This window comes from Miniopterus natalensis, chromosome 11 (genome assembly GCF_054644295.1).
Source record: "Miniopterus natalensis isolate mMinNat1 chromosome 11, mMinNat1.hap1, whole genome shotgun sequence".
Classification (NCBI taxonomy): domain Eukaryota; kingdom Metazoa; phylum Chordata; class Mammalia; order Chiroptera; family Miniopteridae; genus Miniopterus; species Miniopterus natalensis.
This window is the reverse complement of record NC_142091.1, coordinates 51,796,387-51,938,291: the sequence shown is the minus strand read 5'-3', so window position 1 is coordinate 51,938,291 and position 141,905 is coordinate 51,796,387. Positions and strand designations below refer to the sequence as shown.

At 47.6% G+C, this 141,905-nt stretch overlaps 6 protein-coding genes and 2 pseudogenes across 8 annotated transcripts; 7 read left to right on the top strand and 1 right to left on the bottom strand.

Annotated features, from left to right (window-relative positions):
* Nucleotides 1–840: 840 nt before the first annotated feature.
* Nucleotides 841–9,251, top strand: LOC148092027 (mas-related G protein-coupled receptor member X1-like). Its single transcript, XM_087822272.1, has 6 exons — nt 841–901; nt 3,323–3,425; nt 5,386–5,555; nt 5,761–6,778; nt 9,087–9,137; nt 9,248–9,251. The coding sequence occupies exons 1-6, from the start codon at nt 841–843 to the stop codon at nt 9,249–9,251; spliced, it is 1,407 nt and encodes a 468-aa protein (XP_087678398.1).
* A 2,396-nt stretch (nt 9,252–11,647) lies between these two features.
* On the top strand, nt 11,648–12,627 carry LOC148092026 (mas-related G protein-coupled receptor member X2-like; annotated as a pseudogene).
* An 8,463-nt stretch (nt 12,628–21,090) lies between these two features.
* On the top strand, nt 21,091–26,956 carry LOC107542190 (mas-related G protein-coupled receptor member X1-like). The gene is made up of 4 exons (XM_087822127.1): nt 21,091–21,151; nt 23,500–23,602; nt 25,560–25,729; nt 25,935–26,956. The coding sequence occupies exons 1-4, from the start codon at nt 21,091–21,093 to the stop codon at nt 26,954–26,956; spliced, it is 1,356 nt and encodes a 451-aa protein (XP_087678253.1).
* Nucleotides 26,957–34,602: 7,646 nt separating this feature from the next.
* Nucleotides 34,603–37,983, top strand: LOC107542189 (mas-related G protein-coupled receptor member X2-like). Its single transcript, XM_087822126.1, is given in 4 exon segments — nt 34,603–34,613; nt 36,588–36,757; nt 37,047–37,871; nt 37,874–37,983. Coding segments are annotated over 4 exon segments (1,116 nt in total).
* Nucleotides 37,984–42,334: 4,351 nt separating this feature from the next.
* On the top strand, nt 42,335–43,255 carry LOC107542186 (mas-related G protein-coupled receptor member X2-like; annotated as a pseudogene).
* A 19,051-nt stretch (nt 43,256–62,306) lies between these two features.
* PTPN5 (protein tyrosine phosphatase non-receptor type 5) lies at nt 62,307–108,882 on the top strand. 3 transcript variants are annotated; one of them, XM_016219432.2, is made up of 14 exons: nt 62,307–62,381; nt 75,593–75,669; nt 94,345–94,538; nt 95,057–95,140; nt 95,376–95,453; nt 95,919–96,160; nt 97,353–97,542; nt 99,928–100,012; nt 103,880–103,959; nt 104,135–104,272; nt 104,758–104,868; nt 107,035–107,195; nt 107,301–107,414; nt 107,846–108,882. In XM_016219432.2, the coding sequence occupies exons 2-14, from the start codon at nt 75,645–75,647 to the stop codon at nt 107,937–107,939; spliced, it is 1,596 nt and encodes a 531-aa protein (XP_016074918.2). In that variant the 5' UTR covers nt 62,307–62,381; nt 75,593–75,644; the 3' UTR covers nt 107,940–108,882. The 3 variants fall into 3 exon arrangements, with proteins under 3 accessions (XP_016074918.2, XP_087677899.1, XP_087677898.1); XM_087821773.1 differs by lacking the exon at nt 62,307–62,381 and adding an exon at nt 86,823–87,029 and having other exon boundaries at nt 75,599–75,669; XM_087821772.1 differs by lacking the exon at nt 62,307–62,381 and adding an exon at nt 86,819–87,029 and having other exon boundaries at nt 75,604–75,669.
* A 2,613-nt stretch (nt 108,883–111,495) lies between these two features.
* Nucleotides 111,496–129,676, top strand: IGSF22 (immunoglobulin superfamily member 22). The gene is given in 24 exon segments (XM_087821771.1): nt 111,496–111,670; nt 113,676–113,810; nt 114,047–114,183; nt 115,357–115,456; nt 115,539–115,578; nt 115,786–115,960; nt 116,865–116,978; nt 117,503–117,665; nt 118,307–118,579; nt 119,497–119,607; nt 119,610–119,780; nt 120,487–120,611; nt 120,698–120,839; nt 120,936–121,256; nt 122,287–122,592; nt 123,577–123,750; nt 124,165–124,293; nt 124,953–125,249; nt 125,641–125,729; nt 125,941–126,073; nt 126,076–126,132; nt 126,788–127,078; nt 127,871–128,200; nt 129,463–129,676. Coding segments are annotated over 24 exon segments (3,993 nt in total). The 5' UTR covers nt 111,496–111,561; the 3' UTR covers nt 129,534–129,676.
* A 1,075-nt stretch (nt 129,677–130,751) lies between these two features.
* TMEM86A (transmembrane protein 86A) lies at nt 130,752–135,128 on the bottom strand. Its single transcript, XM_087822332.1, has 3 exons — nt 135,104–135,128; nt 132,709–132,973; nt 130,752–132,350 (listed from the first exon to the last, which is right to left on the bottom strand). The coding sequence occupies exons 1-3, from the start codon at nt 135,122–135,124 to the stop codon at nt 131,914–131,916; spliced, it is 723 nt and encodes a 240-aa protein (XP_087678458.1). The 5' UTR covers nt 135,125–135,128; the 3' UTR covers nt 130,752–131,913.
* Between the last annotated feature and the right edge of the window lie 6,777 nt (nt 135,129–141,905).

The window sequence follows — 141,905 nt, the reverse complement described above, 5'->3', positions numbered from 1 at the left end:
AAAACACAAGACCTCTCTGGAGGAACTCAACTATAATTCAGATCTCAAAGAATTCCCACAAGTAAAGTCCCAAGGAAAGTGAACAGCTCACAATAAAAAATTCCAAAGACCCAAAGACACAAGGTACCATATGAAAGTTCAAGGAGAAACAGTAAGCAATAAAATCAGACATATATAGACTTCAGCATTAGTGTTTGAGAATTAAATTATTGCTATACTTTAGGGTGAGAGACATAAAAGAAAGAATTGAAAATGTGAGCCCGATTAAAGAGATTAAAATATGATGAAACAAATCTAAAAACAAAACATCATGTAGAACTAGAAATTAATAATATAAAAATCGAACTGAAAATTCAGTAGATGAACTAAACAGAAGATTAGATACAGTGGAAAAGAAACTACTAACCTGGAAGACACATCTGTAGAAATTACTCATCTGGCTCCCTAGGAGACAAATAAATAAGAGAGAGAGGTTAGGAAATATGGAAAATAGGAAAAGAAACTCTAACATATGTTGAATTAAACCTCAAGAAAGAAAGAACAATAAAAATCATAAAAACTAACAAGAATATAGTGCTTACTATGTGTTCCTGTTCTAAACTATTATATCATTAACTCATAAATATTTACAATAAACCTTTAAAGTAGGTTATAATTTCATTATAGATAAAGCAGTTAAGATGTTTGTCTAAGCCCACTTGGGAATGCCAACCAAGCAGCCTGGCTCCAGGCTTTGTGTTCTTAATCACTATGTAATGTTTGAAGAGATAATAGAAGAAAATTGTTCAAAAATATTAAATGACAAAAATCTTGATCCAGGAAACTCCACAAATTCCAAACATGATGGAAAAGAAAGCCACTGGACACACGATGGTGAAAATATACCACACCAGAGAAAAAAGTAAGCTCTTAGAAAGAAAACACACACATCACTGCAAGGGAAAGGAAACTTGACAGATGACCAATCTCTTAACAATGAGGGTGAAACTATGACTTTTTCAGACAGAGAAACACTGGAGCACTTATCGCCCACACACTCTCACAAATGGAATCCTAAAGAATGTGTTTTGAGGAATGGAACACATGAGATGGGAAATGGAAAGGCAAGCAAAAACACTGGTGATTATGGGAATACATTTGAACAAATACTATTGAAAACAATAACTGTTTAATGTGGGAAGGAAACAGAATCAAAGTTACATCCTGGAGCACAGTGGGTTGGGAGGACAGAAACAGGGGCTGAAGTTTCCTAAGGTCTTGGTGCTATTCATGAGGAGGGCAGACTTCTGGGGACAGCTGTTGGGTTTGTCCAATGCACCAAACAGAGGCAGAGGAGGGAAAGGGGTGACATACAATTTGTAGGTTAACAGGCTGTAAGAGACTGAATTCCATATGAATTTATGTTTGATTCCATGAGATCATCTTTCTACCTGTTTGTATATTAACACAACATTATTGTTTACACTGATGTTTAAGAATAGCTCCTAATATCTCTTAGGGTTGATCAGTCTTCCTTTATTCCCATTTTCTCCAGAAGTGGTGATGTTTAATACAGTGTCATCATCTCTCTCTCTCTCTTCTCTCTCTCTCTCTCTCTCTCTCTCTCTCTCTATATATATATATATATATATATATATATATATATGGAAAAGATATTGATTTTTGTGGAGGAATTTTGTTCCCAGCCATCTTTCTGAACTGTCTTTAACCTTGATGATTGTCAGTTGGTTCTCCGGAGTTTTCCAGGAAGATTATCACACCTCCTGCCATTCTCTCCAAAACCAAATCTTTCATTCTTCCAGCCTCACCATTCACTGGAACCATGCCTGTCATAACTGCCAATGGCTCAATATTACATATCCCACGGCTAATTCTTAGTCTTCATCTTACTGAGAGTCTCAAGTGGGACTGAGGCTATTGCTCACTCCCTTCTTTCCGGTCATGTTCTCAGTTCAGCCTGAAGATCCTGTGCTCCCCTGCTTCACCCACTCCTTCAGTAGCTGCTTCCTACTGCAGGGCTGGCTGGGCCCGCCTCTCCTCCCAGGGCTCTGGGGGGCGGGGGGGCTAATGCTGGGTCTCAAACTCTTCATCCTCAACACTCACTCTCAGGGTGACCTCACTCAGCTCCTCTGGAATGCAGGGGCACAGGCCTGTGTGTTGTTCATCACTGCCCCGACCCTGCCTGAAACAGTGCCTGGCACAGCACAGGCACATAACAGAGTAGGGTAAATGCAGAAATGAGTGAATAAGTTTTTCTGATTGCTTTAAATGCTTCATACTTAAGTTTCTTTTGTTTGTTTTTTCTAAGTCTTCATGTGAAGATATTTTTCCATTGCTTTTCAGAGATAGTGGAACAGAGAGAGAGAAAGAAAGATGGATGTGGGAGAGACACATCGATTGGCTGCCTTCCAGGGTAGCCCTGACCAGGGCCGCAGGTTAAGCCTGCAACCAAGGTACATTCCCTTGACTGGAATCAAACCTGGGAACCTTCAGTCCGTAGGCCGATGTTCTAGCCACTGAGCCAAGTGTGCCAGGGCCATACTTAAGTTGTTAAAGGAAATGCCACCTAACTGAATTTGGCTGTAGCATGGGCACATGAAAGGAAGTCATAAGAGCTGAGGCTGAAAATACTGGTAGTCCCAGATCATCTGAAAATAATCTAGCTAACAAATGTCATGAGTAGAGAGAGAGAGGTGACAGGTAGTGCCTGTGGTGTGCCAAATTTCTTGTCTTTTATAAGGCAACACAATGTACACACTTGTTGATATTGATAAATCAAAACTAGAAATGTAGTTTCATTATTCAAAGCTATAAAATAACTTGTAAAAGAGTTTAAAATGGGAACTGTAAACATCAGCTGCTAATGGGGATTGAGATTAGGAGACACTTTACATTTCATTTTATACACTCTGGTGTCCTCTGAAATAAACTAATGTGCATTCATTATTTCTGGGAGTAAATGGAAACAGATCAGATGAGCCAGGCCATGCAGGGCCCTGAATGCCAAGCAAACCCTCCTTTAGCTATGGAAGCCCACACTGCCTGGTGGGTGGGCTTCCTGAACAGGCTCACAGTGGGCAGCCACTGGCTCCACTTTAGCCACAACTCACAGGGAGGGGGTGGGAGCGACCACATGGGATAAGATGGAGACAGGAAGAGAGAAGTCCTTGGAGTCAGGGCAAATGAGAAACATCTCGTGAGGTCCTTGTCTCACATCTCCAGAATCTCATTTGACAGTGCCCCTTGTGCAGGAAATCACAGGGGCTGCCCAGCATCTTGATAAGCCTCTCTTGGTCATCAGATTCCACCCCTGCTCCTGCAGACACCTCCGATCCAGGGGTAGAAAGGCACTCTCTGGTGTTCGGAACTCCCTGGAAGGCTCTTCTGTCTCCACTCACCACCTTCAACTACAAGATGGTGCTCAGGTAAGAGTCGGCTCAGAGCTACATTCTTTCAAAGGCAGTTTTGTTTTTTGTTTTGTCCCTCGTAGTCCACATGCTCATGACTGCATTTTGGGGTGGGGCATGCAAGGAGCCATGAGCACCCATCAAGGAGAGTCCAGACCCATGAAGGTCCCTCAGGGAAGCTTTGGGTGCTGGTAGCTGAGGCTGTGGGAGATCCACACTGGGCCAACCCGGTCCTTTCTGCTTCACAGACATTGTTTCCAAACCTGAATTGCTGTTAATAACCTCACGTTTCACAGATTAGCTTGCTCTTCAACGGGTTTCTTTGTCTCTCTGTTTGTATGTTATATTCTTGTAACAGCAAAAAACACAAGGCATAAACTAATGGGTAATTAAGGAGAGTTTAATAAAGGGACTGTGTACAAAGGGGTTTGCAGGACTGAGGGAAATAGATAAAGGATGCAGAGGTCCCCAAAGATTAGTCATAACAGGGAGCTATTAACATTTGCATCCTGACCGGTAGAGGCAAAGATAGCTTGCCAGAACACGGGGAAGACTGTGGTCGTCACTGTGACCTTAAGAAAAGCCACCGGATGGACTATGTCCTTAGGTACAGTAACACCACCATGGTCAACTCACAGCATGATAGCAGAGACCAAGGGGGTTAAAAATCTCAATCACTCTCCTCCTGCCCTCCAATCACATGTCAGGGTCGCCCTTTCCTGAGAGCAACCAGGAGCCAGAGAGAAAGGGGGCTCAGGGGTGAGGCAGAGACATGACCTCCCAGGACACAGAGGAGGGTAGAGAAGCTGGAAATGAGATTTGATGGCAAGTGAAGAAAATCCTCTTCTTCTCACCATCTCCTCTTGGGTGGATTTCCTGGAATTTTTTCTCTCTCAATGTGATTAGATCAACTTCTTATTACATCTCCTGACACAGACCTGTGGGTTCAGATCCAGGCTCTTCCACTTGTGCCCGTGAGACCTGGAACATGTTCAACCTACTTGTGCTTCTCTTTCCTCATATACAAGGTAGGAATAAGAGGAGTACTGGCCCATGGGGCTATTGGGAGGATGAAAATGGGTGATGCCACATAAGCGCTCATCAGCTGCGGCTCTTCACCTATGTGTGAGCTGCTGTTCCTTTCTCGCCTAAATTCTGCAAGAACCTGTGTCTTTTCATCCAAAGCCCAGTTTTAAGTAGAAATAAGCACTTCACCACAGCATCATGAGAATTCTCTTACACAAAGGCTTTAATCTACAAACCAGTCTGTCCTCATAATCTCATAGAGGGGCCATGGGTGGGTTTTATATTACACACACCATAGGAAAATCACACAATAATCCCCCTTCTCTATTTCTGTCACAACTATCTCTATTCAAACCCATTGCCATTTCTCTCTCTCCTTCTCAAACTTCCTTCTGCTCCTCTAAAATGCACAGAAATTATGTTGAGCCCTGAATCCTGTCCCAAAAGAATGTGCTGACATCTTCTAGTCCCTCACCAAAGCCATGTACTGGCCCTTCCTGGCTGGAGACAGCACAGTGGCCATTGTTCATTCTGCGTGCAGGCATAAAAAATTCTTTGAAACACACAACAGCTTTTCACAGAAGGAATCATTAGAAATGAAATTTTCTTCTTTTCTTTACATATGTGGTTTGAGGGGACTCATTTCATTTTTTTTTAATTTTATATTACATTAAATCCAGATTTTCCATTTCCCTTCTGCTCCTCACTCATTCATTCATTCATTCATTCATTGGTGAATTAAAATTTTCTTGACTACCCCACCACGTTCCCACACAGAGTTAGGCCCTGGGGACAGGACAATGGGGAAGAGGAAAGCACTGTCTATCCTCATAACCCTGGCACACTGGGCCATTTCTAGTGCAAGGGCCTTGGCGTCGTCACACTGTCCTAGGAAGGGGTCTCATGCCCTTCCTGACCCCAAGTTATAATCCCCTTTCTCCCTGTTGAGTAGACCACTCTCAGTCACTCACGTTGCCCTGGGGCTTCTGACATCCTGCTCCCGAGCAGAAGCCACTGGCCCAGAGCAGAGGTGTCGGGGGACTCAGAGTCCTGTTGTCATCTATACCACCTGTGAAGACTTCTGTCCCCCTGCCTCCCGGGCCCATGACAAGGCCTATGATGGTGAGTGGAGATGTGGACATAGGGGGTCTGTGTCGCAGTAGAGAGAGGCCAGGCTCTAGCATCAGAGAGAACTGGGTTTGAATTCAGGGTCCAGGACTCCAAGGCTGTGTGGTCTTCAGGAAGAATCTTAATCTCTGGAAGAATCCATTTCCCTTTCCCATACAATTCGACAGTAATTTCCACATCAGGTCGCCATGAGGGTCAGTGATCATACAGCAGGTGCTCAAGTCTTGTTTTGTTTCCAGGTCCACAACTGGAGGGTTTCTGAGCACGGATACAACTGTCACAGCCTGGGAGACAGAATTCACACCAACAAATGGAAGTGCCTGGGCCTCTGAAGCACTGAAGATGGAGATCCTAATCCTGGAATCGCTGACACTCATCATTGTCCTGGCCGGGCTGGCGGGAAACGCGGTGGTGCTCTGGCTGCTGGGCGTCCGCATACGGAGGACCACCTTCTCCGTCTACATGCTCAACCTGGCCGCGGCCGACTTCCTCTTCCTCTGCTGCCAGGTTTTATTTTCCCTGTGTACACTTCACGTCTTCCCTTCTCACTGCACTGATATAACCAGGTTTTCCATCCCGGTGTTATTCCTTTTCTACATCGCAGGCCTGAGCATTCTCAGCGCCATTAGCACAGAGCGCTGCCTGTCTGTCCTGTGGCCCATCTGGTATCGCTGCCGCCGCCCCAGACACACGTCAGCCGTCATGTGTGCCCTGCTCTGGGCCCTGTCCCTGCTGCTGAGCATCCTGGATTGGGTTTACTGTGCATTCCTCGATGGGTATGCACATCCTGTTTGGTGTCCAGTGTTGGATTTCATCACTGCCGCCTGGCTGATTTTGTTATTTGTGCTTACCTCTGGGTCCAGCCTGGCCCTGATGACCAGACTGCTGTGTGGCTCCCAGCGGGTACCACTGACCAGGCTCTGTGTGACCCTCATGCTCACAGTGCTGGTCTTCCTCCTCTGCGGCCTACCCTTGGGCATCTACTGGTTCCTCTTATACTGGTTTAAAATTCCTTCACGTGCTCTCCTTCATCTTTCCCTGGTTGCCAAGACCCTGTCCTGTATCAACAGCTCTGCCAACCCCGTCATTTACTTCTTCGTTGGCTCCTTTAGGCAGCGATGGCAGAAGCGGCATAAGATCCTGAGGCTGCTTCTCCAGAGGGCTCTGCAGGACACTCCTGAGGGAGAAAGCCTTCCTCAGGAAACCCTGGAGATGTCGTGAGCAGTCTGGGCCAGTGACATGGGCCTCTGCCCTGGTGGGTCAGAAGTGACTCAGAGACTCAATGCTGCCCTGTCAGGCTTGGAACTTATCTTGTCTTCCCCCAGCCCCGGGCCTCAGAATGCTTCAGTGATTCCTCAGTGTCTTCAAATTGGTTGTTTTTACTCTGGCCTTTGTAGTTTCTCTCAGAGAAAGCATTAGTCCGAAAGTTATTGCTCTCCGTCATTCCTGACATTACCAATAAATTTCTCAGGTAATCTTCCTTTGAATTTCTTTATTGAATGTATTGAGTGCTCTTTCTCTACAAGTGGCTCAGGAAAGTCTTCTTGAAATACTTGGAATTTGAACTTATGACTCTGCCGTTTACAGAGCAAGTACCCTGTTTCAGTTTGGCAAATCACACCAACCTTTTCAGACAGGTGAGAAAAGATAAACCATAAATGGACAAATGGAAAAGAGAAAAGAGGCGATTCATAGTGCACTGTTAACAAAAGTACAAAGAGTGTTTAAGAAATGGTGATCAGTATGCAAATAAGTTTCATTCCCTGTGACATCTCAAATACATGGTCATGGTTGCTAGATCCCTCTTAAGAAGGATCATGCCTGGCAGGCGTGGCTCAGCTGTTGAGCATCAACCTAGGATCCTGGAGATCTCGGTTGATTCCCGGTCAGGGCACATGCCCAGGTTGCAGGCTTCATCCCCAGCAGGGGGCATACAGGAGGCAGCCAATCAATGACTCTCATCATTGATGTTTCTCTCTCTCCCTCCCTCTCCCCTCTTCTCTCTGAAATCAATAAAAACATATTTTTTTAAAGAAAAGAAGAAAGGTCATAGGCTGAAATGCAGTGAGCAATGAGCCATGTCTCTTGTGGCCTTGAAGTGACAGAAGTTGACTTAAGTTTTGCAAAATGAGTTGGAGTCAACTCTACAATACTGTCAAGTCTAGATGTAGCCAGCAAGGTCACCCAAACAGGACAAGCAAAAGAGGAAAGTCCTACACTCCTGACACTGACTCTGGGATATGCCCAACCCTACAGGGTCAGAAACCACATCTAGAAACAACAGCCAGGTGGCACAAGGACAAGGGGCGGAGTTGGAGGGGGAAAAAAATACACCCTCTTCAGGGCTACAGTCTTTTTGCCTGCAAAAGCCACATTGGGAGCAGGAGAGATGGTTCATCTTCAAATTAAACTCAGTGTATTTTGTCCCCCACCATCTCCCACAGCGGACGCTGCCAAATTTGGGGGTCTTTTATATTTCAGTGAGTAAAATAGAACTCTGTATAATTTTAACTTTTATATCTGTTATTATTACTTTGGTTTCTTATCTTTCCATATGTTTAAGGGGCATTTTTGAGAAATTATGAATTCATTACTTATCATTTTCTTATTGGCTCATTGGATTTTGAATTATCGTTTTACAGGAACTTTTACAAATAGGGGAATTAGTACTTTTTCTTTTATATGAGTTACCAATATTTTCCCAACTCATTTTTTTCTCTTTTGGCTGTGATGGTTCATGCCATACCAAAAAAAATCCTGTATGTCCTCATCCTTATTAATCTTTTCTTTAATACCTTCTGAGTTTTGTGCTACACTTTGAAAGTCTTTCTCAACATTAAATTAAAAAAAAAAAAAAAAGAGCCTGGCCAGCAAGGATCAGCCATTGAGCGTCGACCTATGATCCAGGAGATCGCAGTTTGATTCTCGGTCAGGGCACATGCCCGGGTTGCAGGCTCGATCCCCAGCAGGGGCGTGCAGGTGGCAACCAATCAATGACTCTCATCATTGATGGGTTTTTTTCTCTCTCTCTCCCTTCCTCTCTTTGAAATCAATAAAGACAAAAGTAATAATAATTTTCCTATAGTTTCTGCAGGTACTAATATATTTTCATTATTTATTTTTAAGTATTTGGATTATATATGGATTTATCCTAACATCATATGCAAAGTATGTTTTCAACTTTATCTTATTTTAGAGGGCCAACAGTGATCACAATTCCATTCACCAAATAGTTCATGTTACACCCACTACTTTAGAATACATTTTTTGTCATATACTAAATTCCCATCTGCATATGGGTCTAATTCTGAGACTTTTGTTCTATTGGTCAGTTTCCCTACATATGGCTTTCTGGATCCAACTCCTCCTTGACTTCTAATGAATGAAGGCCCCTTTAGACTTCCTCTCTTTTCAGTCTGAAGCTTAGCTAAGACCTTAGAGGATAAGCTCCAAAAGTCCATGCTCTAGTTTATTGTTGTTGTACACACCGACATTCCATTGCCTGAAATAATGCCTGGAACACAGTAGGTCTACATTAGTTTGCTACGTCTGCCATACCAAAGTACCACAGACTGGGTGGCTTAAACAACAGAAATTTATTTTCTCACAATTCTGAAGGCTAGAATTCTGAGATCAAGGTGTTGGGAGGGTTGGTATGTTCTGAGGTCTCTCTTCTTGGCTTACAGGTAGCATCTTTTCCCTGTGTCCTCACATGGCCTTCTGCCCACATATCTGTGTCCTGATATCTATCCTCTTCTTATAAGGATGTCAGTCATGTTAGATAAGTGCCCACCATAGTTATCTCATTTTAACTTAATTACCTCTCTAAAGACCCTATGTCCAAATAGCCATATTGTGAGGTGCTGGGAGTTAGGACTTTCGCATATAAATTTGGGGGGACACATTTCAGCCCATAACAAGATCCTTATTTAAAATATTCGCTGAATGAACACATTAAAGAACTTTTCTGAATATTTGAAATAGTGCCTAATTCAAATGACATTTTAAAAATAATAAGTAACTCACCCTGGTCATTATGGCTCAGTTGGTTGGAGCGTTGTCCCATGCACCAAAAGGTCCCAGGTTCAATTCCCAGTCAGGGCACATACCTAGGTTGAAGGTTCAATCCCTGGTTGGGGTGTGTATGAGACACAACCAATTGATGTTTCTCTCTCACACCGATGTTTCTCTGTCTCTCTGCCACCCTTCCTCTCTCTAAAAAATCAATAAGCATATCCTTGGGTGAGGATTTAAAAAAAAAAAAAATACAAGTAACTTAATTTGACTGTAGCATAGGGACATGAAAGGAAAACATAAGCGATAAGACTTAAATTTTTAATATTTACACCAAATGAAAATAAATTTTTTAAAAAATATATCTTTATTGATTTCAGAGAAAGGAAAGGAGGGGGAGAGAGAGATAGAAACATCAATGAGGAGAGAGTCATTGATCAAGCCCGCAACCAGGCATGTGCCCTGACTGGAAATCGAACCCCGATCGCCTGGATCCTAGGTCGACGATCAACCCGCTGAGCCATGCCCAGCTGGGCGAAAATAAATTTTAAAATTAGATCAAGTGGAAGAGGGAAGAAAAAGAATGCTATGTATGCTGAATTCCTTACATTTTATAAGGGATGTCAATTGATCCATTTCTTAATGTTGCTAAATTAAAAGTATAATTTAATTTATAGATGGCATCTATAAGTTGTAAGTTTATGGTTCAGAGCTAATAATAGTAAAGGAAGTAAGAATGGATGGGCCTCTGGAGAATGGAACTCAGGGAGACTGTCACCTTGTATGTACTTCTCCATCATCTGGGAAAAAATTATACACAAGAATGCATATTGCCATGATAATTAAAACAAACCAGGAAAGTGGGTTCTGGCCATGGTGAACTTTCAATCATTCTATGATATACTTTATTCTTTAAAGCCTCACAGTGCACACTCACATTGCTTGACACTATTCCTCAGGTTCACAGTTTTCCACTCTAGGTTCCACGACAGTGATTACTTACCGGGAGGATGACCAGATGGGAGTGGCTGACACGTGAGTGGACGTGGGGCAAATGACGACAAACATCTCGGTAAGGGATCATATCTCAAACAGCTCTGGTCTCTGACTTGCCCACAGTCCCTGCACAGGAAATTGCAAGATCTGCCCAGTATCTTGATAAACCAGCTTTCACTTCAACTCCTGCACACATTTCCCGATTTAGAGGACAGAGAAGTGTCTCTGGTGCCACTCAATCCCATAAAGAATCTCCCGTTCATATCTCCACCTCAGGCCAGAAGAATGGAAAAAAGGTAAGAATATACACCCAAAACTGGCTTATGTCCAAAGCAAGTTATGGTTTTTGCTCTAAGTTCCCATCCCTGTGATTTCTGGGCACTACATGCAGGGGTCATGGTGCATCTTTCAGGAGACGGCAGGAGACATGAAGCTGTCCTCTAGCATCTTTGGGTGCATCAGTTCTGACCATTGGAGATGCAAATGGGGTCAACCAGAACCTTTCTCTCTTCTGATCCTTCTCCCCATAGGCTCCCCTTCATTCCAGCCATTCAAATCTGTTGTTATGGAGAGAATGTTGTCTCAAATATTAATTTAGGGAGCAAGGTAAAATGCAAGCAATGCTTTCCAGATCAGAACTGCTATTAATCCAGATTTCATTGTTTTCCTTTATTTAGTTAGTTAGTTAGTTAGTTAGTCAGTTCTCTTGTGGATATGGTAGAGTCCCTGGAGTAAACAGACCAGACTGGGATAAATGAGGAGTGTTTCATGAGGGACCATTGAACAGGTTTAAGGGAAGGTGACAGTGCATGGGAAGCACCCTAAGGCAAGCAATAGTGGAGCACTGTTTCCACCCTGAGGCTTAAAGGGACCAGGGCTGAATCCAGGTTCCAGGGCTCCAAGGCTGTGTGGCCTTCCATAAGTATCTTAACCTCTGGAAGCCTCCATTTCCCTCCTCTGTAACACAGGACAGTAATAGCCACATAGCATGGTGACTGTGAGAATCAGTGATCTTACCAGGAGCTCAAATCTTGTTTTTTTCCAGGGTCACCACTGCAGGGTTCGAGAGCACGTATATGACTACCAGAGCCTGGGGGGCCAAGCTTACACCAACAAATAGAAGTGACCAGGTCCCTTCTAAATGTAACAAGGTGATCCTGACCCCAGCCGTTCCAGTCTTCACCACTGCCCTGGCCAGGCTGGCGGGAACGCGGTGGTGCTCTGGCTCCCGGGCTCCGCATGCGGAGGAGCGCCTGCTCCGTCTACATCCTCAACCTGGCGGCCGCCGGCTTCCTCTTCCTCTGCTACCAGATCGTGTATTCCCCGCAGACATTCATCAATAGCTTCCATTCCAAGTGCATTTCCGTCCCCTGCATTTTCCTCACTGTGTCCGTCTTGGCGTACATCTCAGGCCTGAGCTTTCTCAGCACCCTGAGCACCCAGCACTGCCTGTCTGTCCTGTGGCCCATCTGGTATCGCTGCCGCCGCCCCAGACACATCAGTCGTCATGTGTGCCCTGCTCTGGGCCCTGTCCCTGTTGCTGAGCACCCTGGAAGGGAACTACTGTGGCTTCCTCACTAGGGATCCACATCCTGTTTGGTGTGCAGTCTTGGATTTCATCACTGTCGCCTGGCTGATTTTGTTATTTGTGCTTCTGTGTGGGTCCAGCCTGGCCCTGATGACCAGACTGCTGTGTGGACCCCAGCGGGTGCCGCTGACCAGGCTCTATGTGACCGTCATCCTCACAGTGCTGGTCTTCCTCCTCTGTGGCCTGCCCTTCGGCATCCACTGGTTCCTCTTAATCTGGTTTCAAAATGATTTTGATGCCTTGGTTCCCCGTTACCGGGTGGGAGTTCTCCTGTCCTGTGTCAACAGCTGTGCCAACCCCGTCATTTACTTCTTCGTTGGCTCCTTTAGGCAGCGATGGTGGAAGCGGCGACAGACCCTGCACCTGGTTCTCCAGAGGGCTCTGCAGGACACTCCTGACGTGGATGAACATGGGGAAGGCCTTCCTCAGGAAGCCCTGGAGATGTCCGGAAGCAGTCTCGTGTCTTGATTCAGAGTCTTGCTTTGTTCAGACAGATGTGAGTTTGAGAGCCAGCTTTGTTCCTACTGGTTTGCTTGGTTTTCTTGCCCTGTCTGGCCTCTGGGCCCTGGCATTCAAGTTAACATAATAATCCAGCTCCTGACATTGCAGTGAGACACTGCCTGTTAAAGAAACACTGAGTGCAATGTCTGAAGGACTGCGTCACCCAGGGTTCTCCCATCCCCTTGGGAGCTTTGCCAACTCTGGGAGCTGCTCCCACTTTTGAAGAATCCCACCTTCAGCAGAAGATGAAAGAAGGGCAGAAAAAATCTAAATTTCTTTTATCACTGCCCTTGATAAAAGCTACAAGAACATTACATTTTTGACAAGTTTCTGTGGTCATTCCCTTATAATCTGTCTCTATAAATTAAAAGAATTGAAGCTCAATAGAGCCCCAATGAGCAGTCTTCCACAATTTTAGCATAGGCTAGCTCCCTAGCATAATAAATGTTGATTGAATAAATGAATTAATGAATGAGCAAATGATGGTTTTCAAGTCAAATCTGTGCTAAATCCCCATTTGCCATATTTGAGTCACCTGTTTAAGTCCATTGTTTTTACCATTTTCAATCTTTGCAAGCATGACGTTAACTTTTATAACCAGATTAGTCAACATCAAAGCATATTTAAGGTTTGAGGTACGTTGCCTTCCTGTGTTTCCTTTCACATGCCTTCTAACAGAACCCCAGGTGCTCCCTCCCTTTGCTGCCCTTTGCCTTTGCCCCAACTCTTCCTCCCTGGGTGCTCTCTCATCCTAAACAGCAGGTTTCCAATGGGTCTTCATGAGCTCTATGTGCTCTGAGGACAAGATCTATGTCACAGTTGTCTTTTATCCCAAAGAGCTCTCAGCACTTATTAATCTGATTAAAGAGACATTTATAAGTCGCATGTTCTATAAATAAATAAAGTTTAAATGCGGCAGCTTCTAAACACTTTTAATAGAGGTATAATTAAGAAAGGGTAGTTGTACAGATTATAAGTTCGATGAATTTTGACAGTGACTACACCCATGTGACTCAAACCCCAGTCAAGATATATTTTCATCACCTGTGGAAGTTCCCTCATGTCCTTACCAGTCATTCCTCCTGTCCCAGAGGCAGCATTTCTTTCTACTTCTGTCACCAAGGGTTTGTTTGCCTGACCTTTGACTTCATGTTCTGAGGATGATAAAATGTACTTTTTTGTTCCTAACTTCTTTCACTCAGCATAATACTCTTGAGATTTACCCATGTCATTGCATTGCATATATCAGTAGTCTGCCCCTTATAGAAAGCGGAGTACTATTTTCATTCTATGTGTACACCACAGTTTATTTTCATATTGATACATATATAGGTAGCATTCTATTTTGGGCTATTGTGGATAACTCTGGTGTGAACATTCTAATTCAAGTTTTTTTATGGACATATTTTATCATTTTCCTTGGATAAATAACTGAAGAGAAATTTTGGGGTCATACAAAGACATATTTTAAACTATATGAGAAATTGACAAACTATTTTCTAGAGTGGTTGTGCAATTTTACATTCCCACCAGTAATATATGCAAGTTCCAAAAACATGGTATTGTCAGTCTATGAATCTACTCATTCCAATGAGCATGAGTGGTATCTCCTTGTGTTTTAATTTGCATTTCCTAAATGACTGATGAAATTGAGCATCTTTTTTATTTAAAAAAATTTTTTTTGTTAATCCGCACCTGAGGATATTTTTTCCATTGCTTTTCAGAGAAAGAGGGAGGAGAGGGGAAGGAAGGGGGGGAACATCAATGTGAAAGAGACCCATTGACTGGTCACCTCAGCCCATGCCCACTCCAGCTCAGCTAATCACCCTACCAAGGATGCCTTAGAGCCACATGCTCTGGGACACCTCAGTCCACACCCACCCCAGCTCTAGCTGGCCTGCAAAAGTCACAGGCACACAAACTCTACACAGGGCTTGCTCCTCTATCTCAAGACCAAAAGAGGGAGCTGCTTCATACAAATAAAAACAGAAAGGCAAACAAATTGAGAAGACAGAGAAATATGTTCCAAATGAAAAAGAAAAGACAGAAACCTCAGAAAATATCTTAATGAATTAAAGATAAGTAATTTACCTGAGAAACAGTTCAAAATAATGGTCATAAAAATGCTTACCAAACTCAGGAGAAGACTAGAAGAAAACAATGAGAACGTCAAGAAAGAGATAGAAAATATAGGAAAGAACCAATCAGCCCTGCCAGTGGGCTTAGTGCTCAGAGAGTCGGCCCGCAAACTGAAGGATCGTGGGTTTGATTCCCAGTGAAGGGCACACTCCTGGGTTGCAGGTTTGATCCCCACCCCAGTTCGGGAAGGTAACCAATCACTGTGTCTCTCTCACATCAATGTTTCTCTCTCTCTCTCCCTCCCTCCATCCCTTTCACGCTCTCTAAAAACATCAATGGAAAAAATATCCTCAGCGTAGGATTAACAACAACAACAAAAGAACCAATCAGACCTGAAGAATACAGTAAATGAAATGAAAGCTACACTACAGGGAATCAACAGCAGATTAGAGGAAACAGAAACACTGTATCAGAATTAGTGATCTGGAAGACAGAATAACGGAAATCACCCAATCAGAACAACAAAAAGAATATTTAAAAATGAAGATAGTTTAGCAGACCTCTGGTACAACATCAAGCATACTACCACTTCCATAAAGGATTCCCAGAAGGAGAAAAGAGAGAGAAAGGGACAGAAAATGTATTTAAAGAAATAATGGCTGAAAACTTTTCTAACCTCAGGAAGGAAACAGACATCCAGGTCCAGGAAGCACGGAGTCCCAAACAAGAGGAACTCAAAGAGATTCACACCAGTTCATTTTATATTTAGAATGGGAAAAATAAAAGATAAAAAGAAATCTTAAAGGTAGCAAGAGAAAAACAAGTCACATAAAAGGTAAACCCCGTAAAGCTATGAGCTGACCTCTCAGCAGAAACTTTGCAGGCCAGAAAGAAATGGCAGGATATATTCAAAGTGCTGAAGGAAAAAAACTTACCCTGAATGCTCCATCCAGCAGGTTATTATTCAGATTTGAGGCAGAGATATCTTCACAGACAAACAAAACTAAAGGAGTTCATCGCCATTAAACTTGCCTTATAAGAAATGTTAAATGGTCTTTGTTGACTGGAAAAGAAAAGGCCATAATCAGAAAAAAGAAAACATATGAAAGAAAACAATCATTGGCAAGGGCAAAGAAAGTTAGTGGACCAGCACCAAAAGAACTAGTATGAAGGTAAAAAAAAAAAATTACAAAGTCAACTATAACTAAAATAAGTAGTTAGGGGATACACAAAATAAAAATATCTGAACTCTGATGTCAAAAACAAAACATGGAGGGAGGGTGAAAGTAGTGCTTTCAGAATATGTTGGAACTTAAGTGCCTCTCCACTTTATATATGTGTCAATTTATGTCAATATATTCCATCCCCATGTTAATTACCACAAACCAAAAACATACAATAGATACACACAAAAATAAAGAGAAAGAAACAGAAACATAACACTAAAGAAAACCATCAAACCTTCAGGGAAGAGACCAAGAGAAGAAGAAAGGAACAGAAGAACTACAAAAACAAAGCACAAAATGGCAATAAATACATACCTACTAATAATGACCTTATCTGTAATTGGACTGAATGCTCCAATCAAACACATATGGTGGCTGAATGAATGGGGAGGGGAAGGCCTATCTATATGCAGCCTATAAGAAAGTCACTTCAGATCAAAAGACATGCACAGGCTGAAAGTGAAGGAAGGGTTGGAAAAACTTATTTCATGCAATATAAGGGGGGAAAAAGCTGGAATAGCAATACTCACATGAGACTAATAGACTTTAAAACAAAAACTAACAAAAGACAAAGAAGAACGTTACATAATGATAAAGGAGTCCATCCAAAAAGAGAATATAACATTCATAAATATTTATGCACCCAACATAGAAGCACTTAAATATATCAAGAAACTACTAACAGATATAAAGGGAGAAATTGACAGTGTACAATAACAGTGGAGAATCTAATGTCTCACTTACATTAATAGATTATCCAGACAGAAAGTCAATACGGAAACATTGGCCTTAACTAACTGACACATTAAAGAGTATAGCAGAAGACAATGGCATGAATGACATGAGGCAGCATGAGAACAGTTTCCATCAAGAGTTCAAGGTTAAGTGGAGACGATAATACAGGGAAAGAGGGTGCTATCAGTGGGGGATGGAGATGGAGAAGCCCACTCCATTTGCCACCTCACCACAGGAGGCAAGGAGTTGAGTTAGCAAAATCCAGGGTCCAGATCCCTGGAAAGCCATCAGAAAGGGTCCTCATTATAGGGTCAGAGTGTTCAGGGAGTCCAGAGTGGCTGGGTCTATGGTTAGGCACCTTCTAGCTATTCTGGACATCCCTTAGAACACAAAACATGCACCAGAATGTCCTTGCGACCATCATCACAAAGTATATAGAGATATTTACAATTGACTAATAAACAAAGTGGGGGTTAGGGCTCCAATCCCCTGGACAGTTGAAAATCTGCATATAACTTTTGATCCCCAAAAACTTTACAAAAAGTTGACTGTTAGCCAGGAGCCATAAACAGTCAAATAACTCATATTTTATATGTTATATGTATTACATACTGTATTCTTATAATAAAGTAAACTAGAGAAAAGGTCATTAAGAAAATCATAAGGAAGAGAAAATATATTTACATTATCTACACACACAAAATATGACTATAACTGGACCAAGCAGTTCAAACCCCTTTTGTTCAAGGGTTAACTGTATAAACCTGTATAATCACACTTATTAACATCCTTTACTCAGAAAACCCTGGTCCTACAAAGGTCAATAACCCAACACCAATGATTTGATCCCCCAGAGGAAGCAGAGCTCCTGGTACTTACTTTCCCCGAGCCAATTCACCTTTGCCTCCATACTATTGCTACCAAAGAGACTAATGCCCACTCCCTTCACTCCTGCATGCTCAATTTCCCTCCTAGGGCCTGGCATGGGAGGGACTGTGTAGTATGTTAACTTCAATCAGCCTGGGCATACACCTACAGCTGACAGCAATTTCAGGAAAGTGCCTGACACTTTGCTGCCAGCTCTGGCCCCAGCAGAAACTCTCCAGAGACCTTGAGAGCCTGTCCCTTCTGCTTCTCCCATAGTCTTCACACACCTCTGAGCCTATCCCACCCCTCAAACTGAAGTGTTAAAAAATAATTGAGGTCTTATTGAGCCCTTTCTTGAAATAATCCCCTCAAACTGTTGAAGGTGATATGAAGGCCTGAGAGTGAAGACATAGAGAGAAAGGAGAGATATATAAAACTAAGTACACAAAAAAGAAAAGCAGAAATAGAGCCATGCAGAGATAAACAGAGAGGAGTCTCAGAGAGAGAGGAAAAAACAACACACACAGAGAATCAGACATTGGTAGACAGAGAAACAGGCAGACAGAGGCACAGACAGAACCACACCCAGTCGAGAATGGGGGGGCAGAGAGCCAGCACCTTGATGCTCACAGAAGAGGCTTATTGGTCATGTGTCCTTTAGGGTCAATCAAAGCAGCAGTTTGGCTGCTACTGTCAGAACTGACCAACCCAGGTGCTGGTCCTAATGCCTCCATTGGTCGGCCTCAGACAGTGGCCCAGCATCCCCTGGGAAACACATTTCCTTTTCTGAAAAAGGTGAGATTATTAGGAGTGCAGTTCCCACACCAACAAAATCACCCAATGGAGAAGGAGCCAAGGGGAGGAACTCTGTGGTGGAGGGAGCAAGGCACACACTAGAGTTAGGTTCCCTGCTCTCTGTTTGAGGGGTACACAGACTCCTGCCCTCACTGACTCTCAGATTTTCCATCAGTAATGTGGTGACTAAGGTGTCCCCCCCCACCACCTATAAAATCTGGGTATCTATGAACTTCGGAAAGATGCTGATGGAGTGAAAGGGACCAATATGGCTCAGCACAATGCTGGGAGCTTCAGGAAAGAACAGAACACCAAGGTGTAGTGGACAGATGCCTTTCATAGTAGAGTTTGCTAATAGTTGAGTACAATCATATCAAACAAGACAGAGCAACCAGAGTTTCACTCAATCCAAACAAGCTTTTAAGCTTACATACAGGTATCTCCAGAATGTAATTTCAACAGCCACTGGGATTTTTGTCTCTGATGTTCACTCCAGATTCCCCAGTGCCTACAACAGTGCCTGGCACAAAGTAGACATGCCATAAACATATGTTAAATGAACTTATGTGGTCCCTGTGGGAGCCCAGCCAGCCCTCTCATGCCTCCACACTTCCCACCAGCCTCTATGCGGTCTCCATTTTATGTCCTTGGTTATGAGGGTTCTCTCCCACTAGTCTTCAGTTGATTATTCAGGGTGGTTTTCTTATATTTTTGTTGTAATTCCAGTTTGGTCCTGAGAGAGTATCAGTGTATTTTCCACTCAATCTACCACCATCTTGCTTCACTCCCGTTTTAGGCCACCACTCCCGTTGGATCTGTTTTATACCAAAGAGAATGGAGACCTCAATAAAGGCTTTCTATGAGGCCAAATTATCTTTCAGGATGACTATCATTGGTCAGGTCCTTAATGGTTTCAGAGGTTCCCATTTTTATCACTGTGATACACTCATCAATTTAGGTCTCATTCCATGGCCCAAAAACTTCTGTTATGAATTCTTTTCATTAGACTGGAGAATGCAGGGTAGTGTCATTTAGAAAGTCCACATAAAGAACAGTTTTGCTTGAAGAGTGTATATGAGTGTGTGTGAATATGTGTGTTTAGCTGATTTTACTAAATACGCTTGCACAGATATATTTTGAGGATCCAGGAGACCGCGGTTCAATTCCTATTCAGGGCACAAGCCCAGGTTGTGGGCTCCATCCCCAGTCAGGAGAGAGCAGGAGGCAGCCAATCAATGATGACTCTCTCATCACTGATGTCTCAACTCTCTTTCTCCCTCTCCCTTCTTCTCTCTGAAATCAATAAAGATAAATTTAATCCTTAAAAAATTACCCAACATGGAAGAAGCATAGCCTTTGTTGAAAATGGACTCATCTGTAGTTGCCTTAGATGAGTTTCTCACTTCTGTACAATTTGGGAAGCAATGCACCGAAGGAATGGAGGAAGCCTGTAGCCATGTTCATGTGACTGGGGAGAACCAGCTCCTGCCTCTGTCTGGTCCTTCCTCTCTATTTGCTCCTTCATTCTGTGTCCTCCCGTCTATCATCCATTCTGATCTGCTGTCAGGCAACACGAGGTGTGGACCCAGGAGAGTCTAGAAATAAAAAAGCTTGGAAAACCGGTATTCTAGTTTTCCTGGTTAGAATGTCTTTACTGGATTTTTTATTAGTGAGAAATAAAACTACCAAAAAATTACTCTATCAAGCTTAGCTCTTGGTGCAGAAAAATATTCTCTCTATTGTGAATTTGTAGCCACAAGTCAGTATCACACTGTGGTCCAAATTCAAAAAACCTGGGGTTTCCCTAAAACTGAAAATGACAGATGAGGTTCCTGGGCACATCCTGATGGTGAAACCCATGCTAGGAAGTTCCTCTAGTCATTTAGCAGAAGAAAACACAAGACCTCTCTGGAGGAACTCAACTATAATTCAGATCTCAAAGAATTCCCACAAGTAGAGTCCCAAGGAAAGTGAACAGCTCACAATAAAAAATTCCAAAGACCCAAAGACACAAGGCACCATATGAAAGTTCAAGGAGAAACAGTAAGCAATAAAATCAGACATATACAGACTTCAGCATTAGTGTTTGAGAATTAAATTATTGCTATACTTTAGGGTGAGAGACATAAAAGAAAGAATTGAAAATGTGAGCCCGATTAAAGAGATTAAAATATGATGAAACAAATCTAAAAACAAAACATCACGTAAAACTAGAAATTAATAATATAAAAATTGAATTGAAAATTCAGTAGATGAACTAAACAGAAGATTAGACACAATGGAAAAGAAACTACTAACCTGGAAGACACATCTGTAGAAATTACCCATCTGGCTCCCTAGGAGACAAATAAGAGAGAGAAGTTAGGAAATATGGAAAATAGGAAAAGAAACTCTAACATATGTTGAATTAAACCTCAAGAAAGAAAGAACAATAAAAATCATAAAAACTAACAAGAATATAGTACTTACTATGTGTTCCTGTTCTAAACTATTATATCATTAACTCATAAATATTTACAATAAACCTTTAAAGTAGGTTATAATTTCATTTTAGATAAAGCAGTTAAGATGTTTGTCTAAGCCCACTTGGGGATGCCAACCAAGCAGCCTGGCTCCAGGCTTTGTGTTCCTAATCACTATGTAACGTTTGAAGAGATAATAGCAGAAAATTGTTCAAAAATATTAAATGACAAAAATCTTGATCCAGGAAACTCCACAAATTCCAAACATGATGGAAAAGAAAGCCACTGGACACACGATGGTGAAAATATACCACACCAGAGAAAAAAGTAAGCTCTTAGAAAGAAAACACACACATCACTGCAAGGGAAAGGAAACTTGACAGATGACCAATCTTTTAAAAATGAGGGTGAAACTATGACTTTTTCAGACAGAGAAACACTGGAGCACTTATCACCCACACACTCTCACAAATGGAATCCTAAAGAATGTGTTTTGAGGAATGGAACACATGAGATGGGAAACGGAAAGGCAAGCAAAAACACTGGTGATTATGGGGATATATTTGAACAAATACTATTGAAAACAATAACTGTTTAATGTGGGGAGGAAACAGAATCAAAGTTACATCCTGGAGCACAGTGGGTTGGGAGGACAGAAACAGAGGCTAAAGTTTCCTAAGGTCTTGGTGCTATTCATGAGGAGGGCAGACTTCTGGGGACAGTTGTTGGCTTTGTCCAATGCACCAAACAGAGGCAGAGGAGGGAAAGGGGTAACATACAATTCGTAGGTTAACAGGCTGTAAGAGACTGAATTCCATATGAATTTATGTCTGATTCCATGAGATCATCTTTCTACCTGTTTGTATATTAACACAACATTATTGTTTACACTGATGTTTAAGAATAGCTCCTAATCTCTTAGGGTTGATCAGTCTTCCTTTATTCCCATTTTCTCCAGAAATGGTGAGGTTTAGTACAGTGTCATCATCGCTCTCTCTATATATATGGGAAAGATATTGATTTTCGTAGAGGAATTTTGTTCCCAGCCATCGTTCTGAGCTGTCTTTAACCTTGATGACTGTCAGTTGGTTCTCCGGAGTTTTCCAGGAGGATTATCACACCTCCTGCCATTCTCACCTAAACCAAATCTTTCAGTCTTTCAGCCTCACCATTCACTGGAACCATGCCTGTCATAACTGGCAATGGCTCAATATTACATATCCCACGTCGAATTCTTAGTCTGCATCTTACCGAGTATCTCAAGTGGGACTGAGGCTACTGCTCACTCCCTTCTTCCCGGTCATGTTCTCAGTTCAGCCTCAAGATCCTGTGCTCTCCCACTTCACCCACTCCTTCAGTAGCTGCTTCCTACTGCAGCACTGGCTGGGCCCGCCTCTCCTCCAAGGGCTCTGGGGGGGCGGGGGGGGGCCTAATGCTCAGTCTCAAACTCTTCACCCTCAACACTCACTCTCAGGGTGACCTCACTCAGCTCCTCTGCAATGCACAGGCACAGGCCTGGGCATTCCTTGTCACTGCCCCAACCCTGCCTGAAACAGTGCCTGGCACAGCATAGGCACATAACAGAGTAGGGTAAATGCAAAAAAGAGTGAATAAGTTTTTCTGATTGCTTTAAATGCTTCATACTTGTTTCTTTTTTTGGTTTGTTTTTTGTAAGTCCTCATTCGAAGATATTTTTCCATTGCTTTTCAGAGATAGTGGAACACAGAGAGAGACAGAGAAAGATGAATGTGGGAGAGACACATTGATTGGTTGCCTCCTGCACTAGCCCTGACCAGGCCAGGGCCGCAGGTTGAGCCTGACTGGAATCAAACCCGGGAACCTTCAGTCCGTAGGCCGATGCTCTAGCCACTGAGCCAAGCGTGCCAGGGCCATACTTAAGTTGTTGAAGGAAATGCCATCTAACTTAATTTGGCTACAGCATGGGCACATGAAAGGAAGTCATAAGAGCTGAGGCTGAAAATACTGGTAGTCCCAGATCATCTGAAAATAATCTAGCTAACAAATGTCATGAGTAGAGAGAGAGAGGTGACAGGTAGTGCCTGTGGTGTGCCAAATTTCTCGTCTTTTATAAGGCAACACAATATACATACTTGTTGATATTGATAAATAGAAACTAGAAATGTAGTTTCATTATGCAAAGCCATAAAATAACTTGTAAAAGAGTTTAAAATGGGAACTGTAAACATCAGTTGCTAATGGGGATTGAGATTAGGAGACACTTTACATTTCATTTTATACACTCTGGTGTCCTCTGAAATAAACTAATGTGCATGCATTATCTCTGGGAGTAAAAGGAAGCAGATCAGATGAGCCAGGCCATGCAGGGCCCTGAATGATACGCAAACTCTCCGGTAGCTATGGAAGCGCACATTGCCTGGTGGGTGGGCCTCCTGAACAGGCTCACAGTAGGCAGCCACTGGCTCCACTTCAGCCACTACTCACAAGGAGGGGGTGGGAGCGACCACATGGGATAAGATGGAGAGATGAAGAGAGAAGTCCTTGGAGTCAGGGCAAATGAGAAACATCTCGTGAGGTCCTTGTCTCACATCTCCAGAATCTCATTTGACAGTGCCCCTTGTGCAGGAAATCACAGGGGCTGCCCAGCATCTTGATAAGCCTCTCTTGGTCATCAGATTCCACCCCTGCTCCTGCAGACACCTCCTATCCAGGGGTAGAAAGGCATTCTCTGGTATTCGGAACTCCCTGGAAAACTCTTCTGTCTCGACTCACCACCTTCAACTACAAGATGATGCTCAGGTAAGAGTTGGCTCAGAGCTACATTCTTTCAAAGGCAGTTTTGTTTTTTGTTTTGTCCCTCTTAGTCCACATGCTCATGACTGCATTTTGGGGTGGGGCATGCAAGGAGCCATGAGCACCCATCAAGGAGAGTCCAGACCCATGAAGGTCCCTCAGGGAAGCTTTGGGTGCTGGTAGCTGAGGCTGTGGGAGATCCACACTGGGCCAACCCGGTCCTTTCTGCTTCACAGACATTGTTTCCAAACCTGAATTGCTGTTAATAACCTCACGTTTTACAGATTAGCTTGCTGTTCAATGGGTTGTTTGTCTCTCTGTTTGTATGTTATATTCTTGTAACAGCAAAAAACACAAGGCATAAACTAATGGGTAAATAAAGAGAGTTTAATAAACGGACTGTGTACAAAGGGGTTTGCAAGACTGAGGGAAATCGATAAAGGATGCAGAGGTCCCCAAAGATAAGTCATAACAGGGAGCTATTGACATTTGCATCCTGACCGGTAGAGGCAAAGATAGGTTGCCAGAACACAGGGAAGGCTGGGACTGTCACTGTGGTCGTCACTGTGACCTTAAGAAAAGCCACCAGACAGACTATGTCCTTAGGTACAGTAACACCACCATGGTCAACTCACAGCCTGATAGCAGAGACCCAGGGAGTTAAAAATTTCAGTCACTCTCCTCCTGCCCTCCAATCACATGTCAGAGTCGCCCTTTCCTGAGAACAACCAGGAGCCAGAGGGAAAGGGGGCTCAGGGGTGAGGCAGAGACATAACCTCCCAGGACACAGAGGTGGGTAGAGAAGCTGGAAATGAGATTTGATGGCAAGTGAAGAAAATCCTTGTCTTCTCATCACCTCCTCTTGCGTGGATTTCCTGGAATTTTTTCTCTCTCAATGTGATTAGATCAACTTCTTATTACATCTCCTGACACAGACCTGTGGGTTCAGATCCAGGCTCTTCCACTGGTGCCCGTGAGACCTGGAACATGTTCAACCTACTTGTGCTTCTCTTTCCTCATATACAAGGTGGGAATAAGAAGAGTGCTGGCCCATGGTGCCACTGGGAGGATGAAAATGGGTGATGCCACGTAAGTGCTCATCACCTGCGGCTCTTCACCTATGTGTGAGCTGCTGTTTCTTTCTCACCTAAATTCTACAAGAACCTCTGTCTTTTCATCCAAAGCCCAGTTTTAAGTAGAAATAAGCACTTCACCACAGCATCATGAGAATTCTCTTACACAAAGGCTTCAATCTACAAACCAGTCTGTCCTCATAATCTCATAGAGGGGCCATGGGTGGGTTTTATATTACATACACCATAGGAAAATCACACAATAATCCCCCTTCTCTATTTCTGTCACAACTATCTCTATTCAAACCCACTGCCATTTCTCTCTCTCCTTCTCAAACTTCCTTCTGCTCCTCTAAAATGAACAGAAATTATGTTGAGCCCTGAATCCTCTCCCAAAAGAATGTGCTGACATCTTCTAGTCCCTCACCAAAGCCATGTACTGGCCCTTCCTGGCTGGAGACAGCACAGTGGCCATCGTTCATTCTGCATGCAGGCATAAAAAATTCTTTGAAACACAATAGCTTTTCATAGAAGAAATCACTAGAAATGAAATTTTCTTCTTTTCTTTACATATGTGGTTTGAGGGGACTCATTTCATTTTTTTTTAATTTTATATTACATTAAATCCAGATTTTCCATATCCCTTGTGCTCCTCATTCATTCATTCATTGGTGAATTAAAATTTTCTTGACTACCCCACCACATTCCCACACAGAGTTAGGCCCTGGGGACAGGACAGTGGGGAAGAGGAAAGCACTGTCTATCCTCATAACCCTGGCACAGTGGGCCATTTCTAGTGCAAGGGCCTTGGCGTCGTCACACTGTCCTAGGAAGGGGTCTCATGCCCTTCCTGACCCTAAGTTATAATTCCCTTTCTCCCTGTTGAGTAGACCACTCTCAGTCACTCACGTTGCCCTGGCACTTCTGACATCCTGCTCCCGAGCAGAAGCCATTGGCCCAGAGCAGAGGTGTCGGGGGACTCAGAGTCCTGTTGTCATCTACACCACCTGTGAAGACTTCCGTCCCCCTGCCTCCCGGGCCCATGACAAGGCCTATGATGGTGAGTGGAGATGTGGACATAGGGGGTCTGTGTTGCAGTAGAGAGAGGCCAGGCTCTAGCATCAGAGAGAACTGGGTTTGAAGTCAGGGTCCAGGACTCCAAGGCTGGGTGGTCTTCAGGAAGAATCTTAATCTCTGGAAGAATCCATTGCCCTTTCCCATACAATTCGACAGTAATTTCCACATCAGGTCGCCATGAGGGTCAGTGATCATACAGCAGGTGCTCAAGTCTTGTTTTGTTTCCAGGTCCACAACTGGAGGGTTTCTGAGCACGGATACAACTGTCACAGCCTGGGAGACACAATTCACACCAAGAAATGGAAGTGCCTGGGCCTCTGAAGCACTGGAGATGAAGATCCTAATCCTGCAATGGCTGACACTCATCATTGCCCTGCCCGGGCTGACGGGAAACGTGGTGGTGCTCTGGCTGCTGGGCGTCCGCATAGGGAGGACCGCCTTCTCCGTCTACATGCTCAACCTGGCCGCGGCTGACTTCCTCTTCCTCTGCTTCCAGATTTTATTTTCCCTGTGTACACTTTACGTCTTCCCTTCTGACTGCGCTGATATATCCAGGTTTTCCATCCCGGTGTTACTCCTTTCCTACATCTCAGGCCTGAGCATTCTCAGCGCCATTAGCACAGAGCGCTGCCTGTCTGTCCTGTGGCCCATCTGGTATCGCTGCCGCCGCCCCAGACACACGTCAGCCGTCATGTGTGCCCTGCTCTGGGCCCTGTCCCTGCTGCTGAGCATCCTGGAAGGGAATTACTGTGAATTCTTCACTGGGCATCCACATCCTGTTTGGTGTCCAGTGTTGGATTTCATCACTGCTGCCTGGCTGATTTTGTTATTTGTGCTTACCTCTGGGTCCAGCCTGGCCCTGACGACCAGACTGCTGTGTGGCTCCCAGCGGGTACCGCTGACCAGGCTCTGTGTGACCCTCATGCTCACAGTGCTGGTCTTCCTCCTCTGCGGCCTACCCATGGGCATCCAATGGTTCCTCTTATTCTGGTTACAAATTCCTTTAGATACTCTCTTTCATCTTTCCCTGGTTGCCAATACCCTGTCCTGTATCAACAGCTCTGCCAACCCCGTCATTTACTTCTTTGTTGGCTCCTTTAGGCAGCGATGGCAGAAGCGGCGACAGACCCTGAGGCTGCTTCTCCAGAGGGCTCTGCAGGACACTCCTGAGGGAGAAAGCCTTCCTCAGGAAACCCTGGAGATGTCGTGAGCAGTCTGGGCCAGTGACACGGGCCTCTGCCCTGGTGGGTCAGAAGTGACTCAGAGACTCAATGCTGCCCTGTCAGGCTTGGAAATTATCTTGTCTTCCCCCAGCCCCGGGCCTCAGAATGCTTCAGTGATTCCCCAGTGTCTTCAAATTGGTTGTTTTTACTCTGGCCTTTGTAGTTTCTCTCAGAGAAAGCATCAGTCCGAAAGTTATTGCTCTCCGTCGTTCCTGACATTACCAATAAATTTCTCAGGTAATCTTCCTTTGAATTTCTTTATTGAATGTATTGAGTGCTCTTTCTCTACAAGTGGCTCAGGAAAGTCTTCTTGAAATACTTGGAATTTGAACTTATGCCTCTACAGTTTACAGAGCAAGTACCCTGTTTCAGTTTGGCGAATCACACCAACCTTTTCAGACAGGTGAGAAAAGATAAACCATAACTGGACAAATGGAAAAGGGAAAAGAGGCGATTCATAGTGCATTGTTAACAAAAGTACAAAGAGTGTTTAAGAAATGGTGATCAGTATGCAAATAAGTTTCATTCCCTGTGACATCTCAAATACGTGGTCATGGTTGCTAGATCCCTCTTAAGAAAGATCATGCCTGGCAGGCGTGGCTCAGCTATTGAGCATCAACCTAGGATCCTGGAGATCTCGGTTGATTCCCGGTCAGGGCACATGCCCAGGTTGCAGGCTTCAGCCCCAGCAGGGGGCATGCAGGAGGCAGCCAATCAATGACTCTCATCATTGATGTTTCTATCTCTCCCTCCCTCTCCCTTCTTCTCTCTGAAATCAATAAAAATGTATTTTTTTAAAGAAAAGAAGAAAGGTCATAGGCTGAAATGCAGTGAGCAATGAGCCATGTCTCTTGTGGCCTTGAAGTGACATAAGTTGACATAAGTTTTGCAAAATGAGTTGGAGTCAACTCTACAATACTGTCAAGTCTAGATGTAGCCAGCAAGGTCACCCAAACAGGACAAGCAAAAGAGGAAAGTCCTACTCTCCTGACACTGACTCTGGGATATGCCCAACCCTACAGGGTCAGAAACCACATCTAGAAACAACAGGCAAGTGGCACAAGGATAAGGGGCGGGCTTGGGGGGGGGAAATACACCCTCTTCAGGGCTACAGTCTTTTCGCCTGCAAAAGCCACATTGGGAGCAGGAGAGATGGTTCATCTTCAAATTAAACTCAATGTATTTTACCTCACATAAAAATTCCACTCTAATTGTTTATAACTTTGATATGGTTGATTGCTTAAGAGTTGGTAACCAGTTATCAGAAATCTCGTATTTAAATTCTGCACGCCATCTTCTACCCCTTTCAAAATGTAGTATCATTATTTACACACAAAAAATGTGACTATAACTAGACCAAGAAGTTCAAACCCCTTTTGTTCAAGGGTTAACTGTATAAACCTGTATATTCACACTTATTAACATCCTTTACTCATAAAACCCTGGTCCTACAAAGGTCAATGACCCAACACCAATGATTTGATCCCCCAGAGGAAGCAGAGCTACTGGTACCTACTTTCCCCAACCCAATTCACCTTTGCCCCCATACTATTGCTACCAAAGAACCAGGTGCCCACTCACTCCGTTCACTCCTGCATGCTCAGTTTTCCTTCGAGGGCCTGGCATGGGAGGGACTGTGTAGTATGTTTACTTCAATCGGCCTGGGTGTACACCTAGAGCTGACAGCAATTTCAGGAAAGTGCCTGACACTTTCCTGCCAGATCTGGCTCAAGCAGAAACTCTCCAGAGACCTTGACAGCCCTGTCCCGTCTGCGTCCCCCATGGTCTTCACACACCTCTGAGCCTCCACACCCCCACAACTGAAGTGTTAAAAAATAATTAAGGTCTTATTGAGCCCTTTCTTGAGATAATCCCCTCAAACTGTTGAAGGTGATGTGAAGGCCTGGGAGTGGAGACATAGAAAGGAGGGATATATAAAACCAAGGACACAAAAAAGAAAACCAGAAATAGAGCCATGCAGAGATAAACAGAGAGGAGTCTAAGAGAGAGAGGAAAAAACAACACACACAGAGAATCAGACATAGGTAGACAGAGAAACAGGCAGACAGAGGCACAGACAGAACCACACCCAGTCGAGAATGGGGGGGGCAGAGAGCCAGCACCTTGATGCTCACAGAAGAGGCTTATTGGTCATGTGTCCTTTAGGGTCAATCAAAGCAGCAGTTTGGCTGCTACTGTCAGAACTAACCAACCCAGGTGCTGGTCCTAATGCCTCCATTGGTCGGCCTCAGACAGTGCCCCAGCATCCCCTGGGAAACACATTTCCTTTTCTGAAAAGGTGAGATTATTAGGAGTGCAGTTCCCACACCAACAAAATCACCCAATGGAGAAGGAGCCAAGGGGAGGAACTTTGTGGTGGAGGGAGCAAGGCACACACTAGAGTTAGGTTCCCTGCTCTCTGTTTGAGGCGTACACAGACTCCTGCCCTCGCTGACTCTCAGATTTTCCATCAGTAATGTGGTGACTAAGCCCTCCCCCCACCTATAAAATCTGGGTATCTATGAACTTCGGAAATATGCTGATAGAGTGAAAGGGACCAATATGGCTCAGCACAATGCTGGGAGCTTCAGGAAAGAACAGAACACCAAGGTGTAGTGGACAGATGCCTTTCACAGTAGAGTTTGCTAATAGTTGAGTACAATCATATCAAACAAGACAGAGCAACCAGAGTTTCACTCAATCCAAACAAGCTTTTAAGCTTGCATACAGGTATCTCCAGAATGTAATTTTAACAGCCACTGGGATTTTTGTCTCTGATGTTCACTCCAGGTTCCCCAGTGCCTACAACAGTGCCTGGCACAAAGTAGACATGCCATAAACATATGTTAAATGAACTTATGTGGTCCCTGTGGGAGCCCAGCCAGCCCTCTCATGCCTCCACACTTCCTACCAGCCTCTATGCGGTCTCCACTTTATGTCCTTGGTTATGAGCGTTCTCTCCCACTAGTCTTCAGTTGATTATTCAGGGTGGTTTTCTTATATTTTTGTTGTAATTCCAGTTTGGTCCTGAGAGAGTATCAGTGTATTTTCCACTCAATCTACCACCATCTTGCTTCACTCCCGTTTTAGGCCACCACTCCCGTTGGATCTGTTTTATACCAAAGAGAATGGAGACCTCAATAAAGGCTTTCTATGAGGCCAAATTATATTTCAGGATGACTATCATTGGTCAGGTCCTTAATGGTTTCAGAGGTTCCCATTTTTATCACTGTGATACACTCATCAATTTAGGTCTCATTCCATGGCCCAAAAACTTCTGTTATGAATTCTTTTCATTAGACTGGAGAATGCAGGGTAGTGTCATTTAGAAAGTCCACATAAAGAACAGTTTTGCTTGAAGAGTGTGTATGAGTGTGTGTGAATGTGTGTGTTTAGCTGATTTTACTAAATACGCTTGCACAGATATATTTTGAAGATCCAGGAGATCGCGGTTCAATTCCTGGTCAGGGCACAAGCCCAGGTTGTAGGCTCCATCCCCAGTCAGGGGAGAGCACGAGGCAGCCGATCAATGATGACTCTCTCATCACTGATGTTTCAACTCTCTTTCTCCCTCTCCCTTCTTCTCTCTGAAATCAATAAAGATAAATTTAATTCTTAAAAAATTACCCAACATGTAAGAAGCATAGCCTTTGTTGAAAATGGACTCATCTGTAGTTGCCTTAGATGAGTTTCTCACTTCTGTACAATTTGGGAAGCAATGCACCGAAGGAATGAAGGAAGCCTGTAGCCATGTTCATGTGACTGGGGAGAACCAGCTCCTGCCTCTGTCTGGTCCTTCCTCTCTATTTGCTCCTTCATTCTGTGTCCTCCCGTCTGTCATCCATTCTGATCTGCTGTCAGGCAACACGAGGTGTGGACCCAGGAGAGTCTAGAAATAAAAAGCTTGGAAAACCGGTATTCTAGTTTTCCTGGTTGGAATGTCTTTACTGGATTTTTTTATTAGTGAGAAATAAAACTACCAAAAAATTACTCTATCAAGCTTAGCTCTTGGTGCAGAAAAATATTCTCTCTATTGCGAATTTGTAGCCACAAGTCAGTATCACATTGTGGTCCAAATTCAAAAAACCTGGGGTTTCTCTAAAACTGAAAATGACAGATGAGGTTCCTGGGCACATCCTGATGGTGAAACCCATGCTAGGAAGTTCCTCTAGTCATTTAGCAGAAGAAAACACAAGACCTCTCTGGAGGAACTCAACTATAATTCAGACCTCAAAGAATTCCCACAAGTAAAGTCCCAAGGAAAGTGAACAGCTCACAATAAAAAATTCCAAAGACCCAAAGACACAAGGCACCATATGAAAGTTCAAGGAGAAACAATAAGCAATAAAATCAGACATATACAGACTTCAGCATTAGTGTTTGAGAATTAAATTATTGCTATACTTTAGGGTGAGAGACATAAAAGAAAGAATTGAAAATGTGAGCCCGATTAAAGAGATTAAAATATGATGAAACAAATCTAAAAACAAAACATCATGTAGAACTAGAAATTAATAATATAAAAATTGAACTGAAAATTCAGTAGATGAACTAAACAGAAGATTAGACACAGTGGAAAAGAAACTACTAACCTGGAAGACACATCTGTAGAAATTACTCATCTGGCTCCCTAGGAGACAAATAAATAAGAGAGAGAGGTTAGGAAATATGGAAAATAGGAAAAGAAACTCTAACATATGTTGAATTAAACCTCAAGAAAGAAAGAACAATAAAAATCATAAAAACTAACAAGAATATAGTACTTACTATGTGTTCCTGTTCTAAACTATTATATCATTAACTCATAAATATATACAATAAACCCTTAAAGTAGGTTATAATTTCATTATAGATAAAGGAGTTAAGATGTTTGTCTAAGCCCACTTGGGGATGCCAACCAAGCAGCCTGGCTCCAGGCTTTGTGTTCTTAATCACTATGTAATGTTTGAAGAGATAATAGCAGAAAATTGTTCAAAAATATTAAATGACAAAAATCTTGATCCAGGAAACTCCACAAATTCCAAACATGATGGAAAAGAAAGCCACTGGACACACGATGGTGAAAATATACCACACCAGAGAAAAAAGTAAGCTCTTAGAAAGAAAACACACACATCACTGCAAGGGAACGGAAACTTGACAGATGACCAATCTTTTAAAAATGAGGGTGAAACTATGACTTTTTCAGACAGAGAAACACTGGAGCACTTATCGCCCACACACTCTCACAAATGGAATCCTAAAGAATATGTTTTCAGGAATGGAACACATGAGATGGGAAATGGAAAGGCAAGCAAAAACACTGGTGATTGTGGGAATATATTTGAACAAATACTATTGAAAACAATAACTGTTTAATGTGGGGAGGAAACAGAATCAAAGTTACATCCTGGAGCACAGTGGGTTGGGAGGACAGAAACAGAGGCTGAAGTTTCCTAAGGTCTTGGTGCTATTCATGAGGAGGGCTGACTTCTGGGGACAGCTGTTGGGTTTGTCCAATGCACCAAACAGAGGCAGAGGAGGGAAAGGGGTGACATACAATTTGTAGGTTAACAGGCTGTAAGAGACTGAATTCCATATGAATTTATGTTTGATTCCATGAGATCATCTTTCTACCTGTTTGTATATTAACACAACAGTATTGTTTACACTGATGTTTAAGAATAGCTCCTAATCTCTTAGGGTTGATCAGTCTTCCTTTATTCCCATTTTCTCCAGAAGTGGTGAGGTTTAATACAGTGTCATCACTCTCTCTCTCTCTCTCTCTCTCTCTCTCTCTCTCTCTCTCTCTCTCTATATATATATATATATATATATATATATATATATATATATATATATATATTTTTTTTTTATATATGGAAAAGATATTGATTTTTGTAGAGGAATTTTGTTCCCAGCCATCTTTCTGAGCTGTCTTTAACCTTGATGATTATCAGTTGGTTCTCCGGAGTTTTCCAGGAGGATTATCACACCTCCTGCCATTCTCTCCAAAACCAAATCTTTCAATCTTCCAGCCTCACCATTCACTGGAACCATGCCTGTCATAACTGGCAATGCCTCAATATTACATATCCCACGTCGAATTCTTAGTCTTCATCTTACCGAGTATCTCAAGTGGGACTGAGGCTATTGCTCACTCCCTTCTTCCCCGTCATGTTCTCAGTTCAGCCTGAAGATCCTGTGCTCCCCTGCTTCACCCACTCCTTCAGTAGCTGCTTCCTACTGCAACACTGGCTGGGCCCGCCTCTCCTCCCAGGGCTCTGGGGGGCAGGGGGGCTAGTGCTCAGTCTCAAACTCTTCACCCTCAACACTCACTCTCAGGGTCACCTCACCCAGTTCCTCTGGAATGCAGGGGCACAGGCCTGTGTGTTGTTCATCACTGCCCCGACCCTGCCTGAAACAGTGCCTGGCACAGCATAGGCACATAACAGAGTAGGGTAAATGCAGAAATGAGTGAATAAATTTTTCTGATTCCTTTAAATGCTTCATACTTAAGTTTCTCTTTTTTGTTTGTTTTTTCTAAGTCCTCATGTGAAGATATTTTTCCATTGCTTTTCAGAGATAGTGGAACAGAGAGAGGGAAAGAAAGATGGATGTGGGAGAGACACATCGATTGGTTGCCTCCTGCACTAGCCCTGACCAGGGCCGCAGATTGAGCCTGCAACCAAGGTACATTCCCTTGACTGGAATCAGACCCGGGAACGTTCAGTCTGTAGGCTGATGTTCTAGCCACTGAGCCAAGCGTGCCAGGGCCATACTTAAGTTGTTAAAGGAAATGCCACCTAACCCTTTGGCTGCAAATGGGCACATGAAAGGAAGTCATAAGAGCTGAGGCTCAAAAAAATACTGGTAGTCCCAGATCATCTGAAAATAATCTACCTAACAAATGTCATGAGTAGAGAGAGAGAGGTGACAGGTAGTGCCTGGGGTGTGCCAAATTTCTTTTCTTTTATAAGGCAACACAATAAACACACTTGTTGATATTGATAAATCAAAACTAGAAATGTAGTTTCATTATGCAAAGCCATAAAATAACTTGTAAAAGAGTTTAAAATGGGAACTGTAAACATCAGTTGCTAATGGGGATTGAGATTAGGAGACACTTTACATTTCATTTTATATACTCTGGTGTTCTCTGAAATAAACTAATGTGCATGCATTATTTCTGGGAGTAAATGGAAACAGATCAGATTATCCAGGCTATGCAGGGCCCTGAATGCCAAGCAAACTCTCCTTTGGCTATGGAAGCGCACATTGCCTGGTGGGTGGGCCTCCTGAACAGGCTCACAGTAGGCAGCCACTGGCTCCACTTCAGCCACTACTCACAAGGAGGGGGTGGGAGCAACCACATGGGATAAGATGGGGAGAGGAAGAGAGAAGTCCTTGGAGTCAGGGCAAATGAGAAACATCTCGTGAGGTCCTTGTCTCACATCTCCAGAATCTCATTTGACAGTGCCCCTTGTGCAGGAAATCACAGGGGCTGCCCAGCATCTTGATAAGCCTCTCTTGGTCATCAGATTCCACCCCTGCTCCTGCAGACACCTCCGATCCAGGGATAGAAAGGCATTCTCTGGTATTCGGAACTCCCTGGAAAGCTCTTCTGTCTCGACTCACCACCTTCAACTACAAGATGGTGCTCAGGTAAGAGTCGGCTCAGAGCTACATTCTTTCAAAGGCAGTTTTGTTTTTTGTTTTGTCCCTCTTAGTCCACATGCTCATGACTGCATTTTGGGGTGGGGCATGCAAGGAGCCATGAGCACCCATCAAGGAGAGTCCAGACCCATGAAGGTCCCTCAGGGAAGCTTTGGGTGCTGGTAGCTGAGGCTGTGGGAGATCCACACTGGGCCAACCCGGTCCTTTCTGCTTCACAGACATTGTTTCCAAACCTGAATTGCTGTTAATAACCTCACGTTTCACAGATTAGCTTGCTCTTCAATGGGTTTCTTTGTCTCTCTGTTTGTATGTTATATTCTTGTAACAGCAAAAAACACAAGGCATAAACTAATGGGTAATTAAGGAGAGTTTAATAAAGGGACTGTGTACAAAGGGGTTTGCAGGACTGAGGGAAATAGATAAAAGATGCAGAGGTCCCCAAAGATAAGTCATAACAGGGAGCTATTTACATTTGCATCCTGACCGGTAGAGGCAAAGATAGGTTGCCAGAACACAGGGAAGGCTGTGGCTGTCACAGCGGTCGTCACTGTGACCTTAAGAAAAGCCACCAGATGGACTATGTCCTTAGGTACAGTAACACCACCATGGTCAACTCACAGCCTGATAACAGAGACTCAGGGAGTTAAAAATCTCAATCACTCTCCTCCTGCCCTCCAATCACATGTCAGAGTCGCCCTTTCCTGAGAGCAACCAGGAGCCAGAGAGAACGGGGGCCGAGGGGTGAGGCAGAGACATGACCTCCCAGGACACAGAGGAGGGTAGAGAAGCTGGAAATGAGATTTGATGGCAAGTGAAGAAAATCCTCTTCTTCTCATCACCTCCTCCTGGGTGGATTTCCTGGAATTTTTTCTCTCTCAATGTGATTAGATCAACTGCTTATTACATTTCCTGACACAGACCTGTGGGTTCAGATCCAGGCTCTTCCACTGGTGCCCGTGAGACCTGGAACATGTTCAACCTACTTGTGCTTCTCTTTTCTCATATACAAGGTGGGAATAAGAAGAGTACTGGCCCATGGGGCTACTGGGAGGATGAAAATGGGTGATGCCACATAAGCGCTCATCAGCTGCGGCTCTTCACCTATGTGTGAGCTGCTGTTTCTTTCTCACCTAAATTCTGCAAGAACCTCTGTCTTTTCATCCAAAGCCCACTTTTAAGAAGAAATAAACACTGCACCACAGCACCATGAGAATTCTCTTACACAAAGGCTTTAATCTACAAACCAGTCTGTCCTCATAATCTCATAGAGGGGCCATGGGTGGGTTTTATATTACACACACCATAGGAAAATCACACAATAATCCCCCTTCTCTATTTCTGTCACAACTACCTGTATTCAAACCCATTGCCATTTCTCTCTCTCCTTCTCAAACTTCCTTCTGCTCCTCTAAAATGCACAGAAATTATGTTGAGCCCTGAATCCTCTCCCAAAAGTATGTGCTGACATCTTCTAGTCCCTCACCAAAGCCATGTACTGGCCCTTCCTGGCTGGAGACAGCACAGTGGCCATGTTCATTCTGCATGCAGGCATAAAAAATTCTTTCAAACACACAACAGCTATTCACAGAAGGAATCACTAGAAATGAAATTTTCTTCTTCACCTATGTGGTTTGAGGTGACTCATTTCATTTTTTTAAATTTGATATTACATTAAATCCAGATTTTCCATTTCCCTTGTGCTCCTCATTCATTCATTCATTCATTCATTCATTCATTGGTGAATTAAAATTTTCTTGACTACCCCACCACATTCCCACACAGAGTTAGAGTAGGCCCTGGGGACAGGACAGTGGGGAAGAGGAAAGCACTGTCTATCCTCATAACCCTGGCACAGTGGGCCATTTCTAGTGCAAGGGCCTTGGCGTCGTCACACTGTCCTAGGAAGGGGTCTCATGCCCTTCCTGACCCCAAGTTATAATCCCCTTTCTCCCTGTTGAGTAGACCACTCTCAGTCACTCACGTTGCCCTGGCGCTTCTGACATCCTGCTCCCGAGCAGAAGCCATTGGCCCAGAGCAGAGGTGTCGGGGGACTCAGAGTCCTGTTGTCATCTACACCACCTGTGAAGACTTCTGTCCCCCTGCCTCCCGGGCCCATGACAAGGCCTATGATGGTGAGTGGAGATGTGGACATAGGGGGTCTGTGTTGCAGTAGAGAGAGGCCAGGCTCTAGCATCAGAGAGAACTGGGTTTGAAGTCAGGGTCCAGGACTCCAAGGCTGGGTGGTCTTCAGGAAGAATCTTAATCTCTGGAAGAATCCATTTCCCTTTCCCATACAATTCGACAGTAATTTTCACATCAGGTGGCCATGAGGGTCAGTGATCATACAGCAGGTGCTCAAGTCTTGTTTTGTTTCCAGGTCCACAACTGGAGGGTTTCTGAGCACGGATACAACTGTCACAGCCTGGGAGACAGAATTCACACCAACAAATGGAAGTGCCCGGGCCTCTGAAGCACTGGAGATGAAGATCCTAATCCTGGAATGGCTGACACTCATCATTGTCCTGGCCGGGCTGACGGGAAACGTGGTGGTGCTCTGGCTGCTGGGCGTCCGCATAGGGAGGACCGCCTTCTCCGTCTACATGCTCAACCTGGCCGCGGCTGACTTCCTCTTCCTCTGCTGCCAGGTTTTATTTTCCCTGTGTAAACTTCACGTCTTCCCTTCTGACTGCTTTAATAAAGCCTGGTTTTTCATCCCAGTGGTAAACCTTTCCTACATCTCAGGCCTGAGCATTCTCAGCGCCATTAGCACAGAGCGCTGCCTGTCTGTCCTGTGGCCCATCTGGTATCGCTGCCGCCGCCCCAGACACATGTCAGCCGTCATGTGTGCCCTGCCCTGGGCCCTGTCCCTGCTGTTGAGCATCCTGGAAGGGGATTACTGTGAATTCTTCACTGGGCATCCACATCCTGTTTGGTGTCCAGTGTTGGATTTCATCACTGCCGCCTGGCTGATTTTGTTATTTGTGCTTACCTCTGGGTCCAGCCTGGCCCTGACGACCAGACTGCTGTGTGGCTCCCAGCGGGTACCGCTGACCAGGCTCTGTGTGACCCTCATGCTCACAGTGCTGGTCTTCCTCCTCTGTGGCCTACCCTTCGGCATCCACTGGTTCCTCGTATTCTGGTCACAAATTCAAAAAGATGACTTCTTTCATATTTCCCAGGTTGCCAAAACCCTGTCCTGTATCAACAGCTCTGCCAACCCCGTCATTTACTTCTTCGTTGGCTCCTTAAGCAGCGATGGCAGAAGCGGCGACAGACCCTGAGGCTGCTTCTCCAGAGGGCTCTGCAGGACACTCCTGAGGGAGAAAGCCTTCCTCAGGAAACCCTGGAGATGTCGTGAGCAGTCTGGGCCAGTGACACGGGCCTCTGCCCTGGTGGGTCAGAAGTGACTCAGAGACTCAATGCTGCCCTGTCAGGCTTGGAAATTATCTAGTCTTCTCCCAGCCCTGGGCCTCAGAATGCTTCAGTGATTCCCCAGTGTCTTCAAATTGGTTGTTTTTAATCTGGCTTTTGTAGTTTCTCTCAGAGAAAGCATCAGTCCAAAAGTTATTGCTCTCCGTCGTTCCTGACATTACCAATAAATTTCTCAGGTAATCTTCCTTTGAATTTCTTTATTGAATGTATTGAGTGCTCTTTCTCTACAAGTGGTTCAGGAAAGTCTTCTTGAAATACTTGAAATTTGAACTTATGACTCTACAGTTTACAGAGCAAGTACCCTGTTTCAGTTTGGCGAATCACACCAAACTTTTCAGACAGGTAAGAAAAGATAAACCATAACTGGACAAATGGAAAAGGGAAAAGAGGTAATTCACAGTGCATTGTTAACAAAAGTACAAAGAGTGTTTAAGAAATGGTGATCAGTATGCAAATAAGTTTCATTCCCTGTGACATCTCAAATACGTGGTCATGGTTGCTAGATCCCTCTTAAGAAGGATCATGCCTGGCAGGCATGGCTCAGCTATTGAGCATCAACCTAGGATCCTGGAGATCTCGGTTGATTCCCGGTCAGGGCACATGTCCAGGTTGCAGGCTTCAGCCCCAGCAGGGGGCAGCAGGAGGCAGCCAATCAATGACTCTCATCATTGATGTTTCTATCTCTCCCTCCCTCTCCCTTCTTCTCTCTGAAATCAATAAAAATGTATTTTTTTAAAGAAAAGAAGAAGAAAGGTCATAGGCTGAAGTGCAGTGAGCAATGAGCCATGTCTCTTGTGGCCTTGGAGTGACATAAGTTGACATAAGTTTTGCAAAATGAGGTGGAATCAACTCTACAATACTGTCAAGTCTAGATGTAGCCAGCCAGGTCACCCAAACAGGACAAGCAAAAGAGGAAAGTCCTACTCTCCTGACACTGACTCTGGGATATGCCCAATCCTACAGGGTCAGAAACCACATCTAGAAACAACAGGCAGGTGACACAAGGACAAGGGGCAGGGTTTGGGGGGCGACAAAAAATACACCCTCTTCAGGGCTACAGTCTTTTTGCTTGCAAAAGGCCACACTGGGAGCAGGAGAAATGGTTCATCTTCAAATTAAACTCAATGTATTTTGCCTCACATAAAAATTCCACTCTAATTGTTTATAACTTTGATATGGTTGATTGCTTAAGAGTTGGTAACCAGTTATCAGAAATCTCGTATTTAAATTCTGCACGCCATCTTCTACCCCTTTCAAAATGTGGTATCTACAGTATCTTGATATTTAGATCTAAGCTGTTTTAACATCCTGTTGCACGTGTGAGAGAATGCAAATCAACTCCAGATGCTCTGAAGAGGTCAGTGAGTGAAACTTGGGCCTTTAGTTGTATCTGTAAAATTTTATTTTTTCACTTTTAAAGAGAAATTGGAAACAAATATGACAAAATTTTAATATATACTTAATTTTAATGGCGGTTGTGTGAATGCTTATTACATTATTTTATGGCCTATGTGCCTAGTTTACAATCTTCTCTCCAGCATAAACCTTGTTCTCATTCTTGGTAACTGCACTACCCATATAGGTAGTCAATCCAACAAACATTTCATTCTGAATTAATTATAGACTTACAAGTTGCAAAATTAGTGCAGAGGGTTCCTGTATGCCCACCACCCAGTCCCTGCCAATGGTGACACCTTCCACAAACACCGAACATTTTCAAAACCAAGAAACTGACCTGGGTACAATTATCAATACCACATATCTTACTCAGATCTCACCCGGTTTTGCATGCACACATTTTTGTTGTGTATAATTCTAGGATATTTTATCACATGTATTAATTCATGTAATCACAGCCACATTCCAGATTTGGAACTGTTTCTTCATCACAACAGAACTCCCTTGGGCAACTCTTTCTAGTCATACCTAACCTGTACCCTTTCCAAACCCCTGGCTACCACTGATCTGTTCTCCATCTCTATAATTTTGTCATTTCAAAAATGTTGTATAAATGAAATCATACAGTATTCGGCCTTCTGAATTTGACTTTTATTATTCAGCACATGACTTCAAGATCCATCCACGTTGTTGCATGTATCAGTAGTTTGTTGTTCACTTTTTAAAGTGTCGTGTCGTATTCTATGGTATGGATGCACTACCTTTTGTTTCAGTGTTCACAAGCGGAAGGATATTTGGCTTGTTTCCAGTTTGATTATTATAAATAAAGCTGCTGTGAACATCCGTATAGAGGTTTTCATGTGAACGTAAGTTTACCATTCTCTAAAATAAATGCCAGGAGTAATTACTGGGTTGTATGGTAAGTGTATGTTCAACTTTTTAAGAAAATGCCAAGAGTTCCCCTACATGGCCATTCCATTCTACATCTTCACCAGCTATGTATGAAAGATCCAGTTTTCCTAAAGCCTTGCCAACATTTGAAAGAGTCAGTATTTTTTAATTTTAGCCATCCTAAGAAGTGTGCAATGGCATCTCATCATGGTTTTAATTTTGTATTTCCCTAATGGCTAGGGATGCAAAACATTTCATGTATTTTTTTGCCTTCCATATATTTTCTTTGATGAAGTTATCTGTTCAAGTATTTTGCCCTGGTTGAATCCAACCCTCCACTAACTCCATGCCTATTACCAGGGAGCTGAGTGCAGCTAGAGAACAAACACAACCATACTCAATGGTTTCACTTTCCATTTATGTCCACACACCATAAGTATCCACTTAGTTCTGCTGAGCAATCATGTACCTTTTCCATAACTACCCTCTCATTCCCCAAAAGAAATACTTCCTCCCATCTCTCTCCTGGAACCACTTCCTCACTCTCAGGTGTTGCCCTCCTGAGAATGTCCCCAGCTCCCCACACCAAATCTACCAGCCAACCTGCCTCTGAGCTCATGTCTCTGCCTTTCCTCTCATGCCAGGGGATAGTTCTGCATGCTTCTACCTTAAATCATCCTTTCCACCTGCATGCATGTTCCCACCTCTCTCCTACACTTAAACACTTACACAACTGTTACCTCTCCCACCTGCATCTTGAATGTTCCCTTTTCTATTGGATCATTCCAACACTGTACACACATGCTATGCTATCTCCAGGCTTAAAAACACCACCCACGTCTACATTTGCCTTCGCCCACAGCTTGATTTCTCTCCTTTCCTTCACAGCAAACCTCCTTAAATGAGTTTTCTATACTATTTTCTATTTCCTCACCTCCCAGGCTCTGGCTCCACCCTCCCTCTCTTCCCTCTCTCTCCTTCTCTTTGTCTCTCCTTCTACTCCTCCCCCCATAACTCCCCCGTCTCTAACTCTATCTCTCTACCTCTCTATCTCTATCTCTGTATCTTTCTTCCTCCTCCCCCTTCCTCCCTTCCTCTTTCTCTCTCATCTTTTTATATCTCTATCTCCCTCTCCTGGTTATACCATCACATTCATTTTCCTTGTTTTAAAATTTTATTTCTTGAAAATGCAATACATTCACAGGTTTAAAAATATTTTTGATGCACACATTGAAAGTTGTCATTCCCTTTCTAGGCCTGTAGGCATCTCTGCCTTCTCCTCAGAGATGACTATCATATTACAGTTATTTGTTTTCAAAATTCTTTCTAGGGTTATTTAATGAGAAAACAAGCATATGTAAATATGCTGAATGCAAAGGAATATATAATACATATGAATGTGTCTTTATTCGGTCTCATTCCAATACACATTGTCCTACATCTGTCTTCTTTTTAAAGTTAATATAGCTTGGGGGTCCTTCCACATCAGGTTGGTTGCTCTTTGTATATAGCTACACAGTATTCTGTTATATGGACGGACCATCATTTATACAGCATCGATGGCCATTTTGACTGTTACCAATATTTTTTACTGCAAATTATCCTACATGTATTAACTTTGTACGTATGTCTCTTGCACATGTACAGATATATCTTTAAGACAAACTCCTAGGTGAAGGATTACAGGGGAAAAAGTATGATGCTTTATATGTGTTTATACATGTTGCAAATAGCCCTCACTCCCACCAGAAATGTGTGAGAGTGCGTTGTCCCCCACCATCTCCCACAGCGGACGCTGCCAAATTTGGGGGTCTTTTATATTTCAGTGAGTAAAATATAACCCTGGATAATTTTAACTTTTATTTCTGTTATTATTACTTTGGTTTCTTATTTTTCCATATGTTTAAGAGGCATTTTTATTTTGAGAAATTGTGAATTCATGATCTATCATCATTTTCCTTTTGGCTCACTGGATTTTGAATTATCACTTACAGCAAGTTGATTCAGAGATCCTAACCCTGAAATTGCTGACACTCACCACTGCCCTGGCCTGGCTGGCGGGAATGCGGTGGTGCTCTGGCTCCCGGGCTCCGCATGTGGAGGAGCGCCTGCTCCGTCTACATCCTCAACCTGGCAGCGGCCGGCTTCCTCTTCCTCTGCTGCCAGATCGTGTATTCCCTGCACACACTCATCAGTAGCTTCCATTCCGTGTGCATTTCCATCCCCTACATTTTCCTCACTGTGTCCGTCTTGGCCTACATCTCAGGCCTGAGCTTTCTCAGCACCCTGAGCACCCAGCACTGCCTGTCTGTCCTGTGGCCCATCTGGTATCGCTGCCACCGCCCCAGATAACCGTCATGTGTGCCCTGCTCTGGGCCCTGTCCCTGCTGCTGAGCATCCCGAACGGGAACTACTGTGGCTTCCTGGTGAGGAAACGTGACCAAACTTGGTGTCGGGCGTTTGATCTCACCACTGTCACGTGGCTGATTTTGTTATTTGTGCGTCTCTGTGGCTCCAGCCTGGCCCTGCTGATCAGACTGCTGTGTGGTCCCCAGCGGGTGCCGCTGACCAGGCTCTGCGTGGTCATCCTGCTCCCAGTCCTGGTTTTTCTCCTCTCCAGCCTGCTCTTTGGCTTCAAGTGGTTTGTGTGTTACTGGGTTCAGAAACTTTGCAGTAAAACGTCTTCACATTTTCTTAGAAGGATGGGGATTATCCTGTCTAGTCCTAACAGCAGTGCCAATCCCATCATTTATTTTTTTGTTGGCTCCTTTAGGCAACAGCATCAGCTGCGGCAGATCTTCAAGTTGGTTCTCCAGAGGACTCTGGAGGACATCACTGAGGCGAAGAAAAGTAGAGGCAGCCATCCTCAGGAACCCATGGAGATTTCAGGAAGCAGGTTCACACAGTGATGCTCTATTAAGCAGGGTTCAGCCAAAGAAGTAGTACTTATAAAAGTTTACATATTAATAGTGTAAAATAGAGAGAGTAAGGAGATGGTATATATATACACACACATATATATGGTTAAACTGTCTTTGTAAGGCTGTTGTCTGTCTGTCTGATTCTAGAGCTTGAAGTCTACGGGGCAAACTAGAACCCAGGAGCCTGAGCTAAAGCCCATGATAGCCGACCAGAATTCACATCAGTCTGTCTCAGTACCTGCATTTTGATGACGTGAGAGCTCTGCAGGAGAAGTTTGCTCCCTTCATCATGGAGCTAAACACACACCTGGTCCAGAGCCGGAGACACTGAAGGAGGACCCAAGGGAAGGTGGAGCAGCTGCAGATCTAGCTTCTGCCTCACACCAGTGCAGTAAGCATGCATGAGCACCCTGGTGCCCTTGCCCTAACCGTCCATGCTTAAAAACAACACGGCTGCTGCTTTATTTCCAACCACCAGATCTTGTGCAAATTGTCTTTGGATGCCCACCCTAACTGGAAACATACATGGGAGGAAAAGGAATTCTGGAAAACATAGTTCAGCCTAGCCAAGCTGAAACTTTCAAACCCATCAAAGTCTACCCCTTGTCAACTTGGCACCCATAAACACCTCATTAAACCATAATTAATTCCAAAACAAGCTAATAAAGCAAAGTCAACCTTCTGTTTCACATGATATACCTATTTCACCTACACCTGAAATATACCAACCTTTTCCCTAAAAGAGGTTACATCTTTTCCTGTGCTTTGGACCCTTTGTATATCTTTTCCTGAAGTGCCTGTTCAAATCTGCTATCCACTTTTACTGGGCTGTTTGTCTCTTTACATTGATTTGTTGGAGTTCTTTATATATTCTAAACAAAAATCCTTTGTCAGATTCATGTATTGCAAATTTTTTTCCCAGTCTAGGACTTGCCTATTTGTTTTTAAAGTACCTTCAGATGGGCAGAAGTTTTTGTTGTTTATGAAATCTAATTTATTAGGTTTTTCTTCTTTTATGGTTAGTGTTTTATGCATTCTAAGAAATCTTTGCCTCCTCCCAAGGAAACAAAGGTATTCTCCAATGTTTTCTTCTAATAGCATTATAATTTGTGTTTTTACAAAAAAGCAAAATTGCTTTTAGATGTATGAGCCATCTCAAATTCATTTTTGTGCAGAGTTTGAGGCAGAGGTCAAGATTCATTTTTTTTGCCATATAGTTATCCAGTTGTCCAGCACACTGTTGAAAAGACATCCTCCCACCCCCACCCCCATTGAATCATTTAGCCCCTGTGTCAAAAACTATCCTTATGAGCATGGAAATATTTCTGGAAGTTCTGATCTGTTCTGTCAGTCCATTCCAGAAATCAGTCTATGGGCCAAACTTGGCTCACTGCCTGTTTTTGTAAATAAAGTTTCATTGGACATAGCCATGCCCATTGTTTACATATCGTCTGTGGCTACTTTCATCCTACATCAGCAGGGCTGAGTAGCTGTCACAGAGACCATATGGCCACAGAGACTAAAATATTTACTATATAGCCCTTTACAAAATAAGCTTGCTGATCTCTGGTGTATCCTTAAACCAATACCCACTGTTCTGATGACTGTAGTTTTGTGGTAAATCTTAAAATCACGTAGTGTATATCCTCTAACTTTGTTTTACTTCTTCAGGATTATTTTAGCTACCTAAGTATTTTGCATTTGTATATAAATTTTAGAATAAATTTCTCAAAGTGCTATAAAAATCTTGATGAGCTCCGGTTGGTGTGGCTGAGTTGGTTGGGTGTCGTCCTGTGCACTGAAAAGTTGCCTGTTCAATTCCCATTCAGGGCACATGTCTGAGTTGCAGGCTTGATCCCTGGTAGGGGGGCATGCTGGGGGCAGCCCATCAATGTTTTTCTATGACATTGATGTTTCTCTCTCTCCCTCTCCCTTCCTCTCTCTCTAAAACTCAATTTTTTAAAAATTTCTGATGAAATTTTTACTGTGATTGTACTGAATCTATTCATTAATTTGGAGATCACTAACATCTTAGAATAAAGTCTTTTCATTCATAAACATAGTATATCTTGCTATTCATTTCAGTCTTCCTAAATATTTCTCAGCAACTTTTCAGTTTCTGTTCTACAAGTCTTGCACACTTTTTGCCACACCTGATGCTATTGTACACAATATTTTTTTACTTCATTTTTAAAACGTTCATTGCTAGAATACAGAAATACAATTGAAAGCAAGGTAGCCAGAAAGGAGGCTCCTGACTTTCCCTCCTCCCACAAAAGATTAATTCCTCTGAGAGAAATCCAGAAACAAGCTGAGTGACTCCTATAGATCAGGCAACTTAAGCCAAATACAGGCTTAAAATTAAGACCAAGATAGGAAATAAGATGGCGGCGTGGTTAGCAGCTGCACCCGCCGCCTCCCGCAACCACATCAAAATTACAACTAAAACACAGAACCACCATCACTCAGAGCCTCCTGAAACCTGGCTGAACAAGAAGCCCCACAACCAGGGACCTGAAGGAGCACCGAGACCGGGAAGGGGGCGGAGACGCAGACGGGTCCGGGCTGAATCGTGGAGACTCAGCCGCGGGCCCACACCCGGTGCAGCGGTTGAAACCCGGGAGGGAATCTCCGCGGCGGGGTTTCCCCGGGGAGGGAGGGGTCCCAGCCCCACAGCAGGCCCCCAGCCCAGGGCTCCAGGGCTGGGAAGAGATGTCCCCACAACTCCGGGCTGTGAAACCAGCGGGACTGTCCCTGAGGGTCGCGGAGGCTGAGGAGCCCCAGCAGCTCCTCTAAAGGGCCCGGCACGGACTCACTCGGACGCTCCCTCTGAGCCCAGCGCCGGGCAGCAGCCTGAAAGGACCCGGGACACTCGGGGAGGAACTAACCTGCCTGAGATCCGGGCGAGAGCTGGAGGGGCAGCTTCCTCCCAGGCAGAAGGGCTGGCGGAGGCCATGGCTCCTGTGGCGAGTCCTCCCCGCACACAGCCGGCAGGCAGGCGCCATGTTTGAATCGCCAGCACCTGACTCACACCTTTGGCCCCGCCCCGTGATTCCCGGAGGCCCCGCCCCTCCCCACCTGCAGCTCATCCAGGCCATTTCCAGGGGCTTTTCTGTGCAAGTGGCCTCTTGAGCCTCATGCTTAGGACTTTCCTAAAATCTCTCAAACAAGCAGCAGCAGGCCCCATATGGCTTGATAAGTGGCCCCAGGCCTGGCACTAGCGGCAGCTGCATTGGCTCATAGCTTGGCCTCTCCTGGACACCGCCAAGCCCAGCACAAGTAGCAGCCAACTACGGTTTGCTGTGTAGCTCAGGCTGGGTGGCCCTGGGCAAGGCACTGACACAGGCTGACTTTGCAACTCCCGGGAGGCCCCAGAGACAGTGCACCTGGTGGTCAGACTCAACCACGCTGGATTACAACCCTACCACATCCACGAGTGACACACTCAAGGGGGGCACTTGGTGAACACCAAAGCTCCACTGAAGTAAATCCTGCTCCATAGGGGTGTCTCCAGCACAGCAGCTCTTTAGCTGTAGTGCAGCTGGTCCTCACAGCTGATTGGCCTGGGGGTCATTCCTCCCAGTGATGCCAACAGCAACCAAGGCTCAACTACAACAGGACAGTGCACACAGCCCACACAGGGGAGCACCTAGAAGGCCCAGCTCAGGTGACTGGGGAGGCTGAGCCACTGGACCCTACAGGACACCTACTACACAAAGCCACTCTACAAATTCCAGGAGACATAGCAGCTCTGCCTAATACATAAAAACAAACACCTGGAAGCAGCCAAAATGTGGAGGCAAAGAAACATGTCACAAAGGAAAGAACAAAAGAAATCTTTAGAAAAGGAACTAAATGAAATAGATCCAAGCAAGCTAACAGATACAGAGTTCAGAATAATGGTTATAAGGATGCTCAAGGATATTAGTAAGAGTATGATGAAAATAATTGAGAAAATCAATGACATAATAAAGTACCAATTTGAAATGAAGGTTACACGAACTGAAAGGAAGAATAATTTACAGGGAATCAACAGTAGAGTAGAGGACACTGAGAATCAAATCAGCAATTTGGAACATGAAGAAACAAAAAACACCCAACCAGAAGAGCAAAAAGAAAAAAGAATCCAGAAATATGAAGATAGCATAAGGAGCCTCTGGGACAACTTCAAGAGGCCCAACATTCATATTACTGGGGTGCCAGAAGAGGCAGAAAGAGACCAAGGAATTGAAAACCTATTTGAAAAAATAATTACAGAAAACTTCCCCTACCTAGGGAAAGAAATAGACTTACAAGTCCGGGAAGCACAGAGGGTCCCAAACAAGAGGAACCCAAAGAGGCCCACAGCAAGACACATCATAATTAAAATGCCAAAAGTTAAAGACAAAGAGAGAATCTTAAAAGCAGCAAGAGAAAAGCCGTTAGTTACCTACAAGGGAGCACCCATACAACTGTCAACTGATTTCTCAACAAAAACTTTGCAGGACAGAAGAGAGTGGCAAGAAACAGTCAAAGTGATGAAAAACATGGAACTACAACCAAGATTGCTCTACCCAGCAAAGCTATCATTTAGAATTGAAGGTCAGATAAAGATCCTTCTCAGACAAAAAAAAGCTAAAGGAGTTCATCACCACCAAACCAGCACTACAGGAAATGTTGAAAGGTCTTCTTTAACAAGAAGCTAATGAACAAGAGAATCTGATGAACTAAATGGATCCAGAGACAATGACGAATGTAACAGACGGTCATATTTCAGAGGGAAGAGGGAAGGGGGGTGGAGGGTGGGAAGAGATTAACCAAGGAAGTTAGTTGCATGTATGCATAGCCCATGGACACAGTCAATAACGGGGTAGGGGTCTGGGGAGGGGGTGGAAGCAAGGTGGAGGGGGTCAATTTGGGGGAAAAAATGGGACACCTGTAGTACTTTCAACAATAAAGATAAATTTAAAAAAATTAAGACCAAGATTTCTGCCCCCTGGTGAGCTACTTCACATTTTATCCCCTCAGTATGCATATAGTCCACCTGAGGACAGATTTGTCAGAAGCATAAATTCCATTGGCCACAGCATGTTTTGTTTGTTTGTTTGTTAAACATAGATTTATTAAATGATTTGTATCCAAAATATATAAAGAACTCACAACTTAACAAGAAAACAAACAACTCATTTTTAAAATGAGTAAAATATTTTTAAGGTTTTTTTAAAATTACAGTAGACATTCAATATTATATTAAAGGCCATAGCTTTTTTTTTTTTTTTAAATATATCTTTATTGATTTCAGAGAGAGGAAGGGAGAGGGAGAGACAGAGATAGAAACATCAATGATGAGAAAGTCACCGATGGAGCCCGCAACCTGGGCATGTGCCCTGACCAAGAATCGAACCCCAATCGCCTGGATCCTAGGTCAACGCTCAACCGCCGAGCCACGCTCAGCCGGGCCATAGCTTTTTTTTTAAAGAGTCCCCTGGAGCAGATAGCAGTAGCTCGGGTAATCTTGATTCCTGGAGATAAAGCATTCTCCCCTGATCTTCCCTAGAGGCTCCATGTGAAAAGGAAACTTCTTCGCCACCTCAAGTTAGAAAAACCTCAGTGGGAGATACGCATTGGTCCTGCTCAGGTCACGCGACCCCCTGGAGCAATCACTAGAGACAGGGTGTGGGACATTTTCAAATCATTTACCCATTAACCATTAGCCCTTTTCAGGAAAGTGGGATCTGTCACAAGCAAAAGGGAAAGGGTTGTAGTTCTAAACATAGACAATGAAGGACTTGTGAGCCAGCCAGCCACACAACCTAGTGTCAAACACATGATGTTTTTATTCAGACCTGTGCTGTGCTGCCCTGTCCTGTGTCACTGAGAACCTGCCTGGAGTTTACACTGACACCACATTGCACATTCCACTGGATGGACAGCCATTTCTGTCCAATCATCAAATTATTAATAAGTAGAGGGTATCGATATTGGTAAAGCTCTCTGACCCTTTGAGAGATGTAGAAACGGACAAGATATAGTGCGACGGGTGTTCTCCTGAGGGCAGAGATGTTGGTTACCAATAAATACCACCTCAGAGCACAGAGGGGGAGGCTCATTAGGACTCTGTGGGGTAGGGGTGGAGACGTGGGGCAGCTTCAGGAAAGGTCTGGAATTTGAGAGCGGAAGCTCTCACTTTTATACAGCCCTTCATTTACAAAGCCAGTTCCTAACAGCTATTTTTCTTATCTTTTGATATTCATAACAATCCTAGGAGGTGCCAAAGTTTAAGACAACAGGGAAAGCAAATAGACACAGGATAATTTCAAAAACTACTCAGAAAGCATTGAACAATGTGGAGGTTTCCTCTCTGGTCAACACCAGTTGGTTGGTAAAGTCTGTGGGGTGCTGTCTTCAGAGGAATTCTCCAGCTCCAGCCAGACTCAGTGTGGCAAGGTTCTGGGATCCATTAACCAGGGCTTCATGGGCAGAGTTTTGGAGCACGGTGCCAGAAAACAGGAGACAAGAAATAGTAAATGAGGATGGAAAGGTAAGTAGAAGCTAGAATGTTAAATGTCAGAGGGTCCGCAAAGTTGAGTTGATTAGACGTTGTTTTCTCTAGTTGCCAGAAGTGGGGTAAAAAAACAAACATTTCTATTAATTCGGATTATGCCAAACTGTGGAACCTGTTCACCCAGATGTGTGAGACCCGTGCATTCCTAACAAGTAAAATGAAAAATCAGGACCCTTTTCATAACCACTGTACTCCCCTTGTTTGTCCATGACTTACTCTCTCAGCTCCCCCTTCTGGAAAACCTGAGGTTCCGCATCACAGCAAACGTGTGTGAAGAATGACCACACTTGTCCCACAGTCAGATGACAGCGGCAGTCACCCCAGAGGGAGGCCTCGTCTTTTCCCTTGTAACTCCCTGGGGGCTTCCATAAGCAGAGGCTAGAACAGCCCAGAATCTTGTATTCATGGTAATCCCAAAATTCATGGTAATTTGTTATGTAGCAATAGATTATCTAATACAACTGGCAAGTAGATATATGAGTCTGGAATTAAGAGGTTCTTGTGGAGATAAAAATGTGGAAGTGATCAGAATATAGACCCCATTTGTGCTGGCTGTTGTCCATGTGCCCCCACCTCACCAAGTTTCCACCTTTCTCTGCCTTTCTCTGTGCTCCAGGAGGCTACCTTCTACTGACTAAATTCATGGGCTTTCTTGGTTCAGCCAATGGGAGGTACCAGCAGAAGATCAGAAAGCAGGAGAGAGTGGCCAAGATATTTCTTCTTTTGTTCCCTCCCAGCTCCGGGTAGTACAGCCCTTAGACTTGGGTAAAAGTGCCCCTGCTGGGCTGACAGTGCCATCTGGGTGGGACTTTGCCCTCCAACACTTTCCTCTCCTACTGCATGGGGTTAGCCTTAGTAAGAAGAGTGATAGTTCACCTACAGTAGCAGTAAGGGCGAGGAGGTACATGATGAAAGATGCTGAGCTGTAATAGACGTAGAGGTGGCACTTTGAGGAACTTGTCTTCTGGCTATTTCTATCGTCCCAGTTAAGGTCATCAGTTGACAGTGAGAATGATGGAGGAGGAGTCCAAGGTTTAAGGAAAGAGGAAGCATGGAATAGTCATATAGGAGTACAAGATATGAATGGGTTAGGGAAATGTACCATAGCTGCCTGGCAGTACTAAGGATTCATTTGAAGCTGTTGGTCATTTATTTTAATTTTTCTTTTCTTTTTCTTAAATATGTCTTTATTTCAGAGGGAGGAAGGAGAGGGAGGGAGAGAGAGAGAGATAAACATCAATGATGAGAGAGTCATTCATCGGCTGCCTCCTGCACGCCCCCTACTGGGGATCAAGCCCGAAGCCCCGGCATGTGCCCTGACAGGCAATCGAACTGCGATCTCCTGGGTCATAGGTCAATGCTCAACCCCTGAGCCACACCGACTAGGCTTATTTTATTTTTCAATTACAGTTTACATTCAACATTACTTGGTATTAGTTTCAGGTGTACAGCATAAGTACAATCATATACTTTACAAAGTGTTTTCCTTGATATTTCAAGTACCCAGCTGACACCACATATAGTTATTACATTATTATTGACTATACTCCCTATGCTATACTCTACATTCTCTAGACCATTTTGTGATTACCAATTTGTAGCTCCCAATCCCTTCACCTTTTTCACCCACTCCCAAACCCCCTCCCCTCTGGCAACCATCGGTCTGTTTTCTGTACCTGAGTCTGTTTCTATTTTGTTTGTTTATTTTGCTCTTTAGATTCCACATATAAGTAAAATCATATGGTATTTGTTTTTTTCTGTTCGGCTTATTTCACTTAGCATAATATTCTCTAGGTCTATCCATGCTGTCACAAATGGTAAGATTTCATTCTTTTTTATGGCCAAGTAATATTCCATTGTATATTTGTAGAAGCTGTTGGTCTTTTTTTTTTTTTTTTTTACTTATTTATTTTAGAAAGAGAGAGGAAGGAAGAGAGAAAGAGAGAGAGAGAAACATCAATTTGGCGCTCCACTTATTTATGCACTCATTAGTTGTTTCTTGTATGTGCTCTGACAGGGGATCGAACCCACAACCTTGGAGTACCAGGGCACATACTTGATCAGGGCACAAACCTAGGTTGCAGATTCAATCTCGGGTTGGGGCGCCTGTGGGAAGCAACTGATCGATGTTTCTCTCTCACGTTGATGTTTCTCTCTCTCCCTTCCTTTCTCTCTAAAAATCAATAAAAACATGTCCTCAGGTGAGGATTACCAAAAAAAAAAATATATATATATATATATATCTCCAAGTCATGAAAGTTTAAAAAAACAGAGGAGCTGCTGCACGTTGAAGGAGATCATAGAGACATGACATGTCAATGTGACGTGATCCTTGACTAGGATCCTTTTGCTATAAAGGACATTCTTGATGAGACTCCAATGGGATTTCTGGGAGCAAGCAAGATTACTTCTTACTATTCTTGCAACTCTTCTGTATGTTTAAAGTTGTTTCTAAATAAAACCTTTTTTAAAAAAAACAACCTGTTTTTTAATTTTTTTTAAAGAAAGAATGGCTGAGTCTGCTTGGGGAAGTGCTCTGAAATACCACAGTATATACAGTAGTGAATCCTCCAGTTTTGGGGTAACTGTAATGCCAATATTTGGGCAAAAGGGAATACCTAGATCTTTTGAGGGCTTTATGTACAGAGTCTGAGCTGATACAGAGACCCAGGGACCCAAATCCCATCATTGTTCCTTATTAGAGAAGTGGCACATGGAAGTCAAGTAATAAGTGGAGTCCTGGGCCAGGTTCATCTCGCAGTGAGCCCACTGAGTCCACAGACCAACTGGTAGTCATCTTCCCAGCTCCTAAGTATATGATTGGAATGGCCCTGCCCAGCAGTTAGCAAAAGCCCCATATTGATTCCTTGACCTATGGAGTAAAAGCTACTGAAAGATGAGGTGGAAGTCCCTGAAACTATACCTTCTCTTAGCAAAACAATAAATAAAAAAACAAGATCACATTCCAGGGGGAGTGGAAGAGACTGGTACTGTCCTCAAAGATTTAAATGATGCAGGGCTGGCTGTCCCAATCACATTCCATTTGATTCATGAGCCCCACCCTTGTCAAAAGCAGATGACCATGGCAGATGACAGTGGGCTGCTGACATACACCTACCAAGCAGTAGTACAAAGTGCAGCTGCTGTGCTAGACTTGGCACCTTTACTAGAATATAGTAACATGGCCTCTGCTACATGGTGTTGCTCTTGATCTGGCAAATGCATTATTTTTAATACTCATCAAGAGGGAGAATCAGAAGAAGCTTGCTTTAGGTGGGGTGAGCAAGAGTATGCAACAATTATATTCTCGGTCACGAAATATTCTGAAAAGACACGGACCACCTGGACATCCCAGAAAATACCATATTGGTCCACTATATAGATGACATCATATTCATTTGACTTGATGGCCAAGAAGCAGCAAATACTCTGGCTGCCCGGGAGATAAATATTACAAATATTACAAAACTGCCTGTCCCACCTGTGAGGTTTTAGGGGTTCGGTGGTTTCAGGCATTCTCAGTCATCCCCTTCAAAGTAAAAGACCTTACACCTCCTGCCACCAAGAAAGAAGCCCAAGGCCTGGGAAGCCTCTTGGTATTCTGGAAGCAGAATATTTCACACTGGGGCTACTGCTCTGGCCTATATATTGAATGATGTGGAAGCGGCTGTTGTATGCAAAAAATTTTAAACCTTTACAATGTCGCCTCCAAACCATAACCACATACGATTTTTTTTGAAAAATAAAAGGTAACTTTATTGACTGTTAATCTTACCATGAAATGCCTATAAGAATAATTACGGGGTGCCCTGACCAGGAATTGAACTGGCATGGGACGATGCTGAACCAACTGAGCCCCTCTGGCCGGGCCATATGATTTTTTATCTAAACTGGAATCACACTATTTACACTTACTTTTAATATGCTTGTTCTTGTTATCAATATATACAAATTCAATTTTTAATTCCAATTTGTTAATGATCTTTAATTGTGACTTCAGGCAAGGCACTTCTCTGTGGGTCTCAGTTACTTCATCTCTAAAATGAGGATGTTGGGAAAGATCACCTCTAAGATGCCTTCCATCTCTGATAACTTATGAATATATGCAACTTCTGATGCCTACATCTGTTCTTCTCTCTCTTCTCCTCTCATCCACAGGCAATACCCAGGGCCATGGCACCTTGGAGAATGAAGACCTGGAACCACCCTCCCTCAGATTCTACTTCCATGACCCAGAACAGCTGCCAGTGGTAGGGCTCCTGTTTGTCAGGGTGATGTCCTGAGACCTCAATTGCTTTCATTCTGAGATACAAATCTCCTTAGTGCCCCAAGTTCCTGATAAATCATTGTTATCTTTTTTTTTGTCAAGCCAGACTAGCATTATTTGGAATCAATGAATCTTAGAACCTCTGAATAAAAAAGCACATTGTGGCTTGTTTTGTCCTGATAAAATGTAAGCTCATAAAACAAGGAATTCGTTTTGTTCATAACTTGTACTGCTTGTCACTTTCTAGGTAGTAGGTTCTCAGTATTTAATCATTTGAATAAGTGGATCTAACCTTGTCTCTACCCTTTTCTAGCATTCCCAAGGACTCTTGCAACATCTGCTCTACATCTCCAACTACTGAAAGCTGATTGATTGCCTCTTGAAATAAGCAATTCCACTGCTGCACTGAGCAACAGGTGTAATTGGAGGATGGCAGTGTCAAACTCAATATATCCTCTACCCCAGCGATTTTCAACTGGTGTGCTGCAGGAGGCATGCTGGTGTGCTGCAGGATTTTAGTGTTCCATGAGATGCAAAAGGTTGAAAATCGCTGCTCTACCCCAATTGTAAGTTAAGAGCTGAGGGGCAAGAGGTGGATATGCCAAATGGGCAAAAGTTGGCTCTGAGAGTGAAAATACAAGCTTAGAGACAATAACCTTCCCTTCCCATCTGTAGTCTGTATATTACTTTACAGAACATTTATGCACATTTCTTTTATACTATCTTGAAGGTTAGGCAGAGGCAGGATTTAAATTCAATCCGTGTTTGTTGAATGGTTGAGTCCTTCTGCAATTTTTATGTAAGCCACCAGGGGGCGCACTTGTTGCTTAAATCGTCATTTAATGAGGCCTGCAGCTGGGGGCCAGCAGTCTGAGAGCTATACTGAACTTAAATAATCCGAGTTTTAGGTCCTGTCACTGGCCCTTTCTACAAAGGAACAATGCTAAAAGTAAGATTACCTGGCAAGGCAGGTACCCAGGGCACATTACATCTACTGAGGATGGACAGAAATCCTTTACTGCTGATTAAATATCCAGAGAGCAAGCCAAGACCTATGGGGAAATATGGCTTCAAGGTGAAGGGGCCGCAGGGCCTTGCTGGCATGGAAGGATAGTCATACAGACTTTACCGTCGGTGCTACTTTATTCTCTAAATGTCTGGCAGTCTCCTTCTAAAATATTAGGGCTAGAAGGCAGTATATACAAGAGTACCCAAGCATTCCCTCTACCCTTCTATTTTACAGATGGGGAAACTGAGGCCCAGAGGAAAATAAATTACTTGCCCAAGGTCAAATGACTATCTAGTAGCAGAGCCAGAATTAAAACCCAGGAGGTTGTTTCACTGAGAATAGTTTGGCTGATGGGGGATGGTCTTTAGAAATAACCCTTTGGATTCAGAGCAACCTAAACTCTATTGACAACCTAAACTCTATTAAGATTGGTCTTTTTAGAAGGGGCTATTTACTATGATATCTCTGCTCAAAGGGGGGGGGGAATGGAAGGGAAGGAGGAAGGGAGAAGACAAGAAGAGTTTTCTGATGGCTTTGTCTCCAGGCAGCCTCTGCTGCTGCTCTCTCTTCCTAGCAACTGCAGCTATGCTGCATTGTTTGAAACACTCTTTTTTTTTTTTTTTTTTTCAGAATCAAAAGATGAAGGATATATTCCCAAAACAAAAGGCATTTTTCTTCCAAGGGCTCAGATAAATCATAATTCAAGGACAAAAGCGTCAAGGGTGAGCAATCCCTCAAAAACCATCTGCAGAACAATTAAGCATTGTCAATAGCATAACTCATTTCTGAAGTGCAGGCTTGGAGAGCCTTGGAAGCCAGAAGTAGAAAGGGCCATGGAATCACGGTTTTCAAATACCACACTTTACAAATAAGGGGTGTGTGATTCACAGAGGGGAAGAGACAGGGTCATAACTCAAATGCTTTCACAGGCCAAGGAAATAAAGCAAGCTGGGCCAGATAAGAGATACTTTAGATATGTTACAGGAAATGTGACTTCCCCTTTCAGAAAGACAACAGGGCAAGCATCTTGACAAATGGCAGATAACACATGCCCTCAGTAATGGGGTAAGAGTGGGGACAGTGGCACACTGGGCATGCCCTGTCTCAAGGGAGTAACTGCTACCAGCTCCATTGGCCACTATCATGTAGGCATATGAGCCTGAAGTTGTCAGATCTTCTGTTATTTTAATATGGATTTGTACTTGAAATGTCCTAGTTGCTTTTTAACTGTGGCAACTAATTTGAATTGGTTGCAGGCCAACCAGAGCCCTTCTGGAGTCTGATTTCCGCCACAAGTATCTGGTGCGGGTATTGTGGGATGCACTGCACTGGACTACACAGCCTCTCGGGGCCCTTTGAGAGCAGGGCTGAGATTCTCGGTGCTTCTATGATGCTGCTGCTCTCTAGAATCCCCAAAGTTCAAGTCCAGACCTAATCACTCTTTCCACTTAGCAACCTCCTGTAGCTTCTAAGTGCATTAGAATGATACCCAAACTCCTCCACAGCCTTCAAGGCCCCACACAGCCTGGCTCCTGTCCTCCTCTCCCGCCTCCTCTCTCCTGTGGCCTTCCTGCTGTTCCTAGAAGAGAAAGCTCTGCCTGGGAGCTCTCTCCCTACTCTGCATGGCTGGTTCCTTCCAGTAATTCAGATGTTCTCTTCTCTGAGAGGCCCTCTCAACACCCACTCAAAAGTGACCCTCCCCACCTTCTCTCATCACCCCACTCTCTTTCTTCATTGCGCTTAGCACTGTCTGAAATTACCCTTTCATTCATTGTTTTAACCTGGCTCATTGGCAGTGTGTCCCCACTAGCATAGAAGTTCCACGAGAGCAGAGAAGCTGTCTTGCTCTCTAATGTGTACCCAGCTTCTGGAACAATGGCTACCTCCCAGTAGGCCCTTAATAAAATATCTTCTAAACAACTGCTTTACAGGAGCCCAGAGCAGTGACAATCGATGAGACTAACTTCTGACTCCCACTCCTCCTGAGACAAGTATTTCTGATATTTCTTCCTGGGATCAGCAGCCAGGTGCCCTTGGCCTTCACCTTGAGCTAACAGGCTGGTGTCTGTAGCCCCCAGAGGGTTGGCCGGGATCCATGAAGAGCTACTAACTGCAAGATCACATCACACTCCACACCCGCATACAGCCCAGCAATTGGTCTAAGCTTGCATTCTCTCTGCACACACCTTGCTACTGTCCTTGGTTTTCCACTCTTCAGGCTTGCAGCCAGGAAATAAGACTCCAGAGATGAACTCTCAGGAACACAAGGATGTCCTCTCCCTTTAAATCAATAGTCTCACACGAAAACTCTGCTTTTTATTTTCCCATCTCCATCCCCATAGCATCTGTTCCAAATCCCAAAGCCTTAGCAATGGTACTTGGACACTATCCCTAGACCCTCCCTGAAAGGGTTTCCTTTGCTGTCCTAGGTGTAGGGATTATGTCCAGCTTTCATTGAGGCCCCACCAAAATTAGCTTCATGAATCCCACTTACGCATTCGCTGAAACAATGAAACTAAGGTCATTGGCCACAGTGACTCTAAGGGTCTACCCTCAGAAAACCCTCCTGAAGACATGTTCTGAGAGCTAAGTGCTAGAGCTGCCTCAACTTCTTCATGGAAATGAAAAGGTGGAAAAGAAAGAAGGAGGAAAGGGAAAGAAAATATGAGCTGGTAAAAAGAAAGTGACCTACCTTGCCACTTTAGATATAGTACCTGTTTCTTCCTCTCTGAAATAATCACTCAAGTATTCAACAAAAATTTATTGAGCACCTACTATATACCAGGCAGTGTCTTTGACACCTGGGATGTATCAAACACACAAAGATGCCTGCCTATGTGGACCTTGTGTTCTAGTGGAAGGAGACAGGCAATTAAACAGTGGACATATTAAATAGGTAAGTATCTAATTTGTGATTCCTAAATAAATTTAGTAGTATAGAATGTATTATAGACTATCTTATATGTTATATAAAGTATATAATACAAGGATATATAATATAGTTTAGAAATTATCCAATATGTTAGAAGGTAAATGTATCCTAAAAGAAATGATAAAGTGAGCCTGAGACTGCTGAAGGAAGCAGGAAGAGGCAGACTCCAGTATTAATTAAGGAGCATGGTCAGGGTAGGTCTCATTGAGAAACTTAGGCTTGAGCAAAGGCTTGAAGGAGGTGAGGGCATTCATTCTATGTAACTGACTTTTTCCCTTTCTTTTTCACATCCAAGAAGATCAGAACCAAATCTGAGGCTCAGTCCTCTAGAGGCCCCTGTGATCTGCAAATCTGTGGGCTTTGCCCCTTGGAGAGGCAGGACAGGACAGTGGTTAAGGACATGGGTTCCAATATCAAAATGGATTCAAATACTGGCTCTACCATTTACCACATATGTGACTTTGAGCATCATATTTAATCTCGCTGAGCCTCAGCTACCTAAACCTCAAAATGAAGGTAATAATAGCACCTACCTTACAGGGCTCTTTTAAGCATTAAATGAAATAATGTACATAAATTCCTCTGCACACAGGAAGAATTCGATAAAAATCAGCTGTAATTATTAAGCCTTGGTCTTGTCTCTTAAAGTTTATTTACATTTTCCTGGGTCCTGATTCTCTATCCTTATTGCTATTTTAACACTGTTTTATGGTTTCCGCTCTTGGGGTAAACTACCTCAAATCCTTTGTGGACTGGGCTGGGTTATAAATAAGTAAGTACATAAATAAAAATCTAGACAGGGGAACATTTTCACTGAAATAAAACATTTTATTACAATAGAGTGAATTGTGAGGCCAAAAGCAAAAGATATTGATCCTAATTTCTAACTGTCCATCAAAAACCACCAGCAAGACACTCCCTGGTTACCAGACCATCTTTCTCTTTCCCAAACCCCTCCTCCTCCCCCCATCAAGAGAGGGTAAATGAGTCACACAAAGTGACCCAGTAAGACAAAATCCTCCCAACCTCACAATTACTTCACTGCCATGGGTTGCAGAGAGCTCTCCTTCCCCAGTAGAGGAGAGAAAGAAACTCAATGGGGTTGTTTTCCATGGTGATGGGATTTGGGAAGAAGGTGCCAACACTGTGCACAGTCAGACGTAGATCAGAATCTCATTACTGCCATTAATCAGTGAGTGCTGGGCCGTAGGGAAATCCCTGGACCTCTCTGAGGCCCAGTTTCCTTGTCAGTAATAACAGTACCTCCCTCCTAAGGTGCCTGTGCAAATGAATGAAGAGAATGGAGGGAAGCAATGTGGATAGCTTACTGGAAAAGCCCTCAATAAATGTGAGACTTTCCTTCCTTACCTGTACTCCAGGGCAACACTCAGTGGACTATGGGGAACAGGAAACTCTTCAATAAGAGTGGACAGGGCAGATACCTGAGAAGACTAATTTAGGTACGGCCCTGTATGATAGAAACTCCCTACAAGAAGTAAGGGGGAAAGACCATTTTTGAGCTCCTTCCTTCTAGGCATATCATCACACTTCTTTCTCACCATAACCCTTTGAGATGTTGTGATCCACATCTAACAGCTGGAACTGGATTTCAACCCACAGCACATAGCTGGAAATGTTTGAGAGGCAGCTCTGGTCTTCTGGAATTGATTTTATGAACGGCAAGGACCAGCTCCCATCACAGGACATCACATGCACCACTGACAGAAACCTGTGAGTTTCAGGCACTCCTGGAGTACCTCTGTGACTCCAGAGCGGAGTTCAGCAAGGAGGTAGGCCAGGCTGACCTCGCTGAGGCTTCCTAAGGCCCTCCCCTCCCCTCCCCTCCATCACCCCCCGCAAGGGGTTTCCCTGTTACGGCATCCCTGCTCTGTAAGCTCTGGTATTAGCTAGATCTGAATTTGAAACACACACCCATCACATATCAACAGGAGGACCTTCGGCAAGTCACATATTTTCTTGTTCCCCTTCCAAAAATGGGGATATTAAAATGCCTACCTCCCAAAGCTGCCATGAAGATTAAATAAAGCACTGCATTGAAAACACACAAAACGGTGCCTGGCACATAGTAAGTGCTCGCTTATGGTAGCTGCTACTGTACACTGATGCTTTATGCTGGCTGAACCACAGAGATGATGCTCTCGGGGGGGGGGGGTGTCCCTGAGCACCAGCTGACATGTCTACGCACACGTCCATACAGGCTGAGCATTACGGCCTGCTTATCTGACATTTGGTTCTCACCTCACAGGAAACTTCCTGGGAATAACAAGATTTAGCTGGACTCTGTGCCGCTCCTAGGAAAAAAAGACGAATCAGGGTCCAGGCCAGGGCCTCCCACTCACTGCCCTTGGTCCACAAGCATGTACTGCCGGTCCCCTCTGCTGGGAACTGGGGAGAGAGGAGACACAGCCCCATCCCAGGAGATCATAGTGCACTTTGGGAAAGGGCAAGGAACTGCTGTTACAGCGAACAGAAAGGCACGAGGGCCGAGGGTCCCTGCAAAGATGAGGAAGGCTCCACACAGGACGTATTTGAACTGTACCTTGAAAATTAGGTGAGACCTGGGGGAAAGGTATTCCAGGCTGAAAGAAAGTATGGCAGGAACAAAGGCTAGAAACACGGGGCTTGTTTAGAGAATAGCCTGCTGAGGCAGGAGGACTGGGATGCCAGAGGACTGAGGTGAGAGCTGGTAGTGAAGGACCAGTGGGCCTGAGGGGTAGGGAACACAAAGATCATGAGTACCATGGAGAAAATGGGGGGGGGGCCTGCAATTTAAAATAGGATGGTCACAGAAAGCCTCTTTAAAGTGACACATTTAAGAGATTAAGGAGCAAGTCATGTGACTACCTGGGGTAAGTTTTTGGGCAGAGAAAATAGCAGTACAAAGGTCCTGAGACCACAAGGTGGTTGCCATGCTGGTAATGCGTTAAAAAGGCCAGTGTGACAGGGGTATTAAGGTTAGAAAGTTAAAAGGGAGCCAGCTCAGGAGAGGCCTTGCAGGCCGTTATAGAGGCTTGCGCTTTCACTTGGATGAAATGGAGAGCATTGTAGGACTTCTAGCAAAGGAGCAACATGATCTGACTTACGCTGTAAAAGGATCGTTCTGTCTGCTGTGTAGACATCAACTGCAAGGGGCCAAGGGTGGAAGCCGGGAAACCAGTAAGGAGGCTTTTGCCGACAACCAGGCAAAAGGGGATGGTGGCTGGAGGGTTCCTCCTGTAAAAATGGAGCTTAGAATCCCCGAACTGTATGCAGCCCAACGCGTCAAAAAAAAAAAAAAAAAAAAAAATGGAACCTCCGGCCAACGGGGTGCCAGCCTGGGGAATGCGGGGTTATGGGCAGCTCCTTGTGCCTCCTCGCCCTGGTGCCCAGGAGAAAGTCAAGACAGGTGCGCGCCCCGTAAAGCGTCAGAGGCGCGAGAACTGTCCGAGGGGTGCCTTGCTCCCCAGAGACGGAACAAGGAAGGGCGGCAAAGGAGGGGACCTCCTCCCAACCCTGGAGCGGGTCCTGGGCACCCACCCGTGTGCGCTCGGGTCTGCAACCTCTCCGCCTCTGCAGCTGTGGGCACCGTGTGAGCATCAAGTGGGGAGCGCCACAGCACCCTCTCCGTGCAAACCACCCCTCCGCCCCAGCTCTGACCCCTTTGTCTCATTTTCCCCCGCTGCCATCTGCCCGCCTGTCCGTCCCCCACAGATTTCGGCGCGCACGGCCCCGCCGGGATCCCTCCGGCGCTCGCCGTAGCGGCGCAGCCGGGCCCGGGGCTCCGGAGGGAAGAAAATCATGAATGAAATGGATGAGGCGCTCGGGTTCCCCGCCCTCCCGGTTCAGGCAACCTCGGCGCGGGGGCGGGGGCGGCGCCGGCGGGGACTCCGAGCGGAATCCAGGAGAGGGGTGCCCGGAGATCCGGGCCAGGGATTAACGGCCGGCGACCCGGCCTCGCTCGGCCCGAGACGCCGCGGGGGCTCTCCGCCCCCCGCCCGCCGGCGCGCGGGCCCTGCGCAATTCCCGGGCGCAGCGCAAGCCCGCCCGGAGGCGGGGCGGAGCCCGGGCTGGGCTGGGGGCGCCGAACCTACCCGGCGGCTGCGCCTGCGACTCCGCAGCTGAGGCGCATTGGTGGGGCGGTCCAGCGGAGGAGCGCGCACGGAGAGCCGGACGGAGCGCCGCGCGGACAGACAGACGGACCGACGCCCCCGCACACGCAGACGCACAGAGCTCGGCGCGGTCTCCTTCACACACACGCGCAGACACTCACCGGGACACACGCAGATACACGCACACTCGCGCGCAGAGCCTCCCTGCCGGGCTGCCCGCCCGCTCGCCGGCGCCTGGAGCCCGCTCTGGCCGGTAAGTGTGGCATTTCCGTCGGCGCCTTTGTGTGGGGAGCTGGAAGGCGGAGGGCGCAGGATCCTTCCCCGGGCCGCCACGCAACTGAGACCTCCTCCAGCCCCCAGGGCAGCGAAGCCAGCGCCCGCCCCCGCCACGCCCCCGTGGGGCTCACAGCGCCCCCGGACTTGGGGGGGAGGGTCCCCACCCTGGGGAGGAAGCCCGGCGCTGGGGAGCCGGGAAGGAGCAACAACCACTCCCCACGGAGCTCGGACGCGGTTCCGGGGAGGGGTCAGGACAGTGGTCCCGGGTCCGAGCCTCTGCGGCCGAGGCTGGTGCGCGGCTCTTGGCTGCATCGCCTCTCCAGGACTGCAGCTCCAGAGGGAGACTGGAAATCGCCGCTAGCCTGTTGGCTTGTAAACTGCGGCTCCCTCGCTTCGCCACCCCCGGACCGTGTAGCTTAAACCACCCACTTCCCACCCACCGCCAAAATAAAGCCCAGTGCGTTCACCTCCCCCAGCATGCTCCTTTTTCCTAGATGCGGCCCAGGCTCCTGCAAAACCTGCAGATTGCCTGGGTCAGAGCCCTGAGGGGCTACCTCACCAAGGATCGTGTCAGGACCAGATGAACCTTTGGAACTCATTTAACCCCTCATTTTACAGATGGGGAAACTGAGGCCCAGTGAGGTAGCTTGACCAAGGTCACCGGAGAGTTAGTGGTAAAGCCTGCATTAGAATCTAGAGTCCCTAGCTTTGGTACTCATTTTCCCTGATACAATTCGATCCTATTCCCATTGAAGCCCCAAAACCCCAAAATTCATCTGAATGTAATTCCTGCCCCCCCCCCCCCAACTTGGAATGTCAGGTGCCATTCATTTGCTACCATCCTAACTGTAAAAAAAAAAAAAAAAAGGTTAGCCTTTAATTTGCCTCATTCCGGCCTCAGAGGAGAGCTCTCTTATGCAAGCACTCCAGGTTTGGGATTTAGTTTGGGAGAATGAATCAGTCCTGGACAGGAGATCAGATACCATGTTGTTCGTCCTGGTTCTCCCAGGAGTCACTGAGCCTGTGTCCTCAATTGGACCAGGTGATGTAGCATCCAAAGAGTCATCCCCTCCCCCCACTTCGACCTGACTGCATGCCTTCCACCCACTCTTCCCTCCACTGTAAAGGCCTAGGTCTCTAATCCAACCCTTTCATCATCGCTTTGTGGAGGTCCCCAAGTCCTTCACGTTGGGCCACCTCTTCCTTCTCGATGTTTGTTGAGTGTTGCTGACAAAGCTGCTAGGGAAGCTTGAGTTACAGCATTACCGGGCTCTGCTGGCAGCTCAGGGCAAGGCTTCCTCAAGGGCAGCTGGGTATCCCCTGAGCTGGCACAGAGAGGGTGCCCTGAGAGGCAAGGTGTAGGAGTGCAAGCTGGATGGTGACTGGATAAAGTCAGTCACCTCTGAGGAGACTCCGTTGGATGGGATAGTTGGTAAGGAGGGCAATGATCAGGCTCTAGGTGCCTGAGGCTCTTGTCTCAAGAGCTCCCTTCTTGAGTAGGATGAGCAGCCCAGCATGGAGCAGAGCCAGGGTGGCCAGGTGACGTAACTCCAGGATCCACCATTCATATTGCAGTCCACCTAAACGGCACTGTGCTCCAAAAGAACCATTTGCACAGACTTCATAATGAGTAGTAGCTCCTGGGGTTTGGCATTGCAGTAGCTCCCACCCTGAGAGTGAAGAGATCTGGTTCCAGGCCCGGTCTTCCTTACAGGTTGGACAGTTTCAGTAAATGCTAATAACCTCTCTGGGTCTCAGTTCCTCCATCCAAAAAATGAGATCATTGGATTGAAGGGTTTCAGGATATCTTTCAGGTCTGAACTGTGGGGGGGTGAGGGGGAGGGCACTTATTTATATAACTGCTATGGGCCTGGTTTTCTTTTATTACTCCATGAGGAGTAGGATGAAATGAGATAGTTTATGTAAAGTACTTAGCACAGTGCCTGGGGCATAGAAAACGCTCAGGAATTGGTGGCTTTATGGCTGTACCCTCCACTTCCCCTTTTCATATTTCTCAAGGACATGAGATTAGGGCCTCAAAGTCCCTCTTCATCAATATCCTTTCCCCAGTGACCCGTCCCTGTATTTAGTGCTCAGCCAGCATAAGTCATTCATGCAGCCTCCTTGGGAGAGGTCACACTTTTGTTTATCAGGTATTTCACACCTAAGTGTGATTGAATTTATTAACTTAAATAGTGTCAAAGCTTTTCTTACACTTTGTCACTTATACTTAATTCTCATTACACACACATAAGATCAGTAGTGTTATTATTGCCATTTTATAGATGGGAGAGTTGAGACTCAGAGTTTAGCTTATCTACGGGGGCACGCTGTGGAAGTCTCAGAGCTAGAGTTGTGCCTCCTACTCAGATCATCTGACTCCGGTTTCTGAGCTCTTTCATCTATGTCACATTGCCTGTCCTTTTCCAAGACCCGCCCTAAAAGCAAGATTGTTAACCCCTTAGAGTTGAGAAGAAGGAGGGGTTTCATTCTTCTGGAAGATCAGAAATGGCTTTTTGGGAAGCCAGGTAGCATTTGAGCTGGGTCTAAATGATTTGTACAATAGAAGGAAGGAGCGGAAATATTGCAAGTAATGTAAACAGCATGAGCAGAGAATAGGGATTGGGGGGTGGTTCTAGGGCTTGTGTGGAAACTGGAAAGCGATTCATTCCAACTGGTGCAAAGAGGTAAAAAGAGGAGCAGTGAGAAGGAAGGCTGGGCAGGAGGGTGGAGACAGTTGCTGGGGGCATTGAGTGCTGAGCTAAGGGGTTGGTCTTTAGGGGGATTTTTTTAAATCCCCACCTGAGGATATTTTTTCCATTGCTTTTTCAGAGAGAATGGAAGGGGGAGAGAGAGAGAGAGAGAGAGAGAGACATTGATGTGAGAGAGACTGATTGGTTGCCTCCTACACTCAAGCGTGCAGCTGAGGCACATGCCCTTGACCGGAATCGAACCCAGACCCTTCAGTCCGCTGGCTGACACTCTAACCACTGAGACAAACTGGCTAGGGCTAGTCTTTAGTTTTTAAGTATAAGAGAGACATGATGAAACCTGGCCATTAGGAAACTCACTCTGACTGCCCGTTGAAGAACAGATCGGAGGGAGAGAACCTACTGTCAGGTAGCTGGTAGGAAACAGTGGCAGTGGTCTAGGTGAGAGAGAAGGATGGTCTGGACTGGGGTGGTTGTAAGAATGAAGAGGAAAAGGAGTTGATACAGGAGGCTACAGCTTCACCAAAATTGGCAGCTGATTGGGTATGTGTGGAGGAATGAGAAGTGAGGACCAGGTTTTGATCCTGCGTGGCTAAGGATGCCATTCACAGAAAGAGTCCATCGGGGAAGAGTGGGGAGGCTTAGGAGTGGAGGCCATGGATCTGATAGGGAACCTTGAAAACTCCTACTGCAAAGCTGGCTCATTGAGCACCCCAAACTGTTAAGAGCTGGTTCATTCATTCATTCTTTCATTCTCCAAATACATATAAGCATCTGTTACACGCCAGGTTGGTCTAGGCTCTAGGGACACATTGCTGAAAAAGATGAACTATCTGCCCAAGCTCTACCAAGGCAGACAGAAAATATAACCAAAGATAGAACATTTCAAGGGGGTGAGCAATGCTCTGGAGGAACATTAACCAGGGTGAGGAGTGCCTGGGGGACAAGAGTGGAGGAAGAGATTTGCCTTTAAATAGAATTGTCTTTAAGGAGGTAACATTTGGACAAAGACCTGAATGAAGTGAGGAGGAGACCTGGGAGAATAAAAGCATTCTGGGAAGAGGGACCTCAAAAGTGGTCTTTACCACTCCCTTGTGGCAGGCAGCTCTTGCTACTCCCACATCCCAGAGGAAGAAACTGAGTCTCTGAGACACTGGCCCAGCTCCCTGGGGGGAGAAAGTGGCACATCATAGGGTTTCAACCAGTTCTCTCTGCCTCCAAATCCATCTTTTTTCCTGAGGACCATGGCTGCCTTAAGATGTGTGACCTCAGAATGGCCAACCTGTCATGTTTTGAGGGATTCTACCCTTGACCGAAGACCTCTGTTGACAGCCCACCCTAGGCCCTGGTTTCAAACTGTCCACTGGCACAAGACAGTGAGAGAACTAACCATCCTCTGCCCAGGACCAGGCTCCATCCTGTCTTCTCCATCGAGCACCTGAGCAGGACCAGAGCGATCATTTGCCTGCTCTCATGCCAGTCCCTAGCCCTTCTGAGTGCCTATCAGCTCCTGTAAAAAGGAGAGTAATGATATCTTCTTCACAAGGTCGCCCCAAGGGTCTAATGAAATAAGGGATTGGAAAGTACATGGCACATAGTAGGTATGCAGCTGAGGTTTATTCAGTCTGATTCAGTCAATTTTCAACCTCGATTCCTGGTCCCATCTGGCTTTTTTTTTTTTTTTCCTGTTCCATTTGTCTTCCTGGCCACACTCTTCTCTCTTCTGGCAAAGGAGTTTCAGATCAGTTAATGCAGCCTCTGCCAGGCCCAGCTTCTGAAGCAGTTTGCCTAACTCTTCCACCAAACCCTAAAGTGCCAGGATCTTCCCAGCCTGTGCTGCCACAGCTTAGCTAGGACTGAGCACAGAAGGGTTCAATCAGAGGCTGAGGGAGGGGCGCTGACAAAGGATTAGACCCTGAAGTGGGGTATGGCAGGAGCTAGGGGCCTCCCTAGCTGCAGGTGGAGCAAACCTAGCTCTGAACTCCAGCTTTTCCCTCTGTGAGTGCTACAAGCCCCGTAAGAGGCGGTTTTGTAAGCAGTGAAACTCAGGGCAGATGTCAAAAGGATCATCCTGGATGATCTGAAGCAGGGCACAGGTGTTCCTGGCGGTCCAGGCCAAGGCTTGGCATTAGGGACATCTCGGGCTGAAACCAGAGGCAGGTAGAGACCAGAGCACAAAATCATTTGTGATCAGGGTGGGTATGTAACCAGCACAGGTTGGAATTCTAATTCCAGGTGGAGGGGGTGAGCTGCAAGAGTGGACAGGCCTCTGTCCTAGAAGGCAGATGACCAAGACAGAGACTGCGTCTGCCAGAAGGCAGAGGCCACGTGCTAGGACTGGGCCAGTGTCAGAGCCAGACAAGCAGCAGTATCGTTAAAACTCTTAGCAACAATAATACTAGTTAACACGTAATGTACTATGTACAAGGTATTCTTCTAAGAGCGTCCTGTTCACTCGTCACAACAATATTATGAGTTAGTGCTATTGCTGGTCGATTTTACAGATGAGAAAACTGAGGCACAGAGAAGTCAAGTATCTTCCTCAAGATTGGGCAGCCAGTGGGGGAGCCTTGATTCATGCTCCGGCAGCCCAATCCCAAAGCCTGTGCTTTGTGGTAATTTTAATGAGCTATTTATACATGCTCAAACTTTAGCCCACTTTTCATTGATTTTTCCAAGAAATATGTCTTGAATATCTGCCTGGTGCCAGATAGAGTATTAAGCACGGGAAACAGGAAAGTTCATATAAGAGGCTGTAAACCTAATGTTTTAAGTAAAGGCTGAGCCTAGCGTTGAAGCAAACTCAGTTTGAAGCCTGCTTCTGCCCCTTACCAACTGTCTGACCCTGAGCAAGTGACTCAGTCTCTCCAGGTCCCAATCTGCACATGTGTAGGAGGGGGTGATAACTGGGTTTAAGCTCAGAGGGTTATAGTGAGAAATGAATAATGTCATGAACAGTGCTTGGCATGGTACCCAGCACACAGTAAGCACTCGGTAATCAGAAGCTGTGGGGATTATAAACCGCAGTGTGAGGCAGGGATACAGGTATCAATAGAGGATTACCAAACACAGAGGTGAAAACAGAAAAGGGAGTACCCAGGTCTTCCTAAGGGAATTGGGGAAGGTTCTGTTGAAGAGGTGACATTTGAACAGGGTCTTGGACACATCTTAAAGAGTTTTCCAAGCGGGGGGGGAGGGGAAATGGGGCTTTTCCAGTAAAGAAAAAATGCACTCAATGGCATTATTGGCATTATTGGTAAGAGCGAGTGTCTAACTAAATTGGAAATACCAGAACATCCCACAAGAGGTGTGATCTCACCTTCATGTTTGTGATTGCCTGTTTCTCCTTGTAAATTAAACTGTATACTTGGGGAATAGAAGGGATGTAGAGACAGGGAGCAGAATGGAATGTTTTCGGAGTCTAGGAGAGCAGAGAGTTAAACGAGATGAACATTGAACTCTGAAATCCTGCTCTTCAGTTGATTTTATTTTGAGCTCCTGTCCACCACAAGGGTAAGACTATCCACAGCAGGTTCTCATTATTACAGCTGAACAGGCTCCATCAATAACTGGCTGGAATGGGGTCTGCCCTCCACCCTTGAAGGTGGGACAGCCTTTGCCCAGGCTCCATGACCCCAAGGCCTGGTTTCCCTGGTGCTGGGAGCGCCCTCTGCTGGTTTCCTGCCACTCCACCACCATTCGCCTCATTAAACCTGAACAGCCCCAGAATTGAAGCTTGACCTTAAGGAAAGGTCACCTATAGCCCCACGGTAAGCTGGGCCTCTCCGGCACACTTCCATCTTCTCTTCCCTTGGGTCTCTGCCACACTTACGCCTCCGTCTCCCACCAACAGAGCAGGATAGAGGAGAAGTCGTCATTTATCTGGGCACATCCCAAGCAGAGAACACTCAGACCCTGTGTTTGGGATGCAGAACACTCCAAGTTTGCAGTCTGCTCAGTTGTGGGGACAGATGGCTGGACAGTGGACAGCTGGGCAGGGAGGATAGGCAGCTTGGCAGGATAGAAATAGCAGTGAACTAAGCATTGGGAGTCCTGGGCTCAGAGCCTATCTGTTCCACAAGTTTGCTGCACATATCAGTCTGGGTCCTTTGGTTGCCAGCAACAGAAACTGACTCTTGGTAACTTAGGCAGAAAAGCTACTTATTAGAAAACTTTGGGGTATGACACAGAATGACAGGTAACTGACCTCGAAGTCAGGATTTTGTTAACTACCTGAAAATAACTGTTCACACTGTGACCTGGGGCAAGTCACTTAACCTCTCTTGCCTCAATTTCCCTACCTGGATGTTCTAAAGCTGGCCTCTCTCCTCCATTCATGTTTCCAGTGTGCTTTTTGCTGAGAAAACTTCCTGCCCTGGTCCCAGATGGCTCCTTTCCCCATCTTGGAAATGAATGATGAGGGCGTGAGTTGAGGGAGGGTGTGTGGTACCCTGCAGCTCTTCCCATTAAGGAGGGCAAGCCCTCTCCACATGCATGCTCTGAGACCTGGGACTCATTTGCACAAGGTAGTCAGTCTGATCACTTGTTCTCTTGGAACCAGCATGTCCTCTGCCCCTACACACTGACCATGCTAATGAAAATCTGGATGGCATATGGGCTCTTCCTGGTCATGGTCTAGCCATCTCCAGGGCTTGGGAAGCTCCTAGCTAGAGTCTGCCCTTACAGAGCTCCCAGAGCCACCAACCTCAAGACCCTGTCCCGCCCTCCATCGGACCATTTAACATGTACATCTACAGACTCAGCCCTATGCTGAACACCTGGGATGCAGAGGTGGCTGAGGAGGTGGAGATGCTCCAAGTCACTGAAAGCCTGGTGAGGAGGCAGGTGCCTAAACAGCTAACTATAGTAGCAGAACAAAGTAAGAGGCAGAGAGAAATGTAAGATGGGGATGTGGGGAGCCCAGAAATGGGAGAGCTTGATTCTTCCTAGGAGATCAGAGAGTCCTCCATGGAAGAGGTAATGTCGAGAATGAGTAAGATTGGGCAGGAGGGGAAAGGAAATTCTAGGCTGAGGGAACATCATGAACAAAAGCCTGGAGGTGGGAGTAGACAGGTCTGATTCAGGGAATGGAGGAGTCTGAGCTTCAAGAGGGTGGTAGGTTCTTCTTCTTGACAGTGAGGAATGTCTAGAGGGCCCCGGCAGCCTCAAGAGTGTGAAGCCCAAGGTTGTCAGCCTGGGGTTGGGTCAGGAGGGTCCTGGGTGCTCAGCCTCCCACCCAGGAATCCTAGCTTCAGCATCCCAGCTCGTCCTCCGCCTCCCTCCTCCAACCTGTCAGCAATTAACTCTGCATAAATCCTGGGCACAGCTGGCATCCACTCCAGGATGCCTCCTAACAGCACCCACTCATCCCCCATCCCACCCCCAGGTCGAGGTGAGGTGCTCCCAGTCCATCTTGGACAGACCTCTGATAGAACACATCACCCAGCCCACAGCAGGTCTCTGATCTGTCTCTGCCACCAGCCACAATCTCTGAGAAGATGGGCACCCAGCACAGGTGGAGTAGCTGGGTGGTACACATTACCTTCACATGTGTGAATGAACAGATGATGGTGATGATATTCAAGCTACAAGGGACTTAGAGTCCGACCTCTTATTTTATAGACGAGACCTCAGGGGCCCAGGGTAAGAGAGGATTGCCCAAAGTCATAAGTATGTTGAGGACAGAATTTGAGTGAGATTTTGGTTCACAATAGCCGAAAGGTGGAAACAATCTAGAAGTCCATCACCTAATGAATGGATAAATAAAATGTAATATATTCTTACAGCCAAATAAATATTCAGCCAAAACAGGAATGAAGTCCTGTTACAATTGGATGAACCTTGAAAACATTATGCTGAGCAAAAGAAGCCATACACGGAAGGACACATATTGTATATGATTCCATTTATAAGAAATATCCAGAATAGGCAAATATATAGAGATAAGAAGCTTAGAGGATGCCAGGGGCTGGGAAAGGGGAGAATGGGTAGAATATCTTTTTTAAAATATGTTTTAATTCATTTTAGAGAGAGGGCAAAGGAAAGGGATAGAGATAGAAACACTCATGAGAGAGAAACATCAATCGACTGCCTCCTGCATGCCCCCTGCTGGGGATCAAGCCCGCAACCCAGGCATGTGCCCTGACTGGGAATCAAACCGGTGACCTCTTGATTCATGAGACAACCCTCAACCACTGAGCCACCCCAGCCTGGTCGGTAATAACTTTTTAATGGGTGTGGGGTTTCCGTTTGGGGTGATGAAAATGTCTGTAACTAGATAATGGTGGTGGTTGTACAACATTGTAAATGTATTTAATGCCACTGAACTGTATACCTTAAAATGGTTAAAATGAATTTTATGTTATGTGAATTTTGCCACAATAAAAAAAAAAAAGTTGTTTGGGACCAGATCAGATGCCCTAAGCTGGGTCTAATGTCCATTCTTCAAACAGAACTGCTGGCTCCACTTCCTGTTACAGACCTCCCCAGCCCAGGCCATTGGTAGAGGAGCCTGGGGCACCCCCATGGTCAAGTGGAAGACAGCTGCCCCCGCAGGAGGCAGGATTCCTGGCAGCCAGGCTTGCTCCTTGCTCATGTTCCTCTGCTGGGGCCTAGCCCCCATCACTTCCTCAACCCACCGACTAGCCTGCTTCCAACTAATGCCAGCTGTTCCATACATCTCGGGCCTCCGCGCTGCACAGAAAGGTCTTTCCCTTGAGACCTCTCATACACCTAGAAACATCCTGTAGGAACCAGCTCTTACCTTCCCCTTGGAGAAGACTTCCTCCCCAGCCCCCTTACCACAAGCTGAGCTGAGCCCTTCCCAGGGTGTCACATGCATGTGTCAATGAAAGTAGGTGTGGGTACATCATGTTTGCACATGTTTCTCTCCAGGAGGACTGGGAGCTGTGGAGGGAGGGGCCTGGCTTGTGCGTCACTATATTCCTGGGACAGCCGTGGTGCCTTGCTCATAGGAGGTGTTCGGCAAATGCTTGTCAAATGGGGCAATGGCCTTGGGAAGGTTCTCTTCCCTCCCAGACGTTCCCCATCATTGAGGGAGGGACAGGCTAGGTGATGTCCCTTCATCTCCAGGGTTTTCTGGTTGGAAGAGCAACAGTAGGGGGCCACTCCAGCAAGTTGCTGCCTGTTGTCACAGTTTTCTGCTCCTTTGCCCACTGATAGAAGTGGAGGAAATAGAAGGAGCCTGCAGCAATCTACTGCAAGCAGCTATTTCTGCTCTTGGCAAGGAGAAGGGAGGGCAGTGCCCAGAGACTAGGCTTCTCCAGGTAGCCTGAATGGACCATCTCTTCTCTTTGGAAATCTAATTAAAGCCTTCCCCTGGAAGCCTCGACATGTGGGTTTGGGCTGAGGGTACCTGGAGTTCTTCAGCTGCAGGGCTGAGCAGCAGGTTCTTGCTCCATTTTCCTCTACAAACTCGAGGTGCTACTCTTTCTGTTTCTCTGATTATGAAATTAGTCATTTTCTAGGAAGCTTATTTATAGAGTCCTCTGCATGCATGCAGCACCAAGCTATTCTGAACGCAGCTTGGGGCCAGGGAGGCTTAAGGTGTAAAAGCGTCTGTGAGTCACCCCTGGGGCCCCTTCCGGAGGTATCTGGATACCTCGGTTACCTTTCTGCACCCAGCCAGTGGCCAACCCTCATGGACTGTCATCAGACGGGGATGCTCTTTAGAATAAAGAGAAAATTCTTTCTCAGGATTGGGAGATTAGGGATAGGCCTTCTTCATCCCAATTTCCGTGGCCACAATGTGTGACCTGGGGCAAGTCAAACCCCCATTTTGTGCCTCAGTTTCCTTCTCTGCAAACGCATTGCTCCAGATGTGTGATTCTGTGACTGCTCTTGACAGCAGCTTTGGAGAAGGGTTCCAAGTGGCTTAACAAAGACCTGCCCACCAGGTAGCTCAGATGATAACCACGTTTGAGGTTCCTGGTGGTTTTTCAAGATGGTCAGGGCAACATTCATTTATTCAACAAGTATTTATTTAGTGAGCACATACTATGAGCCAGCCACTGTGTGAGACTTTGAAAATAAAACAGAAATAGTGGCCTCTGCCCTCATGTAACTTATGGTCTAATGGTTGAGACAGATGTTAATCAAATAATGACATAAATCAAAATGAAATTTCAAATTGTGTCAAGTGCTATGAGAAAAAAGTACTGAGAAGTAAAGCCAGGGGAACTTTCTAGGTAGAGAAAAGCATGTACAAACTCATTATGAAAAATCCTGACCAGAGTGCAGAGGTCAAGAGGAAAGGGGGCAGGAAATAGGTTGGAGAGATAAACAAGGGTCAGACCATGTAAGATCAAGTAAACTTTGTTAAAGGATTTTTATCTTTGTTCCAAGTGCAGTATGATGCCATTCAAGTCATTTTTCAAGGAAGGTTATATGATAAATGGTGAGTTTGGAAAGAGTTGATTCTAGCTCAAGCCTGTCCCATTCAGTTGTGTAGGTTGTAAACTGCACAACCTGTATAGCACATGTATATATTGGAGCACATGGAGAATGTTTTGGAGGCCAGACTGAATGGATGCTGGAGACCAGTTAAAAGACTGCCTCGGGCTCTGGCTGGTGTGGCTTGGTTGGTTGGAGCATCGTCCCCTGCACCGAAGGGTCGTGGGTTCAAATCCTGGTCAGGGCACGCACCCAGGTTTTCAGGTTCGATGCCCAGTCGGGGCACATACGGGAGGCAACCAATTGATGTTACTCTCTCACATCAGTGTTTCTCTCACGCTCTCTCTCTCTCCTTCTCTCCCTCCTCTCCCTTCCTCTCCTTTCCTCTCTCTCAAATCAATTTTTTTAAAAATGTCCTCGAGTGAGGATTGAAAAAATAAAAATAAATTAAATAAAGACTGCCTCAGTAATCTAGGCAGGAGATGCTGGACTTGGGCCAAGGTGGAGGTGGTGGAGAGGAAGAAAGGTAGAAAGACTCAGGAGGCATTGAAAGGACCCTCTGCAGATTTGGGGTTGTCGGAGACCATGCCAGTGCAGTGAGGAAAATATCAAATAATGCAACGCCAGCTGCAAGCACCTTAAGCCAGCCTGTCTGCCCTTTATTATTTCAGATCTGCAGCCCAGCCTGAGATCGGTCTCAGGACCAGTCCGAGAGACAGGATTGCAGGACTGGTGGGCAGAGAGGCAGTTCACCTCTGGGACATCTTGAAAGTAGTATGCTAGTCGGGCTATATTAAAGTTCGTTTTGGTTGTCAGTCTCAGAAATCAGATCCCACTAGCTTATGCTAAAATGTTGGAATTTACTGGAAGGATTCTGGGGCATCTCTTGGCCTTGATGGACATGCTGCCCAATCAAGACTCAGGATGGGCTGGACTGCAGCAGCTCCAAGGCCCTAGGCAGCAGATGTTTTGGACCTTTTCTCTAGGGCACTGCAGCTACTGTGATTCAGCCCCAGCAACCGCAGGCTCCAGGCCCTCCGGCATGCATTTGAAAAGTACAGGCAAGAACATCTGATTGACCCAGCCTGGTTGGTGTGTCCAGCCATGGATCAGCCATCTGCTGTCAGGCGTCAGGGACATGAAGGTCAGGCCGGGCCATCGGAGCCCACACCTGCATTTCAGGCCGTTCCCAGAGTCAGGAGCCCCTGTGAGCTGCACAATTGCCCTCAGAGCGCCTCAGTCTATAGACACTTCATGGGGTCTGCCTGATCCACAGCAACCTTTTTCCAGCTTACTGGGTAAAGGAGAAAAGCTAGACCCCAGTGGAGTCCTGGAAGGTGCCCTGGTGGTCTAGAAAGAGGGTTTTCTGATTTCAGAAAGAAATAGAACATTTAGAATACGCCAAAAAAAAATACATATTGCTACTTCTAGCTATTTCTGGAAAAGAGTTTTGCGTATCACTGTCCACTGCCTGAGGCACAGGGCACTTGCAGTCCTTGGGGAGCTGGACATAGACTGTGCTACGGACCCCTCTACTTGCTTACCCCACCAATGCTTTCAGCTTTTAAACCCACCGGAACTAAAAGGCAGAACAGCACTGCAGTGAACATGAGCCTGGAGTCCTAGACTGTCATTTCATATCCAGCTCCACCCTAATGAGCCCTGTGACCTTGGGCAAGTTCTGTACCTTCTTGAGCCTGTTTAATAATTCCTAATTCATGGGGTCACAATGAAGACTCAGTGTGATAAAATTTATAAAGTGCTTTGCACATGGTAAGCCCTCCTTGAATGGTAGAGATGGTGATCATCATGACCATGATGATGACAATGGTGGTCATAGTGATGCTACTGTTACTGGTTTCACATGGAAGATACCTGCAGACTTCTCCGATCTCTGCAGCTTGACCCCTCTCTAGGTTGGTCTTTTCCTAAGATCCCCCTATGGAGTGGGGTGGGGTTATTCAAAGGGACACAGGGCAAGAAAAGGAAGGCTTTTTATCTTTGCCCAGGTTTCTGTTTTGATCCTAGCTCAACAGCATCATCTCCCGTTTTTATCCTGCTGCAGGAGAGAGGGAGAGAACCACACTGCTGATGACTCCGAGGGAGGGGCCCTGGACATGTGCTGCAGTGAGAGACTGCCGGGTGAGTCTTCCAGCACCCAAATGACCCCCAGAGTTCTGAATGGAGGGAGAGAGCCCCAGATGACACTGGGGCTGGAGTAAAGCCTGCTTAGCTGTGAACTTGCTTGAGAGGAGTGACTCAGCTGGTCCGTAGATCTTCATTTAAATGGGATTTGTTTTTCTAGTCCCTGATGTCTTTCTGACCTATCGTCGTTTGGAGCTGCTCTGGCTCGCATGGAGGGAAGAGTGGGTGGCTGAGGGTGTACTGGGAGGGTGGAGAGAATGGTGAGGAGCTGGGCCCCAGCAGCGTGCTGTGCAGATTTCACAAGGTAAGATTAGGAAACACAACCTGACTGTGGCATGAACCCAAGGTGGGGTGGAGAATGTGAAGAAACTGCCTGGCAGCCCTGTTGAGAAGCCTGGTTGTGAAAGTAAAATTGTGCCGCTTGAGTCTGGTTGGCCACAGCTGGGGAGAGCCCAGCTGTCTGAACCTTGGGCCATGTCACCACAGAGATATTACCAAGGGACTCTGCCCAGGGGGGCAGATGTCCTGGTTATAGACTAAATACCCAAGTCATGTCAAGCAGTGTTGGAAGGAATAAAGGGAAGAAAGGTGGGGGAAGATTTTTATGGGGTTTTTTTTCTCTTTAGAAACTTTTTATTAGTGTTTTTTTCTTCTTATAACAAATAGCCATTGTAGAAATACTAGAAAATAAAAAGTAAAGAAAAGAAAAATTACCATAATCCTGTAATACGACATACATTTTCATATCTCGCCTTCTACACCTTTTTTGTTTAAAAAAACAACCAGCCATTTGAATTCTAATATTGAAGTCCTAAGCCTGTAGCTTTTCAGAAACCTCATGATTGGCAAGGAAACTTAAAATGGAGTCTTCAGTGACACTCTTTAAGCTAGACATTTAAAACAACTAAAGCAATGACTCTTTAAAATAAACAGTTATTGCATTGGCCAGGTGGCTCAGTTGGTTGGAGCATCGTCCCATACACCAAAAGTGGCAGATTTCAAGTCAGGGTACATATCTAGGTTGCGGATTTGATGCCCAGTCTGAATGCATACAGAAGGCAACTGATCAATGTTTCTCTCACATCAATATTTCCCTCTCTCTCTCTCTCTCTCTCTCTCTCTCACAAAATCAATAAAAATATGTCCTCGAGTGAGGATTACAAAAAATAAAAAAAAGTAAGCATTCATTTTATTCACACCATGAGCCAGCGCCCCAGTTGCTGCTGAAGCTCTTCAGGTGAACGGTGAGGCCATGATGCAATTCACACTTTATCCAGTAGGGGGTGCCATTGCTCAAAACACTTTGGATCTCCTGTTGAGATGGTCTAGGACAGGGGCCACTGCACAGTTGTCGTGGGGACTTGAAACAACTAGCTTGAAGGAAAGAATTCTCTAAAGGCATGTGAGGGCTGTATGCAACTATCTGAAAGACTGTCGTGTGAATGGGGCAACCAATTCATTCTGTGCCCCTCTTAGGAAGATGGCAGAAACCCAAAACACAGAAACTAGAGAGGCCTGTTGGTCCGTGAGATGCAGAACCTTCTTTCTGACTCTAAAAGTGGTCCAGTCATAGAACTTGATAATTTAAGAAGAAGAAAATGAGAGTTCCATCACTGGAGGCATTCAGGTATTTTCTGGATAGACATTGGAGAGGAAATTTCCACACTGGGTGGGAGGTCAAGATGACATCAGAAGTCCCTTTCAACTACTAAACAGTTCTGTGATTCAGATATGAGTCATAGAATTTGGAGATGATTCTACAACCAGGGATGGCCCCTACTGGCTAGAAAAAAATCCATGGAAAATAGGACATGATGTATATTTGTCCAGAGAGTAGCATGGTGGGGAGGAAAGAGCATGGGGTTTGGCCTTTGAGTCTGGCTGTTCTGTTTACAGGTTGTGTTAATGAACAAATCACTTAACCTTGCTGGGCCTCTAATACCTCATATGTAAGTGGAAACAACAAAATGAATATTTTCCCAAAGATTAAATAAATAAAAGCACTTATTCAACAAACATTTATTGAGCACCTACTATGTGTCAGGTACTATACTGGGTGCTAGGGATAATAGTGGTGAATAAAGCAGACATAGTCCCTGCTCTGCTTTAAATTGCTTCTGGAAAATGGGATGAAGCCACAGCAGAGAGGCTATAAGTAATAAGCATGTTTAATTCTGACCTTCTCTCCCTTTCCTCCCTGAAAGCCAGCAACCAGTGTAGAATGGGAGTATTGGTTATCTCCATTGGAGCTGGCACATTGCCTTTCTTGTGCTATGTGCACTATTCCAAATGTTTTTACATATATATGTCATGCAGTCCCCTCCACTAACCTAGGGAGTCTGCATCATTTGCTGTTTTCATCTTATAGATGAGAGGGCCAAGCCCAGGGAGGTTAGGGAATCTGTCCAGGTCACTTAGCTAGTGTTTGGTAGAGTGAGAATTCACTCCAGGCTATCTCTTCAGAGTTCATGCTCCTGGAGCCATCATCATCTTCTGGAACCCTGTAGATTGAGGTAGGAAGAGCTAAGGAGTGTCTGTCCCAAGGGGGGATTTGGGGAGGAGGGGACGCTGTGCATGTCCCCTTCTGTGTCCTTCCTCTGCAAAACTCTGCCTTCCAGAGGTGAGGCTAGTTGTGTGGCCCTCAGGACCCCATGATGCCATCTTGATATGATATTGAAGTAACTTTTGTCTGTTTCCTCTATGGGACCATGAGCTCCTTGAAGGCAAGTACCTCTCTATTTCATCTTCCATGTCTAACATTCAGCCACTCATTTCTTCATTCATTCAGTAGCTATTCATTGAGCACCTACGTGTGCTGAGCACTCTTGTAAACACCGAAGATTCAACAGTGCACCAAACTGAGAAAATTTCTACCCCCACAGAACAGTGTTGTGTACTGGTTAACAGCAGGGACCCTTGACCAGGCATGGCTCCACCACTTACCATGGGGTGATCATGGGCAAGCTACTTAACCTTTCTGTGTGTCCCATAAGTAAAATACATAGTGTGATAGGTAGTGATAAGTGCTATGTAAAGAATTAAGGCCAAAGAGCTGGGGATGGGAAAAGACTGGAGATTGGTTCTGGAAGCTGGTAAGTAGATTTCCACAAATGTTTGCCAGCTGAAACCACTGACCTGAACTGCAACTTGGACATAAAGGGAGATGGCAGTATAAAGACCAAGAGAATTGGGGCGCTGGCCCTTTAGAATGAGCTCATGGGCACTGCAAGCAGTTGCATAATGATCGTGTAAAAATATAGCCCTCGAGTAATCTCTGTTCCTCCCAGCTGTCTTCCCTGCTGGGCAAGACCAGAGGGGAGGCAGAGTGGGGACCAGCCCTGCCTGATGACTCACTTATTCCTACACGCACTGCACTGCCAGGCTGGGCCGACACTCCCAGCCACAGTCACCCAGACCTGAGCCATCACCGAGCAGGTCATACAGTCCTCCGGATTGGAACTGCCAGGTGAAAACATCCTCAGGCATCACCCGGACCCACAGCTGCCCCAGGGGCAGGCATGTGCTCACACACTCTTATGTATTCTCACTTGTCACAGCCTCGTGCACACGCACTCACGTGCACATGCCCACACACAGTCATGCAGGCACGTGCCCTCCCTGGCTTACAGAGCCCAGTGGAGGCTCACCCCCACCCTCAAGCTTACGCACTTGCCAGGCTTCTTCCTCTTGCACACTCAGGCTATCTTAGCTCCATGGCTCCATCATGCACCCCCTTCCACTAGACATGTTTTTAGAGATGGACAGACTTGTTTGCTCTCCCCTTCCCTCTTTAGGTCTCTTTTTCTTCCACAGCCACACCCCTTCTCATGCACACATACAGACAGGCTGGCATACTCCTTCCCTCCCATTCTGTGCCCCGTCCCCAGGCCCCCAGTTACGCATCATTCCCAGGTGTCCCTCGGTGCCTCCTCCACTCTGTCACACACACACATTTATTTTTCTTCTTCCCTCATGCGCACTTTTTCACATGGTCACCCTCCTTTTCTTTTTTTCATTCTCCCTTGCTGGCTCGCTTATTTGCTCACAGTCACCCAAACACATTTATACACACTCCCCCTCTTCTGCGCGTAGGTGTTCACATTCGCAAGAAACCAGGCAACCCTGCCGATGCTGGGGCCTCCGCTCCTTCCCCAGCCAGCACCACTGCAGGCCTAGCCTGGGACCAGCAGCTTCTTCAGGGATACAGGGCAGAGGAGGGAGGTAGATAGGCAACAGCAGGTACAAGTAATGGCACAACACCACCAATGTGTCTCCAGTGGGCAGGGTCATGGGCAGGCCTGCTCCTAACATTTGCAGGGATCGAAGCCAGGCTGCAAATGGGGCCCTGAGTGTTGCATCACCCCGCCGCTCAGTCCTACACTGCAAGGGCCCCTGTGTACAGGTATGTGGGCATGTCAGCCTGTGCATCTAAGCGTGGTCCACACCCCACCCTTGGCCACCTTTCAGACCTAAAGATCCCCAAGCAGGAGGCCATGTCTACCCTCAGAAGGTGCAGGCTTCAGGCCCTTGGGCAGGGAGCTCTGGAGCCGCAGTAGCCAGAGCATGGCCTGGAAAGGGGAGCATGGGCACACCTCCTGCACCCTGTGGACTTCTCACCCATGGGGAGTGACACAGCCAGAGTAGAGGGAGCTAGGGCCCCAGTCTAAGGACAACACTGCTTTTGGGAACAGGTTGCTTCCAATGCTTCCTATGGCTGGCAGCTGACCAGAGCCACGATATCACTGCCACCTTGAGATTTTAGTATGTCACGATTAGCTGGCTGTATTCAAGGTTGTGAGTAGACACTGAGGCCTGAGTAGTCCATTGTCCATTTGGTAAGAGCAGCTGGCCTGTTGGGCGACTCTCTACCTAAGTTCCAGTGCTTTGAAGCCTACTCTCCACCAGCCTTAGGCTTTATATCATCATGGGTATCAAGTGGACCCTTCTCTCAGAGGGACAAGGTCTAGGTTTCAGCAAGATGCCACTGCCCATCAGGGGTAGCCTTTTATGAAGTAAAGAGGAGGCCTGTATTGAGGAAACCTTTGCTGTCCTCACCCTGCAGCTACTCCTTCTGGCCATCAGGGAGGTTAGGTCATAGCTTTCATGGCAGCGCCACTGCAACCCAGATAAGCTCTTAGGCCAGAAGCCAACAAGGGCCCATTGAGAAGGCAGCCTACCCTTTTATCAGCTTGACAGCTTTTTGTTGAGCATCTACTCTGTGCCCAATGCTGTGTCAAGCACTGGTGATACAGTGAAAGACAGACGTGGTCCCAGCTCTCAAAGAGGACAGGACTCCATGGAAGGGTGCACCAGTAATGTAATCCTATATTGGGGACTCATTGAAGGCTTCCTGGAAAAAAAGGCCTTTAAACTGTGACCTGAAGGATGAGTAGGGTCCTGGTTCATGTTTTTGGGAACTAACTATCAAAGCCTTTTAAGGAACAAGTTAACCTAATAATGTGCCTTGTCCCTCACCTGCCAACCCCTGTTCTCACAAAGCCCCCCAGTCTGGTGTCTGGCACTGGTTCAAACTGGTCTGGGGGCGGGTGCAGGAGCTCAAAAGAATACATGTAGAGCAGACAGACCCGGAGATAGTATTATTGCTGAGATGTCACTTGTGTCTGTCAACACTCAGCAGCTTAGGTTCTATAGACTTTTATTTCTCTGTTTAATGGGTAGTTTTGTTTCCACTCAAGACTTTTAATGCATTTAAGGGTGTTTATTGTGGCTGATGGTACACTGACTTGTCTTTGACTTGAGTCTTTGGAATGGAAATTAAAAAAAAACAAAACACCATTTAGATGTGCTAAGAACTCTAATTGGACAGCATTCTGTAACGACTCCATTGTATTGAGAAAGAAGTGTCAAGCCAGGTACACACTGGTCAGCAGTGGTAGAGGTTAACTGTTCTCAGACACCAGGACAGTTATGGAGGCAGCAGCCCAGGTAGCTGGGTCTTGGGATTCTGTGGGGAGGCAAAGAGACCTGGGTTCAAATCCCAGCTCTGCCACTGACCAGTAGCATGACCTCAGGTAAATTATCTGACTGTTTTGAGTTCCAAACTCGCCACTAAAATTAAGGTGATAATATGATAAGATCTTCACAGAGAATTGGGGGATGATTAAATGAGTCAATGCATGTAAAGTGCTTATTACCCAGTGCTTGATAAATCGTAGGTCATAATGATGGTGATGAGTGTTCCAGAATATGGGGTGTGAACAGAAACCCCTTTGCATGGTCCCAGAGCTCAGGTATCAAGTCCCAGGCCAGTCCTTCAGCAGCAGAGTGTACAGTATAGCTTCATGGCTGTCATGACTCCCCACCACAGCCCTGGGACCTCACAGAACCAACACAGACACATGCGGGAGTGTTGTCTACTTACAAAGGCAGGTGGGAAGAGGAGCCAGAGTTGCAGGACGGGGCAGTCATCCATTTTCCTTCACCAGGGGAGAAACAGTTCTATTCTAGGGAGATACCTGGATGTGTGAGGAAACTAGAAAGAGAATCTTTGCAACTGGAAGAAAGGCCATCTGATCGAGTCCTCTGCCTCCACAGAGGTTGATGTTAAAGCCCTTTCAGACAAATGGGTATCCATCGTATTCTTGAACATGCAGTGACAGATGCTGTCACCCTTCTCTTTGGTCTGGCCAGGGACTAATCACCCTAGCTCTCAGGAAGTTCTTTATATCTTTAAAAAAACTCAGCTTTTCATTTAAGCTTATTTCTCCTTTTCAGGTCTCAGCACCTGTTTTTTGTCACTCTGTTGCTATCTAACAAATTGTCTCAACCTTAATGGCTTAAAACAATCATTTTATTTGTTCACTATTCGGAGGGTCATGCAGGGCTCAGCTGGATGGTTCTTCTGTTCTGTGTGGCATCAGCTGAGGTCACTCACTCACCTGTGTTTATCTGGTGCTGGACTGGGATAGAAAGTCCAGAAAAGCGTTTCTTACACATCTGGCACCTCCATGCTCCTCCATTTGGCCTTTCTGTCTGTGCAACCAACTTGGACTTCCTCACAGCATGGTGGTCTCAAGATAAATAGGCTTCTTATATGGCAGCTGATGTCCAAAGAGTGTTCCAAGAGGGTCAAAAACAGAAGTTTTAGGTCTCTGAAGGCCCAGCCTCAGAAGTTACATGGTGTCACTTCGCCACATTTTATTGATCAAAGCCCATCACAGGGCCAGCCAAGATTCAAGGGGAGGGAAATCCGTTTCACCTTTTGATAGGAGGAGTGCAGAGAGTCTGTGGACATCTTTAATCCAACAGAGCTTCCTCTTTATAAACCTTCACATTCTTCATAATCCTAGCTGCTTCTTCCCCTAAATTTTCCTTCCTTCCAACTCCATCTCATGTCCCATTCTTTTCCCCCCAGCTTTCCATTACTTAAGCCACTCACCCTTTAAAGGCATGGGGTTATTTCTGGGCTCTCTACTTTGTTCCATTGATCCATATGTCAGTTTTTATGCCAGTACCATGCCTTTTGATTGCTTTGGCCCTATAGTATAATTTGATGTCAAGTAGCATGATTCCTCCAAGTTTGTGCTTCTTTCTCAAGATTGGTGTGGCTATTTAGGGTGGTTCCATATAAATTTTTGGAATATTTGTTCTAATTGTGTGAAATATTCCATTGGTATCTTGATAGGAATTGTGTTGAATCTATAGATTGCTTTGGGTGGTATGGACATTTTAATAATGTTAATTCTTCCTATCCATAAACATGGTATATGCTTCCACTAGGTCTTTTACATCCTTGGTTAAATTTATTCCTAGGTAGATGTGCTCTCTCTTTTTCTAGAACATGCCTGCACCTTTCCTCCCTCTTTCCTGTCTCTCCAGGCAAGTCTGTCTCTCTCTCCCTCTCCCCTAAGCTCCAACAGCCTTTCTTTTGCCTCTGTAACTTGTTTCCTGAACTCATTTCTTCTACCTCTGTGACTTCTAAATAAACTTTCTCCTACACTTTGAGTCTGGACTCTGAATTTTTTCTTAGCCAGAACTCAGGTACGGAGGTTGCTGAACTGAGGTCTAACACCCAGTACCATTTTGCTGCCAATACTTCCAAAGGCCTTCCCGCAGCTTCTGCCTGACACCTTGTATCTGGTGGATGCTTCTCCCCACAGCCAGGGGAGCTTGAAAGTAAAGAGTTAATCCCAGCAGAAAGGGGAAAAGAGAAGACAAAAAGTCTGGAAAGGAGATCCGGCCTTCATGAAGCACGCCCAGGTGGCCATAGGTCTCCTATATCACATCCCCATCCAGGGCCCTCTGCTCAGGCCGCAGACAATGCCTCTTCTCAGGGAAGAAATACATGGCCACTGCCACGAAGCTCACAGTGCCTGGCCTTTCCACTCCCCTCTTCCTTCCTGCTGGGCCTTCGAGGGCAGCTCTGCAGGAGGCTGGGAGCGGGTACCCGGATAGAGCCATGCCTGGTCCCCATGGAAGGAGGGATACTGCTGGGGACTCAGCCTCCAGGGACTGGGCTCTCTGGTCCTGAGAGACAGGAACTGGCTCTGGGTGGGGCCGCGCTAAGATGCTGAGAACTGGTTGCACAAACTCAGTGGTCCCAGGACTGAGAAAGTGAAGGCGCCCTCAGAGAAGATGGTGGTACTCTAGCATCTTTCACTTTTATAGGAAGGCATTTACCAGCTACAATGTCAGGCTGTTGTTGGTGACCTGGTTTATTAAACCCCCTTGAATTTCTTGCTATATCGCCACTGGCCTTGGAACCCCTTGGCCTACAGCCACAGCATCCAATGTATGACAGGTGAAAGGTGAGGCTGGGGTGTGTGAGTGCGGGAGGCAGCAAGGGGTCCCCAGAGGGGAAACAGAGCCAGCGTCAGGGAGCTGCTGGCCAGATGTCCACTTCCCAATCCCCACAAGAAGGCCTACTCAGTGACAGGCCTTATTTTTAAAAATGTATTCCTAGGTGGGGTTTTTTTTTATGCAATTGTAAATGGGATTGTTTTCTTAGTTCCCCTTTCTGATAGTTCATTACTGATGTATGAAAATGCAACTAATTTCTGGATATTTATTTTGTATCCTACTACTTTGCTGAATTCATTTATCAGTTCTGATAGTTTTTAGGTATAATCTTTAGGGTTCTCTATAGTATCATGTCATCTAAAAATAATGAGTTTTATTCTTCCTTTCCAATTTGGATGCCTTTTATTTCTTGTTGTTGTCTGATTGCTGTGACTAAGACTTTCAGTACTATTTTGATTAAGAGTAGTAAAAGCTGGCCCTGGTCAGGAAGCTCAGTTGGTTGGAGCATCCTGATAGGCCAAGGTTGCAATCCCTGGTCGGGGCACATGCAAGAGACAACCAAGGAATGTATAACAAAGGAATGTGGAACAACGAATCACTATCTGTATCTCTCTCTCTCTGTCTCTCTCAAATTTAGAAGAAAAAAAAAGTGGTGAAAGAGGACATCCCTGTCTTGTTCCCGATCTTAAGGGAAACGCTTTTAGTTTTTGTCCATTGAGTATGTTGGCTGTGGGTTTGTCATATATGGCCTTTATTACATTGAGGCATGATCCCTCTATTCCCACTTTGCTGAGAGATTTTATCATAAATGGGTGCTGGATTTTATCAGATGCTTTTTCTGCATCTATTGATATGATTGATATGATGTGATTTTCATCCTTCGCTTTGTTTATATGGTGTATCACACTTATTGATTTGCAAAATATTGTATCAGCCTTGCACCCCCAGAATAAATCCCACCTGATCATGGTATGTGATCTTTTTAATGTATTATTGGATCTGGTTTTCTAATATTTTGTTGAAGATTTTAGCACCTTTGTTCACCAGGGATATTGGCCTATAATTTTCTTTCTTTGTATCTGGTTTTGGAATTAGGATAATGCTGGCCTCATAAAATGAACTTGGAAGTGTTTTCTTCTCTCACATTTTTTGAAACAGTTTGGTAAAATTCACCTGTGAAGCCATCTGGTCCAGGACTTTTGTTTGTTGAAAGTTTTTTTTACTACTGCTTCAGTTTCTTTGGTTGTAATCAGTCTGTTCAGATTTTCTGATTCTTCCTGATTCAATTTTGGAAGATTATATGTTTCTAGGAATTTATCCATTTCATCCAGATTATCCAGTTTATTGACATATAGTTGTTAGTAATATTTTCTTACAATCCTTTGTATTTCTTTGGTGTCAGTTGTTACTTCTCCTCTTTCATTTCTGGTTTTATTTATTTGAGTCCTCTCTTTTTTCCCTTGATGAATCTGGTTAAAGGTTTGTCAATCTTGTTTATCTTTTCAAAGAACCACCTCTTGCTTTCACTGATCTTTTGTATTGTTTTTTTAGACTCTATTTCATTTATTTCCACTCTCATCTTTACTATTTCCTTTATTCTACTCACTTTGGGCTTTGTTGTTCTTTTCTTAGTTCCTTTACGTGAAAAGTTAGTTTATTTGAGATTGTTCTTGTTTCTTGAGGTATGCCTGTAATGCTATGAGTTTCCCTCTTAGGACTGCTTTTGCTGTGTCCTATAGGCTAACAAAATTTTAAATGAAATATATTCTATCCTTCTCCCTTGACAAATATTCCTTTGTAAGGAGCTTGAAAGCCAGGTTCAGATTTAGAATTCTGACTTCTCAGAGTTCTGCACCAAAATACAGAGCCTAAGGAAAGGCAGTCCCCCAGGACCCCTGGCTCTGTCCACCATCACAAGGGCCCTCATGCACTTTTTTGTGGATGGGTACCCCAGCCCACACATCCAAGCTGAGAGATAAGCAGGGACCAAAGCATGCTGGGCCTTTATTGTTGTCCATGGCAGAATTTTGGTCTTTATCCTAAGAACAAGGGGAAGCCATTGAATTAAACTAAAGCTGGGGCTCAGATTTTTTTAAGGCAACTGTGGGTCTTTAGTACAGGAAGGGCCCTTGAAGATCCTGTGTCTCATTCAGTTTACAGAAGGCCTCTGAGATCCACAAAATCAGTGAGATGCCCAGGGTCACTCAGCCCTCTAGAGGCAGAGCTCAGCTGCCACTTTGCCAACATTGTGAGGCTTCAGGTTGTAGAAGGACATTTGAGGGTGGCAGCCTCTGGAGGCTTGGGATTTGTTGGTGCTACTGTCCTGGGGTGGGGGAGAAGTCCTCAGGTCACTCTTGCTTATCTCTTATCACCTGGACTCTTCTAGACAGATCTCTGAGGGCACTTACCAGGACTCACCAAAGAACCCCAAGCCAGGACCCTGCCTTCTGCTTCCATTGGGCCTCAGACCTTCAGATCCCCACTGTGAAACTTCCCATGCTGCCTTAATGGGCGAGAACTGAACCAGAGGGTTAAAGACCTGAGTGCCAATCCTGGTTCTTACTCTCTGGGACCTCAGTTTCCTCACCTGTGAAATGGTAAGATGGAACAAGATGCCCTCTAAAGTCTATCCCTTCCTCCCCAGCGATTGTGTTTAAGTCTTGAACACTTGAGACCTCTGGTACCCCATCGCCCCAGGGCCTCTCTGTGGGTTCTTTAAGTTCTCAGTGCGGGGGGAAGGAGGATGCTGCGCCCTCAGAGTTTCATTGACCCTTTTGCCCTTGTGCTTCTGGGCCTTCGCCCCAGAGAGGCATAAAGAATTGGGCCTTTGTTTGTAACAACAAAGCTGTTTGGTTCTGTTTCAGATAGAACCATTTTATTATATCCCATCCAAGAGTACTTGAGTTGCATTTTGTTTTGAAAGCTTGTTAGCATTCTGGTTTTAAATAACTGGCAGAGACAAAGCTGCCCCACTTCTGCCACCCCCAGTCCATGCCCACTCCATCCATGATTCCAATAGCCAGCCAGCAGCCTCAAAGCCCCTACCCACATGGGGACGAGGACCCATTGTCCTCCTGGGGGGCCCACCTGGCAGATGAAAGGGAAGTCCTTACTGGTGCCTCTGCCTCAGCTCCCTTTTCCTTCCCCACTTCCCCTCTCTAAATTCTGGCTACAATTTAGTGAGCATTCACATGTGCTGGGCACCAAGCTAAGCTCTTTACATGTCTTACCTTATGGTATCCTAATTCAAGAGACAAGTCATATATCTCTTGTCCAGGGGAGAGATTAAGTCATTTATCCAAGGTAGGTAGTAAATGTAAATGGCAAAGTTAGGCCTCAAACCTGGCTTTGTGACTTCAAAGCTTTTGCTGTGAGCCACTACCAAAAGCTTCCTCCTTGCCCTGGCTGGGTGGCTCAGCTGGCTGGAGCTTCGTCCCTTATACCAAAAGGTTGTGGGTTAGATTCCCAGTCAGGGCACATACCTAGGTTGCGGGTTCAATCCCTGGTTGGGGCATGTACGGGAGGCAACTGATCAATGCTTCTCTCTCTCTCTCCTTCTCCCTCTCTCTTCCTCTCTCTAAAAAAATCAATAAACGTATCCTCAGGTGAGGATTAAAAAACAAAAGCTACCTCCCTGGAAACAAAGCCACTTGGGGGAACAGGAAGAACTGCAGTACAGCCTTGCAGGGTGAGGTCTAGAGATATTTCTTGTGACTTGGAAATCTGCCTATCGAGAGCACCCACACGCGGCTCCCATTCTTGCCTCTCAGCCTGCCCCCTTCCCTAGTGCAGCATCTCAGGTGTCTGCGAATAGCATTCAGCCCCCTGACCTGCAGCTTCCCCCTCTCCAGACTGAGCACCCGACACACTTGGTTCCCATCATCTTGGTCCCGATCTACCTTTTCTCTGCCCCCCCCCCCCCGGGTGGCAGGGTGATAGACTGTGCCAAAGAGAGAAAACCTGACCCCTCCGTCCTGGAATGGGCTGAAGCTCCTCAGGCTGACTTCTCCCAACAAGGAGGAGGAAAAGCAGCGGAGCCGGCCTGGGGTGGGCAGCATGGAGTCTGTTAAGAGGACAGATCCTAGGCCTGGCCAGGTAACTTACTTGGTTAGAGTGTCGTCCCGATACACCAAGGTTGCAGGTTCTGTCCCCAGTCAGGGCACATACAAGAATCAAGCAATGAATGCATAAATAAGTGAAACAAGAAATCAATGTTTCTCTTTCTCTCTCCCTCTCCTCTCCCTCCCTCTCTCTAAAATAAATAATTAAAAATTTTTTTTAAAATAAAGATGATGTGGAGTAGAGAGAATACCTGAGTTAATCACCTAGTATGTTGGTCAACAGTATAGGCTCAGGAGACAGACTGCCTGAGCTCTAGTCTTAGTTTACCCATTTATTAGCTGACCTTGGCCAAGTGACTTGACTTTCCTGTGCCTCAGTTTCTTCATCTGTAAAATGAGAGTAAGAATAGCACCTACACTCTAGGATTGTTGTGAAGACTAAACGTGTTAATATATGTAAAGCACTTAGAGCAGTGCCCAGCACATGGTAAGTACTCATTATGTGTTAGCTAATAGTGGTCATGGTAGCAGCCAACGTCCTGGCTCTGTCATTGGCTGGCTGTTGACCTTGAGCATCTACTTCCCAACTCTGGGCCTCAGTTTCCCCATCTGAGAAATAAGCAGACTAGCCCAGATGCCCCTCAGGGCCTGTCAGGCTCCGATGTTGTTGTTTCTAGAAGCCTAGGCAGGACTGAATGTGATGTTCTGTTGGTCTGGGCCCCCTGAGACTGTGTGGTCATGGCTGAGAGGTCACCCTGGCCATGTTTGGGAAGGGATGAAAAGCTGAATGGGACAGAACCAGCCTCCCTGCTCGCATAAACAGGAATGGGCTGGGCCAGCCTTCCGTTCCAGTTCCGGTGTTCTGGTGGGCTGGCAGCTGGCAGCTCCAAGGATGAGTCACTGGCAGCAGCAGCAGCCATGGGTTCTCCAGCTCAGGTGGTGCCAGCCCTGGGCACACAGCAGCTGCAGAGTTTAATGGTGAGATTCAGGTGCTAGGTGACAGGAGAGGGATCATAGTATTCCCACATGCCCCAGGTAAATCTGAAGGCCATCTGCCTGCAGACTTTTCCCAGGGTCCCTAGAGTTTTGGCCTGGGATCTGGAATTCCTGTCGTCCAGGACCTCTTCCCTCCATACCGTATGGCCTTTGAGGAGCCATCAGCTGGGGATCGGGTGTAAAAGCTGTACCACCCTCACCCCACCCAGCTGGTTATGGTTCAGCGCTCCCCCAGATACAAGGACTCCCTCCATCTCTCCCAGGCTCTCACCATCTCCCAGCTGTTGCTGCAGTGACCCTTTCCTCAAAAGCAATATGGCAAGAATGGAAGGATCACTTGGTGTCAGGAAGCCCTGGGTTCGAATGTCAAGTCTGCATGTACTTGAGCAAGCCATTTAACCTCCCTGAGCCTCGATCCCCACGCCTGGAAAATACCCTTCACCCTGTGCAAGAGGCAGGCATGTGAGGAGCTGGTGTGGTGTTAAATCATTGTCAGCAAGCTGCCTCTGAGTCAGGGTTTCGTGCGTGGCAAAGCAGCTATCTCGCTGTGAACTATTGAAAAGCCAGCCCTTGACACAAGCAGCCGCCTCTCACCAACAAAACGGGGCTGATGATGATAATATCTACCTCATAGGGCTGACGAGAGAAGGAAATGCAACTGCGCTTACAGGGCACTTTGGGAACTGCATAGAGCCTGCCCAGCATGATGGCATTGTCGTTCCCAAAGCAAGATAGTGAGTGGACTGGTGAGCAGGGCAAGGAGAAGCACTGACGTCATCTCTGGGCTTGGGACCGAGGCCAGCGGGACACATGGGCCCAGGTCTGCAGCGTCCATGCAGGCAAGGACTGTTTTGGGCCTATCCCAGTCCTTGGCACAGTATATAATTGGTGCGCAATAGATGTGTATTGGACTCACGCAAATGAGCAGAGAGTGAAGTCAGCCCAGTTCGTCCCCTCCCCCCCTTCCATTCTCTCTGAAAAGCAATGGAAAAAATAACCTCGGGCGAGGATTTAAAAAAAACGGCCTCCACCTTTGACTCTGAGATGTGCATACAAGGGCCCCACCAGCCTGCAGTTTTTCTTTCCCGCAGGTTAACCTGCCTCTTTCATATGCAAAAGTAACTGTCATACATCACCAGGGGCCCGTCTTCTGAGTGGCTGTGCTACAACTGGGTGGGTCTCAGAAAGCCATGCACTCTCTGAATCTCAGATGTCCTGACAAGTGAATTCATTTTTTTATCTTTTTGAGATTTTTTTTAAATTTTAGTGTAGTGGGTATACCATCTTATATTGGTTATATTAGTTCTAGGTGTACAACATAGTGATTCAACATTTTTATATCTTACAAAGCAGTCACTCTACTTTAGTAATTATCTGTCACCGTGCATACTCTTCACAATATTGACTATATTCCCCTTCCCCTTTTCACCCCCCCCACACCCCCTCCCTTCTGGTAACCATCCCTTTGGTCTGTGTTTCTATCCACTGAGACGGGACAGGTGGGAGTCAGGGCCCAGAACCTGGGTATATTAGCTAGGTCTCATGGTATCTAAACTCAGATCGATGATCTCTTTTTAAAAATATTGTTTCTCACTAAGAACAAATATATGTGTGTGTATATATGTACATATGTATATATTCATACACATATGTATTTATATATGTATGTATGTATTGGAGGAAACCTAGAATAAACAATGAAAAAAATCACCTCTAATTTTACCATCTTCCAAAGAACTATCATTGTTAACACCTGGCTTCTGCTCTTCCCATTAACTGAGTACATTTATGGAGCACCTACTGTGTGCCAGGCATTCGCTGTGTTGCAAGGCTCTGCAAGCACCATCTCATGTTAGCCTCTTGTCTTACATCACATATACTCCACCTTTTTATATGCATATTTATACTTTCTTAATTTTTAAGGCCAAGGGATCAATCATACTGTTTTGTAACCTTGCCTTTCTCACTCCATAGCATTGAAATTTCTTTCCATGTTATTAAATATTCATCTACAGAGTCATTTATAACAGCAGCATGATGTTTTATTGCAGGCGAGTTCCATGCTTCTCAGACTGGGGTGCATGTACCCCTGAGGGCAAAGCCACAGGATAAATGTAGCACATTCTCCTGAAGCATAAATTTGATTCGAAACTTTGGGAAGGGAAAAAAACACATTATGTTAATATCAAAACAAGTGCATATATACTGTAGTATAAAACAAAGAGCACCCATGAATTTTAAAATAAAGCAGAAAAGTTCAAGACTGGGTGAGCTTGTTATTCCCCAAGACCCAAGTCCCCTGTCCTAAGATGGCAGGAACGTCTCAGAAGCACTGAGTTCTAGTTCATGCTCCTCTTTTTACAGATAAGGCACCTGAGGCCCGGGGAGAAGAAGGGATTGTCCAGAGTCCGCAGCATGTGTGTTGCAGAGCCAAGCCACATGCCCCCTGGCCTGTACCCCTCCCAGCCTTCCATATTTGGCAGCATCCCTCCACTGCTTTTTCAGAGGGTGTGGGTGGACCTTGCCACTTGAGTAATCAACCCTCTGCTTATCTGTAGTGGAAACTCTTGGCGTCCTGCATGATCCATCTCTAAGCAGCAGCATTTTTTTTCTAAGCTGTGCGCTCCTGTGGTTAATAACTGTAGTCTTTATGGGCAAAGGTGGATGCCCTCCCCTAGCCCCCATGGACTCAGCAGCACTTAGGTTTTTCAGGTAACACACTGTATTGTAAACATGTACCCGCTGGTCTGTTTTACTCAGGAGAGTGGGAATCCTGTATAATCATTATTATAATCTGACTTTATCAGGCACCTTTGAGGTGCCAGGTGCAATGCCGGGCGTTTTATCTATAGTCTTCATAACACCTTTTCAAAGTATGTATGATTGTCCCCACTTATCAGTAAGAAAACTGAGCAAAAGATGATCACATATGCATCGTCACTCGCTCATTTAGTAAGTATTTGCTGCAGGCTTACATGCCAAGACTTGCGTTAAATGCTGTAGACGGTCATGATGAGCAAAACGGATACCACTCCTGCCCTTACGGAACTTACAGACAGTGGGGGAGACGATATTCAACAAATAATTTTACAAACTGTCGTGAGTGTAATGTAGCTCAGAGCCCATCCAGCTACCTCGGTTTAAACCTACCTCAGCCACTTACTAGCTAGCTGACCTTAGGCAAGTCTGTTGACCTGGCTGGACTTCATCTTGGCCTTCTGTAAAAGGAGGATAATAGGAGTACCAACTTCACAGGAGTCCTATGAGGAGGGAGTAAATTAGCCAGCGTAAAGCACTCAGAGCAGGGCCTTGCACTTTCCAGGGGTATTGTTGCTGCTGGCAGAATGAAGGAGAGGCATGGGGTGCCCAGCGCATATAATAGGAAGGGACCTAAGTCTGGTGACATCTGATTGAGTTCTACAAGATGAATCAGAGTTAACTTGGCGAAGTGCGGTGGGCGGGGGGAGGTGATGAGGGGGAGCAGGGTGTTGGAGGGATGTTCCAGGCAGAGGGAATAGCATGTGCAAAGTACAGAGAGTGGGCTCACCTGAGGAAATGCACAGAGTGTGGCTGGAACACAGCTGGTAGGGAGCCATAAAGGGTCAGCATCTGGAAAGGAGGAGCCTGTGGTGGAAATGCAGCTGTTTCCAGGACCTGCACTCTGCACGGCACTGTTGATCCAGGCCATGGGAGATGCTTGGTCAATGTCACGTGAGCGAGCAAGCAAGCACATGGACAAGCAACTATGCTGGCCTCATGTGGTCTTGGCTATGGGTGTTCTGTTGTCACCCAACCAGAAAAGGAGTACATTGTCCCATATACACGGTGATATGTGGACAGTTCCATTCCCACCGTCAAGCGGTACACATCCCTGTTGCTGGTCCCTCTCTTCTTGGCAGTAGACTGAAACATGTGGGTTTGGATGGGGACCTTCAGCATCTAGGACTCAGCAAGGTGACTGCTGGAATCCCTATCCTGAGGTCAGTGCCTCAGATCTAAGCCAGTGGTGTTCAGACTATTTTAGAAGTGGAACCCTGTGTTGAAATCATCTTAAAGGAAACCCGGTGTGTGGAACGGGGACAAGCAGAGCTTCTACAGCTGAGCCACAGGCCTAGGGACTCAGCACTTGGTAATGCCTGGTGCACCTGAGAAAATACTAGGGCTCCATGAAGCACAGTTACAAAACCAAGGGTTGAGCCCAACTCTCATTTTCCAGGTGGAAACTGAGGCCCAGAGAGGGCGTGACTCTCCCAAGGTCACACAACTAGGGACAGACCTAGAACTGAATTCCAGACATTTGATGACAATTTTACGACACCCAGGTTTTCCTCCACACCACCCTGACCACCCCCACTCCACCCCAGTCTGGGTTCTCGAGCGTGGGGAGGAACTGTGGCTGTGATCTTGTCACATGTCCAGCCTCCAGCCGCAGTCAGGGCCCAGAGCACGAGAGTCAGAAATCCGGGGGGCAGGCGTGGGTGGGTTATTCACATTCACAGCCTTGTGCCATGGTTTTCCCTCTCTCTCTTAATTGAGTTTGAGTTGGTTGTTTTTTGTTTCCTTAAGAAATGGGAAAGAATGAAGCTGCATAAACACAACGATGTTAACTCCCCGAAAAACCTCCTGCCATTTTCACTCTGTTACTGGAGAAATAAAAGAGAAATAATTTGTCCACCCACACTTAGCTGTTTCTGACGAAGGTAGGTGAATATTGCTCTGCTAATCGAGGGTGACTGCTGGAAGTGGAGCCACGCTGACTGATCCCGGATCGAGAGGAAGGCACAGCAGCCCCAGAAGGAGCAGCCCGCCGTGGGCACAGGCCCGGAGTCAGCGGCGCTCCGTCTGCCTTCCGCAGGTCTCCCCCAGCCGGTAGTGATGGAGGCCCTGGACCAAGCCGAAGGGCTCACGGACTCGCAGAGAGAAATGCCACCACCACCCCCTCCTTCACCACCCTCAGAGCCAGCTCAGAAGCCTCCACCTCAAGGCACCTGGAGCCACTCCCTCACGGTCAAGAGCAGCCTGTGCCTGTTAGCTGCCTCTCAGTTCCTGGTAAGGACTTTGCAGGCCTCACCAGGGCCTGGAGAGAGTGCGGGTGGAGGGGTAGCCCTCCCCAAGCTGGCCCCCTGGGGATACAAAGAGGTGAGGGCCTTCTTGGTGTCCCTCAGTGACTCCCAGCCCTCAGGCTGGCATGAGGAGAAGGCTGGAGTTCTGAGCTACAGCCTCAATAGCTAAGCCCCTCACTCCCTGCCCTCCCTAACCCCAGAAGCAAGAACACAGGCTGCCCCCCCCCAACCTCCAGCCCTGCAGAGGTCTCTCTGAGGACTTCCTGTCTATGGAGGCATCTCTGGGAGACTTCCCTTTGGATGTATGTAGCTGAGGTCCCCTGGGAAGGGCTTTCTCTTGGCTCCCTTTAGTCAGCTTTTCTCCAGAGAGAGTCCTCAGGCCTTCTTTGGGCACACAGTACTTGGGCCCTTCCCTCAGCTGCGCAGTCTGGACCCTGGGGAGCCAGGTTGGGAGGGGAATGGGGGTGAAGAGCCCAGGCTCCGAACTCAATTTGCTTGTCCCAGCTTGCCTGCGGGATGCTCTGGCTCAGTGGCTATGGCCCCATCTGGTCACAGAATGCCACACTCCTGGAACAGCTGGGACCCCAGGTGAGTAAGCTCTGGGACCTCCAGGGCAGGGGGGAGCAGCTGGAGGCTTCCCATCACACTAACCCCTGCACGGGGCTTCCCCTAGTTCCACCCCCTGGAGCTCTTCTACCTGCTCACCACCCAGACCTGGTCTGAAGTTTTCAGGGCCTCGGTTCTGTCCCTGTTGAAACATGAGAACTCTGTCCCCCGCACCACCACGACTACCACCCTGACCTGACTGTCTGATATTCCCCAGGCCTGGCTGGGCATTGGGACTTGGGAAGTCCCCAGTCTGCTGCTGGTCTCTCTGTCTGTGCTCCTCGTTACCACCCTGGTAAGGTGCCTCCTGACCTGACCTCAGTGCTCCCCACCTCTGACCCTGAGGCCTGATCCCCTCCAGCTCCCATTAGACATTCTGGGTAGGGCTGAGGATGGGGTATCTGTGTCCTTCCACCAGTATGCCCAGCATGGGGTGAGAGCGCCTTCAAAATTGATCTACAGTGTTCCAGGCAGGGGAAAGGGGCAGAGGCAGGGAGAAGCCTGAAGTAGGAATCCCCACAGACCACCAAGAAGTCCTCAATCCACAAGAAACTGAGGGGTAAGGGGAGGGAAGGGTCAGGGAGGACAGGACAGGGGGTGGAGGCTCCCATCTGTGTGAGGGACAGTGCCACACAGATAGCTCCCAGGATAGCAGGGCTGCTCTAGACATAGGGGCAAGGGGCTTAATCCCATGGGCAGCCCATCAGCGAGGGGACTGCAGCGTGGTCCCAGGTCCATGATGCTATATGCCTCCAACTAGGTGTGGCACCTCCTGAGGGCGGCCCCAGAGCCACCTACCCCACTGCCCCCCGAGGACAGGCGCCAGTCGGTAAGCCGCCAGCCCTCCTTCACCTACTCAGAGTGGATGGAAGACAAGGTCGAGGATGACTTCCTGGACCTGGACCCCGTTCCTGAGACTCCTGTGTTTGACTGCGTGATGGACATCAAGCCTGAGGCCGACCCCACCTCACTGACTGTCAAGTCCATGGGTCTGCAGGAGAGGTGGGAGGGGTGGAGGAGGGGTGGGCTCTGTGGGCTCAGCTCCCGGTCAAAAGGGCAGATGCCTGATTGTAGTTCCCAGTGCCTAGGACCAAGCTGACCTCATAGCTTAGCCACTGTGAGCATACGCTCTTTAGGTCTGATGTATGCAGATCCGAATGCCCCAAGGTGAGTGCCAGGAAATACCGTTACTGCACATGAGCACACAGGCATATATAAGTGTATATATGAGCACACTCACACAAGTAGTTTGGGTAGGTTTCTTTACTACAGGAATTGTAGTAAACGTGTTTGTGTTCATTGTAAATCAGTGTGGGGTAGTGTGTGGCATTCCTCAAAGGCACTTGACCACAGAGTCCTACTTTTATAGAGTGTGTCATAGTGTTCCCCAGATCACACTCTGGGAGGTGTCGACACCCTCTTTTCAGAGACTAGCTAGTTAAGCCAGATCCTACCAGGTTTGAGTTGCCCACATGATGTTATGGACAGAGAGAGCACTGAATGAAGAGTCAGTAAACCTAGCTTTTTTCCAGCTCTGCTACCCCCTTACTGTGCAAGCTTGGGCAATTCTCATCCCCTCTCTGGGACTCAGTTTCCCTTTCTATATAAAGAGAGCTCTCCCTGTTCTGGGCCTTTAGACACTAAGCACAGTAGAGTTTGTCCAGGGCAGACATCCTTGCCGCCGCTGTGCTGCCCTTGGAACCCCCTTTTTCCCTGACAGCCGAGGGTCCCGGCCTCTCCTGGATGAGATGTCCTTGACTCATTGGCAACCTCATCCCAGACTGCTGGGCCCAGGACCGTGGTACAGAGGGTCGAGCCCTGCTTCTCTGATCGAGGCAGGTGCCCTGTCTCTGGGAGCTTCCTGGGGGCCACAGGGCTGGGCACTGCCTCCAGTAGGAGAGGAGAGTCCAGGGGAGGGCTGTGGTAAGGTTGCCTCAGATAGAATCTCTGGAACTGGGGTCCCCAACCCCCCACTCAGCTACTCCACTGCAGGAGGCAGGAGGCGGGGAGTCATGCCTAAGCCTTGGGGCTGAGACTTGTGCTCTTTATGTCAGGAGTGATGTGACACCCCCACTTCTTGGAGCCCACCCAGTTCCCACCCCTGATCTCTCTGTCCCTCATCTTCCCACTCCAAACCCCCAGCTGATCCCTGCCCTGCCCCTGAGACTCACTCCCCCTTTACCGGTCTTTCCAGGAGGGGCTCCAACGTCTCCCTGACCCTGGACATGTGCACACCCGGCTGCAACGAGGAGGGCTTTGGCTACCTCATGTCCCCACGTGAGGAGTCAGCCCGTGAGTATCTGCTCAGTGCCTCCCGCATCCTCCAGGCCGAGGAGCTCCACGAAAAGGCCCTGGATCCCTTCCTGCTGCAGGCAGAATTCTTTGTGAGTCCCCTGAGCCGGCTACCCCACGATGGGCAGATCCCTCTGCTCATGTCAGTCACCCAACTAGCAACGCAGCAGAGTGGGGTGCCCAGAACTCAGCATCTGATAGATGAAAGTCATTTCATTATCAGCCCTCCTACTGTCTTGGGCAAGCTGCTTTCCCTCCGGGCCTCAGTTTCCTTATCTAGAAAATGGGGATAAAAATAATGGGGATGCTGCGAGGATTAAAGAGATCACTAAGGTGTGCAAAGCGCCCATCCGGGTGATTGGTGCTCAGTGGCATTCCCGAGTCTTCAGTGCCCAGTTCTGTGCTTTGAAAGCCATGGGAAACCTTCTCCTCTGACTGCTGCTTTCCCACCCTTCTCCTGCCCGACATCACCAAGCAGTGTTCATGCCCCTTTGAAACCTCTCCACCCGTGTGGCTATAGCTTAGGGTGGTCCTAATCACCTCCTCTCTAGACTTCTGCTACAGCCTGCAGCTGCCTCCTGCTGGATTTCAAAGGACCCAGTAAATGACACCCCTGTTTACCTGCCTGAGTACTCAGCCTAGGTCTAAGAGTTAAGACCTAGGAGATCACAATATCGCCATTATTTTTGTTGGTAAAGATGAGGTTTAAAATGAGGCTTAGGTATGTAGCAATACTGAACTTCCTAATACTGACCCCCAGAATTAAACTTTTCTACCCCCGCCCCCAGGTGGTACTGGCATATCCTGAGCCCCATGGGGCATCACTATAATTCTTTCCTGGCAGGAGGGCCAGAGAGCAGGAGGAAAGAGGAGGCTGGGACCCCAAATTCCCTTTCTCAAGCCAACAGACCCATCAGGTTACTCACCCACCTCTGTGGGCAAGGTGGGCGAAGGGCCATGACTATTGGAGGAGAGTCCCTCCTCGGAGAAGCCAGAGGGATGGGGAACCAATGTGCCTTCCTCACAGCTCCCCTTGCCCCAGCCACCCTGCTCCCTGTCTGGACTGGATGGCTCTCTGAGAAGACCTCCATCACCCTGTGACCCACTGCTCCAAATTCTGCAGAACTTGGCGTGGCCTGCATTGCCCGAGTTGGGCTAGTCCCAGCCCCCTTTTCTAGCCTTATGCCCCCCGACCCCTGCAGGGACTGTCCACCTCAAGCTAGGCCACCCCCACTCGCCCGCCTGCCACCCCCACCCCCTTGTCTTCTCCTTCCAGACCTGTTGTACATCATTCTCCACCCTCGATGCCCCTAGAAAGCCTCCCCGGACCACCCCAGCCCCTGTTCCCACTCCGAGCTCCCACCACCATCACCATCACCTCCCCTTGAAGAAAGGACTTTTGTCCTTTCTGTCGTTTCCTGTTCAGTAGACCATTGTCGATTTTGCTCAGAGAGAGGAGCACAGCCTGCACACCCATTCCACGGGCGCTTTTGCACATGTTTTTTATTCTTTTGAGTCTCACAACAACCCTAGAAAGTGAGTATTACAATCCTCATTTTACAAAGCACATACTTCATGGGTCCAAACACAGTGAACTCTATAGAACCATGTGTGGTCAGGTGCTAAACTGTGTGGGTGGACAGAAGGGGAGTGAAGAGGTGAGAGGCACGGGGGAGTCATCCCAGAGGACATGGGGGGAGGTGAGGCTAGAGGGGAAACTTAAAGGGGGGGAATGATGTGGAGAATTGAAGACAGGTGCTCCTTGCAAGTGGAATGCCATGAGCTCAGACCTGGAGGCAAGATGGAGAATGGCATATTAGCAACAGGAAGAGACGGGCATAACTGGAGGGCAGGAACCTTGAGAGCGCTGGTGATAAAGGCAGATCCCAGAAGACCTCACATTCCAGGCAGAGGAGTCCAGACTTGGAGCTCTTGGCACACACAGTGATTGGGAGGGGCAAATACAGCCCTGGGAGCTCAGGAGGTTCCTTTCTTGCTAGAGAATCAGGGTAGGCTTCTTGGAGGAGGTGGCATTTAAGATGGACAGGATATGAGAAGATGAGAATGAGGTGGAGCACAGAGTGAGCAGCACAACACAGGATCCTGCGATGGTGATGTCTAGGGTGGGAACACCGATCAACAAAGCCACTCAGCACAGGGAATGTGGGAAATGATGGTGATTGGCCAGGTTGCTTTTCAAACTTTTGTTCTTATTTATTGACCATTTATTGTCGTCTGTGTGCCAGACTAGCCCTCAATAGACAGTAGTAATAATATTTATTATGTACTTGTTGTGTGCCAGACACTATTCTAATCGTGTTTTGTATATGCACTAACTCATTTAATAGTGAATGTTAAATAAATGCATGCACTCAAGCTTGCCCTTGGACTAGAAGTTGGGGGCACAGCAGCCCCTGGAGTCAAACGTCTATGAGCGCCTGCCCACAGCTGCTCACACCCGTGTCATCCTCCTGCAGGAAATCCCCATGAACTTTGTGGATCCGAAAGAGTATGATATCCCTGGGCTGGTGCGGAAGAACCGGTACAAAACCATCCTTCCCAGTGAGTACTCACTGCCCCAGAGGGTTAGGGGCAGGTTCACCCTCCCCTGGGTGTCCCCTCACCCTGAGGAAGACCTTAACCCCCCAAGCTGGGCCTCCAGGGTCCCTCGAAGGGATGGAGGGTGGTGATGCCCAGTGAAGGGAAACACCCCCTAGTGAGGGCAGAGGTTAGTTCATTCCTTCACGCAGCGCTCTCCAGACCCTTGCCCTGGTCAGGTGTTGTGCTGGGCTGTGGAAACCCAGAGAGAAACAGCGACGATAACAGCAGCTCCTACCCAGTGTGGTGACGGCAGTGTTCTCACATCCTTGGCTCTTCAGAGTGGGCAGATTTTGAGGAAAGGCGATTAAGTTTCGGGGGGTTGTGTGGTTCATCCGCAGTCACACAGCCAGAAAGTACAGAATTGAGTTTCAAACCAGGCCTCTGTGACCCCAGAACTGGGCTCTTTTGTCTCCCGAGTTTAGTTTGTCCAGGCTGTGCACCCTCTACCAGGCGGAACAACCCCACGCGGGAGTGAGCCGCCTGTCGGGTAGTAAGCACCCCATCACTGACGGTGTTCAAGCAAGGCTGCACGAACGGTCCCCTGGAGAGTGGTAGGGATTTTCCCTCCCTGGAGGTGGTTAGACCAGGTGGCCTACTGTTTCTCTTTCAGCCCTGGAGTGTCATTTTCAGGCAACTTTAATCAAACCCCTGTCTGTGTGTCACCCTGCTCAATTCTGGCCCCAGGCCCCAGGGCTAGCTCGGAGGGGTGACTTGTTGAAAGTGAATTCCCACAAACCTACTCCACTCAGTTATGGAGTGACGAGGCTTTAAAAAGGCAGTTTTGCCATCAGCATCTCCAACAACATGTAAGATGTCATGACTTATTTTTAACTTTTAAAATATCGACTTGTGGTTGCTATGGTTACACAGTCTCTAGGTAGTTCCGGTTAAACAAAGCACCATGTAAGGCCAGGATGCACTGCTCAGGGCTGCTCACGTCTTCCCTCATCTTGCTCCCCACACCCACCTAGACCCACCTGGAGGGAGGGGCTCGGGTACCCCAGAACCTAGGCCTTTGGTTGCCACTCAGAATGGCCACTGGGGGAGGGCGGAGTCAGGCCATCACTCCACCGGGCACTGGATTGTTGAGAGGCCTTGAGCCACCCTGAGCCTCCAGGCCTCTGAGCCCAACAGAGAATGTTCTCTGTGGCCAGCAAGAATTGACCCTGTGCCCGCAGAGACTGGGCTGGGGGCTTAGGGGGTTGGGGGCAGTGACAGAGGGCAGAGCAGACTTGGCAGAGGCTCCTTCTCAGCCTCAAGACACCCTGAGATTTGTTCTTGCATTCATTCTGCTCATGCTTCCGGAGCCCCTGCCCCCAGGGCTGAGGATCCAGGCGTGAGTGAGACACAGACTCTGTGCACGGGGTGCTCACAGGTTTATGGAAGAGACAGATCTGTGGACAGTGACGATACAGAGTGACCAGGAACCCAGCAGGCAGCACTGAGAACAAGATGCAGGGGAGCAATTTCTGTCCATTTCACCACTGTGTCCCAACCACCAATGGTTCCTGGCACATGGTAGACATTCTGCACCTATCGGAGTGAATGAATGGGTGGGTGGGTGAGTGAGTGAGTGAGTGAGTGAGTGAGTGAGTGAGTGAGTGAGTGAGTGAGTGAATGAACCAGTGTCTCAAATCTAGCTCCCCTTCCCTGTCCTCACTGCCAAGTGACATTTTAGGGGTAGAGGTTAGTTGCCCAGTTTCGGGGGGTGCCGTTTACGTCGACTGCATTTACAATGCCCCTTGGAGTTGTGCAGGGCTGGGCAGCCCTCTGACCCCTAACACTTCTTACTTTGATGATTGCAGTAATCTTCTAATTAGTCTGACTCCCACATCCTACCCTCCTGGCCTCTTCTGTCATTGTCACCAAAGTGATGCAAAACCGAAATCGAATTGACTTTCTCCTCCTTAAACACTGTCGCGTCACCCTGTAATCCTCGGGTTTAGGTCCAGCCTGAGAAGTGTGGTTTATAAGACCCTTCATCAACAGGTTCGCCTCCAGCTCACCTCTCACCAGACCCCACCCTGCCCTGTGCACTTGAATCAGAGAGAATGGTATTCCCTCCTCCTTCTACTGGGGTCACACCCTGGCCAAGTCAAGGACCCCCTCTATTCCTCGGCCCCAGTACTCACAGGCCACCCACTGCTTGTCTGCTTGCTCAACACTTGGGGGCAGGGACTATGTCTTGTATCTAGGAGATTCTACTCTAAAGCACAATGCCAGGCACACTATGGGCAATAGTACCACTCCCGTTCCCACAGTGGTTCTTTAATACCAAAGACCCTGGTATCTGGCCAAAGGGGCCAGTGCCCACCTCTGGCACCTAATCTGGGCAGCGCTGACAGGAGAAGGGAGTTGGCTCATGCAGTGCACCCTGCTCCTCTCTCCTGCTGGTCACCCAGAACACCCCTCTGCTTAACCTTGCTCTTCTCCACTCCTGACACCCCTTTCCATCTCTTTCCACAGAACCGCCCACCCCCCAAATCACCTGCCAAAACCTCAGGCACTGGGGTTGGAGCATAACACGGCTGGAGAGCGGAGGCTCGTGCCATTTCTCCTGCCACTTAGCATCCTTCTTTTTACCTGTTAACTGTGGTAACATGAGTAATGACAGCAATAATAACATGTTCTGTATGCTGGGCCAAGTTACCAGTCTGAGGACCCGGTAACGTTCACTCTTTTAACCTTTACAAGATTAGTAAGGCTATGATGAAAGTGATGTCCCCAGTGTATAGATAAGGCACAGGAAGATTAAATGACACAGCTAGTAAGTCAGAACCAGGATTTGCACGCAGGCTGTCTGCTCAGTGGTGTAAACTCTAAACTGCTCCCCTCTACTTTGAGAGCCATTCTGTGCACACCTGAAGTACCTTTGGTCCATCCCCCGCTATACAGGAGAGAAAGAGGCCCAGAGAAGAGAGAAGACAGTGAGCTGGTGAGAAAGCTAGACCACAGCCAGGACCCCAGCCCCAGCCAGCTTCTTGCCCACCCCACACACCGTCTCCACCTCAGTGCCAGCCTCTGCAAACTGGCAGAGCAGTCAGTGCAGGGTGGCTCTGGCTGGAACAAAACAGATTCTACCCCAGGAAGAAGAGCAGGATGTTATGAGAGTCTATTACTGTGGGATTTGACGTGTGAATGAATTGAAGAGAGAGAAAAAGCCCCTTGTGCACACATGTCTGCTACTGAGATTCTACAGTCTCAGCTCAGATGTGGAAAGCTTTACTCCTTTTATCCCAATATTCTTCCTCAGCTTTCATCCCCCAAATCTTAACAGTTCTTCATAGTTATAAAGCACTTTACGGTTTACATAGCATTTTTGCAGCTGTTTCCTCATTTATCTTTCCAACAATCCTAGGATATAGGTATCTTTACCCCCATTTTACAGACAGGAAAACCGAGGCTTTAGAAAGGCCATGTGCTTTACAAATGTACCCAGCATGCTGGTGAGAGTGTCTGTTCAAACTCTTGCTGCCCCTGCTGTCCAGGACATGTACCCTAGATAACTCCTTTATTTAGCTTTTTCTCCCCAGAACATGAGGCACAGTGAGCCCAGGGCAGTTTAAGGGGCACAGGCAATGGGCAGGCATTGATGCTACAGAAGTAGACACCCAGGGCCTCATACTCAACCCCTCTCTTCAGCCTGGGCCCCACCTGCCTCAGCAGGCCATGGGGAAGGGTCAGTATTTTGCTACAGGGTAGGTGAAGGAGGAAATTTAAGAGTCTCAAAAAAAAAGAGGGTGCCCTGAATGGGCCAGACATGGTGGGCCCTGCCCCGGGAGGATTGCACACGTCGGATCCCAGCCTCACCTGTCTCCCCAACCCTAGACCCTCACAGCAGAGTGTGTCTGACTTCACCAGACCCTGACGACCCTCTGAGTTCCTACATCAACGCCAACTACATCCGGGTACGTAGCCCCATCCGGACACCCTCTCCCTGAAAAGGAACCCAAGCTGGTGGGAATCCATCCTCCAGGCTTATCCCTAAGCCAGTGCGGCTGCTGCCAGCACCACCTGAGTGTGGGGACTGGGCCCTGGGAACACTGCATCTGACCCTGACAGCTTGGACTTGGCTGGCCACAGGGCTACGGTGGGGAGGAGAAGGTGTACATCGCCACTCAGGGACCCATCGTCAGCACGGTCGGCGACTTCTGGCACATGGTGTGGCAGGAGCACACACCCATCATTGTCATGATCACCAACATCGAGGAGATGAACGAGGTAGGCACCCCTGCACCATCACCAGGTGTCTGCTGCTTCGTGCCCATGCTAAGCCTCTTGTTTCCATGTTCTTAAAGCAATCTTATGAGGTTGCGGAAATGTGAGGCTCAATGAGATTAAGTCATTTGCTCAGGGTCACTCCGATAGAGGCAGAGCTGGCCTTTGTACCTCCAGTGCCCTTGATCTTAAGCAGGATGCTCTAGTGCCTCCTAGGCTGCCAGGGCTGACCCTGGCTACCTCCATACTCGTAACAGCCCTAGAAAAGTCCTTCAAAATGGGCATTACTCCCATTTTCCAGATAAGGTAACTGAGGCCCAGGAAAGGAAGGTAGCTTAAATGTTGTGAAGCTGAGATTTGAACCCAGTTCTCTCTAACTGCAAACCTTAATGCCATTTTCTCTCTCTCCCCGCTGGCCTGGAGGGGCACTGTGGAGAGTGTGGTTGGGGAACTGGGAGTGTATTTCAGCTTGATTTTGTCCCCTACAGAAGTGCACCGAGTATTGGCCGGAGGAGCAGGTGGTATATGATGGTGTGGAGATCACCGTGCGGAAAGTCATTCACACTGAGGACTACCGGCTGCGACTCATTTCCCTCAGGGTGAGGCCTGGGGCTGGGCTGGGCTGGGAGGATCAGGAGTGAGGGCTTTATTGAGGACACCACAGAGAACAGGGTTCCGGAGTCCACTCTAGCTGAAATCAAGTCCTGGGTTTTCCAGGATTTACTGATGGGCATGGAGAAGGGAGGGGTGAATGGACTTAGGGGGCAGAAGCAGGACCAAACCTCTATTGTATTTATGCTGTTGGGCTCTCTGTGTGTCTACACTGTCATTCCAGCTCTGCTTCAATGCACCCAAATCCAGGACTGTCTGGATAAGGGGTCTCCAGCTGCCTCCAGCACTGTCCTTATAACTGAAAGACAGTGGGAACTTTGAGATCCCGGCTAAAAGCATCCCCTTCATCTGGCCTGTTGTATCCAATATTTCCACCAGAGGGCAGACACTCCTTGCTGCATTTGAGTTGCAGGAGGAAGTTGTAATTACAGAAAAAGGGAAGAAAGAGAGACACAAAATATGAGCAAGAGGAAACAGCCCAGAAGAGTAGGGAAAGGGATCCTCCCACCCTGAAGTGGTGCTTCTTCCAGGGGCAGCATAATAGAGGAGACTGTTCCTTTGGAATCAGGAGGATCAGTGGGTTCACTTTTTGAGAAATGATAAGAGCCACATGTGGGGAAGGTGGAACCACTTTAAAAACCCCAGAAGCTGGAAGAGGTGAGCTGGGCACCAGGAAGCTGACGCTCTATCCAGAAACAGCCGGGGAAGTCCAGTGATGCCTGCAGTCACAGGGTCTAGTTCAAGGCCTGAGACTTGTTCCTCTTAGCTGCCCGTCTCCCACTAGAGAGGATGCAAGGTGGGGTACTAGGGAGCACTCAGCCCCCTGAGGGCAGTGCCCACCTGAACAGCTCTGAGATATAGGCCTGGGTGGAGGGCAGAAATCTCCAGGAGGGCGGGGGGCAGAGGCTGTGTTAACTGTCACAGCCAGATAACACAGGGCCCCAAGGAACCAGATTCCTGTTGCCTTAGAGAGAGAGGCTTGGGGGAGGCAGGGCTGCCTCATCTTCTCAGTGCCACAAGACTGGTTAGGAAAGAATCGGGGCAGCTTGGGGTTTTGAGGCATTTACTTCTGTCCATAAACCCATATAATCACCTGCCCTGGGCCTGGTTCTGGGTTGAGTACTGGAAACAGAGCTGACTAAAGCCTGTACTCTCCTCAAGGAGCACCCATAAAATGGTAAGTACTGAACACAGAAGAAGGGCACTGTGCCAACTGGGGTGCTCCCTGTATCCTACCTCCAGTGTCTTTCCTGAGGGCTTCCTGGAAGTGGTGATGCTGAATGGAGAAAGAGTTGACCAGGGGGCAAACAAATAGGGGGTTTTTTCTCTGCATTCCAAGTAGAGAAAAAAGTAAGGGCATGGAGGGTAGAACAGCTAGCTGTGTGTGTGCATGCATATGTGTGTGTGTGCATGCATGTGTGTATGTGTGTGTGTTTATCTACAAATCATTGGGAATGTGGGAGTATCGAGTGCCAGTGCACAGGGGCAGGAGACAGGCCTGGGAGGGTAGACCCTGAAATGTGTATCTTATTTGCTAGGCTGAAGACTAAGGAGAATGGGTTTTGTTCAGAGAGCAAGAACCACAGAGGGGTCTTGAGCAGGAGAGCAGCGTGTCCAGATTTGGGCTGCAGACAGACCATTTTGACTGGTGTGGAGATGGAGCAGTCAGCAGGGGAGGGAGAGGGGTCTGCAGAGGGGAGAGATGATAAAAGCAAAAGTGGAAGAAGTAGGGGGGGTCGGGGCAGGGAGGGGAGGGAAACACTTGCTGGGGGTGGGGGTGGGCAGACCAAGTGCAGCGAGGTGAGAGGAAGGGTTATGTGGTTGAGGGGTGACTGGGCTGTTTATTAAGCAACTGGGAGTCAGGAGTGAATTGGAGAAGGGACTCTTTGCCTCTCTTGAATGATGCTGGAGTTGCCGGGCAGAACTGATGTGAAGATAATGCCGGTTCTGCTGACCAGCCGCCACTACCAAGCCGGCTCTGGGTCTCTGTCTGGTGCCACTGGGCGATGTGGTGTTGATGGCAGAGGCCCAGGGTCCCACTCCCTGTGGCCACCCTCCTGTGTTCTTTCGCCTCCCATCCCGTCCCCTTCTCTGTGCTTTGTGGGCTCAGAGAGCTCACCTGGATCTGGGGTGGGCCTCTGTCTCCTGGACAGAGCGGGACTGAAGAGCGAGGCCTGAAGCATTACTGGTTTACATCCTGGCCCGACCAGAAGACCCCAGACCGGGCCCCCCCACTCCTGCACCTGGTGCAGGAGGTAGAGGAGGCCGCCCAGCAGGAGGGGCCCCACTGCGCCCCCATCATCGTCCACTGCAGGTGGGTCCGTCCCAGCCACCCGCCAGGGCAGCGCAGCCCCACGCGCCCCTGCTGCCCCGCCCCCTCACCTCACCCCCTCATCCCCCCAATCCCCTCGGCTCTCAGTGCAGGGATTGGGAGGACTGGCTGCTTCATTGCCACCAGCATCTGCTGCCAGCAGCTGCGGCAGGAGGGCGTGGTGGACATCCTGAAGACCACGTGCCAGCTCCGTCAGGACAGGTCAGCCCACGGGCAGGGTGAGGGCACGTGGAGAGCTCGAGCCCTCGGGGCGGAAGGGAGAGACTGACACAGGCATGGGGAGAGGGGCAGGAGGACGCACTGGGTGTGGACCGACTGGCTGATGGGGTAGGGAAAACAAGTAGAGGAGCTGGATCTGGACAGCTAGTAGCTGGATGAAGAGGGAAGAGAAACAGCAGGTGACCAGAAGGATGGGCTGAGAGTGGTGGGAATGCCATCTCCATCCCTGCTATCTGTGCCAGGGCTGGGAGGGACAGGAGGGGCAGAGGGGATTGGCTGGCTAGGGCTGGCCTCTCCGAGCTTCACAAAAGACAGGGTCTCTCATGAATGGTTGGTACTCTGTGGGTTGGGGGCACCCGCCTGCAGCCCATCCCTCAACAGCCCTATCCCCACTGCACGTCTCTGCCGGGCAGGGGCGGCATGATCCAGACGTGTGAGCAGTACCAGTTTGTGCATCATGTCATGAGCCTCTATGAGAAGCAGCTGTCGCGCCAGGCCCCGGAGTGACCCCACTGCTCCCCCAAGGTCCTCCGGGTACCACCCGGCCTGAGTCTGGGCCCTCACCCCAGCCACACCCCCAGGGCCCTGCCTCTGGTCCTGGCCTGCTCCCTGCCCTGCCCCTCCTGCTTCCTTCCCTCCAGCCTGGCCCCTGCCCCCAACATAGCTCTTCCTACTGTATATATCGGGGAGTGGGGCAGGGTGGGGGAGGGATGTGCCAGGCCAGGCCTGGGGCTCCAGGACCTGACCCACATCACACAGACCTGGGGCCTCAGTTTTTAATGACGGTCCCATTGCTACTTGATCCAAAATGTGTGTCCCGCACTCCAAGTGTCCTGCCACAGCGTGTTCTGTTTGTCCATCCATCTCTCTCTCTGCTGTCTGTACCGGACACTGTGTCTCCTCAGCCTGGGAAAGGGGTCATGAGCTCCAGCCCCTAAGCCGCCCAGGCAGAGGTGCCTGGCTCAGGCCCCCACCCCACTTCTCCCAACAGGCAGATCGCATTTTCCCCCAGTTATTGGGATCAGGGTGGGGAAAAGGACCTGAGGACCTGAAGGTCAGGCATGGGGAGCTTCTGAGTGGGGAGAGAGATCTCAACTGGGGGAGAGGTCTCTGGGTTGGTGCGGGTAGGAGGGAGAGGGGGAGCTCTGAGGGCAGGTTGGGCACTTGGCCCCAGATCTGTGTGAAACATTTTTCTGTGTCACTGTGGAAAGCCTTCCCAGAAGTCTTGCTGCGTGTAGCTCTGCGTGTGTTCCCGTGTCCATGCGTGTGTTGAGAGCCCATCAGCAGGGCATGCATGACTCTTTGGCAACATGTGTTATCTTGGAGCCACGTGTTTTTATTGCTGACTTTAAATATTTATTCCACGGCAGACAGAGACATTTGGTGTCTTTTTATAATTTGCTCGTGGTCATTGAATAGAGCAATAAACAGAGCATTTTGAGCAAAACTAGCCTCCTGGGTCTGTGATTACTTCTCCCCTCCACTCCCTGCCTCCCGATACTGGTCTTCTCCTCCTAGAGTGAGTGAGCGCGTGTGTGTGTGTGTGTGTGTGTGTGTGTGTGTGTGTGTGTGTGTGTGAGAGAGAGAGAGAGAGAGAGAGAGAGTGTGACCCTGTCCCTCAATCTCCCTATCACACCCTTGTGGCGATTGGGAGTATGGAGAAAATCCAGATCTGCAAAGCCAAATTAGTCCATTGGACAGGATTCTCACACACCCTCACCCCAATCCAGCCAGAAGCCCTGAGATGTGGAAAGCCTCAAGAACAGGTGTGGAGGCTTCTACAGAAGGCAAAGTGGCTGGCCAGGTACCAGTTCTGACAGATAGGCCTGAGAAGCCAAGGCTGGGGCAGGGGGGCATTCAGGTCACTGCCCCAGGCCCCTCCCTGTTGGCCAGCACACTTATCCCATGTTAGCCCTACAGGTCCCAACAGCAGCTGCAACCCAGTAATTTCCCTTTTAAGGCCTGGGCTGAGAGTAGCCCCTCCCAAGGGGCCTGGGGAATCTGCCCATGGGCTCAGGTTCTAGACACTTCTGCTCTATTCTTGCCCCTGCCCCAGGGATGCAGCAAAAGTAGCTCTGATGACAAGGCTGGCAAGCATGGGTCAGTTCAGGGCAGGAGGGGGCCCAGGGCAGGGCTGCTGATCAGCCACCAGGCCTTTCCCAGAACCTCGTGTGGGCTGGGCTGGGGTCTAGCCATGCAGGTAGACTATACACAGTGAGAGAAAAAAAGGAGTGGCTTGAACAGCTGGGATGGAGGTCAGGGTAGGGGCATGCTGTCCAGCAAAAGGGTGGGCTCCTACCCTTCTACCCAGATGGGGGTATTGGGCTGTACAAGTGGGAAGGGAGAGGAGGCCTAACATTTTCCTCTCCTTACCCAGGGTGGCCCTTCAAGGCCACTCAGGCTGTGCAGACACCATACATAGATGAATGGTGGCCCCTGGGTTTGTGCAAAATGGCAGACCACCTTGACCTTCCCATTGGACTGTGCACACACATACACACACACACACACACACACACACACACACACACTACCCTGAGCCCCTCAACTCAGAGCTCCCATCCAGCAGCAGTGAGAAGCAAAACCTCTGCCACAAAGGAACAGGTGAAGTACCCTTGGACCACCCTCAGCTCCCCCGCCTGCCCATGCCCAGCATTTCTCCAGCCTTAGCTCCATCCTCACATCCCCTACCCCCACCCCACCCCCAAAGCAGTGTGTCAAATAGCTGGGGCATCTGCAGAACCTGAGTAAGGGATCGCCCCCAGGGGGCCAGGCATTTAAGGAACCAGTGACTCCTGGCAGGCTCACTGTTAAGGCAAAGGAAGAAGGAGACTGGCCAGTCTACAGCCCAGGCACTAGCTGCTCCTCCAAGACCGTGGACACAGCGTTTGAGGGTTAGGAGGTACTGGTTTCACGAAGGTAAGACTTCCCTTATCCCTCAAGAAGGGGCAGAGCCTGCTACCTTGTGAGGCCAGAGAGGGACAGCTGGGACAGAGGTGGTCTCCAAACCTAGAGGGAGAAACTGGACAAGCCGAGATACGTCATGGTGGGGCAGGGGATAAAGCTTAGCGTCGAACTGCCTAGCTCAGAACAGGGCTTTTGGAGTCCCCTGGAAGGGCGCTGGACTGGGAGTCAGGAGGACAGGTTCTATCTCTCAGGCATGAGTTTCCTCCTGTACAAAGCAGGGGTGTTAAAACTGCCATGCTGGTTAGATAAAAGATGGTAGGCACCTGATTCATCGAAATACTGCATAGCTGCTAACAAGAATGGGGAAATGATGAACTGGTAGGGAGAGGCCTCCAAATGTATGAAATGCAAAAGGAAGGGCTGAACAGTGTGTATGATAGGCTACCTCACATGTAAAAGGAAGTGAGGACAAAGACATTCGTATTTTCATGAAGGAGCCTAAAGACCACCCCTACTTACCTGTTGGGGGAGGGTCAGGAGATAGAGGGGCTCAAGAGTGGAAGGGAGCCTCTTCATAAAGATGTTTATATTGTTGTATTTTTTAACTATGTGATTAACTACCAATTCAAAAAAATATATGAGAAATAAAAACTCAGCCTCTGTCTTTACTACATCACAAACATAAGAGCTGGAGAAATGAGCTGTCATCTGTCTTAGCATTCCCCCAATGCCAGGGGTCCCCGGGGCCCAGAAAGAAAATCCACAGCTTCCTTCCAAGGCCAGCTCCAGTATGGCTTAGTCAAGAAGTTCTTCTTAGGTCTGACTTCATTCCTTCTGATGAAACCTGTCAGTAGGTATCCTCATTGTCTCTCTGGGCCTTACTTGGTTCCCTGGATAAACCTAAGCCCTACATGCTCTCCTCCCAGAACTTGGAATGGTTTGGGATTAACTCAGCGGAGGACCAGCCCATTGGGCCTTGTAACCAGGCTGGAAAAGTGAGATACAAAGGGGAGAAAACAGAGGCTTGTTGCCTCTCACCTGACACTTCTCACCCTCTCCTGTGCCCTGCCGTTGCCCCTTGTGTCCACCTGCCCCATCCCTTCACACTCACACACACACACACACCATCTCTGAAGCTCTCTCCTACTCCCTCCCTTCCTTGTCCTTCATGGCCTCATCCTCTCCCTGTCCTCCCAGGTGAGTGCCCACGCCTGCTGTCACCATGACAACCATTCACCACCAGCAGATGCATCAAGAGCACATGTCCACGGAGTTCTCCAGCTCCACCACCCACGTGCAGACCTTCTCCTAGACAACCAAGATCGTGGGAGGCAAGTAGAATGGGGGCGGGGGCATCAGGAAGAGGCAGCCTTTCTTCCTCCACATCCGCCCCCTGGGGGGCCTCGGTCTTTGTGACTACTGGGCCCCTCAAGAGCCCAAGATAACAAAGAGCAACCCTCTTCCAACCTGTGCTTTGATAAAGCTTCAGCTGGCCCTATGTTCACCCATAAATCAGCTCTCCAGGGAAAACAGCTTAGGAAAAATCAGTCACATGGTTGTGTGTGAGTGACTGATGAACTCTTGATCACTTGAGATCAGAGCCATAGGCAAACACACATGTACCTCCGATGGCAGAATTTCAACATCGAGGAAGTTATGGGGGTAGCTACCTTATCTACATATGAGTCATGCTGACCTTGCTCCACTTAAGAGATAGAAGACTTTGAGCTGCCAGTGGAGAGAGGGTGAACAGATAAACAAATGACCTAAGCTTCCAGGCTCTCAGCCCTTGGAGACCAGACCTGGGGGAGGGCAGATCCAAGGGAAAGCTAAGAAATGGTCTCAGAGCAGAACAGATTGTTTTAGTCATCTCTCTAGAGAAAAGTAATTAGAAGATAGCCAGGGTCCAGGATATTGAATCCCCGCCCTCCCAGTCATTGCCCCTCCCACAAAGTCCTGGAAAAGCCGTCCTTCAAAGTCCTCTGTGCAGAGACGTCAAAGCCAGATAAACATGCTATACCAAGCCCTCCTGGTCAGTGACGCAGAGCAAAGAGAAGACTGGGACTTGAGGCCAGAAGTGGCACGTTGGAGTGATGACAGCACTAATTCTCAGCGCTGGCTGCAGTTAGAGCCATCTTAGTGTGGGGGTGAGAGGGAGTGGAGTGAAAAACATAGCAATACCTGAGTCTCACCCAACTGTTAAACCAGGTGTTTGATTTTAAAACTCCCCAGAGATTCTAATGTGCAACCAGAATTTAAAACCACTGACCCACAGGGTCAGGGCAGGGAACATAAATGTGTGAAAAAGACTGAGGTGAATCAGAGAGGACATACCTTGTCTAAAGGGGCAGCCATGTTCACCTCCCACTGGTTGTTACCATATGGAAATACGAGAATCCAGAAATCTGAATTTTTATGTGAATCTCACAATTTTTAGATATAGGACTACTTTTTGTTTAAACACGGTAGAGGTCAAATAAAACACATGTTCAGGCCGGCACACTGCTTGTTCAAGACCTCTGACCGCTAGTTAACAGCAGGCCACAGGGCTTCTTAACACTTTTTTCTCTTCTCAGTTGTTCAGATTGGTGGGGATAATACAGGCACCTCCTTCACTGGGTCGTTATGAGGTTTAAACAAAACCTCTGAAATGTGTTTAGCATAGATCCTGACAAAGAAAGGGCTCCAAGATTCAGAGCAATTGTTATTAACTCACTAGCCAACAAGATTTTGTGTAGTGTAGTTTATATTGAAAAAAACAACTTTTTGTTTCCCATATATAAAATTATATTACCACCTTGAATATGCTCTTTCAAATAGTGAGATTCCCATAGGTAGTCCCACTGGACTGGGAATGTTTGCTGTCCCTCATTCAGGACTGTGGGTTCAGCATCCATGGCAATGAATGCTGAACCCACAGAAGGGAAGGGAGAGGGCCCACAGCAGAGGTCAGCCAAGCTGCTAGACCTCCCAAGCAGAGCAGGCCCAGCCTCTCCTGATGCTACTCAGGGACCAGGACTTCCAGGAGCCAAGCACAAGAGATCAAGAAATTCCCAAAAGAGAAGTCTCCTTTAAAAAAAGTTAGGACTCAGGGCTGTGGCCCAAAAGGGGTGATTAACCCATTGAGGGGTGGAAGAGAAGTTGGCTCCCCCTGGTGGTTGAAATTTTCCATAATACAATGACTCACCAACTCTAAGGGCCGCCTTTCTCCACCAAAGCCAGTCCTGCTGGCACTGGCCTAAAGTGTTCCACCATCCCCTCAAGAAAAGGCCAGTTCTCCAGTACTGGCCTGAGCTCCGCTTGGACCCCATTCTGACCTCTCACCTGCCACCACAGAGGAAGTCACAACAACAAAGTCCTCATCGAGCACTGTAGAGTTCTTCAATTTGGTGACTCGGAGTACCAACATCCCTGCGGGCGAGAGCGTCCCTGAGTTCGTGGAGAAGCCTCACCCAGTCACGGCACCTGAGGGTACTTAACCCCCCATCCCATGGGTCCCCATGCCCCTGGGTGCTTCTCTTTCTTTCCCATAGCCCCAGCCACCCCACTACCACCACCACGGTTCCTCAGTTCACAAACACTGGCAGAGCCAGGCCAAGTGTCCCTCTCCTGCTTGAGCTGGGGCAAGATCCCTGGGAGGAAGCAGGGAGGAGGCAGAAGGTGCAGCCTGGAGGCTGAGGCGACCATGCATCCCATGCCCACTGCAGGGGATAAAGCCGTGTTCCGAGCCCAGGTGCAAGGGAACCCCAAACCCAACATCTCCTGGAGGAGGGAAAGCGGCATCCCCGTCAAGGAGTCTACCAAGATATTCTACAACAGCGTTAACAAGGAGCACGTGCTGAAGGTGCGGGGCCTGAGTCAGAGATCCAGTTACCTATGAGCCAGAGGCAGGGACTCCCTCACTGGGGGAGCCTCGGGTCCTCTCAGCCACAAGACAGTCACAGCGAAACCCCAGAACTGGGAGATGGGAAAAGAGGCTGTCATTGCCCTAGAGGAGAGGCAGGATAGGAGAGTCCAGTGAGGAGCTGGGGCTTTCCCAGAGTGAGCAGGGGACCAAACTTAGGGGTAGGGTGAGGCAGAGCTAGAGCAAAGCCAGAATGAGGAGGGGGCTGTCACAAATGGAAAAGAAAGAGCGTTCAGAGGGTGGGTGAGCCTAAAGGAACTAGAGACCAAAGCTATGAGTGTGGCTGGAAAGGGGCAGGACCATAGTGAGTGGGGTGAAGCTGAGTTGAGGGATGGAGGGAGAGGCTGATCATAGAGTAGGAGTGAGGGTAGGGTTCCTGGGCTTTTCAGGGGAGCCTTCCAGAAGAGTCTTGCCAAGGGCTGATAATACTTAGGTCTAACCAGCTTCTTCAACCTCTGGTCTGGAACCAGAAGTTGAGGAAAAGGGGGGATGGGTCCCTAGGAGAACTAGACCTATAATTGGTCCTGCCCCAATTGGTCCTGCCCCCAACTTCCATTGTGAAAAGCAAAGAGCCTCCCTGCTCCTCCAGAAACCAAAGTTGGTTCCTTCTCCTCACAAAGACCCACTATGGACCCTCAGCCCCCCAGAGTTCCCTACTCACCACCCCTTGCACAAACTCTTTCACCCAGCAAGCCCTTTCTGAGAGCTCACTGGGATGTAAGTACCATGCTACAGGTACCAAGACAGCCTCATTCATCACTCTTTCCTCAGGGGCTCAGCCCGGGGCCTGGTGTGGAGGTGTAAATATATGGTAAAGAAAGGGGCACTCTGGCCCATTGCCAGAAACTGCAGATAAAATTACAACACAGAAGAAGTCCCTGTCTTCCAGGAGCTCACAGCCCAAGGGGAGAATCCAGTGCAGAATCAGGCTACAAGCACAGACACACTGACTGCTACCTGGTACCCCCAAATCATAGAGGCTGTTCAATCCTCCACACGTACACTCAACACTCAGCTCCTCCCTCAGCCCCCCAAATAGGCCCTCCCTTCCCACAGAAAGTCTCCTTATGGTCTCCTCCCCTGCCCTTTACTAATGGCCTGACTCTGATCCAGCTGGAGCCACTGACCTCGGATGACTCTGACAACTACAAGTGCATTGCAAGCAATGACCACGCAGATGCTATCTATACTGTGTCCTTGCTGGTGACAGAGGGTGAGCCAGTCCCATCCTCCTGGCCTTTCTTCTTAAGGACCAAACTCCCGCTATCTGACCTTCTCCATCTTTCTGTCCCCAGGTCAAGATAAAATGGATTTCAAAAAGATGTTGAAGAAGAGGTGAGGCTGGAAGGCTCCTCCACCCAGGGTGCTGACCCTGCACCCTCCAGGCTAGAGCTTCTCGAAGGCCTTTCAACAGGGCTTCGATTTAATGGCCTAGGCTCCAAGAATCCATGGAGTGGGGAGGAGTATCTCAAGGTTAGGAGAAGCTCTCTCTGTCTTCAGAGGGAGTTGCTGTGTCCAAACTTGGTACCTACCTCCTCCCAGGGCTCCTCCTGCTCCCAAGAAGCAGCAGAAGAAGGTAACAGATGAGAAAGAGATGCTGGAGATTTTGTCCAATGTACCCAAGAAGGACTTTGAGAAAGTCTGCATGGAGTACGGTTTCACTGACTTCCGGGGGCTGCTCAAGAAGCTCAAAGGGATGAAGAAAGTAGAGGTGGAGGTCAGTGCCCATCTGGGGGCAGGGGTCTGCAGGGTGGGCCTGGGTCCCACTGAAGGTGCTAGTGCCTGTGTGTCTCCTGGCCTGCACACACATACTCAAAGGCATGCTTTACAGCGAAAGCAGGAAAGGAACTCAAGTCACCTTCCTTCTGCCTCTCCTCTCTTCACCACTCCCTAATATACTTGCATGCACTTGGAGTCAGACGGACCTGGGCTCAAATCCCAGTTCTTCTGCCTTATTAACTGTGTGAACATGGGCGTCTCTCTGAACCTGTTTCCACACCTGCCAAATGAAAATTATACTTTCCTCTTTCATTTGTTTTTTGTTGTTGTTAATTCTCACCACAGGATATTTTGATTTTTTTTTTTTTTATAGACAGCGTGGAAGGGAGGGAGGGGGGAGGGGGAAAGAGAAACAGAGAGAGACACATCGATTGGTTACCTCCCACACACACCCCGACCTGGGCTGGGGATCAAACCTGCAACTCAGGTTCTTGCCCATGACCAGGAACTGAACCCATGACCCTTCCATGCACTGGCGGACACTCTAACCACTAAGCCACACCAGCCAGGGCCTCTTTCATTTGTTTTTGTGGTGTTGTTGTCATTCATTTACTCAACTAACTTGTCATTATTACTCATCTGCACTGGAACTAGAAAATCTATGGAATGGGTTCGGGTCCATAGTAACTACCCTGCAAGTGATGGCGCTTTTCTCATCCCCTAGCATATCTGTCTCCCTCTAAATCTTCCAATTGATCAGTGGCAGGAGGTAGGGGAAGCACAGCTACCTAATCAGTCTAGTCATTTCACCTCAGACCCTTGGGGGGCTCCTCCAGGGTTGGGGACACAGACTGGGTAGGCTTCAGGTGCCCCTGACACTGCCATTTTGTATAATCTCTCAGGCCATCCGGATTCTGAAGCTCCTAGAAGACATAGAGACCAAGATTGACACCACGGTGACCTTTGAGTGCATCATGGAGCTGAAGGACCCCAATACCAAGATGACATGGGTCAAGGTGGGGGAGCACCTAGTCAGGGCCCACCTAGCAATGTCATTTCCTCTCTGCACCCCTCCCTTCGCAGACCCTCTCATTATCCATCAGCCATGTCCTCTCTCCCATCCCATCAGGAGGACGCCTCCTGGTGTGGTAGAAACTGACTGGGAGCTGGGCTCTATTTTTAGCTGTTCTACAACTTTGCTATTTAATTTGAGACATTTTCGTTTCCTCTACACCTTGGTCTACCCATCTGAAAAGCCTGTATTAGATGGTCCTGAAGGTCACTGAAGACCTGTGCCTCTAAGAGAAAGCATCTAATGAACTCACACATATTAAGGTCTCAGCCTTAGGGAAAGCAGGGACTCTGGACCCCACTGAGACAGAGGATGAGGCTAGAGAGATCTTAGGGGCCTCTGGCTGTGTTTTCCGATCTTAGAGAGGTAGACCTGGCACCTACCAGCTCAGACTGGCCTTGGGGAATGGACGCCTCTGAAAATCTCCTAAACCACTTCATCAGCTTTTCTACCTGTTTCACGAGGCAGGATACTGAACCACTGAGGATCCAGTACTCCCTGGGAAAATATGGTGTGAAGCAGGTGGGCACCAAGTACATGCTGGTTATTACCAACGTGAATATGAACGACGCAGGCACCTACAGCCTATCCGTGGGCGACAAGCAGATGACTGCAGAGCTCAAAGTGTTGGGTATGAGTGTGGGCATCGGGCACAAAGAGGATATGTTCAGGGGGAGGAATAACCAAGGATGGGGTCCATGAGAATATGAAAGAGAGGACTATGGGGCTATGCAAGAAAGGACTGCATGGGGATGGGAGTTCATGTAGCAAGGAGACAAGTGGTGTAAGGGAGAGGACTATGAGATGATAAATGCCATTGGCCAGTGTAGTATAGTGGTTAAGAGCTTAGTCTCTAGAACTAGACTATTGGGGTTCAAATCCCAGCTTCTGTCACTTATGAGCTGTGAGATTGGGGCAAGTTATTTAACTTCTCTTTGCCTCAGTTTCCCCATCTGTAAAATGGGGAATAAAAGTAGAATCTACCTGTGTGGGAATTGGATGCATTAATATGTACACATTGCCTGGAATAGTGCCTGGCACTTATCTAAAACTACACAAGTGCTTTTTAAAATTGCCGTTACGATCACTGGGAAGGAGATGGTATGAACACCATGAAAGGGGACTCCAGGATTCTGAGCAGACTGAAAGGAAGGATACTTCCCCCAACTGTGGGCTATAGGAGGTCAATGACACCTGAGTCTCCTTCACTATCCCACTCCTAAGGAGAGACCAGGGCTGTAGTCCAATGACTGCCCCTCCTTTTTGCTGCAGATGAGCCACTGAAGTTCTTGGGAGAGATGAAGCCAGTGAAGGTGACAGGGCGCCAGGCGGCTGTATTTGAGATCCGCCTCTCCAAGAAAGTGCCCAACTTTGTGTGGAAGTTCAACGGGAAAGAGCTGAAGAGGGATGAAGAGTATGAAATCACAGTGTCCGAGGATGGTCTGACCCACACGCTTAAGATTAAGGATGCCAGACTCAGTGACAGCGGCGAGTTTTCTGCCGAGGTGGGGGACCTGGTACAGAAGGCCCAGCTCACTATTGACCATGAGTGATTGGGCCAGAGCTTGAGGGGTGGGCATTATGCCAGAGCAACCTCCATATGGGCAGTCACCCATCCATCCATCCACCCCACCCATCCACCCATCTCCTCTTTCCAAGGCCCTTTGATGGGTGCTAGAAAGAGAGAGGATTTGCCTCTCCACTAACTCCTAGTCTAGTGGGAGAGGCATTTGTGGAAATGGAATTAGAAGCTCTCAAGCAAGGGGTCAAGATACACTGGGGTCTTATTGCCAGCTGGGAAATCATGGGCCAAGAAATTATTAGCCTTTATGTCTCTAATATCATACATTACAGCATATCACTCTCGATTATTCACATTCTTGTAACTAGTTTGGAGAATTGCACATAATGGTGGGTACACTGAGAAGCATGTCACACACGTGAACCACACGTGCTTGACACACGTGACATGGAAGTATCATTACTGTGATGGAGGGAGACACAGAAGTTGTAGTAGCCCAAAGAAGAGGCGCCACCTGACAATGTCAAAAAGAATGGGATGAGGTGATGGCCAAGCTTTACCAAGAAGAACAAAAGTAGTTCAGCTTTCAGAGAAGGAAGGAGAGGACATCTCAGCAGAGGGAATAGCATGTGTAAAGGCCCAGGCACCAGAGAGACAATGCAATTATGGCTGGAGTTACAAGGGGCATTTATCCCATTTTACATATGAGGAAACTGAGATTCAGAGAATGAATGCATTACATACAGTAAGCTAGCAAATAAGGGGCAGAGCTGGGACTCTCCCTGCCAGGTGCCTTCATGGGTCACATGTTGCATGCAAACACACTCCGCGTCACAAGTCCCTGTGTTTTCTAGGGCCAAAAAGAGGAACAGAGAGAAGTAGCTGCAGAAAAGGATGTGTAGGAGATTGGGGGCAGGGCCAAGTGTTTATCTGTCTACAGGAATCCCCATCAAGTTTGTGAGCACCCTCAAGAATGTACGTGTGAAAGAGAGGAGCCGTGCTTGCCTTGAGTGTGAGCTGACATCCAAAAATGTGACGCTACGCTGGAAGAAGGAGGGCAGCTGCTGGAGCATGGCACCAAGTACAGCATGAGCCATGAGGGCAAGCGAGCAGAGCTGATCATTGAGGATGCACAGCTCAGTGATGGTGGCGAGTACACCGTGGTGACAATGCAGGATGGGGACCCCACTGAATACTGCAGTACTGCCGTGGTCACCGTGGAGGGTACACACCCACCCTGTCAGTCCCCATGACCCTAAGAGTTCCCTACCCTGGATGTGGATCAGCCCCCTTCCTGACTCCAACCCTCCCCCAGACCATGATCAGTTTCTACCTCCCCACTCTGTCCACCTCCATCTCCCAAATTCTGACCACCTCTGACCTCCCAGGCCCTGAACCTCCTAGATCCTGATCATCCCCATCTCTTGAACTCTATCCAAAATTTCTTGACTTCATCCATCCTTTACTTCCAGCTTCTGACGATCCCCAGCAACTGTGATCCTCCCACACCCCTTGACCCTGGCCAGCCCCTGCTCACTAGCCCCAACCATTCCCCACTGACCCTTACCACCCTCGATTCCCAATAACCCTGGGCATCCCATAGACCAGCAAAACCACAACTAAACATCCCACCTGCATTCCCACCATCTATTCCCCTTCTTTGACTGAGCATCCTAAGTCCCCACGGACCGTTCTCTATGATCGGCTACTCACCCACCCCCCCGCCCATTAGCCAGCTCCTAGTCTTCCTGGTTACCATTTCCCAATGCCACTGACTTTCCCTTAATCCCTCATCTACTTTCTCCAACCCCACACTGACCATTCCCCAATCGCCTATTGACCGTTTCCAAACCTCCCGCTCATCATAAATGATTTTGATGGGCGCAGCACACCTGCCCCGTCCCAAAGCCCCTGCTCCCTCTCTCCCCAGAGCGTCTGGCCACGATGAAGAGCGGGATGTCCGACGTGCATGCTGCCACTGGCAGCCCGGCCGAGCTGTGCGTAGTGCTTAACGACAAGAAGGTGGAGGGCGTGTGGCTGAAGGATGGCAAGGAGGTTGGAGCAGGGGTTCGGGAAGGCGACCCCGGAGGAAGGAGTTCAGTGGGCACACAGTTGCACTCATGCCCATCCCTCGCCCCCAGATCACGGACTTGCCAGGCGTGCAGATCGTGAAGCAGGGCGCAGTGCACAAGTTCATCTTCCCCAACATGGGCCCCGAGCACGAGGGCAAGTACACATTCCGGGCCAAGGGCGCGGAGAGCGAAGCCTCGCTTTTCATTGCAGGTAAGGTCCCCGCCCACCATGGACAGGCCTCAACCACGCCCACCCGCCCACGTGCTCGTGGCCCCTCTTCCACCCGTCTCCTCCCTGCTGGTCAAGCCTTCCCTGCCTCCCTGTCCTGCAGATCCCCCACCATCGACCCGTCTGTACTGGAGGCACTGGCCGCGCACCCCGTGACTGTGAAGGTGGGCCACACTGCGAACATCAAGGTGCCCTTCCGGGCAAAGCCACTTCCCAAGGTGATGTGGTACAAGGATGGGGTGGAGGTGACGGAGGAGGAACGCGTGTCCATGGAGTGCAGGGAAGACCAGGCGCTGCTCACCATCTCCAACTGCGTGCGGGAGGACAGCGGCCTTGTCCTGCTCAAGCTCAAGAATGACCACGGCTCAGCCACGGCCACTCTGCACCTCAGCGTGCTGGGTGAGGGCGGGCCCCTGGCTGGGCTGGGCTGGGCTGGGGGCACCTGCTGCCCAGTGCTCAGGGTAGAAGGCAGACTGGAGAGAGTTGAGTCGGGGTTGAGAACGGTACTGGAGTGCTGGCTATGCAGCCAGAAGCCCCATCTCCTAACTAGGAGGCCTTAGGCAAGTCAATTACCTTTCTAAGCCTCAGTTTCTCTGTGGAACAGGGTGATTTTTTTTTTAAAGTATCTATTTCAAGTGAATAGAGCATGCCACAGAGGGCATAGCACATAACAGACCTTCAAATGGTACTGAAGTATTGTTGCTGGCTTGGAGACAAGAACATGGTTGGGAGTATGGTGGCAACGAGGTAAAAGAGAGGTGGGGTTTTAGGGATGAAAGTGAGGATGGTTGGGAAGAGCAGTGGGGTTGGAAGTGAAACAGGGTGAGGGGATGCGAGATAGAGTTGAGGATAAAGTGAGACTGGGGGGGAAGATGGAATAAGGGTGGAAATGGGATTTGAAGTGAGAAGCAGGCCTAAGTGAACTCATATTCCACATGCAACACACACGTACCTTCGCCACCTCCTCCTGCATCTCCGTCAAGCTGGGGGGGGGGGAGTTTGGGTTTCGGTTCAGTCTAATAGCAATTAGCACCTCCTCTGTGTTCTCAGTCCTGAGGACACAGAGGTGAAGTATCCCCAGAAGGACAGAAGCTTGTAGACGTGATTATAACATAAGGCAGACTGTAATGCCGGAGGACACTGGAGTTCTGGGAGCTCAGAGAGGGGGAGATCTTATCTGGAAGGGGACAAGATGGGGATTTGCCAAGGTTCCTCAGGTCGTTAGTCCACCCACTCCTAGGCACACAGGAGTCTCGGGCGGGGGTGGGGGGAGAGGCAAGGATCAGTCTTTGGACACAGGGAAGGGTGGGGAACCCGGAAAGTTCAGAATCTAGCTATGTTCCAGGCTGGCTGGACTTCCGGTGAGTGGGATGAACCCCTCTGACCCTTTGCTTCAAAGCCCCATTCTGATGCCATCTTGTGTCCTCAGACCGCCCCAACCCCCCCCAGGGCCAAGTGGAGTTCCTGGAGCTCTCGGGTAATTGTGTGCACATGAAGTAGAAGGCCCCAAAGGACAATGGTGGGCAGCCTGTGACACAGTTCATAGTGGAACGGAGGGCAGTCGGCAAGAAGTCCTGGATTAAAATAGGCGAAGCAGACAGCAAAGTCACCAAGTTCTCCACCAACAAAGTGGAAGAGGGAAAAGCCTACCAGTTTCGCATCCTAGCTGTCAATTCGGAAGGAGTGAGCGACCCTCTGGAGACCATAGATGAAGTGTTCGCAGGAAATCCTATTGGTCAGTGAGATTGCCCCATGCTCAGTGGGGAATTCAGGGGTCAGGATGGGGGCCTTTAGCCAGTGAGGAATGCTGGTCTCTGGGGAATTTCACAGGGTCATTTCTCTAACCACCCCATGAGACAGACGGATTCCAGAGTGAGAGCCAAACATCCTGTGGGGCAGGAATTCTCAACTTTTTCCAGTCAGAGCGCATGTGTGTATATCCAAAACTGCACAATTCCAAGGACCTGACTCCACTTGTTTCTCCATTCCAGAAATCATCCCAAATCCAAGTGAGAGTGATGTTACTTTAGGGATAACCTTGAATCCATGCTCAGTTTTTAAACAAAACAAAACAAAACAAAACCCTTGACAACATCAGTATTTTAATTATGATTACTAATTAATTACCTGCTACACTCCTTCCAACTGATCTCCATGTCCCAATGTGTCAGGACAGTACATTAAGAACTGGGGCACCCTGGCCCATTAGCTCAGTTAGTTAGAGCAGCATCCTATGCAACAAGGTTGTGGGTTTGATGCCTGGACAGAGCACATACAAGAGTCAACCAATAAGTGCATAAATAAATGGAACAGTAAATCAATCTCTCTCTCTCTCTCTCTCAAAATCTATCAAATAAAATTTAAAAAGAACTGGGTATTGGGGGTGACACAGGTTGGAAGGTTTAAGTCAGTGATTCCCAATTTTGGCTGCACATTAGAATCACCTGAGGTCTTTTTTAAAATGCTGGGCCTCCACCCCAGTTCAATTAAATTAAACTATCTGGAGGTAGGACCTAGACACTAGTTATTGGTGGTGTGAGGTTTTTTTTGTGTATGTGTGTGGTTTTTTACATCCCACTTCATATTAATATGCACCCAGAGTTACGAATCATGGGTTTAAGTTGTTGTTTTTTAAGGAGGCAGCCAGAGGTCAGCATGGAGTAGGCAACTGTCTATATGCTCCCTCTTCTAACCTCTTCCCTCTCTCCATTCCCTATAGAGCCCCCTGGTCTTGCCTCTCAGCCTCAAGTGACTGATGTGACCAAAGAGACTGTGACTATCACATGGAATGCCCCCACTCAGGATGGGGGAGCCCCAGTGCTTGGCTACATTGTGGAATGAAGGAAGAAAGGCAGTAACCTGTGGGTGCCATTCAACAAAGACCCCATCCAGGGTGAGTTCCTGGTGACAGAGGCCCAGGAGGGACTAAGGGAGCCTTTGCTAGCTGGACCATGACCTCTGTTGCTCTGAACATACTCCCTCCCCTAACTCCTTTGGGGACTTTTTTTTATTTATTTCAGAGAGAGGAAGGGAGAGGGAGGGAGAGATAGAAACATCAATGATGAGAGAGTGTCATTGATCAGCTGCCTCCTGCATGGCCCCCACTGGGGATTGAGCCCACAACTCAGGCATGTGCCCTGACCAGGAATCAAACTGTGACCTTCTGGTTCATAGGTCGATGCTCAACCACTGAGACACACCTGCTGGGCTCCTTTGGGGATTTTAATATCATCCCACGACCCCCTCTTCCATGCTCTCTCAGCCTGTGGACCTTCTGGCCTCATGACCCCTCTAATTCCCATTTCAGGTACCAAGTGCACAGTGGATGGTCTCCTGGAGGATACTGAGTATGAATTCCGAGTTATAGCTGTGAATAAGGCAGGCCCTGGACATCCCAGTATGCCATCCAACTCAGTGGTGGCCAAAGACCCTGTCAGTGAGTTTGGGGCTGCCAGGCCCCAACACACAGTGGAATTCGCCCATTCACAGTAGAGAGAGGATTTCTCCTATGGGAAAGTCTGGGGTGAGGGGCACGGACAGGGTATCAAAGAGTCTTCAGTTTCTGGGAGGTGCCAGCCTGCTGGAGGGACAGAATTCAGACACATATGAAAGCCAGCAAATAAAGACTGAGAACCAGAGACAGTGAGGAGGCAGTTTGGAAAGAAGTTTTTTTATTAAACTTTGAGTATTTCTGGTATTAGGTGAGGTAGTAGAACATGGTTAAGGATGAGGTAGGGGTGCTAGGCAGATGGTTGGGAGGGTGCTGAGTTTAGGAGTTGGGGTGATGGTACTGCATGTGAATGGATATGGTGGAGGCAGATGGGTTAAAGGTTGGGGTTTTGAATATAAAGGGGTTGAATGTGTAGAATATGTTGAATTTGGAGGATACTGACTTCAAGGGTGAAAGTGTTAAGTCAGTGAGAGAATTGAATTCAGAGATTGTTGAGTGTGCAAGGTCAGGTTTTGAGGGTGTTGACTGTGGGAGTTGGAGACAGAAGCTGTGAAGTTAGGTTTCAAGGCTACTGAATGTGGGAACTGGCAGGGGGTCGAGTGGAGATGAGTTTGAGGGCTGACTGGATGTATGTTGGCCCCCAGAACCCCCAGGCCTGGTGCAGGGCCTGCACGTGTCTGATTCCTCCAACTCCAGTATCTCCCTGGCCTGGCGGGAGCCTGCAGAGGGAGACCCACCCTCTGGCTACATCCTGGAGATGCGGGCTGAAGACGCCAAAGAGTGGTCCAGGTGCACAAAGATCCCCATCTCGGGCACCTGCTACACGGTGAGGGGCCTCACTGAGAGGCAGAAATACTTCTTCCGAATCCGGGCTGTGAATGAAGCTGGGGTCGGGGAGCCTGTGGAGCTGGATGAGGGGGTCCGTGCCATGCCACCACCAGGTGAGAACACAGAGGGCTGGGGGGCTTACGCCCCAATATCCTGGGTTCCAAACCTTCTCCTCTGGTCCTCATTCCACAGGGGAAAATTGGGTCATGCTGGGATCAAGAAAAAGTCATCCATACTTGTGCCTGGACAGAGCCAGGGGTGACCCTAGGGGCTTCCCCACTAAAAAAGAAAAGAAAGAAACAAATAAGACACTGGACCTGCCCTCAAGGGTCTTAGAGGAAACAAATAAATGCTTCACAGTGATGCAGGGCTGTTAAATGTCTGTATGGCCTATAATGGGGACAGGAAGGAGGAGGGGTTGGGAAAGGCTTTGGAAGGGAGACTTAAAACTGAGTCTTCTGGAAAGAGAGGTTCATGCCTCAATCTCTGTCTCCTCCATCTCAGCTGCCCCTAAATTTGACCTCAGTGCCCGGCTGAAGAGTCACATGGTGGTTCGTGCTGGAACAGCCCTCTGCGTCCACGCTGCCTTCTCTGTGAGTCATTCCTGACCCTGGCCCCCGATGCCCACCACTTAACCAAGAGGCCTGCCATAGCTCATAGTCTCTGCCTCTGACTCTGCCCCTGACTCTGCCCCTCGCCAGCCTCCTGGCACTAGAGCCTGGCAGGAGACTCCTCAACAGAGGGGAGGGCCTGCCCCCAAATACCACCTGGGTGACCCCTGGTGCCATTTCCTGTCACCACCAGGGCTCACCACCACCCAACGTGATCTGGAAGAAAGATGGCATCCCCACCAAGGGCAGGGAAACCATCTCCAAGGGTAAAAACCACTCCCAGTTCCTCATCAACAGCACCAAGCGCTCCGACTCGGGGGTGTACCACACTTGCTCCAGAATGAGTTTGGAGAGGCACACTATGACATCCATGAACGAGTGGCAGGTATGACAGTGATGGAGGCCTTGGGGAACATCCCTGTACACTGTCCAAACCACAGTTCCCTCTGCTGCTGGAGTTCCTACCACTGTCAAGTCATGCCTTCAGGTAGCGAAGGCTTCTTTGGCAGCACAAAGTAAGATTTGACCAGCCTTCGCCTTAATGGGGAGGGTTGTTTCCATTTTTTCTCACTGTCCTGAAGCCCTAGGGGCCTTGAACTAGAACTGAGCCCTTGTTTCAGTCTCTGCAGTCATATCTGGTGAGCTTCAGGACATATGCAGAGTAGGTCTGGAAAAAAAGAGCAGAGAATGGGTGACAGGCAGGAGGAACAGACGAAGATGACCTCTTAGAAAGGGCTGGAAGCTTTAAATTAAGCCCTAAACCCCCACAGGATGAAGGGATGAACTTTTATTGAACAGTTACTACATGCCAGGCACTTTACCCAAATTTCTCTGATAGTTATTGTTAGCCCTACTTTGCAAAGGAGGAATTGGGTCTCAGAAAATATACGTAACTTGGTGATTCACAGGGCTAGTAAACAGGAGAGCTACACTTCAGAAACAGATCTTTCTGACTTCAAGGCACCAGCCACCTGAGACAAAGGGCTTGTCCAGTGACTAGGGTGGGGCAGGGTGGTTGATGGACCCTCTGACTGTTCCAGATTTTCCACGGCCACCCACAAACCTACAGCTGTTTGAGGAGGTTCCCAACACGGTGACTCTGAACTGGAACCACAGCCCCGACGTGCAGGAGGATGGGGAGGCCCACTACGTCATCTTGAAACGGGATGCCAGCACCACCACCTGGTTCACAGCAGCAGAGTGTGTCTTCAGCAACAAGTACACAGTGACAGGGCTGCTTCCTGGCAGGAAGTACTACTTCCGAGTGTTGGCCCGGAATGAAATCGGTGACAGCGACTCCAAGGACACTTGGCTCGTCAACAAGGACAAGAGTGAGTCAGGGTATTTGGGGGTTCAGGTTATGTCTGAGATCCCTGATGCTGGGGATGACATAAGGATTGCAAGGGGTACCCAGGATTTGAGGTAAAATCAGAGAACCATTGAGATAGGACGGAGAACATTGGGAAGCTGGGCCGAGAAGTAAAGGTGAGGAGGCCTAGGGGAGAAGCCACCTTTGGGGTACACTGAGGAGTGGGACTAAGGGGACAGGGGACCGTGGTGGGCCAGAGGAAGGGGCCGGGGTATAGTGCTGAGAGTGGTCCTCTCTGAGCCCAGGGGCTGAAGGCGGTGAGGACTGGGATGGATCTCCAAGGGGCAGGGAGTGGGCATGAAGTCCAGCAACTGTGGAAGGAAGGGGCGATTGGCGGGGATAGTGTCAGGAAATGTGAAACGCAGGGCTACGTGGGAGAGAGCTGAGACCATGGAGGCTAGGAGGACATTGAGGAAAGCTTCGAGGGGGGATTAAAAGCAGGATAACATCTCAGGTCTAGGAAGCTGGTGGCTGGACAGAGGTCTAGGACTCCAGAGTCTGGAAAAGCATACAACCCTGCAGACCTGGCTTAGGGTGAGAAACCCTAAAGTGGCAAAGGGGCGGGAGGGTGGTGGAAGGGGAACCTTAGGAACCAATAAAAAGTCAGTCCCCCGAGTTAGTGGTGTCTAGGAATCTAACCCAGGTCATGGGGAATTCCACAAGCTGGATCTCAAGGGCACCTTCTGAGCTCTAAGGTGGGGGTGATGGGTAGGGGCCTGGAGGTGCTCACCGCCTCTGTATCCCATCTGTGCAGTCGAGGACCTGAGCGCCAAGCTGAAGCCCTACGAGAAGAAGGACTGGCGCCACGCGCCACGCTTCCTGACTCCGCTCAAGCCGCACACGGTGCTGCGTGGCCAGGACTGCACCATGACCTGTGCCTTCCTTGGGAACCCCCGGCCCACAGTGACCCTCTGCAAGGGCAATGTTAACATCACAGCCAACTCCAAGTTCTGGTACAACTCCACCAGCGGTGTGTGCACAATTGTCATCCCCACCTGCACACTCAAGGACAGCGGCGAGTACAGTGTGCTAGTGGAGAACAAGCTGGGCAAGGACCACAGCAGCTGCACACTCACCATCTATGGTGAGAGTGCTGCGGGATCAGCCTGGGGTGGGGTGGGCATCTGGGGCAGACACACAAAATGGCGGTCTCGTGGGTGGTGACTCTTCATATGGCTGGCAACGTTTGGTATTTAATCTGCCACCAGGTGGTATAAACATTGGCCATAGTTGGTACCACTCTCCAACTTCAATGTCATTTGTTATGTGCCTGGCCCCTGCAGACCCTCAGCAGGCTGTAGTTTGCATCCCTTGGTAGGCCCAGACTTGCCTTGAAAAAGACACTGAACAGGCCTAAACCAGACTCACCAGTCACAGTCTCTCTGCAAGTGTCATGGAAGGAATCTTTATGTTACAAATTCTTGCAAGTGATTCAAGACTGAAAGCTCCTGGTCTAAGACAAGGGGGGGATGGGAGGCACGAATGAGGGGAAGATGAAGGGAACCTAGTGGAGGCCCTTGCTGTGCACATGTGCCACATTTGTTTGTGTGCACACAAGCTAGTAGCATGAGCTCTTCACAGCTACACAGCTAGTAGCATGAGCTCTCTAAATGCAAAGCTGACCTGCCTTGTTGCCTATTGCTGAACTCCCTCCTAGCCTTCCCATGATCCTCTTGATAAAATCCCGACCAACAAGGCTCCTCCCCGACCACAACTACTTCTCCAAGCTTCATTGGCTGCCACTCCCTGAACGCTCCATGGCATTCCATTGGTGTCCTTGGTCTCCATAGTTACAGACATTATTCATCCTGTTGTAGATGCCTTTCCTTGGGGAAAGGACTATGTCCTGTTGCTCTGTCTCTCAAGTCAGCTAAGTGTCTGGCACACTGAGGTGATGCCTTCAGAGTAGCTGCTGAACTGTGACAGAACTAGACCAGGGAAGGCACTGTGGCAGATATCTAGCTCTCATACCACAGCCAGAGAGATCCCTGACAACTCAATTCTTATTGTTAAGCACATGGGCTCAGGGCCCTGGCTCTACCACTGACCAGCCATGTGACCTTGACAAGCCAGTCTGAGCCTATTTTCCCATCTTCTTCTTAGGGTTGTTATGAGGTTTAAATGAGATAGTGCGTGGAAGTTCCTGGCACAATGCCTGGTAAATATTAAGTGCTAAATAATGGACAGCTCTTGGCTACACACTCAGCTGACCTCAGGAAACTGGAGCGGGGTCCCAGGCCGGGTCCGACCCTTGGTTCCTGCATAGTAACTATAAGTCCAGCAGTGTGGAGTTTCCCTTACCCCTGGCATCACTAAAACTAACAAATACTTGCTTTGTTCTTTCAGACAAAGATGACAAGTCAATTCTAGCATCAGTCACCGAGAGTCTGCAGAAGAAATCAAAGTACCTTATTTGAGCTCCAGCCCAGTCCAGGCATCAGGATGTTGTGAAGTGGTAGGACCTCTTGGCCTGTCTTCTGCAAGACCCCAGTGAGGGAAGCCCAGTTTGCTCTCTGGTGCTTGTCAATGTAAACATTCATTGAAGAGATGGGACAATAAATTGATCAAGCTCACCTTTTCCTATTCCTGAGGGTGGTGTACAGCTGGTATACAGCAGAAACCAAGGAGATGGGAGTAGAATGGGGATTCACACAACCCAGACTGCTGAGAGCCTGGTCCAAACCTACCCACATAGGGAGTGACCAGCGTCCTTTTGACTGGGCCTTTGCCTTCCCCTCCTCCATAGCCACACTGCACCCTCCCCCCACTCAGGGCATGGGTGGGAAGGTCATGCCAGATTCACCCTTCTTCCCATCCTGCTCCCTCTCATTTATTTATACCAGGTAGGTCTGTCATCAGAGGTCTAGGTTTGAAGGGATCTGGCGTCTTTAGTGTCCAGGGTTCCCAGTATTTGAGAACTAGAGCATCAGAGCTAGAAAGGATTTGTCATCCAGCTCTAGGTTTCAAACTTATGTTTTTGCAGTAGAATACTACCTTTAAAAAAACAAGGCGAGGGGTCTTTGACCCTCCCTCCTCTACTTACTCTTTTTCTATCTCCCACCAGAGATTTCTGTAAAAAACCTTTTTTGAAAACCACTGATTCATTCAACACCCACAAAGGACTTGAATCACCTTCTGTCATATCCCCACAACTGTAAAACCCCTCTACTAATGGCATTTTTAACACCACCCAAGGCTTCCCTTTCAAATTCTGGGTCAAAGCACTGCCCATTAGGATGCAAATGTCCCTGGAGTATAGGGGACACCTAATTCTGCCAGGGCTTCACATCAAAAGTATGAATCACCCAGTCTAACCACATTCCTCCCAGCTGTTCAACTCTAAGAAGAGAGGAGATGGTTGAAGGGAATCTGGATCATTTTGGAGCAGGCAGCAGGTCTGGGGTGGGCAGCAGCAGGACACTGGGTAACTAAGGATCACCAAAGGTGCTGGGCACCCATGCACAGGCAAGTGCATCAAGGACAAATCTGGACAGTAGCAAATATTACCCATCCCCCGTCCTCCTGAACTACATCCTCCCCATACACGTGGCCAGGGAAGTGAGACCCACTCCAACCAGCAGTGTTACCAGAGCCAGGGAGCCAGCCTGGCGCCAAGATGCACTGGCCAGTACTGTGACCCAGGCTGTGAGGACATCCAGGGCCCCTTGCTCCATGCCCCCACACCCTCCTCTCCAGGACAGGCATGTGCCACACAGACAGACAAGCAGGGCAGCTAAAGGCCCTTTGTTTTTATTTTTGTTTTTATTTTTATTTTTTCATATGAACAGTAAAGGATGGCGTTGTCCCATCCTTGCTCACCTTGCATTGAATGTGCCTCGGGTCTTATGGCCCTAGAGTGTCATTGGAGCCCCCCTCCTCTTGCTCCCAGTGGAGTAGTAGGGAGGAAAGAACTGGGGGCAGGGGTATTAGGGCTCCCAGCTTTCCAAGCCAGGCTCAGCATCCCTTCAGCAGCTCCCTGAGGCCTCTCCTTATAAGACTTTAACAGACAGCAGAACAGAGACAGATGGCAAAGAAAGACACAGGCTGGGAGACAGATTGTATACACACACACACACACACACACACACACATAGGCTGACCCCTTCCTTTGGCATGGTTCACCCTAGCCCTGGGGATAGGGTCTGAGGGTGATGATGTAGGTGGGGCCTGAGCTCTGGGCTGGCCTTTGAGAAAGATAGGACCAACTTGAATCCTTGATACCCCAAGCTCCCACCCAAAGAAGTCCCCTCTCTTGCCTACTTGGACAGACACCTTCCTACCCACCACATAGAGATTGAGATTGTTCAAGTAACAAGGATAGATGAGGGAAAGGGAGACTCCACCCCCATCTAATCTTCCCAACTAGGGACATTCAAAAGGGGCTTTAAGCCCTGGCACAGATTTCTCCCCTCCCCCTCAATTCTACATAGATCAGAAAGAGTGGGAATGGGTGAGCCAGACTCTTCCATCTAGTAGAAGTTGGGGGAAGGTCAAGAAGCTGAGCACCATCAGCCTCCAGAGGGGCTTTGACAATCCCAATGGGGTAGAGGTGGGGAAATGTCGACCTCTGGCTCCAGCAAGGAGCATCAGTCTGGCTCTTCTTCGTTCTCGGCATTGTCCTAGACCACTAGCTTTGTTAGAGAAATCCTTTCCTGCTCACCTCCTCAAACTTGTACATTTTTCAGGTGGCACATGATGCCTCAATCTGAAACTGCAGCCATCCTGAACCAGCTCTTGCAGGTTCCCAGGTTCTGGACCCCAGTCCCAGGAGAGGATGGGTGACCAGACCCTAGCCCCTCAGTTGGCCTTGCTCAGTCTGTGGTCTTCTGCTGGCTCCCGACTCTCAACAGCTGACAGGGCAATGAGCATCTGGGCAGCATAGTACGTGGACATGATGACTGCCCGCGAGTAGGGCACGGGAAAGCAGAACTTGTTGACGGCGATGGTCACATCTGAGATGATAAAGAGTACTGCACCACTGCCAGCCGCCAGCTCAGTCCAGCGCCAGGCTGCCCCGACCAGCCGCAGCCCTGCTATAGCCCGCCAGCCCATGAAGCTGATAAGGGCCACATAGGCTCCCACCAAGTAGGTGAAGGCACCTGAGAGGCCCGGGTAGAGGAAGGCATAGAACAGGCACGAAAGCACTGCCATCACCAGACCTGTCCGAAGAGCCAATGGCCGCATGCCAAAGGCCGAGGCGTAGAGCATGTGCGTCACGGCAAACATCAGTAGACCTGGGAGTGAGAGAACGAGGGGCTGCTGAGGGCAGGCTCAGATGAGTGATGAGTAACAGGGGCTGGGGGAGGGAGTGGAGTGTTTGGGATAACCCAAGAGCTTTGTTTTGGGAGAAACAGGGGTGGGAAGAAATCCACAAAGGTAAAGACCTCCCGCCCCCAACTCCCCTGAGGAACTCCAGAACTGATGACCAGATCACCAGAAGGTCATCCTCCAACAGGGACCCCACAATTACTGGTCTTAGAACCCCTCAGATTCCCCATATTCTTGTTCCAAAGCTCCCAAATCCTTGGCTCCCTAGAACTCTCTGGCCCCCAACCCCAGGATTCCACCCAGGTAGCTACTGCAGCAACTGACCGTGCACAAAGTAGCCCTGGTCCTGCCAGATGAGGAAGGCATCACCTAGGGTAGAGAAGACGAGCCCCACAAAGATGCGGGTGGCACTGGGGTGGGCCAGCAGGAATCCTAGGCCATGGGCCAGAAGGAAGAGCCAGAGGCAGAAGACGGGCAGGCACTTGATGAGGGCGCTGACCCACGATGGGCTGGACGAGGGCAGCCAGAGCACAAAATACACACAGGTGGCCTTGAAGAAGGGCACCAGCTTGGGTCCCTCACTCTTCACCTGGAGGATACAGGACAAGGGCAGTACTCAGAGCTTGGGAGTTCAGAGGACCATAGGAGAGCTCAGAGCCAGCACCTTCAGCCCAGACATTCGCCCCAGAGACAGGCCCACCTCCCAACTGCGGAGGACTGACACACAGAAATCAGTTTGGCCTGCCCCAACCAGCCAGCAGATGTGAACAAGCCCATCGCTGCCCTGAGGCTTAATTCATTAGGCAGGGGAAGGGCTCCACCATTCCTGCTGGCCATATCCATTCTTGACCCGGGGGCAGGACCAGAATGGTCATTCACTAGGCAGAAAACAGATCTTGAGACAATGTCCTCTCCTAAGCCCAAATGCTTCTCCCTTCCTGCCAGCCTCCTTGTCCCTCCCCAAAGCCCCTTTAGCCCCCCCTCTGCCAGCCTCAGCCCCAGCTGTCTGAATGGAGTATAGTCAGCAGGAAACCAGAGAGACGCCACAACTGGTCAACTCGTGATCCTCAGCAGCGGGCCAGGGCACAGGCTTAGGGCCCTAGCAACACCAGGTGAGTGCCAGGAATGCATGAGGTGGTGTGTTGCCAATCACCTCAGGCTCCACAGGCTCTCTCCTCAGCCAGTCTGCTACTCAGCCTCCACTCCTACTGCTCCAGCGTAAAGGTAACCGTCATGGGCAATGAGAGGAACTAGGGATACTGGGTAGCGAAATGGTCCCATGAGTTGGGAGCAAAACTGTCCCCAAAACACCAGCAATTTCAGCGACCTGAGGGTTGGAGGGGGGTATCAGTCTCATTTCCCAGAGAACAAGAGCAACTCAAGGCACATCAGAGAGAGAGGCAGGAAGGGGTGGGGGTTCTCTTCCCAGCTTTTGATCTGAAGCCAGCAGACGGGCTGGGAGGAGATGGGGAATTAAGAGGGGGAAGTTAGAGCAGCTGACCTGGTCTCAGCCCCAGTAGGGAGGGAGGGCAGCTAAAAAAAGGTTGTGTCCAAGGTCACTGCAGGCACTCTCCAAGCTGAGGGAGGGGAGCTGCTGCAGATATTCTGAATATGTGATCCCCTGAAACTCCTTTCCTTGGGCTTCTGGTACAATGTGTCTAAGAGCTATTCAGAGCAGCTGAGGTGCCCTGTACACCCACACTCTGCCCAGAGTGATTGTGCCTCTGTCTGGGTGAGCTGTCCAGCACAGGGCTCAGGGAACAGTTTCCCAGACCACCAGTTACCTGGGGACTGATCACACTGTGATGAAGGAGGTTGGGAAGAGGAAGATGGGTGGGTTAAGGATCTAAGCCTGCCCTTACTCTGCCAGGGTGACAGCAGGAAGAACAGATGACTAAGTCCCTTCCTCTGGAGATGCCCCCATCCATCCAGGCAGGGCAGGGCAGGGCAGGGCAGGGCACCGGCAGAGGAGGAGACTGAAGGAGATAGATGAACAGCTCCCACAGTCCCCAGATCTCCCCAGCATCCACCTGCCAGGCCTCGGAAGCATCAGCATCAACGTCTGCTCCATACCCCTCCCGCAGCCCCATATTTCCTAGGAGAAGTAGGCAATAGTAGCTGGAGAGACTTTGACAGCCATAAAGAACCCAGCATTAGAGGAAATTTGGGGAAAAGGTTAGTGTCAATAGAGAGTGACCCCTCTTCCTGCGGCGTGTTATCAATGATGCTTAGACTCAGGGGCGTCCGCTCCCCGGTCCCAGACTTGTTTATAAAATGAGGAAGGGGAGGGAACAGATTCGGGACAGGATTCCCAGGAGGACCCAGTCACCCTCCTGCCCTCCCTCGCCCTCTCCCACGCCTCCCTGTCGTCTGCCCACGCAGAGCCCGGCAGCGAGCTCCAGCACCCTTCCCGGCTCCAGCAGCAATCCCGCAGACCCGCGCCAGACACACAGAAATCAACAAAGTCACGCTTCCGAGTCACGTGCCCACGGCGTCCCTCCCCGCCGCGGGAGGGCGGGGGGCGCGCGGAGGAAGGGCGCCATGGGTGTGGGGAGCCGGGAGGCCCGGACAGCGGCCGCCTCCAGCCCAGGGCCGCCGCCGCCGCGGGACCCCGGCGCTGCCTCGGCCGCCGGTGGCTGGGCCGGCCGCAGGGCAGTCGCCAGGCCGGGGGGCTCCAGCCGCGCGGAACGCAGGCTGGCTCGCCCGCGCGTTCACTCACCACGGTGACGGGGGACACCATGGCGGGGTCGGGACGCGCCTGCGACCAGGTGAGAGAGCGACCAGATAACCAGGCCCGGGGTGACGGACAATACCTCCCGCGCTCCCGGCGCCGGGGGTTCTATCTGCGATCCCCGCTGCGTCACCGCGGACCGAGCCAATGAGGTGGCCGGAGGGGGGCAGGGCCAGGCTGGAAACGCCGAGCGGGCGCCGGGGGCTTTTGCTCCCCGGAGGGGGAGGGGGCACGCGGGGCCTCCAGGGAAAGCAATGCCAGAGCACCCCAGAACAAGACGTAACCTCAGTTCCTGGGTGAGGACCGAGCTTGGGTGAGACACAAGCATTCCTGTCCTGGACACAGGGCTGCACGCTTTTTTCTCATAATCCGGGGATTAAAGGCAAAGACAGGTTCCCTTCAGCCTTTCAACATGCAGTCCATGTGGATGCAGTTAAACCCACCACCTTTACTGTGTACAACCAGATGGACACACAACGGTCGGCAGACATGCAGCTTTCAACATGAAAAGAGACACATAAATAGGTACACCGCTCATAGACCCGTAATCCTAGCGTTATACACAGCACGTACAGAATCACAATTACCCGTAGGCACCAAACAAGTACATGGACATAAAACCAACAACTGCAGGTTGACACACATCCTTCAATTTAAAACAGAAACACATATAGGCTGCGCACAGCTGTAATACGGTGTAATACACACAAGAACACACCAGGAATGACAGGTGGCCAGGCAGACCTCAGCATACTGAAGGAACCAAAGGAGTGGGAACTAATTTTGCCAAAAATACAACTTAAGCAGACTTAATGTGGATATTACACAGACCACAGGTACACAGGCACATTTGGAACTGTGTTCAGAATCATGGAAATTACATGGGTGGACTGATAGGTAGTTACATTGACAGAGATCTAGTCCGGTTTTGTCATTTCATCTGTGTGATTGGGTGAATCATTTCCCCTCTCTTGCCTTGATTTCCTCATATATGAGTGGTGATCACTAAGGTTCCTCCCACCCCCAACATGTGCAGGATAGTAAAAGGTTCAGAAGAGACCTCCCCAAAATAAGCCACTTTGGCATGTGAATTATTTTGAGCGGAAGGCAATTATGACCCTGCAGGCTCACGAGAAACTTTTACCTCTCCTTTCAAGAATTTAAATTAGAGGCCTTGCCCATATAAGAGTGATTACCAGAAATAACATTTTATGACCTATTTATAGGGCAGGGCAAACTTTTAATTTCTGAACATCTGCTCTTCTTAGCATCCTGCAATGACCTCTGGAAGCCCCCAAGGCCCCTTACCTCACCCTTAGCTCAGGATGCAATATATACCTCATTTTAACTTTCTGCCCCTGAACCTCTGATGTTCGTGGAGCCTTTGAGCCTCCTCCTCAAGCTAAAATATAACCATGTACCCAGAGGAAAAGGTGCAAATTAGGAAGATACAGTTAGATAGATCAGCCTAGGATGTCATTCAAGGTACCGTTTTGAGAGCGATTGTTCTTATCTTGCAAATCTTTGCAAAACCAGAAATACAGTGGTAGAAGTAGTTCAAAGCCCACTTACATTTATCATCCCCAATTCCTAAGGCTGCAGGGGGAAAAAGGAAATGAGGGTTGGTTTGTTTTTTAAGCACAAATGGCTTCTCTGACTCCAAGGCTTCCTTGCCAAGGGTAAGTACAAATAAATCTTGTTTTCTCCACAAAAACTAATAAGAAAAAGCTTTCACCATCCAAGTAGGTAAACTTAATTTATTCCATATGCCAGAAACACAGTTTGGATGCAACTTTTGCAGTTTTTTACATTGTCATACATTATCATATTATGGTAGCAATTTTAAGATGAAGGCTAGGAGGTCTCTGTGTCTATCTGTATGTTCATGTGTGTTGTGTGGGCTTTTCTACCTCAGGATGGAATTGTTAACTTATAAAAAGAGCTCTATTTAATCAGCTTAAACAAATAAGCACTTACATAAGAATTCTCAAAAAAATTACAGAAACTAACCCAAATGGTTTTCAGGACCACATGATCTGAGAAAAATATTTCATATTAAAGCTTGCTTGAGCTCAGTTTGCTTAAACAGGCATTTCTTTAGAGTTATCAACTTTAAGTACAGGGTGTGGCAAAAGTAGGTTTACAGTTGTGAGTACCTGAAACAGTTTATTCTTGTATTATTATTTATTAATGATTGTATTGTTTTCCATACAAACAACTGTAAATCTACTTTTGCCCTACCCTGGATTGTATGTTTACTTAAAAATGGTTTCCTAAAACTTTCTGGTAATTTGAAACCTTAGCATTTTGCTAAGTTCAGTGATAAGTCATGTTCATTGGATGTCTAAATCATTTCCAAATATGATAAAATAATGAAACATTAATTACTGAACATAGGTTTAGCTACTTTTTGCTTCTTATTATAGAAAAACTAAAGACATTTGTGTCTATTAGAAAACATGTCTTCTGCCACATTTTTAAAATTTGGCTAGAGGAAATATGTATCTTTAGATATTATGACATGTGTTCATAAATTTATCAATCTAAAAGAATGCCTGTGTAGCAGACAGTTCACATTTGCTTCTTAAACTAGAAATTAAGATTTTTAAAAATTAAGAATTCTATGTGAAAGTACGAAGTACAATAGACTTGAGCAGTCTTAATCAAGTGCCAAGAATAATGCAGAAAAGGGAGATAGTTGATGAATAACTTTATAGGGTTCTAATCTTAAGATAGTAAAAATGTGGAAAAACAGTGCTGGTTTCTTGGGTATCAGTTGCTTCAGCAGCCTAAATCTAAGCATAGAAGAGTTCAGCATTAGCACCTTTACCTTCACGGGTAAGCTTCCTCTTGCTCTTGCCAACAGAAGAGTGCTTGAGTTACAGAAGGCATTATTAGTTTAAAGAATTCAGCTTTTTTGAATGAGTGTTCTGAGATGACACTACCTCTGTTTCTAAGGCCATTTCACCTGGACTTTCTAATCAGCCCTACTTAGGGAATGTATCCCTAAATGTGGTCATTGAAAACCGAATAGCTGCCTCATGACAGTTTAGTACATGTTATTTAAAGAGGAAAAAAATATTAAATTTCAAATTGAGTGTGTAGGCTCCCTATCATTATAGTGTTTCTTTTTCCACACTAGTCAATGACTTTACCCTAAATGTAAATGTTTGTATAGGGTTAACTCTGCTACATCAGACCTGTATTAAATAATTCCATCCACTTAGGGAGAAAGAGGACCCAGGAGAGGAAGAAGCTGGGTACTACTTCATATGCCTATGAGGCAGTGAAGACTAAAATAATGTCCCATGTTCAGTTGGTTATTTTGAAATTTGATAAAAAATTATCATTAAATGAAAACAATTCTATTAACTGGATGATCACAGGGTATATCCACCATATTTTTTCAGGACAGATTTTTTTATTGTGGGGTGAATAGGTAAAAAGTATACTGTATGGCAATTGCATTTAGGTTCTAAAGAAAATAACCTGCAGAGAAATGTATGCAATATATGACTTGTCCAGATTAGTTTTTATTTGGGGAAAGAGGTTCTGAAATATCCCTAAAGCAGTTTCCTCATCAATTGAAAGCCTTCCAAGAACAAGACCATTGGGAAACCATGGTACGTGGGGTGAAAAAGAAAATCTCCCTCAGCTTTTTTGGAAGGAATAATTTTTAAAATACTTTAATGACTAAGTTTACTTGGTGCAATTAAGAATTAAACATTGATTTTAACAGTGCTGTTACATCTGAAATAAATATATGTGATGTTCTAATAGTAAAAAAAAAAGTTAAGAATTATAATATATGTAATTAAAGCTAAAAAAATCAATAATAATAGGGAAAACAACTGTGTATACCAGAAAAATAAGATATGTTTTGGCTTGGGGAAAATAGGTAAGAGATGTGGAGATGTGTTTTCATTAGGGAAATGCAGGAATTTTGTCCTGATTATTTATGAATTGGGTAAGAGAACAAGAAACCAACTAAAAGAGACACCGAAAGTTGTAGAAAGTTTATGAAGAGGAATCTTGAGAGAGGGAATTTTATGTGTGATCAAGCTGGATAAGACTGAAAGAATTTTTTAGAAATGTTTTAAAGTTAAGCTTTAATATCAGTGGTTAGAGCATCAGCCCATGCACTGAAGGGTTGTGGGTTCGATCTCCAGCCCCTTACGGGGTGTGCTGGAGGCAACCAATCGATGTCTCTCTCACATCGATGTTTCTCTCTCTCTCCTCCCCCCCTTCTTCCCTCCCTCCCACTCTCTCTAAAAGTCAATGGAAAAAATATCCTCAGCTGAGGACTAACAAACAAACAACAACAACAACAAAAACTTTTGTGGCCTATCTATAGGGCAGAGCAAACTTAATTTCTAAACATTTGCTCTTCTTAACATCCTGCAATGACCGTTTGAAGCCCCCAAGGTGCCTGACCTCACCCTTAGCCATATACTGTATATACCTCATTCTAACTTTCTGTCTCTGAACCTCTCATATATGTGGGGTATCTGACTCTCTTATGTATGTGGGGGTCCCATGCATACATATGTATTAAACTTGGTTATTGCCCAGCTGGGCATGGCTCAGAGATTGAGCATTGACCTAGGATCCAGGAGATCGCGGTTCGATTCCCAGTCAGGACACAGGCCTGGGTTGCGGGCTTGGTCCCCAGTTGGGGGCATGCAGAAGGCAGCTGATCAATGATGAATCTCTCATCATTGATGTTTCTATCTCTCTCTCCCTCTCCCTCTCCCTTCCTCTCTCTGTAATCAGTAAAGATACATATTTTAAAAAAATAAATAAATAAAAATAAATTTGGTTATTTTTCTCTTGTTAAAGATTGTTATTATTAGACCAGCCAAAAGAACCTTGAGGGTAGAGGAAAGTTTCTTCCTTCCCGATAATGGGGAAGGAGAAGGGCTGCTGGTTTCAGGAAATTTAAGCCTAAGAAGCTTCCTGGAGATTTCAAATACATCTTTCTTTCTTTTTATTTAAGATTTTTAAATTGATTTTTAGAAGGAGGGGAAGAAAGAGGGAGAGAAACATCTATTGGCTGCCTCCTGCATTCCCCCTACTAGAGATCCAGTCCCAACCCAGGCGTGTGCCCTGACCAGGAATGCAGCCAGCTACCTTTTGGCACTGGGAGAACACTGCCCAACCCACTGAGCCACACCAGCCAGAGCTCTAATACATCTTAAAGGGTGAGCCAGTAGTCTTTGATCTGCAGTAGGAGGAAAATAGTTGTGTGTCCAGCTTTGAGAATTGGGGGTGGGGTGGGGTAGGGGCAGCCAGTCCTAATTAACCCTAATTAGCAGCCATCAAGGAATTTTAAACATCCTGGGATGGTGACATTTTAAGTCCCTGTTCAGGACCTCAACCTTGTGCTGGCTGGGGAGAAGCCCTCAGGCTGAGGTCTCCCCTGGCCTGCCGGTGAGTCCCTCCCACAATGAGCCTCTTTAAACTCTTTTGGGCCCTGCCCAGCTTTCCCTAAACCTGACATCTACTTAGAGCAGGGATCAGCCCTTTTCTAGTAATAGAATTGACAACCAGATTCAGAGCCTGAGGCAATAAGGGTGAGAATCAAGGCTTGGGACTGGAGGTCACACACAGCATTCCCCTGTCCCTCCAGGCCCCTCCTGCAAAGAGCCCCAGTTGCCAATGCACTCTGCCTGCTCTGTTTTCTTTCTTATCTGAGGCTGTGGGGAGACCCACCTTACCAGAACAGGAGGCTAGAACACTAGAATTGTTGCCCCCAGGGTTCTGTCACACACACACACATGCACACACACCTTCCTGCAAAGTGTGCTGCCTGGAAAGAACACTGGATTGAGAGTTAGCAATACTGACCTTAGTACTAGTCCCTCCTCTGAGATTTACTATATAACTAACTTACTATCTGACTATATGACTTATATTACTACATGGGACCATCACTTCATCTTAGGAGTCTCGGTTTCCTCATCAGTAAATTGGAGGAATTGTGCTCTGTGAAATGTGCAAACATGTCACTTTTCCAGCCAAACCCTTTAATATCACCTAAGGGACAGTTCTCATTAGAGGGGCCAAATGACATTTTTTCATTACTCTGAACCTTAGTTTCCCTATCTATAAAAATGAGTGTGACTATAAAAGTGGTTTTCAAAAAGCAAAGACTAATATGTAATACTTTCAACAATAAAGATAAATTAAAATGAGTAAATAAATAAATAAAATAAAAGACTACTGCCCTGGCTGGGTAGCTCAGTTGGTTAGAGCATTGTCCCCACCCACCTGGAAGACTGCAGGTTCAATCCCCAGTCAGGGCACATACAAGAACCATACAAGGGCACAACCAATGAATGCATAAGTGGAACAACAAATTGATGCTTCTTTCTCTCTCTCTTCTCTCCCCTCTGTAAAATCAATAAATAAAAATTTTTTAAAAAGTGAAGACTATCAAAATTACTTGGAAAGCTTTTTAAAAACATAGGTACCCTTGTCCCACCCAGACCTACTAATAAAACAGCACAGATTTTTAATAAGCTTGGGCACACAAATGCCTAAATATACACAACATGAGACATAAAATCGTCATCCACAGGGCTTGAATTAATGTTTACCCAAAAGGCAATAATCATACACACAGATCACCCACAGAGTAGAGGCATCTTCCCTCAGTGCTGATTGTTTTCAGTTTGCTCTCCTAACACCCATTCTCAGCCCTTCTCCACCCTGGCACTGGAGTCTGACCTCTATGAACTACCACCAGGCCTCGGTTGCCGTCCGGCTTCTGATTGGGTTCTGCTAATGA

Coding starts and splice junctions, on each gene's coding strand:
- LOC148092027 (XM_087822272.1), top strand. CDS start 841: ATGATGGAAAAGAAAGCCACTGGACACACGATGGTGAAAATATACCAC. Junction 5,556..5,760: donor CCATGACAAGGCCTATGATG/GTGAGTGGAGAT, acceptor CATGAGGGTCAG/TGATCATACAGCAGGTGCTC. Junction 6,779..9,086: donor CAGGAAACCCTGGAGATGTC/GTGAGCAGTCTG, acceptor CCTGGAACACAG/TAGGTCTACATTAGTTTGCT.
- LOC107542190 (XM_087822127.1), top strand. CDS start 21,091: ATGATGGAAAAGAAAGCCACTGGACACACGATGGTGAAAATATACCAC. Junction 21,152..23,499: donor ATACCACACCAGAGAAAAAA/GTAAGCTCTTAG, acceptor CTGCTCCTGCAG/ACACCTCCTATCCAGGGGTA. Junction 25,730..25,934: donor CCATGACAAGGCCTATGATG/GTGAGTGGAGAT, acceptor CATGAGGGTCAG/TGATCATACAGCAGGTGCTC.
- PTPN5 (XM_016219432.2), top strand. CDS start 75,645: ATGTGCTGCAGTGAGAGACTGCCGG. Junction 96,161..97,352: donor TCCATGGGTCTGCAGGAGAG/GTGGGAGGGGTG, acceptor CGGTCTTTCCAG/GAGGGGCTCCAACGTCTCCC. Junction 104,273..104,757: donor ACATCGAGGAGATGAACGAG/GTAGGCACCCCT, acceptor TGTCCCCTACAG/AAGTGCACCGAGTATTGGCC.
- TMEM86A (XM_087822332.1), bottom strand. CDS start 135,124: ATGGTGTCCCCCGTCACCGTG. Junction 132,974..135,103: donor TGGTGTCCCCCGTCACCGTG/GTGAGTGAACGC, acceptor TGTATCCTCCAG/GTGAAGAGTGAGGGACCCAA. Junction 132,351..132,708: donor CCAGGGCTACTTTGTGCACG/GTCAGTTGCTGC, acceptor TCTCACTCCCAG/GTCTACTGATGTTTGCCGTG.